This window comes from Petromyzon marinus, chromosome 23 (genome assembly GCF_048934315.1).
Source record: "Petromyzon marinus isolate PM22_M1 ecotype Great Lakes invasive population chromosome 23, UKy_Petmar_22M1.pri1.0, whole genome shotgun sequence".
NCBI classification, from domain to species: Eukaryota; Metazoa; Chordata; class Hyperoartia; order Petromyzontiformes; family Petromyzontidae; genus Petromyzon; species Petromyzon marinus.
This window is the reverse complement of record NC_133689.1, coordinates 5,641,600-5,785,778: the sequence shown is the minus strand read 5'-3', so window position 1 is coordinate 5,785,778 and position 144,179 is coordinate 5,641,600. Positions and strand designations below refer to the sequence as shown.

General features: G+C 48.4%; 3 protein-coding genes across 4 annotated transcripts; 1 reads left to right on the top strand and 2 right to left on the bottom strand.

Annotated features, from left to right (window-relative positions):
* Positions 1–56,580: 56,580 nt before the first annotated feature.
* On the top strand, positions 56,581–89,294 carry LOC116945228 (uncharacterized). Its single transcript, XM_032959536.2, has 3 exons — positions 56,581–58,368; positions 78,484–78,706; positions 79,717–89,294. Exons 1-3 carry the CDS (start codon positions 57,298–57,300, stop codon positions 80,718–80,720), a joined length of 2,298 nt encoding a protein of 765 aa, XP_032815427.2. The 5' UTR covers positions 56,581–57,297; the 3' UTR covers positions 80,721–89,294.
* Positions 89,295–90,666: 1,372 nt separating this feature from the next.
* LOC116945227 (neuronal acetylcholine receptor subunit alpha-2-like) lies at positions 90,667–113,780 on the bottom strand. Of its 2 annotated transcripts, XM_032959535.2 has the most exons (6): positions 112,545–113,780; positions 108,749–108,900; positions 100,875–100,919; positions 99,478–99,587; positions 97,103–98,567; positions 90,667–95,793 (listed from the first exon to the last, which is right to left on the bottom strand). In XM_032959535.2, exons 1-6 carry the CDS (start codon positions 112,603–112,605, stop codon positions 95,668–95,670), a joined length of 1,959 nt encoding a protein of 652 aa, XP_032815426.2. In that variant the 5' UTR covers positions 112,606–113,780; the 3' UTR covers positions 90,667–95,667. The 2 variants fall into 2 exon arrangements, with proteins under 2 accessions (XP_032815426.2, XP_075925096.1); XM_076068981.1 differs by lacking the exons at positions 108,749–108,900; positions 112,545–113,780 and adding an exon at positions 103,922–106,035.
* Positions 113,781–116,099: 2,319 nt separating this feature from the next.
* On the bottom strand, positions 116,100–129,046 carry LOC116945226 (uncharacterized). Its single transcript, XM_032959532.2, has 2 exons — positions 126,689–129,046; positions 116,100–123,423 (listed from the first exon to the last, which is right to left on the bottom strand). The coding sequence occupies exons 1-2, from the start codon at positions 127,438–127,440 to the stop codon at positions 123,246–123,248; spliced, it is 930 nt and encodes a 309-aa protein (XP_032815423.2). The 5' UTR covers positions 127,441–129,046; the 3' UTR covers positions 116,100–123,245.
* Positions 129,047–144,179: the final 15,133 nt, after the last annotated feature.

The following is a 144,179-nucleotide window of genomic DNA, read 5'->3' as shown; positions in this document are numbered from 1 at the left end:
CACACACACAGGCATACACACACTGACACACACACGCATACATAGGCGACTTCCTCTTCCTCACCCCCGCGTTATTAAATCACGAGGCGCCTGCTTCCCGGTCCGCGGCAGGGCACACAACGCTACCTATCAACCCCCATCCGCGCCCTTGGCGTGGTCGGCAACTTGAGCAGCCCAGAAGAAGCTCCCGCACGCCGCCGTTGTGCGGAGCACTTCGCCGACGAGCACGGTCGGCTGCGTGCGGTGCGAGAGAAGTCAATCGTGCAGACAGTCACACTTTACGTTATGGTTTAACGCGCAGGAGGATGTCTCAACAACTCCGGCTATCCGTGATGATGCTCGTTGTAATTACCCGCAGTGGCTTTACCCTCCGAACACACCGGTGTGGTGTGCGAGTAACGCATTGCCACGTTTCGTTCACGTGACAAACCTTGCCAATTGGCCGTGTCGGGTGGTGGCGGGTTTAACGACACAATGACATTTACGAGATCTAACGCAAAGTCACTAAGAAAGATTATGGATAGTGAATTAACGTTGCTTCATTAATTGTTTACTTAATGCTTAATTAACGTTGTTCAATTAACGTTGTTCAATTGACGTTGCCTAACAGCGACAACAACACCGCCTCCCACCCCCCTTCACCCGATGTCTCCCTAGACTGCTGGTCACTTCCTCCCCGCCCTGCTGCCCCCCATGGACATAACAAGCTCCCACTTACCCCCCCCCCTCCCCCGTCAGAACCCAACATTCCTTCCCCACGCCCAGGACGTGAACAAGCGAAGAAATGCACCCCCCCCCACCCACCAACCACCGCTCACAACCACCCCCCCCTCCTCGGTCTTTCTGTCCCCCTACCCAGAAAACCATCGACGCGTTATATCGCGTTCACAATAAAAATAATATAATAGAACCCGTAAAAAAATATTTCCACTATAGCCTTGAGCAGACTGCCGGTGGCGAGTGCTGTTAGCGAGCAGCTACGAAGGCCGGGCACGGCACGCGAAGGGGATGGGTGTTGGTCGACACCACGCCTGGCCGCCTTTGTCCGCCCCGCTCCTGATGGCTCACACGCCGCACCGGGCCCTCGTTTAAGGCCGGGCGGCCCTAAGGGAGACCCAGGACCGGTTCGAATTGTCACCGCTGCTATTGGTCGTGAGCGGAAATCGAACTCGGGTTCGCCGGGGTTCGGAGAGCGGTGTGCTAACCACTGCGCCACCACTCCTCCCTGCAACGCTGTCTCACAGCACACTGTGAACACCGTTGTCTCTGCCTTAACTGCAGAGCGGAGGGGAGAGGTCAATGGATTCGCCTTTTGCGTCGCTCCCCTCCCCTTCCCCCCAATCCCCCCACGTCATTGCCTGCCCCCCCACCCCAAAGCAGTAAAGATGCGACCAGCGGAGCAAATTCTGCGAGCTCCGTCTCTGCAACGAAAGCCAATTTCGAGCTCACGCGCCTCAATAAGTAATGGCTGCCGAGTGTCGCTGCTTCTTGACGTGCCACATCAGCATATTCAGTGACGCTTCCGTGTGCGCTGATTTCAATGGGTCAAGAGGTCATCATATACAATGCCCTTGATACCAACACACATCACCGTCAATTCCTTCAATTCCTTCCTTATGGATTATTTCACTGATGCACTGCAGTTCGCACCTGATCCCCAGTGTTTGGCCTAATATATGTACAGCACATAATATATATGTTGAACTTCTTTCGCACTGTAGGTAGCCGACCGCGCTAATTGGAAGTGCAGGGGGAAGAGACAACAAACTAATGACAACAAGCGGTTCTAAAGAAGTGAGTTTCCAATCTAGATTATTTAAAAGTGCACAGCTCCAGTGGCTTCCTAATATCGGAAGGAAGAGCGTTCCAGACGACCGCAGAAGCGCACCTGGAAGCGCGCGATTGTTAAGCCAAAAGCTGCTGTTGCGAGGATTACCGGAGCTCGCGTGATGGTTTACGGTCCTCGGCTAAGGTACCGTGGTTCATTTGTGGCAGAAACTTTGCGTGTCGGATATTGCAGTGCCCGTTATGACACGGGCCTCTTGGGTGGCACTCCAACGCCCGTCTCGGCCACCGGCCCTCCTCCCACCCTGCACGCTCACCTGATAAATTCAAACATCGGGCCTCGTTTTGAAATGTTGGACAATCAGATTCTTAGGGGGAGGTTTTTTTTTTCATTCGGATTTATAAAAAAAACCCAGAAGCGTCGCTATCGGCCGAACAAAGGGGAGCTTACGTCCGTACATCATGTGAATGATCCCAAAATAATTATCCACAATTATCGTAAAAACTAAAATATTCCAACTCTGAAAACTCATCCCCAGCTACAAAAGTGGCCTGCCAACCTGCTGCCTTTTCCTTCCCCGCTCACGTCTGCAGCGTTTTCTTGCGACGGTATATCCTGCACGTCCTGGTCGCGTGCTCTATCGTGCGATAGCAATCCGAGTGTCCTTCAGCGGAACGCGCCTGCATTCAAAGGCAAGGAAGCCTCGCTTTTTTATGACATTACTGAGCTCGCGAGAGCCGTGATCATATGCCCCAGCCTCAAACATCAAGCCCCTTTAATCTCTTTACTCCCCCAGCTTGCTCGAGTTCACCCCCCATGGGTTCTCCAGACACGGCCGCTTGTTTCCACTCGTGAAAAAACGTGTCAGGGTTACGAAAACCTATTTCTGTTCACCGCCAATTAAAACCGGGCGAAACTGTCCTATCAACGTGAGCGCCTCTTGACACTTTTACATCCAACTGGCTTGAACCTCTTTGGCCAGCGACATTTAGATATACCAGGGAGCTCAAGGTCCAAAAACTGTAATAATTCACAATTAATTTTAATCGATATCTGTATTATCGACATCTCTGTCGTCGGAGGCGGCGGCAGCGTGTATCGTCGAACGCGCTACAAATGCCACGCGCACAAATGCTTCGAGATCATTTAAATAGCGTAACAATTCGTCGGTTTAATCAGCCTCAATTATCGCTGTCATCGTCGTGATCCGGGTCAGGGAAGAAGAGATTTTTTCTATGCTCACATTGCCCGTGGCGGTGTGCACACAAGCGCGTCTCGAGATACTTTACGTAGCGTAATTGGAATTAATTACATCAGAATGAGTAGGGGAGGTGGGGTGGGGGACACCACACACCGTCAATTTAAAGCTCCTCGCCCATTTCAATAATTTTCGGCGTCAGACCATTTTCCGCCGTTTTCACGACGCAGATCGGGCGAGTCATCAGAGCGTCCTCCCCTCCGCGTATAAAAATGCACACACGCCGATAGCTAAGCAGCGTGTCGGGTTAATTACCACGCTTTGAATACCGGTGAATGCACTGATCATATATGCACACGCACGCTACCTACCACGGGCACAATTCAACAGAAAAATAAAAATGAACCTGCGAGAACAGCATTCTATTTTTGACTTTCATTCGAATGATTTGTGTATTTCTTTATTTATTTCGGGTTTCAGACTGCGTTGCGGTTGGCCCGCTAAGGTGAGCTGGGGTCACTAAGGCACCCCCATTAAAAAAAGGGAGTGGGAGAGAGTGGTGCCTGGGGACAGCGGGGCGGACGGGGGGCGGGGGTGGAGGTAGGATGAGGAGCCATCGCTAGAGCCAGGCAGGGAGCGAGCGAGGTAGCGAGAGCAAAGGGCGCGGCTTAACATCCCTCATTGCAAAACGTCGGCCGCGAACAGCGATTCCACGTTGCAGAGACGGGAGCTTTTGTCCTCCTCGCCTTCCGCTGATCGCCAGCCAGCAACGAGGTACGGCTGAACGCAGCTGACGAAACGTCGACAGCAGCCCAAGTATAACTATTGACTGCTTGTAGAAATATGTTTTTTGTTACCGGGTAAGGTCCACTGAGCTGTACAGCTCTTTGTCAGAGGCGACCTGGCCACAAATGATCGCTCGACGAAAGTTGGCTCATGTTGTTGAAATGTAGAGCAGCCAAACACTCGACACGCGCGATGTTGATTCTAAATGTGGAGTGGGAAAAAAACCGGAGGACCCGGAGAAAAATTCCACGCGACCACGGCGAGAACATGCAAATCTTCTTTGGTTATAGGAATAGGTTTTACCCTTTTAACTGGCACAACAACTGACACCTTTATTCAAGGCATCATGTTTGCAATAACCACGACACAAGCAATCAAAATGCAAACAAAAAAAAGACAACTCTGATAATAATATGCACTGTCCTTGAATTTGATTGGTCCACACCCGAGACAACTTTTCTTAGAGCCCAGCCAAAAGGCGTAAACTCAAAAACAGCGCACTATCAGAGTATTGCGGGCTCGGGGTGAGCATTTACATTATGAGACCTCCTTTGCCAGTAACAAGATATAGGAATAGGTTTTACTCTTTTAACTGGCACAAAAACTGACATTTTTATTTCTATGCTCACATTGCCCGTGAATTTTGACTGCTTGTGTTGTGGTTATTGCAAACATGATGCCTTGAATAAAGGTGTCAGCTTTTGTGCCAGTTAAAAGGGTAAAACCTATTCCTATATCTTGTTACTGGCAAAGGAGGTCTCTTCTTTGGTTCTTTCGGTAAAGTCACGTAGAATGAGAATAAAATAATACATTAATAAAATAAAATAACACAATAAAATTCTCACTACGTTTCGGCCACAACACAAGCGGCCTTCTTCAGGTGAAAGGAACAGACCCTGAAGAAGGCCGCTTGTGTTGTGGCTGAAACGCCGTGAGAATTTTATAGTGTTATTTTATTTTATTATTTATTATTTTATTCTCATTCTACGTGACTTTACCAAAAGAACCAAAGAAGATCAATCCTTGCAGTCACGAAAGCTTTAAATCGAAAAATAGAACATGCAAACTCAAAATATACAGGCGTCAGGGTCGGGATGAAACCTCACGAACTCCTGCATGCCAGGCGAGGTAGTTAACATCTTGCACAATTTCGATTTAAAGCTTTCGTGACTGCAATGATTCATCTTCTTTGGTTCTTTCGGTAAAGTCACGTAGAATGAGAATAAAATAATAAATTGATCAAATAAAATAACACAATAATATTCTCACGACGTTTCGGCCACAACACAAGCGGCCTTCATCAGGTGAAGGGAGCGAGACTGTCTGTCTTGCACAAGCCGTAAAAAAACACCCTGCCACTGTAGATTTAACATGAACAGTACTGTGATTCTTCATCGTGGGTAAGATTTGCGTAAGGTATTAAATGTGTGTTGGCACACCCTCCTCCACCCGACGCAGCCATTGAATAAATACGTGACCTGAACAAACGCGCCGATCTATTACTGTCAACACACTTAACGATCGCCTTGCAACACGCCGGTGTTGTGCCGAGGTGATAATACATTGGCGCGGTTGTTTATTAGTTGGCTGTGTCGGATGGAGGAGGGTGCACGACACACAATTGACACGCATGCAACCTGATCGAAAATCATTCGTGAACCAGCTTGCCCACTCTCTCTCATCTTAGCAACAACACAGCACTGTAATGTCATGCATTTACCCGGGGATGCTTGAGTGTTGAGAGCATTGGGATGTTTGGTCCAATTATATTAATACAAATTGACGCTGGTATTGATCGCTTTCAAGGGTCCCACGATGGAATGATGCGAGGTGGCGTCACCTCTTTACACTGGCGCGAGAGCTGAAACCCAGCCACCCCCCCCCGCCCCCCCCCCCCCCCCGCATTGCGACTGTGGCTATCAAAGCCAAACCATGGGACGCGTCGTCCATCAGTGCCCAGGGCTTCAACTCTTTCACTACCACCCTCTCGGGCATTCTCAACATCAGTCCCATAGCTTAGAAACTGGGACTTTGTGCTATGCACATAGTACACAATGCTCTGAGCTTAGCACCATGCACTGTGTGAATGAGGTACTCTGCGTAGTTGGTTACCCACTTGCTATACGAAAATAGAACTTGGGACGCTTGACCAGCTCCTTTAAATGATAATTTTTCGTGCGGATGAAAACTGGAGAACCTGGATACGCCCCATACGTGCGATGGGAATGCATCTAAAAAGTCTGCACAAGTGGACTTTTCACAAACCCACCCTGTCTATACAGATGTCTCCTGGCCACCCCGCAGAACGGCGGCTTTCGGAGTTTCACCAGTCTTCATGATCCACCGACCCGCGTCTCCAAAGCACCGCATCACGGGCGTGCGTAGTCACCGGGTCCGGCATATTAGCTCTGGCCTACGAGCAGTGATGCAAAGGTCCAGGGCTCGACAAATGTGGATCAGTGCTTCTTCGTGGAGCAAACGTGGTCAGTCGAAATTTCAGTTATTTTGAAGCGGGTTTACCGCATTTCACTTGCCAGAGAAATCAAACGGAGCCTAGGGCGATGTATCAATCGCGCAGATTTATGAAACTCCCAAATCAATCCGGGCTGCGAGGTGACCATAAGGTGGCAGTACAGCAAGAGGGGTTAGTTACCCAGCAGAGCAGATCACAGAGTGTTATCGCCTTGTACATGTGAGGCTTCTACAGGTGCCGCGATTCCATAAAAGGAAACGATGATCCGCCCCTACTGGACGTCTGTAAAAAAGAGCTTCACAGCCCATCGGATTCCTCCAAAATGAATAAAGATTCTGATGAAGCCCTGCCAATGCTAACTCACAGCACTGCTGGCGGAAGGGCACGAATTGGAGGAGGCTCGAGAGAGCCCTTCTAGAGGTTAGTTGGTATCCTCTTCCACACTGAATTAACGTATTTTAAGAGGTAGGGGTTACCCACAATTTACCACGCCATACATGACCGTGGCGAGCACCCATTGATTACGCTGGGTAGACAGAGAAAGTTTAACGCGAAGGCTTTCTCGACCAATATCATCCATAAGAGTTTTTTTGGGGGGGGGTTAGAACGTGTAAATATGAATGTGTCGATTAAACCCGCCTCCACCCGACACAGCCAACTAGTAAGGGTTTTCACGTAAACAGAACGTGGCCAATTCAGTTTTCAGTTTCTTTATTTTGGTATAGCCCTGTGAGCCATTCGGCTCTTGAATCGGGTGCAACCACAACAAAAAAAAACACAAACAAGAAAACATCTTAAAGTGACTACGTGACTGTACAAACAGAAAATCCATGAAAAAAGACAGCAAAAATATTCCTGAAAAAAAGCACCGTACACCAACGCTGTGTGAGAAAAATCCCAGTGGGATGCAAGTCAAACAACAACAACAACCACAAGAAAACTTAGATTAAGGCCATCAGTCTAACTCCGTACTACAATAAAACAAACATGTCCAAACCAAAAAACGTTTTCGAAATCACCAAAAAACAAAGCCATAATCGCAACGTAACAGTGATCATAGGGACTGTGACCGAATTTTTACAATAAACTACATAAATAACATGTGACACCAAATCCTAGAGCCATACCTGGCTGCATGAGTTACTCCACAACAACAGAAGCATCAGTCGGAGTATCAAATTTTTTAATGCACCTTTAAGATCAGCACGCTAAATCAAAATACAGATAAAACTTTGCAGCGTCATCCGGAGCGAAAACATTTTATTTTATTTTACGCCAATGAATAGCAGTGGTAGCTAGGGGAGTACAACTCCTCTAGAGCAGCTTTGAGAGAAGATCTCATTGGTAGCGATTCAAGTTGCAGTTTATTGGCAATAGCATTCCAGACCCTGGGGGCATCAATAGCAAAGGCCCTTCCTCCAGTTTTTGTAAGGCAATAGGGAATGTGAAGCTGGTAGATGAGCGAAGACCTGAGGTCAAATTTGTTCTTTGAAACAGAGAGGAGATCCAGCAGGTAGTCTGCGGATTTTTTTGTAAGTACATCGTAAATAAATAAGATCTGGTGCACAAGCCGTCGAACATTAAGAGATGTTAAGTTTGACCCAATGTAGAGATCACAGTGGTGAGTCCTATATGGGCAGTTCAATTTAAATCTTAAGGCCGAGCGATAGATGGAATCAAGCTTCTTCAGTACAGTACTTGGGGCTGATTTATACACGATGTCACAGTAGTCAAGTAGAGGCAGTATGATAGCTTTTATCAATTCGTCACAAGTACAGCACACTGCTGTGTTGGAGAGCCAAGCCACGGAATTTACAATCTGAGTCGACAGAGACAGGCCGGGGGAGGGGTATTTCAGAAACTTGCCCCATTGTTTTTCAACCGCTACGTACGGTGCGAAAGAGGGTCAACATACATACGTACGCATGCAAAAAATAACTAAATTTCAAAGGGAATTGGCCAAAACGTTCCAACGCAAGACCCTGATAAGAAATGTCAGGGCCATTTTTTTCACAGCACCTCATTCCCTGCAGAAAGTGTTCATAGGCCTTTGTGTCTCGAGATAATTATTTTTGCACCTTACGAGGCCAGCTGTAGGTTTTGCAGCGTCTAGAATGACTTAGTAGGCCAATCCTTGAGTGACAATCCTTGCCACAGCAATTGCAAGTGAATGCGGTGGCAGCTCCAGAGGTGTTTGTTGCTTTTTCTTTACGTCGCTCTCTCTTGGTCTGCCAAGCAGTGTGTCTTTTCTCCTCGCCTCTCCTGAGGCCTGCTTTCACAGCCTGCTGCCACCTGAGTCGGTCGCCGGCAGTTTTCTCCCAATCATTTGGGTTGATGTCGCAGCTCTTCGTGTCCCGTTTACAGACATCTTTGAAGCGCAGAACTGGGCGACCAGTGACCCGTGTGCCTGATGCCAGCTCGCCGTACAAGACATCCCCTTGGGTATTCTGCCATCCTGCATGCGGCGCACGTGTCCAAGCCATCTCAGGCGCCTATGACTGAGTAGAGAGTACATGCTGGGAATGTTGGCCAAGTTGAGAACTGAGGTGTTGGGAATGTGATCTTGCCATCTGATACCGAGAATGCGCCTGAGACATCGGAGGTGGAATGTGTTTAGTCGATGTTCTTGATGGGCGTATGTTGTCCAGGACTCACACCCATAGAGGAGGGTGCTAAGGACGCAGGCCCAATACACTTGTACTTTGGTGTTGAGCGTTAGGGACTTGTTCTCCCACACTCTTTTAGTCAATCTGAACATAGCTGTAGATGCCTTCCCAATGCGCTTGTCAATCTCTGTGACAAGGGACAAATTGCAGGTGATGGTGGAACCCAAATAGGTGAAGTCCTGAACGACTTCAGGGTGAGCTGCCAATGTTTATGGAAGGGGCGTCTCTGACATCCTGGCCCATGACATTGGTCTTTTTCAGACTGATTGTCAGGCCAAAGTTGTTGCAGGCATTGGCAAGGTGGTCGATGATTGTCTGCAAACCTCGTTCTATGTGAGCTGTCAGCGCAGCATCATCAGCAAATAGGAGTTCTCTGCGGATTTTGGTTTTGGATCTGAGATGGCCAAGGTTGAAGAGTTTGCCATCAGATCTTGTATGAAGAAAGACTCCCTCTTCTGCTGTCCCAAAGGCATGTGTGAGCATAAGTGAGAAAAAGATGCCAAACAGTGTTGGGGCAAGCACGCACCCCTGCTTTACACCGCTGAGTATGGGAAATTCCTCTGAGGTGGTGCCGCTGTGCTGTATTGTTCCTTGCATGTCGTCATGGAAAGAGGAGAGGACTGCCAGCAGCTTCGGTGTACAGCCGATCACTTTGAGGAGTTTGAAGAGGCCTCCCCTACTGATGAGGTCAAGGCTTTTGTAAGATCAATGAATGCCAAGTACAGGGGCATTCTCTGTTCTCGACATTTCTCCTGTAGCTGACGCAAGGAGAAGAGCATGTCAATTGTAGACCTTCCTGCTCTGAAGCCACACTGAGCCTCAGGATACGTCCTCTCATCTAGTATCTGGAACCTGCTGAGGACCACACGGGCAAAGGTTTTCCCCACAATGCTCAGCAGGGAGATGCCGTGGTAGTTATTGCAGTCCCCACAGTCACCCTTGTTTATATATAGGGTGATGATGTTGGAGTCTCTCATGCCTTGAGGCATTGCTCCTTCTTCCCAGCACTGGCAGATAAGTTCATGCAGTTTTGTAAGGACGGCGGGTTTTGCACATTTCAGTACCTCAGGTGTGATGCCGTCCTGTCCCGGTGACTTGCCGCTGGCTAGTGAGTTGATGGCGTTGTCAAGTTCCTTCAAGGTTGGAACATTGTCCAGTTCGTGTATCGTTGGTAGGGGCTTTACAGCAGCAAGGGCAGCTTCTAACACACCGTTGTCTTGTGAGTAGAGCTCTGAGTAGTGTTCTACCCACCTGGCCATTTGCTCTTGTTTATCAGTGATGATGGCCCCTGTGCTGGATTTAAGGGGGGCAGTCCTCCTGATGTTTGGACCAAAGGCTGTCTTGATGCCTTCATACATGGCAGGGATATTGCTTGTGTCAGAGGCGAGTTGGATCCTACTACTGAGGTTCACCCAGTAGTTGTTGGCGCAGCATCTGGTGGTCGTTTGAGCTGCACTGCGAGCAGCTTTCAGAGCCCTTAATGATTCTGTACTTGGGACTTGCTTGTACTTCAGGAGCGCCATGCGTTTGGCTTGGAGGATGGGTTCCGATACAGCCAGGTGTTCCTCAAACCAGTCTGTGTTCCACCTTGTCTGCTTGCCGAAGGTATTGATGGCTGCATTCAAGATGGCGTCTCTGATGTATGCCTACTTTGTCTCCACGCTTCCATCTGGTGTGTCGTGTAGGGACTGCTCAAGGCTGTGTTGGAATAATTGAGTGAGCTCTGGGAGGGATGTCTTGGCAGAGTTGATGCGTAGGTAGCGCTTTTGTTTGAGGCGGTGTATCTTTTTGGGGTGTAGTCTGACCTTGCTGGATACCAGCGAGTGATCGGTGTCACAGACTGCACTGTGGTAGCTGCGTGTGATGAGTACCGAGTTGAGAAGGGCTCGTTGGGTGATGACGAGGTCCAGTTGGTGCCAATTAATAGACCTTGGATGTCTCCATGGTACTTTATGGCATGGTTTTGTGAGAAAGAATGAGTTTGTGATACAGAGATTGTGGTATGAACAAAGCTCCAGTAGTCTTTGGCCACTGGCATTTATCTTTCCAATGCCATGATAGCCAAGGCATGAGGGCCACGCATTGTAGTCAGCCCCAACCCTTGCATTTAAGTCTCCCAACAGAAACATGTGTTCAGAGCTGGGGATTTTTTCGAATAATATTGTGAAGCTTTTCATAGAACTGGTCATTAATCTCCGGAGGTGGGTAGAGTGTTGGGGCGTAGACACTCAGGATGTTTACATGGCCAGAAGCAGTGAGCAATCTCATGAGTAGAATCCGCTCGGAGCCTGCAGTCGGTGGTTCTATCATGCCAAGGAGTGTGTTTTTGACGGCGAACCCAACTCCGTGTTGCCTTGGTTCGTTCTGCTGTTTCCCTTGCCAGTATAAAGTGTTGTCACTCTCTCGTAGTGAGCCACTGCCAGCAAGCCGGGTCTCCTGCAGTGCTGCAATATCAACATGGAGTCTCGCCAGCTCCCTGTCGATAACTGCAGTCTTGCGGATGTCATCAATCTGCAATAGATCTTCGGAGAGTCCAGAACACATCGTACGTACATTCCAGCTTGCAAAATGAAGGGCTGGAACCTTCTTTCGTTTTGTTTTGCTTTTGTCTGGTGCAGGTTTTGCAGCCCACTTGTCTGGTGATGAACCATAAGCTCCAAGCACCCATTGGAGCAGGTGAGCCGTGGCGGGAAAGCACCTTATTGGCCGGGGGCTGCCCAGCTTGAGGCGGGCGGTAGTTATCCATTGGGGTGCAATGACCCCTCCCACCGACGATGGCAACCCGTGGCGCCCATTTTTTACGCCAATCTAAAATGAGCTTATAACCCGTGACTGCTGCTATCCGTGTTTCTTGGCAACGATTAGGTGGCCGAGGAGTGTCCTCTTCTCATTTTTGCATCTCTTGTTGGCGCAAAGCCCGGGCAGGTTATTCTGGAAATCCTGGGTTGCCCATGCATCAGGATCCCCCCCTCGGCCTTGCTGGTGATGTCCAAAGGAGTGCGTAGCACGACGTTTGGTACCAGTTTGGCTGCAGGGACTGCCAAGAATGTGCCGCAGTGCGTCACAAAACCTCCCTTAGCCATTGACTCTCCCGAGACACTCACAAGGCAGTGAGAAAACCGCATAACCCTGAGAGGGGCCCTTACCAGGTACTGACAGCCGGGCCAGCTGTGCCTGAGACTCGCGTAAGGCAGGGTCGTCACGCCCTGAGGTAGCTTATCAAGAATTGATCCGTGCAAAATGTAGCGGCTTCTCGGGTCTCGCCATTTTGTTCAAGATGAGGCTCCTCCTATGCATCGGGTCTGGGATCGCCAACCCACGTGGTAAAACGTCATCCTGTCGTTCAGCGATCAAGTCCGCGTCGCTTCCCAATTAACTTCCTAGCGAAAGGAGAACTATTGGTGCCGTGTCACGCTCGTCAGCCCGCACGGTGTTTGCGGGTAGCCTTGTTGCTTTTTGACATCGGGCAACCCGGGCGGGAATTGTTTAAAACAACAAACAAAAAAGTCACACCCTGCTGATGAGACTCTGAAAGTATAAATCGGTTCGAGTTTTCTTTTTGCCGGCTTAAACGAATGCTGAATTTTAAAAAAAATGCCTCGGGTGATGGTTTGAAATGTAAGCTCCATGCTTGTTGACCACACCAAAATCACCTGCACCCAATCTCGTCAGATCTTATTGGCGAAGCCTCAGTAAGTACGGTACTCGGATGGGGAATTGCCTGGGAGGACCAGGTGTTATAGGATTGGGCGGTGAAGTGGCCCAGGGGATAGCAGCGCAGAAATGGATCGAGTCTAACCGCGTGGAGCTCTGAGTATTATCCCCCTCTGTCCAGCGTGAATGCGTAGGCCAGCTAAGCTTTCGTCTAAAGTGGAGGTTCTTCCGTCATCAGTGTGGCGAGCGAGCATTTGCAGGGTAGCCGGGTTCATAGCGCGGCGCGCTAACCGCTACACCACCGCTCCCCCCAACACACGCACGCGCGTGCGCGAGGGGCTTCTTGGTGCCAGGGGCGGGGACTGTGAAGTCAGTAAGCGTGTCGACCGGCGAGCCCACGCACCTCGTCGTTAGCCCCCGGACACAGCCAACTGCGGTGGCTGCTGCTCAAAGCCCACGTCGGCACCGCGGGCCGGCGTCGTTTGTCAGGCGCAGTCCGGCAGACAGAAGCTGTGGGCCGCGTTGAGTGTGGCTCAACTGGCTCAGCGTTTCACGCACACGCGATACGCGCATACTCGCCCTTGTCGAGTGTGCGCACATTTAGCTAATTCAGTGGTGTTACCCCGTTCGTTCGATGGTTTACTTAATGAATCGCCTGCCTATGTATTGTTATTGTTCAAATGAAACGATTCTGCCACCACATCTACATGTGAAAGTAATTGAAAGGTGCCCACAGTACACCCAAAGAGTCATACTGGTTTTCTAATCGATCTTAAAGCGACGGTGAGCTTAGCAAACCCCATGACCGAGATATGAACTCGCCAAGCTTCTGAATACGAATGAGGCGTGCGCCGTGACCACAGGGCCCACTTTGCCAGGCAGCCGCAGGGGAAGCACTGTGTGAAACACGAGTGCATTGCAGACATCCAACTTTGTATCCATGGCACACCACGAGAAGGTAAAGTCAAGTCAAGGATTTGCAGACAGGGCAAGATGACCAGGGAAGGAGAGGGATGCCGGGACAGCACTCCCTAAGATGGACAAAAAGGGCACGTATCAAGATGAAATGATATTTTTTTGTTTTATTTTATTTTTCTACCCACGTGACTTTACCGAAAGAACTAAAGAGTATGGATTCCTGCAGGCACGAAAGCTTCAAATCAAGAAAGATAAAAAAATGCGTTACCATGTAAGGCCCCACTGAGCTGTTCACTCTTTTTCAGAAGCGACCTGGCTATCACAAATGACAGCTCAACGAAGGTTGGCTCATCGTGCCGAAATGTATTGCAGCAAAATACTCGAAACGCACGTCGATTCTAAACGTGGAGGGGGAAAAACCGGAGGACCCGGAGAAAAATCTACACGACCACGGGGGGAGAACATGCAAACTACAAATATACAGGGGTCAGGGTCGGGATCGAACCCACGACCTTCTGTATACCAGGCAAAACGTCTTTATAATAAACTTCACTAGAAAAAATATGCATGCTCAAACTTGAAAAGCTATTGACGCATTAATGAAGTTGCACACGGTAGATTCGTTGCGTTCTGCTGTCAGATCTGCATGCACCAAACTACCATTCAAACGCAATACGTATAAAACACGCATATTCTCTCTCTCTCTCTGGCCTCTACTTTGAAAGCCACACACGCTGTTGCTGACGAACGTGTTGTTTTTTGTTTGTTTGTTATTCGTGCGCGTGCCAACCGATGAAGAAACAGCAGCAGCAGCGGGAGCAGCACCACCAACTAAATCCATGTTTACATCGAGCGCGCAAACGCGACGCGACAATCGGTTCCCCTTGGGCGACAAGATGTTCCGGTGGGCCGCTCGCTCAATGTCAAACATTGCGAGGGGTCAAAGGTGCCACCCGTGGTAATGGTCTCTCCCCCCCCCCCGCACCGCAGCTCTACCTGCGATGGTAGAGCTGCGTCGGCGTGCGGTGTCGTCCGGTCGGTGAGCTTGGGGATATTCAACTGTCGCGCGGGGGTTCTTCTTTCGCCAGACCACCCGCCCGCTCGCTCGCTCGCTCGACGCGGAGCGGGAAGAATGCGCACCTCCGATTAGCGCGACTGGCTACACGCGACGCGAAAGAAATTCGGCGTCGGCACGTGCAACCTTCGTCAGCCGCCGGCGACACGGCGAGAAGTAACGAGGCGTTGGGCCCGACGGGCACACGGAACTTTCGAACGGTGAGAATGGCAGATCGGTGATGAATCTTGTGAACAGCGGCTGAGGTGAGGCGATCGAGTTATTCACACCACAAGAGACGGTATATCGCTTGATCCAGATCGGGATGGAGGTGCCTCCTGCATCAAGTGATCAAGAAGGAGATGTATCTCTTTAGCCATGAGATAAATCACGAACTGGACCAGGAAAGGAGTGATCTCGTGATACAGATTGAGGGATGTGATATCTGTACAAACAAGGAGGCGTTGATTCTCTGAGCCCGTGTGCGCTGCAGTTCCGTCTGCTGCTGTTGGCCTGCCACGTGCTCACAGACGAGGCCTTGTGCGATTCGAAAGCCAGCATTCAAATCTCGCCGTCATCATTGCTCTCACTTCAAACTAAGTTCACGCCCACAAGCGATGAAGGTCGCCAACACTTGAGATGTTAACGCTTCGGTGGCTTGTGTGGAATTTTGTAACAGACTTGTACTTTCTACGTCCCCGGAGCACTTACACGCACACACACAGTTCGCACACGATACATGTGAAATATTACTTAAGGGAGCTAATCGTTCTTTCTCCTCTCCTCCGCAGCTTCTCGCGCTCCATTTTTGAATGCAAAAGGTCATTCATTACGTGTCGTCGCGCCTGGCGATTATTCAAAAGACATTCTGAAAGTCGTACAGATATTATAACGTGATGAATTGTATCAAGAGTACCCGGAGGGTGAGATCTGGCCATGGCTGCTCAATTTGCGATGTTAAGAGTGGACACTATCATGGCAACGGCATTTAAGGTTTGAACCAAAAAAAATCGAAATGGCCTCCTGCTCAATTGAGCATTGAGGCATTGATGTGCATGTCCCGTTTACAGCCCTGAGCGAGCGGTGGGAATTCCACATTCCTATGGCATAGTCACCACGTTGGCAAGATGTTAACTAGCCAGGTCGCTTCTGAAAAATAACTTTATATCTCAGTGGGCCTTACGTGGTAAAATACAAATAAAAAATAATTGTTTTTTAGTTTATACATTCTATTTTTAGCCTCTCCACAAAGTGATACCCATTGCATGGACCCCTAGTGGGATGATGGGCTGAGTCAACGACTCCCCCTCCCCTCCAATCAGGATTAGAAGTCGCATCCGTTCCATTGCAAGTCGCTCGCTCTAATAGGCGCGTGGTTATTGCCCTGTGAAATGTGTGCAATGACCAAAGGAAAAAAGTTCAACAATAACAAGGCACGTTTACTTGTTGAGCCGTTTAGCGCAGCTGTTCAAGCGATTTCTGATCATGCCATCGTACAAATGTATGTGTTATGTTGAACTTCTTTTGCACCGTACATAGCCAACCATGCTCATCTGAGGTGCGCAAGTGGGAGGTGACGTTTGTATGACCTTTGTGTCAGCTATTCATCATGAGTAAAATTGCGGATAATAGTGTGGTGGAAAATAAATTTGCGGATAATAGGAGTTATTATGGACGCTACAGCTAAAGTGGATAATAGAAGTCACGGATAATGTGGCTGCAGATAAAGAGGAGTTCGCCTGTCCTTACATGACATTGCCCAAAATCCCAAAACAGGACCCAACTTCATATATATGCAGCAATTTTTTTGATGGGTAAACGATCATTTTAATCTCATGATCAGAATATTGATTTATACTGGAGACTATCCATGAGCTTTTTCACAAATGCCCAGTAAATTAATGTATTATTATTATTGCAGTTGAATACAGCCTCTCTGGAAAATCCAAATCGCGTTTAATTGTTTCAATCAAAAACAATAGTAAAAGATTTGTTTGGGGTTAGATCGTAAGTATAAATGTGTCGTTCACCCGCCACCACCCTATACAGCAAATTAGTAAGGGTTGTCACGTAAAAAAAAAAACGTGCCAATTAGTTACTACTGAAGATTTTGGCAAAAATAGCCCGATTATGCCGGATGTAATTAACAGCGAAACATCGTACTCAAATGGTAAATCTTGTAGGTTTACTCTCCAACACAACGATGTGCTGTAGTAGTAACTAATTGTCGTGTTTTGTTTCTGAGACAAACCTTACTCTAATCGGCCATGTCGGGTGGTGGCGGTTTTTGGGTTACATTTATACTTACGTGATCTAACACCCCTCCCTCCCCCCCCCCCCAAAAAAAAAAACCCTTTATTATTAATAATATTGGTCGCGAAAGCCGACGTTTAAAATTGTTTCAATTTGTCCCCTGACCGGCAATTTTATTGCAATTAGAGTGAACTAATTTCTGGCAGATTACCAACTGCCGAAGACCTACCCCCTGCGTCGGCTCTCCACGCAGCCAATAAGGGTGAGGATTTCCAAGCGCGTAATTAAACGAAGGTCCATCTGCAGTGAAACGAGGTCAGCACTGCTTAGCGTTCTATATGCAAAGACCACCAAGCCAAATTGTACCGCAATGTGGATTGTGCACACTTGACCTCCAGCGCGCATTATTAATAATCATTGGGAGGCTGGTGGGTGGGGATGCTGATTGATGTATTGTTACAATAGATAACCGAGTAATGCGTTTTAAATTATTCCCGGGCGGCCTACTAGAGGCGTCCGCGTGTCTCACTATACGCTGCTCATTTACCTACGCCAACAATTTAAGTGCCAATCACGCCGTTCATCACAGGCGTCACGTTATGTCCCCTCCGCTGCAGGCTTCAAAGCGCCCTGGCACGGTCCAATTACGGTTAAATATAAAATCCTCCTCCACAGTGCGTGCGCCAATCTTTGGTGCTCGCAAAATCACCTCGATTGCTCTTTTTATTTTGCTAACATTGCCCCCCCCCCCGCCCCCCACCACCATCCTCCGCCAAACGCCACCTTTTTTTTTCCTTTCCAAATTTCATTTACGTTATGGATCGCTGCGACGCGTTCTCGTAATTTATGACAATTTCCGTCCCAGATTGGATAGCGATGGATTCGATGGCAAGCGTTCGTGCGCGTGGCCACAAACCTGGAGGACCCGAGCACGATTCCCGGCCACGGGTGAACTTTAAACGTCTAGCGGCGAGCGATATCTGAACCTGTACCGAACAACCCAGCCGAGCGTCGCCCACTCGTACTGACTGACGAGCGTGGTTACGTTTCGTCAAACTCCCTCCGTGACCAACTTGAAATGGGATTGCCTTCATACACATTTATACACATACGTTCACATTTTTTTAATGATTTCAATACGATCAATTTCCACACGATAAGCCACTTTGTTGAGCTGTAAATTGTGGCCATGTCGCTTCTGAAAAAAAGATAATAGCTCAGTGGGCTTTACGTAGTAAGATTTTAAAAAAAGAGTTGAGTTTTATTTGTATATTTGTTTGACGTGATTTGTTTACCTTTCCTATACTTTACACTCCATATCGTGTTTGTGTTCGTGTTTGTTGTTGTAACGTTCTGACCCCATGCCCCTACTGGACATCTGTGAAAAAGAGCGTTATATCTCATCGGATTCCTCCAGGATAAATATCCTGCTTATTATTCTGAGATGGGAAAAGGGCTGTAAATTAGGATGACCTGTATTTATTATCCGCTAGAATTTATATAGCGTCCTTTCGACGCTATATAATTTCGAAATGATACAACAGTTTCCAATGCAACAATGAGCGAGACATTTGACAGCATAGACACGTTAGCATATTCTAATAATTGATCTTGTCTCAATGCCTCAAAGACATTCCGCTGTTAGGCCCCCTTGCTCTCTATCAAGCGACTGCCACACGCTCATTAACATCCGCGGAGCAGATAGAATCTCCCAGTTTAATGTCTCATTACGAATGACTGATGGCACAACCCCCAAAGTGGTTGGGGAGGGCTTCCCGCAGTCGTTTTAACACGGCCATGTGGTGCTGGGCTCAGAGTGCGCCACTCGCAACACCAGGTCCCTTTGAAAGAGAGCCACCTGATTGAAAAATAAAGGATACGTGTGTGTGTGTGCGCTTATACTAGTAACTAATCGGTGCGGACCAATCAGTTTCAAGGACAATGCATCATATTATCATAGTATGTTTTTTGTTTGCATTTTGACTGCAGGTATTGTGGTTAATGCAGACATGAATCCTTGTAAAAAGGTTTCAGTTTTGTTGCCAGAAAAAAAGGGGGAAAACCCCTATTATTAGTAACCAATTGCCACGTTTTGTTTCATTGACAAACATTACTAATTGGCTGTGTCGGGTGGTGGCGGGTTAACCACATATTTACATTAACGCAATCTATCCCCTCCCCCCCCATAAAAAAGAAAAATATTTATTACGAATGATCGTAGTCTGTGGTGCAGAGCTCATTAACGCTGCTGCTGGGTGGACAGAGGCGGTGGGTTTGGGAGTGATTTCAGAAAGGTGCACCATTGTTTCAATTCCCGCAGATGCCGGGAGGTCGAATGGGACCGACGACCCCTGGACCTCAAGCCCAGAGCGCCGGACGTCACACCACCGTGGCAGCATCTCGAGGGCGATTTTTTTTTATTTTTATTTTTTTTACACTCGCTGAGAAGGAAGATCTTGAAGTGCACTACGAGAGGTTAATGGAGGAAAATAATAACAGCAGAGTTTATTTATTTATTTACAGTCACGAGCAGGAAATAAACTCCTGACATTTCAAGTGAGTGACTTTCGTCAGGAACCACTTCTGAGGTTCACACAGAGAGAGAGAGAGGTATAATAAGTATGCCCGAGCGAGTAGGCTGTGATGGATGGTCGGTGGCGTCAGATGATGGTGATGACACACCGAGTCGAAGCGATCTAATGAGTCGTCAGCGTTTAAAGGCGAGTCGGATTGGCAACATCCGCATCTCCTCGCAGCTCTGCAATGGTTCATCGGGGCGTGTGAAAAGCCGGTGCACACCCACTGGTGCCTTTGGAGAACCCGATTTACTATCGATGTACTTAACCTCACGGGGTAAAGTCTTACACGTGGTAGAGTCCATCAACCCCTTCCCACACCGCGAGCAGCAGCAGCAGACGACGCAGACGCGCGTGGTGATGGCGGTGGACCTCGTAGGCGCATCTCATTGTTTTTTTGGGGGGGACAAGCCGTCCGTTTCCGATGACCGTGACACCGTTGGCAAGGTTGACGGGTCAAGAATTGTGTTTACACTCGTGTAATGCAACGCGGGTGATGTATTAACGCGAGCGTTCACAGTCAACATCTTCCATCCTCCGGGGGGCACTGGGTGCTTCCTCGTTTGACGATCGGCCGCACGATGAACACCCCCCCCCCCCCCCATCTGTGATAAAATTGATTGTTTCCACTTCTTTATTTATCGTCTCTACGCCGGCTTGCCCATCTTCGGTCTCACACGCTCCCTCCTCATCCCAAAGAGCCCCCGACTCCCACCCCATCCACCCACCCGTCTCCCACCCCACCCACCCACCCGTCTCCCACCCCAAACACCCACCCCACCTCACCCACCCACCCCACTCCACCCACCCGTCTCCTACCCCACCCACCCGTCTCCCACCCCACCCACCCACCCGTCTCCCACCCCACCCACCCACCCCACCCCACCCACCCACCCGTCTCCTACCCCACCCACCCGTCTCCTACCCCACCCACCCGTCTCCCACCCCACCCACCCACCCGTCTCCCACCCCACCCACCCACCCCACCCCACCCACCCACCCGTCTCCTACCCCACCCACCCGTCTCCCACCCCACCCACCCGTCCGCGTCTGCCGTTCTGCGACGGCAGGGCCCCCGCTGTCAGAATCAACGATGGAAAAAACGAATGCGGGCTGCAGGCACACGCCAAGTGTTCCACCGTTGGTGTTGTCGAATCGTGACCGCCCCCCCCGAATCACTGTCACCAGGGCACGCGAGTTGTGGAACGCCACACCGGTCTCGCCATGTCTACTCCTTTCATTCTTTCATTTGCATCCCACCTGTTCACAGAGTTCCGTCCTGAGACATCATCGTTCTCTTCCTTCTGCTTGGTCTTCCAAAGAAATCATCTTCCCGCGAGCACCTCCATCAGCTCACTGCCTCTCACTACCACCACCTTCCCAATCAGCTCCTTCAGCTCATTCCCTCTCACTACCACCACCTGCCCAATCAGCTCCTTCAGCTCATTCCCTTTCACTACCACCACCTGCCCAATCAGCTCCTTCAGCTCATTGCCTCTAACTACCACCACCTGCCCAATCAGCTCCTTCAGCTCATTCCCTTTCACTACCACCACCTGCCCAATCAGCTCCTTCAGCTCATTCCCTCTCACTACCACCACCTGCCCAATCAGCTCCTTCAGCTCATTCCCTTTCACTACCACCACCTGCCCAATCAGCTCCTTTAGCTCATTCCCTCTCACTACCACCTGCCCAATCAGCTCCTTTATCTCATTCCCTCTCACTACCATCACCTGCCCAATCAGCTCATTCAGCTCATCCCCTGCCACTACCACCACCTGAACAAACAACTCCTTCAGCTCATTCCCTCTCACTACCACCACCTGCCCAATCAGCGTGAGTCAAGTCCGGCTGCTCACACAAACAAGTCGCTGGCACCGGGCACGAGATGAAACACAACGTGCTCCTGGCATCCACAGTGGGCGCCTTGACGTTATCCAGAAATGCGTGTGGTGCGCACGATCACTTTAGCTCTAGCCAGCCAGAGTCTGGCTGGTTCAGCTCTGCTGGGTGAGCTCAGCTGCTCACCCAGCAGAGTCTGGCTGGTTGAGCTCAGCTGCTCACCCAGCAGAGTCGCTCTGAGTGAGCTCAGCTGCTCACCCAGCAGAGTCTCTCTGAGTGAGCTCAGCTGCTCACCCAGCAGAGTCTGGCTGGGTGAGCTCAGCTGCTCACCCAGCAGAGTCTGGCTGGGTGAGCTCTGCTGCTCACCCAGCAGAGTTTGACTGGGTGAGCTCAGCTGCTCACGCAGCAGAGTCTGGCTGGTTGAGCTCAGCTGCTCACCCAGCAGAGTCTCTCTGAGTGAGCTCAGCTGCTCACCCAGCAGAGTATCTCTGAGTGAGCTCAGCTGCTCACCCAGCAGCGTCTGGATGAGTAAGCTCAGCTGCTCACCCAGTAGAGTCTGGCTGAGTGAGCTCAGCTGCTCACCCAGCAGAGTCTCGCTGTGTGAGTTCTGCTGCTCACCCGGCAGAGTTTGACTGGGTGAGTTCAGCTGCTCACCCAGCAGAGTCTCGCTGTGTGAGTTCTGCTGCTCACCCAGCAGACTCTCTCTGAGTGAGTTCTGATGCTCACCCAGCAGAGTCTCGCTGAGTAAGCTCAGCTGCTCACCCAGCAAGACTCTGCTGGGTGAGCTCAGCTGCTCACCCAGCAGAGTCTCGCTGTGTGAGTTCTGCTGCTCACCCAGCAGACTCTCTCTGAGTGAGTGCTGATGCTCACCCAGCAGAGTCTCGCTGGGTGAGCTCAGCTGCTCACCCAGCAGAGTCTCGCTGGGTGAGCTCAGCTGCTCACCCAGCAGAGTCTGACTGTGTGAGCTCTGATGCTCACCTAGCAGAGTCTCGCTGGGTGAGTTCTGATGCTCACCTAGCAGAGTTTCGCTAAGTCTCCAAAATCGTTTTTCAGATTATTTAGAAATACGACTTTTGATTATTGACGAGTTTGCAGCAACCCTCAACTGTGCCTCAGTCACAGTCAATTATGTCCGCGAATTATTGTGCTCTTTACAAATGGCACCATTATTCTTGTTGTCGGTTACGTAATAGCTAATAAATACGTAACCTTTCATGTGTATAAAAAAATAAACTAGTCACAAAATATATATTCTCATCAGATCCCATGGTATTTGGTGCAGCCTCCAACTCGTATTAACTCGATCGCTATTGCCCCTCTAATTATGGGCTATGAAGAGGAGCCATTGCTCGACACGTCACCCCGTTTTATACTTGATCTTTAACGACCGCGTTGTTGTTGTTGTTGACAATGTGCCGGGCGTTTTTTTCGCAGGCGGGTGCTGTCACGTTTGTTTGGGTTTTTTTTGTTGCGTTCATGGTGCAAAGTTACAGCGTTTGCCGCACACCGAGTAAAATGGCGGGCGACTTCTGTAGCCTTGCAATGTTCAACCGATGCCAGTTGCATCGCAAGGTTTGTTTTTCTAAACTCGCAGAGAAAACCGGCGAATCTGCAGGAAGCCCATGCGGGACGGGAGGATGAACGTGCAAACTCCGCATGGAAAAGGCGCCAAAGGCGTGGGCATTGAACCCACGTCCCCTACGGCACTTGCTGTGAAGGAACACGTGTGTTACCACTGTAACCGCCCTGCCACCCCAGCGAAAAATATCCACGGAAAAATTCGCAACTCAGACGTCCATCAGCAGGTGTCGTTTGAGCAACCCCGATGCAACCGATCACGCCACTCAGTGTCCGCGCACGCTGTCGAACTGAGGCTACGCCCTATCGAACGAATGCAACGTTTGTTATAGAAAAGGAATGCTGCTTTCCTCGGTTTGTCCTCTGTACCGGGGTCCTATTGGAATACAATAATAAAAAAATATATATAAATGCTGTGTTTTGTCATTTTTATACATTGCTTAGGTGAGGAATTATGGTATTTGGTTCTCAAGTCACGTGAAATGACGATCGATTTTTCACGAAAGCAGTGAGTGGATTTGCTTTTAATTAGCAAATTCATCGTGCAGCGAAATGAATGCGCAAATACGTGGAAGTTATTCAACGAATGAGTAAAATACCGAATTAATTATTTAACAAATGAGAAGCAAATCTAGGAATAAAATCCGTACAATCTGTGCCAGCCGCTCCGACGTTTCCCTCGGTCGAGAGTGACCTCAGATGGGAATCTGAAAGAGGCCTATAAAATAAAAAGGTCCGAGGCTGCTCGTCGGGTGGTGACAACGGATCTCTGTTTACATCTCAAACCTGGTTACAGCGATGACATGACCCAAAAGATCACGTGTCCCACTGCTGCGGTCCAGACCACCGTCACGCTGTCTGGCATATTTAAACCCTGCCTGCTTTAGAGGAGACACAACGTCGTGAAACTGCACGCGAACGAGTCCATCATTGCGTGCGTGCGTGCGTACGTGAGTACGGTGGGGGGTGGGGGGCGACTCAGCAATGTGGCCCGAAGTGGTGCAAGAAGCAATCGAATGGCAGCTCGAATTGCTCGCTCACACAAAGAGCAAACGATTAAAAAAAAAAGGGCACAGAAAACATATCTGACATCTTAAAATTCCGGCCAAGCACGTGGGATAATGTTTCACTTGTTTCACGCGCAGGCACATGGGTGTGCACGTGGAAAATGAGTATTCATCTATTAGAAATTTAAAATATAATTAAATAAAAAAGAAAAGCTAAAAACCCACGACGTTTTGATCGAAACGTCGTGGATTTTTTTGCTTTCATTTTTTATTTAATTTTATTCGATTTGATTTTGATTTTCTATCTACGTGACTTTACCAAAAGAACCAAGAATATGAATTCCTGCAGTCAGGAAAGTTTTATGTCAATATTCATGGATTATTGATGATTGCTCTTACATAGTTGAAATTACAGCACGTGTGGTCAAACAGGGTACAGCACGAATAAACAATTTGTAATAAAGATCAGTTTAAATTGGGCCATCTTAACAAGAGTTATCATGCCCCCCCCCCCCCGCCACCACTTGCAGACGATTCCCAGCCCATGGCCAACAAGATTGGCGAGTGATAACTGAACAGGTCTTTGGCCCCTTCTTCCCAAAAAAGCCACACCACAACCAATACGGTGAAGTATGGTCGAACAATCCCCTCTGACCAATAGCCGGGCGGTGGTGGTGCTAGCCTGTAATGCGGCAACGTTGTGGTGATGGTTTTGTGGATCGCGCAAATTGCACATTTTTTGCGAGACTCCCTTCTCGAGATGCCATTACCTTGGCTAGCCAGTAGAATGCAGTCCAGAGAAGTGTGGACTGATGTCATGTGTGCCTTCTGCATGGGATTGAGTGTTGCTCTCTCGCATATGTGAGTTTTTTTCCGGGATGGGGGGGGGGGGCGCTCCGGTGTCCTCCCACATGTATAAAAAAACTCAGAAATGTGCTGAAAACATCTTAACATCTTAAAATAATGAGAACTTCAGAGCAATTGTTGGTGCCGGCTCACCTATCACCGAGCAGTCTTGCAACTTGGTCTGTGATTCCTCAGTGGGAGATGCAATTTCCATGAACGACGCTTTATATATATATTAACAATTTTCATTAGATTTACGTATTTTTGTTCGATTAGAATACGGTGTGTGCGTGTGCAGGCCTTCACCCAGCAGTAGTTGGACAAAGGGCTGTGCGTTAACATTAATCGCGATTAATTGATCCCCCCCCCCCCCCACGGAGAGGCGAAAGTACATAAGACGAACGCGAGTTCATTAAAGCGCGTGCTCGTCCATGGGTCATCAAACCGCGAACGCGGGCGGCGCGGCTCAGCCCCGCAACGCGTCACAGAGACGCGGCGACGGCACCGTGGCTTGCCTTGCGCTTCAAGGGGCCATAGATTGAACAGGTGCGCAAAAAATCTGTCAAAACTTGACCCCTCTCCACCCCTCCCTGTAGCCACGCGTACGTACGCTTGACGCACCCACTCCCACCCCCCCGAATCCTATAGAACGGCCGATACTTAATCCACGCAGAAACGATCAAGGATTAATAATATTAACGTGTTTAAGCAAACAGATTGTCCACCGCCGGCTGCATTAAAGAATTAAGTTGCGTACCTTGGCCGCTTATTTTGCTGAGCTGCGTGCTAGCTCGCAGTCAAGGGGTACGGTGGCACACAAAGTGTGACACCTCTCCCAAAGTCCCACTTCTCCCGGTAGTACTTGTTGTCTGACAGCTGAAGAGACTGAACTGTGACCCATTTGAAGGCCAATGTAGACAAATTATTATCGAGGCTTCACCCCCCCCCCCCGTTTCCTATGCGTACATTGTTAGTAGACCCCCCCCTCCCATACGCAAGCTTACGCATTTGGGTTAACCCCCCCTCCCCCCTCCATGCGTACGTACTAAATGGATGCCCCTAGACAAACAAGGGTTGGAAAATAGAGCCCGCTGCTGCTGCTGCATTCAAGTCGCCTGCCAAACCGCACCTGTCAACCCGCTGTATGTGTTGGAGGCAGTGTCTACATTGAAGGTCCTTCTGGTGAGGATTTAAAAGCCAGGGCCATTGACGAAGGATTATTTTTAGATTCCCCATCTCTTGCAAATGCACACGTGGAGAAACTAAAATGATTCACAAAAAAAAATCATTATCTTTGTCTTTTGGGTCAATTGTTATCGTCTAATCAATACTGTTATGGACAACAGAGAGGCAGAGCATTTCGTGGAGGGTTAGGGAAAAAATTGAGTTAGTGAGCACCTATTAAAAGGCGACGTGAAGGTGTGGTGCAGCTCTGAGTTTTAGGCTTTCATTATTCCAGATGTCGTATTTTAGGTTCGTTTCCGGATCTCGTTTAATATTTCTGGATTGAAATTAATTACATAGTGGAGACGTGCATTGTTTATGTAATTATTTTAATTACATTTAAATCTGCATCGTGGAATTATTTTCATCGAGCTAAAGTCTCAGTTAAAAAAAATGTTGTAAACATTATTGTACTTTCAATCATTTGGGCAACAGTGATTTCGCAGAGTGACAGCAACTCTTGGCCCAGGAAATGCGCATCAGTGATGAGATGGAAGTCCGATCACTTCCTGTGATGTAACTAGGAATAACAATGATGGTCCTGCATTGGGTGTTTATTTCCAGATGTTTTCCACCAATAAAAGAGCGTTCATAAGTGCGGAAATAAACCGGAACATCCCGAGAAAAGACACGCATGCGGTGAGGGGGGGGCGGGTAACACTCTATCCCCGTACAGATGGAAACAAAAAAAGATGTATGCTCAACTTCCTTCACACCGTACACAGCCAACCGTGCTACTCGGAGGTGCGGGAAAGATGGCGATCCGTCCACTCGCCCCACCGCCTTCTCCTGGCAACTCCTCGACGCTCGCGGGGAGGGAGTTTCACAACACCCGCGCGGTGTATCCACCAACCCTAGCTGCCTCCACAGCGCCGCATTAGAGGCAGCCGCCTGCGTGGGCCACCCACGTCACATTGTCGGGGCCAACCCAAAAATCACGTGTTCGTTCCAATCTTTCAAACTCTCTTATCGGATTCAATCTTTAACAAAAAAACTTGGTAGCACAGCCCCCCAGCCCCCCCCAGCCCCCTCGCCCCCCCCCCCCCCCCCCACAATGGCGTGTTGCAAGATAATAACGGGGTTCATCGCTCTCGCATAGCCCTCTCAGATTCTTATCTTAGCGAAGAACAACGACACCATCAGTTGCAGCACTCCATGCCCACCGTCCGCCGTCGGGATAGATACAGCGGGGCAAATGTCACCGATCAATGGCTGGGGGTGAGGGTGGGAGGGTGGGTGGAGAGAGGTGCAACCAAGCCTGGGACTCCAGACGCACATCACGAGCAGGATGCAACTCATAGCTCTAAACATTAAAGATAACGCGCGTCACCTACAGCATGTGTGAGTGAATGCGCGTGTATGTACGCTTCGGGGGAGCGGTAGTGTCGCGCTTATAGCGCGCTGCGCTACGAACCCCGCGACCAGAGTTCGATTCACGCTCACTGGCCAACGCCGCTGACGATTATCTGAACCGGTCCTGGGCCTCCCCTAGGTTGACTCGGCATAAAATGAGTACCTGGTGCGTTGTGTAAGCATCGCCACTAGGGAGACGTGGTGCTGGTCACGCACCCCCTCGTGTGCTGTACCCGCGTTCACAAAGTTCACAGGTGCTACTGGCTCACAGCACTTGCCCCACGAGTCTGTTAAGGCTACGCGGGAGATCTTACCCGAGTTCGATTCCAGGCCGCGGCTAACATCGGTGGCAATTTGTCTGATCCGATCTTGGCCCTTCTTGTCGATCGACTCAGCCTTACACGTGTAGTCTTGTGCGACGGGCAAACAACGGCAGTGGTGGGAGACGTAGCCGGTGGGTGAGGCTTGTTGCTGGCCAAACCACCCCATCGTGTGCTGTGGAATCCACTGATGCTCGCTAACAACACTTGCCCCAACAGTCTATGTAGGGTAGGCTTTACGTGGCTCTTTGACATTTGATCTGTCGGTGGGGGGGGGGGGGGGGGGGGTGGGTCCATGCGTGTGCTCCGAACGTGCCCCCCTGGTTTATAACAGTGGGGAGCTGTATCAGAGCTTATCGTGACCCTCCCTTGGTTCGACTCAGCCTTAAATGCGTACCTCGTACGCAGTGCGTGGCGCTTGCTGACAGCGATTGTACGGACAGCCCCCCTGAGTTGTATAGCTCGTTTTTGGAAGCGACCTGGCCATAAATGATAGCTCAGCGAAGTGGCTTATCACGTGGACATTTGTAGCAGCCAAATACCCCGAACGTATCTTTCTCAATGCGGAGGGGAAAAACCGGGTGGAGAGACACGCGAGTTCCAAATGTACAACAGGCGTCAGGGTCGGGATCGGACCCACGACCTCCTGCATACCAGGCGAGGTAGTCAACATCTCACCACCGTGGCGCCCTTTGCCTGTGTGTCCGCGCGCGCGTGTGGGGAGCGGTAGCGTGTTTGGTTAGCGCGCTGGACTTCTAAATCGCACACCCTATTTAGATTCTCGCTCACGGCCACCACTGAGAAATACCTGAACCGATACTGGCTCATTCCTAGGTCGACTCAGCCTTAAATGGGTACCCGGTGCGTTGTGTAAACATCACTTCTCGGGAGACAAAGACGGCCGCGCGGTGTTGCTGGCCTTCGTAAAGGTGCTCGTCTTACGGCACTTTGCCCCAAAAGTCTGTTGAGGCTACACGGGGGACCTTTGTCGCGTGCTCGTGCGCGTGCGCGTGGACGTGCACTCGAGCCCATTGGGCCACGTGCCTCCCCCATGGCTTTTGTCCGTGAAATCTTGAAGGCAGCGTTAAGTCCTGCGGGGAAGACAATGGAGCGTCGTGCGGGATAAACCTTTTAATCAAGTCATGAATTATTCAAGAAACAACGTGATTGCTTCACCACGCAAGGATTGAATGCAATTGGGGTGTGGATGTGGGGGGCACTGTGGGATAAGTTGGGGGGGGGGTATGAAGATTGTGTGTGTAGATGCATTCATTTCTCGACCACGAAGGTGATTCACCACTAAGCCTCAGATGTTGAGTGGCCTTAAAGGGACCGCTTCTTAATTGCTAACGTGAATTTCCATAAACATAAGCCACGCTGCGGAGCATAAAGGACTCGGGAATGAATGTGCCTTTTGGTGGTGGTTGTAATAGACTACATAAATATACTTAACAAGGGGTTACAGCCATAAGCCATGTGTGCTGAGATACTAGGAGTGATGGATTGCCAATACAATGTCTAACTTGAAGCCCGATCATTCTGTACGCGTCGAGTAATAAGTGTGTTGATGTTCAGGGGCAACAAGATTTGAACAACGTTAGACGACAGAGTGTACTATTAGTAAGTTATTTTTGGCTTTGTAAATTATTTTTACACGTGCACACGCACATTCGTCAACAATAGTTTACGTTTCGGGCAATGATCCTTCTTCACAGCAAATAGAGAGGCCAGAGAACCAGAGTGCTACGGATGATTTTATTCGGTTATTTGTGCGCATGTACCAATGCATTATCACCAAACAATCTGTACGCACAACTACTAATTGCATATACTGTGTATATACATATATAAACATACTACACCGAACAACTTTTTTATATTGCACCGAGGCTGGGAACATTGTCAGATGATAAATCGGCAGGCCTCCACAATCTCGGGCTATAAGTTCAAGCCCCAGTCAGTGTCAACATTGGCCGCATCTTCATCATCCAATCTGCTGTCATCGCAAGCAACGACGACGGAATAACTTTGCTGGCGAAAATCAACCAGCGTGTCGGAATTATAGAGACTGACCTCTGCCATAGCAAGGTGTAATTTTCACCATGCGATCAATAATAATGTTAATGATGAGCAACCACTGGTTCCAGTCTTGGACCACTCGGTGGCGGCGCTAGGCATAGGTGAACAAAGAGCAAACGCAATCTCATCAACAGCTGTGCGCCCCAAATAGCTCAAGGAGCAACCTATCAATTATACAAAAATAGATCCGCAATATATCAGCTCGAATTGAAATCCTACTAAACAGTAAATGCCAACTATTGCTATTACGATTTTTACTTTTTAAATATGTATCAACTCTAGCTGGTCTGCTGGCTTATCTAACGACATCTCTGTCTGTCGTCTGAATTTCACACCTCCGATTAGCACGGTTGGCAACGTACGGTGCGAAAGAAGTTCAACATACATACAAACATACCACAGCTCTTTTTTCTCTCTACCGTTTGTATATTTCGTCTCTAAAAAAAGAGTAATTGTAACATGTAAATTTCGTGAGTTTACTCTCCAACACACCGTTGTGCTGAACTAGTAATTAATTGGCACGTTTTGTTAACGTGACAGACCTTACTAATTGGCTGCGTCGGGTGGTGGCGGGTTTTAACGACACATTTATATTTACGCGATTTAACCCCCACCCAAAAAAAACCCCTCTATTGTGGGAAAAAGTTTGCTTCTCTGGAATATATCACGGGGCGTGATATCGAGCGCTGCCGGCTCAATCACGGCGCTTTTCCCCTGTGACATTTCCTCCAGAGAGGAAATATTACACTGAAGCCTGTACAATGACAAGTTGCAAGTCATTCTGTCTGCCGGCTGCCGACCGATGATGGACTACTGGGCCGCAAGGTACATATGTACACATGATGAACTGCTCCTTACAGCAATTAAGCGGCATCACGGGGAACATGCAAGACAATAGCATTCGTGACGAATAATGTTGTGTTTATAATACGGACGGCTGGAGCTGTTGCGCAGTGTTTTATGTGGCTGCACTGCGAACCAAGCGGCTTGAGTTTTGAGTCCCGTCCGTGGCTAGCAGCGGTAGCAAGTGACATCTGAACTGGTATTGAACCTCTACAATCCGTACTGCCAAGCGTGGTGAAGTATGGTCAAACAATCCCAATGATTGACACCATGTGAAGAGACATTTGTCCGGCAGTAGACTGACAAAATGTAAACACAAATGTGTTTGTTATTTAAATAAGGTTTGAGTGATGGCACAGTGGTTAGCGCGCTGGGCTGCAAACTTAGCCACCTGAGTTAAATTACAGGCCATGGCTATCCTCAATAGTGAGTAATATCTGTCCAGATCGGGCCCCCACCCTCCTCCAACTCACACTGACCAGCGTGGTGAAGTATGGTGAAACAACCACAATGACCAACATCGCAGAGGGAGGCCTAAATGGAGCAAGGGATTGGTAAGGAATTGCAACTATAATAATCATAATTCGTCTTTGCATTTATAGGGAACACAAATAATCCAGCAATTCAAAACGCCTTAAATTTCATCTTAACAATTTGAAGGGAACCCCCAGTGGCAGCTGTCCCTGTGATGCACACGTCTGCAATTGGGCATTATTCTTCCAGTAGGAGGCGATTATTGTTACGTGTAACCCAAAATTGTTGATGTTGCAGGCAATTTGTCATATTTGAGCGATGACGCCGGCTCTAATTGCATGACGTCATGACATCTTTAACATCCACACACGACCGTAGTATGCACCGTGGCGGCCTGCTGGATTCGAACCGTAAACCTCTGCAACAAGGGGCAAATGCGCTACAGCTGGGTCAAAACCATCACCCGTATAACGAATGTAAAACTCTCACTGTTCATGAGCTCTATTAAACAATGCTTGTACTATTGGTGTTTTATCAGGTATGCCAAATGAGCTATATAGCTCTTTTTCAGACGCGATCTGGCTACAAATGATAGCTCAACGAAGTGGCTTATTGTGTAAACATTTATAGCAGCCAAATAACCTTACGAATATTTCTAAATGTGGAGGTGAATACCGGAATACCCGGAACAAAAATCCACGCGACCATGGGGAGAACATGCAAATTAAAAATATACAAGGGTCGACGTCGAACCCACAGCCTCATGAATACTAGGCGAGGGGAATCAAATCTTGCCACTGCGGCGCCTCTATAGATGAGGAGCAACGGAGCAGTAGGGTAACGCTGCATGTGCGGAGCCAGCGGTGACAACGGCACATCCCCATGGCAATGGACCAGGTTTAAGCATTTTGTAATGACACTTTCCATCGTTCGCATTTAAGCATTGCCGCTTTGGAGGGCGACTCTCCTTGCGCACCCGTCGCCCCGCGTCTGTCCACCCCGGTGGCCCGAAGAGCGGCTCGGATCTCCACGGTCTCAACGTCGCGACACCGTTCAGCCGGCCCGCGCGTGCGACTCGTCGCTCCGTCAGATCCATCGCGACACCGGCCTAGCCTCGCGGGAGGCGTCCTTCGACCACGCGGTGACACGTGGGCACTCCGGTTGTGTCGACGGCCATTCGACGGAGATGGTGATGATGGTTGCCACTTTGCAACTGCATGATCTGCATAAATAGACTCTGCTTGTAACCAATTTTTTTTATTTTATGTTAATGATTAAACGTTTTAAAAGATGCTGCATACGAGATAAAGAGACCGCTAAATCACACGGAAGCTCTTCACATAAAAAGACACTCAAGCGGCTCTCAGAATGTTCAGCATGAATAAAAAAGAGGCAGAATTTTTTTTGGTCGTTTGTTCAAGCCCTATACTTTTGTTTTTTTTGAATCCAGCAATTTGCACAGCCACTGATATTCCATGCAACCGGTCATTACGGAGAACCTTTCAGCATATCCTACATCGCTTTGAAAAAAAAATGGAATACAACTGTAAGTAAAAAAATATATGCCTGAGAATAAAATGTCCCCGTGCTGTATTGTCCGATTTGTATTTAATCGGGCAGTGAGTTTGACGAATTTTACATTTTAAATGTTTTTTTTACATATTTATGAAGTCTAACTGGTATTGAAAAAATATGTTCTTTCGGGATGAGTCGGCAGTGAGCACATTTCACTTGCTACCTGGAAACTTGAGTTTGATACACAAACCATGGCTATCATCGTTGGCGAATTGATCTCCGGATATTGAATTATAAAAAAAGGGTTTTCCCTGTCTTGCTTGAATACAGCTGGTAAGATGTTCAAACTCTATTTGGTGATTGAAAAGATCCCTTAACTGCTGAACCGTGGACCTCGTAAGATAGTCAAACACCAAATAGACACCCATTAGGGGCATCGTGTCTGCATTGACCACGCATACCTGTGGCTAACACACACCAGAGACAGCCTTTTTATGGCTCACCAGTGCGAGGTCGCAAACCGAGGCAGTACAATGACAATGCACACGCCAAAGCATTAATAGCTCAGGTTCAGTCAGCAGTTAAAAATTCCGGACTTTTTCAAACACTATTTGGTGTGTGAACATCTTAAACACCAGTTTATTTTTCATGCCAGGAAGTCCAAATACCTTTGTTTCAGCAATCAATATCTTGCTACTGGCGAAAGGGTCCCATAGCGGATATCTGGATATCTGAAGCCGTCATTGCTTTATCAACTGCACCCACTCCCTCACCCCTTCTCCCAATCTGCACTGAACAGTGCATGGTGATGTATGGTCAAACAACGAACATGACTGGCATGGCATGGGCAGGCCTTCTTCCAAAAGTGGATTGAAAAAGGCTTGTAACTTATACTCTTTGGGTCTTTCGGTAAAGTCACGTAGATAGAAAAATAACAAAATATGCTTTATTAATTTGTGTTTGTTAAATGTCCTTTGTGTACAAGAGCGATACAAAAGACTAAGTTTTTAATAATAAATATTGCATAATATGATAACTTTACACGTAGTTATCAATTACACTGCGCTAGGAGGAATAGATTTAAGGCGATGTTACAGGCTATGGTTCTTTATCATAGCAGAGGTATGCCAGAGATAGAGTGAATATAAGTTTGAGACTATCAGGGTCCCATTGTGTACAGTGCAGTCGCAAGCTATTATTCACTCAATCTATCTGGACTCTCTATCTCTCTCTCTCAATATATTTGTTTCCCTTTAGGGCAGTGTTATTGACGACTGTGTTACGTGTTTTTGTTATCTCCGCTCGTGCACCGCTGCCAACGCAGCATCACAAACAACAGTAACAAAAAAACAACCGATTCTTTGATGCACCTCGCACATAATGACAGTTTATTTTTATTTGTATCATCTCTCTGAGCGGCGGTGAATGCATCCTCATAACGCGACGCTCAACTGGAAAAAAAAAACACGCTCACACATTCTCGTATGGTTTTTATTTCATTTTACGTCTGGATAGCAACAGAAAGAGAGGGGGAAAAAAGAGAGAATTAAACCAGACATCAGCAATGAACATTCCTTTTTTTAAAAAGAAGACAAAAAAACAAATTTGAAGGCTCATCAAGGCTTTTATAGATCAACAAAAAATGTATCATACTTATTATCATAATTATCCTATAATTTACGCCGATGCTGTATAGCGGGTGCCTCTATTTCTGGTCCGACAGAGCGATGACTAATTTCTCAGCGCACGGTGTGGGGTGGGAGGGGAGAGGGGCAATGACAGCGATGAACAGCAAAGAAGTCCACGGCTCAGCGCCGACCTCATGGAATTTGCCATCTTCAGGTCTCTCACATTGCTACCAATAATAACCATCGACAGTGCTATCGATGGCTTTTGGCCAAAAGAGCTAAGGTGGCAAATGCTATCGATGATTTTCTTCCATAATTTGTATCGCTAGATGACGCATACTCTTTGATAGCAAGTTCACCGTGGTAGCTTGTTTAAATGAAAAAAAAAATAACGTTATTAAAAGGGTGCCATAGTATGTTTGATGGGGAATTTAAAAAAAAACGAATGTCGGATGAGAAAATCCACGGAATACGAGAATGAATAGTGCACGTGTCTCTCAAAACAGATGGTTTAAGCGCTCCGATGTTTGCTGATGGTGGATACTGGCCATGGAGAATATCGGTAGCATTTGCCTCCCCCCAGGGTTGTACCGATCAATTCACTACATTATTTTTCTTGCTGAGAATGCTGAAAGCCGCGGAATGCCTCTCTGCGTCAAAAGCTACTTTGTGATTTGACAGTATCTCTCTTTCTCTCCCGTATTAGCAGTGATGCATTTTCAAATACGTTTAATCAAGGCTATGAAGGCTGCCAGATCATCCTAAATGAGCCCGATCGGATCTTGGAAGCTAACCAGCGTTGAGCCTCGTTAGTATTTGGATGGGTGAGTACCTGGGCTCGCAAGATGTTACAGGCGTAGGGCTGTGGGGTGGCATAAGCGATGGTGGTGTCAATCCCTTCGTGTGCGTCGGTTTTCCAGCTCTCTCGTACGCGAAGCCAACCACTCACGGAATGGCATTGGTCAGGCGTCTCCAGCGCAGGACCCTCCTCGGAGAGAGTCTCGAGACTCGGTTAGATTTAGTTTGGTTCGTGGCAAGTGTGTGCCTGTGTAAGAATGTTGTTTCCGCGTTCTTTCAAAACCCCCTTTGCCCTTGCGCAAAACAAAACAAAACTAGACGCATCAACTTGCATGGGTTAAAAAAAATAAGCATTATTTTGCGTCATTTAATATCAAATAGACGCATCAACTTGCATGGGTTAAAAAATAAACATTTTTCGTAATTTAATATCAAATAGACGCATCAACTTGCATGGGTTAAAAATAAACATTATTTTTCGTCATTTAATATCAAATAGACGCATCAACTTGCATGGGTTAAAAAATAAACATTTTTCGTAATTTAATATCAAATAGACGCATCAACTTGCATGGGTTAAAAAAATAAACATTATTTTTCGTCATTTAATATCAAATAGACGCATCAACTTGCATGGGTTAAAAAATAAACATTTTTCGTAATTTAATATCAAATAGACGCATCAACTTGCATGGGTTAAAAAATAAACATTATTTTTCGTCATTTAATATCAAATAGACGCATCAACTTGCATGGGTTAAACATAAATATACGTATTTTTTTTTAATTTAATATAAACTAGATGCACTAATCTTCTTGGTTCTTTCGGTAAAGTCACGTAGAATGAGAATGAAACAATAAAACAAAATTAGACAATAAAATTCTCACCACGTTTCGGCCACAACACAAGTAGCCTTCTTCAGGTGAAGGAACAGAACTGTCGGGACGACAGCGCTTCAATGAACGCTGCTAAGATGCACTAACTTGCATGGGTTCAAAAAAGATACTTATTTTTTCTTAATTTATTATCACCAATGAACTCGAGTAAACTCCAACCCCCCTCTCCTTATCACTCTTATATGGCTATTACCACGGCTGTTGTGCCCGTCAACCTCACCCGTTCAATCTTCCACCCACGCTGATGTCTCGAGTTGCCATACCGACCGTCTCACCTGTGCCAGGTGTTCAAGCCACGCACTCTGTCAGCCTCTTCGCTTCTCTTTCCCCGCCACTTTCTCTCGCGCTGCTGCGCTTTGGAATTCCGTCCCGGAGTCTAAGATCCAGCCCCTTGACCCTACACTTCAAGAAACGTGTTGCTACACGATTATCTGTCACGCCTTTGACGGTACTGGTGGTTGTTGGTTGTCTGGCCCCTTGACGTTGTGGGCTACTGGGCCTGTGGCTCAGCAATTGTATTAAATACAAACAAATATACATACAGGGATTCCTCTACTTACGAATATTCGACTTACCAACTTTCAGAGATACGAACAAACCTGGTCTGTGCGTTCAGTAGCATGTTCAGAACGAGAGTCGTAAGTTCAACTGCCGCGCAATAGCTGGCGGCGGTGGCATCGACATCGGCAGAACGTGAAGAACCAGTGGCATCTACATCGGCAAAACATGAAGAACCAGCTGCATCTGCAGAACATGGAGAACCAGTGGCATCTACATCTACAGGAGATTGCACAACCTTTAAAGCCATTCCCCGTGTTTAGTGTACATGCCATACACCATGTTTGAAATCGACAGGAGTAAACTTGGACTTACGAACAAGTCGACTTACGAAGAGACCTCTGAAACTTAACTCGTTCTTAAGTAGAGGAGTCTCTGTATATATGTATAAACACGCAAACTTACAAACTCTGCGGCTGTCACTCGGCCCCACGGCTCCCCGCTGGCCTCTCGGTACAATGCGTATGGTTGGCCACACGCGCAGTCCAGCGCAGAGACCCCCATCACCCCCACCCTGGCTCTCACAGGGCGTTAAGAGCCCTCCGGATTAGACACTTGGCTCGAGCGCCTCGGAAGAGGAAATCAAAATCAGAAGAATAATTTATACTGGAGGGATCCGATGAGCTATAATGCTCTTTTTCACAGATGTCCAGTTGGGACAGGGGGACGGGGGGTAAAAACGTCACAACAACAAAGAGTACAAGCACGTGAACGTAGTGCAAAGTAACAGAAAGGTAAACAAATATACCCAAACACATACAACGAAAACATCCGTATCTGGCGCCGCGCGTATTCGTCACGTGCGTGTGTGTGTGTATGTATGTTGAACGTCTTTCACGCCGTGCGTAGCCACCCGCGCTAATCGGAGGTGCGGTGACGGCACGCGCACATTCACGACAGCCGCTCGGCTCATCCCGATTACGTTCTTCATCGTTCGTCGGTAGACGGATCGGGCAAAAAAACGAGAACGGAGGCGGCTGACGGAGCAACGGAGATAAACTCGTGCGCTGTGTTGTGCGGTTGTATATTCATAATCATGGGGAGGGAGAGCGATGGAGGGATGTAACAATGAGGTGGAGTGATGGAATGAGGCGGCAGCCGCGGCAGCAGCAGCGATGCACCAAAACACACAGCCGGGAAATAAACTGGGTGTCCATGAAGGTACAATTGGGCGTGAGTGTGAGCTGGGCTTAACTCCTCACTGTTTTCTCGGTCGCCGGTAGACTGGTGGAGTAGCCAGTTACAAATGACCACGGCCATAATGAGAGCCGTACAGGATGCGGTGTGCAGGCTGGGAGAACATGGCCAGACCCAGCTGAAATGAAGCCCCGTGTGTGAGTCAAGTCAATGTTGTGAGCAATTAAAAAAAAAGATTTATGATCACCAGTTTTTTATTATTATTATTGGCATATGAATAGTTATCTAACAGTATGTCATGGGTAACATACACACACCCCTTCAAACAATTCAAAACTATCGCAGATAAATAATCTCTAATTTATATTAAAAATAGAAATGATCAAAATGTCATTGGGAAGATTGCTTCTTGCAGGACAAGACACAGTCCAGTTAGCGATGCAGTTGCTCACCGCATCGCGTGCTTTCAGATGCGCTTCTGCGGCCGTCTGGAACGCTCTTCCTTCCAATATTCGGAAGCCACTGGAGCTGTGCACTTTTAAATCTACATTGAAAAAAATAAACTAATTCCTTTAGAACCGCATATTGTGCTTAGTTAGTTGTCCTTCGCCCCTGCACCCCCGATTAGCAAGCTTGGCTACGTACGGTGCGAATGAAGTTCAGCATACACACAGCATGAAAACTGTTTCTTACAAGTCCCCTTGTTATCGTGACTCGAGTGTCAGTTCTTCTCTCTCTCTTCTCGCCATGCCCGTCAGCAAGCCTGTCCCAATCAGAGTAAATATTGGCAGTACGAAATAGATAGGCTTGACACATGTTTGGCCATTGAAAGAAAATAATTCACGAACAATAAAGCCTCCCCCCCCACCCACCCCTCATGATTGTTGACTTTTACAATGCAACACTTTGGCTATAATTTCAAATTAGCCGTGCCAAATGAGCAACACGTGTTCCAATTGTGTTGTTCTCGGTTGAAATGCATAATGAGTTGTCACGTTTTAAAAGTTATAATTAATTATAATAATAATAACGTACAGATGAATTGGCTGGCTGCTCCCACTGTGGTAGGTTTTTTTTCAATTCCCACGAGATTTTGTTTGCGATGCAGCTGGCCGGTTCACAGGCCGTGAGCGGTAGGGGTGGGGGTGGTCCCTGTGTGAGCGTCAAGAAGGACGCTGCTGCTGCTGCTGCTACTGGGCAGTTGGAGGCAGCCGCCCCCCCAGCAACAACGGAGGGCAGAGGAGCGACGCTCACAACACTCGAACGGAGCGCCGGGCGGCTAAAACGCGGCACAGTAGGGGGTACAGCTGGTGGTGCGTCTACCGGTCATCTCAGTCAACCAACCCATGGCATCTGCTGGGTCTGTCCCGAGACGTCCTGTCGGCGAGCCTTCGACATCCTCACGTGGCCTCAGAATGCACCTGGCCTGGCAAAGGCGCCGTGGTTGACGGCACGGTCACTTGGCGGCGAACGGCGTGGGTTATCGGCATTGGTCACGAATAGCAGCGGCGTGCTGCAGTTCGCTCGCGAGACGGGCGCACTCTGAAGTTCCTGGAGCAGGTGACGGCGGCAACGCGGCCCGCAGAGCTCGGACAGACGGCGGTCAGCCAGTGCCACCCCTTGTCAGTGGATGAGTGAGCGCCGTTGCGAGCGAGATTCGCTATGTTCGGGGACGTTAACCGAACGCACCGTGCAAGGGTGGTCGGCGACCGACATGAGAGGAAGAGGCATCGTTTTTTTTTTTCTTTTTGTCGAATTCTGTAAAAGGACAAAAAAAATTAACGTCGCTCAATATTTCAAGAGTGCGCGCGATGCGTGCTTGTGTATGTAGTTTGCTGTCCCTCCGCTGTACGTATGGCACAAAAGAAGTTCGACATACGTGTTAATACGAGACGGTGGTCGTTAACAAATAGCGTCACGAAGCAGTCCTTGAAGAGTCGCGCGCAGCAGCTCTGGAGACGCAAGTTGCCGACCCCTGAGCTGTAGAAAACACATTCCTGCGGAGGGAGCTGGTAGGAACGTTGGGTTGCTCGGTCAATGGCCAGGGTCAACGGCGGCACCACGTGGTGTATTCCGCAAATATGCCCCACTGTGAGGGCGGGCACAAGCCGGCGTGAGTAGGTTAAACGTTCAGTTTTATAAGGGCACCACGGGGTGACCAGCCCCTCCCCACCCAGCCCCACCCCCTACACAGCCCCACCCAGCCCCTCCCCACCCTCCCCACCCAGCCCCTCCCCACCCTCTCACCCAGCCCCTCCCCACCCTCCCCTCCCCACCCAGCCCCACCCCTCCCACCCCACCCTCCCCACCCCTCCCATTTTTGGATGCACGACGGACGGACACAATCATCCCCTGTGGGCTGGTGTAACCAGGAGGTTCCTACCAGTATAACAAAACTACTCAACACAATCGTCGATGACGCCGTGGCCTTAAAAAGAAAGCATTCTATATAATACAAGCGACGTTTTGGCCCAATGCCACATTATTCACAGCACACAGGGATGGCCAGGGAGGTAGACTAGGCAATTCGAGTTAGAGACGACGTTTTGTATACTTTGGGGCCTGATGAAAATTCAATTACACAAATGTGTGCTGATTAGCAGCCTTCGCTTAATCCACGTAGTTCAATTCTCATTTCAATCTACGTATTCACCAAATAACACAATAATAATAATACTACGTTGTTAACCTTTCCCCGCTATACTTACTGGCATGTAATATGTATGATTATTTTAAATAATTTACAGCCATGTGTAAAATGATCAATCCCTGCTGGATATAATCGCCTCCCATGCCATGTCGGTCACGCGGGTTTTGTTAACATACTTCGAGGGGAGCGGTAGTGTAGCGGTGAGCGAGCTGCGCTACGCTCGATTAACGCTCACGGCCATCAACACCAGCGACGATTCTCTGAACCGGTCTTGGGCCTCCCCTACGTCTACTCAGCCTCAAATGAGTACCTGGTGCGGTGGGTAAACATCGCTGCTGTGGTTGTTCACCCACCCCCTCGTGTACCTTGCCGACCTTCATAGCTCTCTAACAGCACTTGTCCCAAGCGTCTGTTAAGGTTATACGGGGGACCTTTGTCTTTGTGAGCATACTTCTGCGAGTTGGTGAAAGGAAAGGGGCTGCCCTGGATCAGCGTTAGATATCACTCGCCGCTGATGTTAGTCTTCGGGGCCGTCCATAAATGACGTCACGCACCGGGGGGGGGGGGTCACACATTAATGACGATGTGTGACGAGGGGGGTTTGAGAAATGTGACGTCACATTAAAATGCGCAACTTTAAATAAATATAAACAACACGTTCTACTTAAATTTTTATTTCAAAGCTTTCGTGACTGCAGTAATTCATATTCTTAGCTCTTTCGGTAAAGTCACGTTGAAGGGAAACAATAAAATAATAAAATATATATTGAGCTAAGAATACGTTCTACTTAATTAAATAGACTTTTTAATAAATATTTTCTCCTACAACATCAGAGCGCAGCGCCACATTAAATACGCACTACAATGACAATAGCTTAAAGCGATTTGAAGCATGTTTAACAAAAAAAATTGGGGTGGTTGGGGGGCAGAGCCTTGTGACGTCTATTTGAGGGGGGTCTGAATTTTTGTGACGCCGTGTGACGAGGTGGTGGTGGGGGGGGTCAAAAATCGTCCAAAATCGCGTGACGTCATTTATGGACGGCCCCTTATGAAACACGAGCAAGGCCCAAAAGATAACAAAAAAAAATCTCCAGCACTGGGAAGACAAAGACGCGCGCATTCCTTTGAAAGTGCTCGTTGACAATACTCGACCAGACACGAATGAAACAAACGATGTCGTGATGATGATGCTGCTGCTGCTGCTGCGTTGACAGTGGTGCACATATACGGTTAACAGCAACAACTAGAACATAGTCGTCTGTAACACTTTGGCATGAAAAAGGGAAGGAGATCTTTTGGATAATGGCCCTTCTTTATGACTCAACAACAACAACAACAAACAATAATAACACGGGACCGTTTGTGCCCGTATCAAAGTGTGAACAAGAAGAAAGAGGTTTTACCCTTGCTGGAAATAAAACAGGAGGCGTTAAGATGTTCGAACGCCAAATATATACCCTTTGCAAGGAATCAAGTCTGCATTAAACGCACGTACTTGTGGTGAACATGCAAATTGACATGCTCTGATAATATATGGCGTAGTCTTTGAAACTGACAAAACCTATTTTTAGTTTTCATACTTTGATACTGGCAAAAAAAGTCACCCCGAGCTATGAACGCTCTGATACGTGCATTGTCTTTGTATTGTTCGCCTTTTAATGTTGTTCTCTGGTATAACAATGCTGGGACTAGGACCCAATGGAGGTTGTTTCCAGTCTAGGCCAATCAGTTTCAAAAACAACGCCACATTATCGGAGCGTGCTTGTGTAGGGGTGTTGTGGGAAGGTAACACACAGTGTGGGAAGGTGACACACTGTGTGGGAAGGAAACACACAGTGTGGGAAGGTGACACACTGTGTGGGAAGGAAACACACAGTGTGGGAAGGTGACACACTGTGTGGGAAGGAAACACACAGTGTGGGAAGGTAACACACAGTGTGGGAAGGTAACACACAGTGTGGGAAGGTAACACACAGTGTGGGAAGGTAACACACAGTGTGGGAAGGTAACACACAGTGTGGGAAGGTAACACACACACAGTGTGGGAAGGTAACACACAGTGTGGGAAGGTAACACACAGTGTGGGAAGGTAACACACAGTGTGGGAAGGTAACACACACACAGTGTGGGAAGGTGACACACAGTGTGGGAAGGTAACACACAGTGTGGGAAGGTAACACACAGTGTGGGAAGGTAACACACAGTGTGAGAAGATAACACACAGTGTGGGAAGGTAACACAGTGTGGGAAGGTAACACACAGTGTGGGAAGGTGACACACAGTGTGGGAAGGTGACACACAGTGTGGGAAGGAAACACACAGTGTGGGAAGGTAACACAGTGTGTGGGAAGGTAACACAGTGTGGGAAGGAAACACACAGTGTGGGAAGGTAACACACAGTGTGGGAAGGTAACACACAGTGTGGGAAGGTAACACAGTGTGGGAAGGTAACACACAGTGTGGGAAGGTAACACACAGTGTGGGAAGGTAACACACAGTGTGGGAAGGTAACACACAGTGTGGGAAGGTAACACACAGTGTGGGAAGGTAACACACAGTGTGGGAAGGTAACACACAGTGTGGGAAGGTAACACACAGTGTGGGAAGGTAACACACAGTGTGGGAAGGTAACACACAGTGTGGGAAGGTAACACACACACAGTGTGGGAAGGTAACACACAGTGTGGGAAGGTAACACACAGTGTGGGAAGGTAACACACACACAGTGTGGGAAGGTGACACACAGTGTGGGAAGGTAACACACAGTGTGGGAAGGTAACACACAGTGTGGGAAGGTAACACACAGTGTGAGAAGATAACACACAGTGTGGGAAGGTAACACAGTGTGGGAAGGTAACACACAGTGTGGGAAGGTGACACACAGTGTGGGAAGGTGACACACAGTGTGGGAAGGAAACACACAGTGTGGGAAGGTAACACAGTGTGGGAAGGAAACACACAGTGTGGGAAGGTAACACACAGTGTGGGAAGGTAACACACAGTGTGGGAAGGTAACACACAGTGTGGGAAGGTAACACACAGTGTGGGAAGGTAACACACAGTGTGGGAAGGTAACACACAGTGTGAGAAGGTGACACACAGTGTGGGAAGGTGACACAGAGTGTGGGAAGGTAACACACAGTGTGGGAAGGTAACACACAGTGTGGGAAGGTAACACACAGTGTGGGAAGGTGACACACAGTGTGGGAAGGTAACACACAGTGTGGGAAGGTAACACACAGTGTGGGAAGGTAACACACAGTGTGGGAAGGTAACACACAGTGTGGGAAGGTAACACACAGTGTGGGAAGGTAACACAGTGTGGGAAGGTAACACACAGTGTGAGAAGGTAACACACAGTGTGGGAAGGTAACACACAGTGTGGGAAGGTAACACACAGTGTGGGAAGGTGACACACAGTGTGGGAAGGTAACACACAGTGTGGGAAGGTGACACACAGTGTGGGAAGGTAACACAGTGTGGGAAGGTAACACACAGTGTGGGAAGGTAACACAGTGTGGGAAGGTAACACACAGTGTGAGAAGATAACACAGTGTGGGAAGGTAACACACAGTGTGGGAAGGTAACACAGTGTGGGAAGGTAACACAGTGTGGGAAGGTAACACACAGTGTGGGAAGGTAACACACAGTGTGGGAAGGTAACACAGAGTGTGGGAAGGTGACACAGTGTGGGAAGGTAACACACTGTGTGGGAAGGTGACACACAGTGTGGGAAGGTAACACAGAGTGTGGGAAGGTGACACACAGTGTGGGAAGGTAACACAGTGTGGGAAGGTAACACACAGTGTGGGAAGGTAACACAGTGTGGGAAGGTAACACACAGTGTGAGAAGATAACACAGTGTGGGAAGGTAACACACAGTGTGGGAAGGTAACACACAGTGTGGGAAGGTAACACACAGTGTGGGAAGGTAACACACAGTGTGGGAAGGTAACACAGAGTGTGGGAAGGTGACACACAGTGTGGGAAGGTAACACACAGTGTGGGAAGGTAACACACAGTGTGGGAAGGTAACACAGTGTGGGAAGGTAACACAGAGTGTGGGAAGGTAACACACAGTGTGGGAAGGTAACACAGAGTGTGGGAAGGTAACACACAGTGTGGGAAGGTGACACACAGTGTGGGAAGGTAACACACAGTGTGGGAAGGTAACACACACACAGTTTGGGAAGGTAACACACAGTGTGGGAAGGTGACACACAGCCACACCTTGGTGGCTACAACCACGTCCGCTATAGCCCCGCCCTCAGTGGTGTATGGGTATAAAAGGCGGGGAGCCAGAGAGCTCGGGGCAGTGTGTTGGGGCCAAGAATGAAGAACCAGTGAAGAAGGAAGGCCGGCTAGATAGACCCTGGGACTTCCCTGACCGCTGTCCTTTTAAGGGCCGGCAGGGCAAGCTGGTGGTGCGGCCCCAGAGCCTCAGAGCCGGAGCCCTTTAAAGGGTCGGTCTGGTTGGTGGGGTGACCTGTGCCATGACCAGGGCCAGGTCAGATAGCCTCCTCTAGCGCTTGTTGCTGGAGGAACTGGGAGCACAGGAGTTAGGCTAGATAGCCTAGGGGGTGTCCCAGCGTGTATACGGGTGAAGGGGCCGTTACCCCTTCCAGTGAAACCCTTGTTAAGTTAAATAAACAGTGCTGCCTCTACTCCACCATCTCCGTGTCCCGTGAACACACTACACTTGTGTAGTGACAGAGAATCGGTCACTTAGCAGCATAGCGCTGGCTGCTGGCAGGGAAGAGGATCTGCAGCTTACAGCAGCCCTGACTGACAGCCGGTCACGTGATAGACCAGAGAGGGATGGAGCGGAAAGGTTACGTAAGGCAGGAGTCCCCAACCCCCTGGCCGAGGACAGGTACCGGTCAGTGGCCTGTTAGGAACCGGGCCGCACAGCAGCAGGAGTTGAGAGCGGTGAGTCCACGCGTGGCCCACCCCCCATTATTTTATTATTCACCACTTCCGTCCGCGCCTCTTGCTCAGACTGCGCACTTGTCTCAGTCACAGTGTTGGTAAGCCCACAAGCTCTAACCCCTAGTAGCCACAATGAGTAAAAACACAAACGTCGCTGGAGAGCTTCTTTGAGGTGGGGGGAAAGACCCAATGATGAACCCAGCCCCCTCTCCCCCCCCCCCGGTCCGTGAAAAAAAATGTCTTCCACGAAACCGGCCCCTGGTGCCAAAAAGGTTGTGGACCGCTGACGTGAGGGACACGTCGAGACCCCGCTAGTAGGTTCCAGAAGGGGGCTGAGCCAGGCCACGGTGACATTGTAAGAGCGGCCCCGGGAGGGGACCTCGTGGCTGTCGTTTGGAGTGGGATCCCCGTCGTCGTCGTCGTTGCTGCTGCTGTTGAAGATCGTCGCCATCGTCACTGTGGCCTTCACCTGATATTGCCCTGCGAGACGTAGTTGGCTATCTCGATTTTAGCGCCGCCAGTGTCAGACGGCTAGCGTTGTGATTAGGCGAGCAAATTATGTAGAGTTCACATTCTTGGTTCTTTCGGTTAAGTCACGTAGAAGGGAAATAATAAAATAAAACAACAAAATTATCATTTTTTATTATTTCCCTTCTACGTGACTTTACCGAAAGAACCACGAATATGAATCCCTGCAGTCACGAAAGCTTTACATCGAAATGTACGTAAAGCTGTGTGTATAAACGAGACAGACAGGATTGTGTACCAGCGCACGGTGTGTATTGTGCAAAGGGTGCATGTTCACCACAAACACTGCCGACGTTGTGATTAAAAAAAAATCTTTAAAAATGAATGCTGCTGATAAGTACAAGTTTGTGATTGGACATTCATTCGAAAATATCTCTCAAACGATGACCACAAAATTGCCCAAGATATACACTCATGTGGAGATGTTATACACATACACAGCATTTTTTTTAACGCAACCAAATCCTAAATGTCCATATCAACACGAGCCGTTTTTTTTTTAAATCGGAGACCACGTGCGCTTCGATTGTTGTCCTGCTGCTGCTGCTGCTGTTGTTGTTGTCCGGTGTCGACGGCTGTGTGGACTCGGCGCCTCGCTGTTCAAACACCGGGGCCCGCCCTCTCACGCAAGCGGCGCTCCGTGCGGCCTTATGCGCTCTGCCGGCCCTGGGGCCAAACCCAACACGCGCACGAACCACACCGTACACCCCTGCTTATTCTTCCCCACACACACACACACTCCTTGTCGCCCGCTGTGTCCCTGTCCTGTGTACACCCCACACTGTGTACACCCCACACTGTGTACACCCCACACCCCGTGTCGCCCGCTGTGTCCCTGCCCTGTGTACACCCCACCCTGTGTACACCCCACAGCCCGCATTCACGCTGCGTGTATTATGGGCCCTTTTCAACAAGCGGTATTCACTCCGTTACAGTTAAAGTAGCCGGTAAAGGCGCAGCCCTGCAATGCCTTTCTCACACGACTGCTGGCAGGATGGCCTCCGCGAGAGGAAGCTCTAGCAAACTGGTATTTAAGCGTTCGTGAGAGACGGTATTAATTTGAGTGTGTCTACATTGTTAAGTTGGAGCGGTGTCCTGCGTGCGTATGTGTGCGTGTTTATTGTTAAATACACCCCCCCCATCCCCGTTTTCTATTTCTTTCATAAAATCAATATTCGCATGTGCCTTTGTCCCAGCGCACGTGTCTGCGTGGCGTGTATTGTTATTAACTGACTTGGGCTGATGGCACTGTTATAAGCACTTACATTAGCATTGATTGCATATATCAATGCACCACTACAAATGGTCCTCTGTGTGCCATAGTATACACTTTTTTTATGCAGATCGCTCACGCAGCCAAATACTGAGCACAACATGAGAGACACAAGTCACGTGCACGTCACAAAACGGAGGGCGCACTTGTGGCAGGTGTTGTTCCAGGTCATCTTACGTTAGTTATTCAGGATAAGCTGTTTAATATATCTTGAGTTGAAGCTTCCGTGACTGCAGGAATCCATACTCTTTGGTTCTTTCGGTAAAGTCACGTAGGTGGAAAAGTAATAGATCACGTGACGTTTCGATCGCAACACAAGCGACCGTCATCAGGTGGGACAACCACAGCAAGAAAACACTGATGTAGTTGTCCCACCTGATGACGATTGATTGTGTTGCGATCGAAACGTCGTGATCTGTTATTTTTCTCTCTACGTGTAAAATCTGTAAGATGTCAACGATTGTCCGTGCTACTGGGTGAACTTGATAAACTAGGCTTGCTGTGATATGATGATACGATGCTACGTTGTACGATATAGGATCCACAGTAATTGTTTTTTTTTTTAAATCGTCATATTGCGATTAATGTTGCTTGTTTAATATTTTATATTTCATTTCAGAACGAAATATTTATTAAATAACAATAATATTCTTGGTTCTTTCGGTAAAGTCACGTAGAAGGGAAACAATAAAATAATAAAAATATAAAACAATAAAATTCTCACGACGTTTCGACTGCAACACAAGCAATCATCATCAGGTGTGAAAACCACAACAAGAAAATTTGAAATCATCAAAGTTCACAATCTAATTAAGGGTTCAAATGTGTTTCCCTTACCCATTCAAAACATGCTTTACAAAAGGTTTTCCGGAGAAATTCACTGCACGATGGGTTATTTGGTGTTTTCAATTATTAAAATGAAAGCATGCGCATGATAAGCGCTATATATTGTAAAGTATCAACGATTAGGCGTAATCCACGTAGGCCTCGTCCTCACACAAACAAAGTTTCCTACGATTAAATATGCGAACAATATTTTTTTAAATGCACTCTAACATAAATGAGTTAATTTCGCAATACTTGTATTATTGTAGCTGTTGTTTTTCGTTACACAATAGGTACTGTTAGGTAACTCTTAATTTTCCATAAGAAAAATGTAGTCGACCCTTATGCTGTCAAGTGCTGTTTCCAACCCTTATTATCCACTCGAATTCTGTAGCTTTTTACGTGCCGTGAAGAAGGGTAATTACCTATTCAATATTGTTATATATTTTTTCAGGTCACAATGTTGTTGACGATCGTGTTTTTTTTTGTGTCCTTCTGCACCGCTGCCAACGCAGCAGCAGCAGCAGCGGCGGCAGCAGCAGCAAATAATTCATACTAGCAGTACAGCAAAGCACCACAAAAACAATGAAATAATGGCGTGAAATACAAAGTCAAGGGAAACTGATACAGCGAGAAGCATTAAACCATGCAATGTAATATTGTATCATAATGAAGATATGTTTTTGGGGGATTAGATCGCGTATATATAAATTCGTCGTTAAACCCACCGCCACCACCACAAATCTGGCCGTCTGCCGCCTGATGCTGCTCGTTGCAATTGCTGGGGAAACATCGCACTCGAATTGTAAATGTTGTGGATTTGCTCTAAAACACACCCGTGTGCTGGACTCGCAACGAATTGTTCACGTTCTGTTTTACGTGCCAAACCTTACTAAACGGCTGTGTCGGGTGGTGGCGGGTTTAGCGACACATTTATAGTTACGAGATATATCCCCCCCAAAAAAACCTCTATTATGGATACTATTGGTCGCGAAAGCCTACGTTGTATCTTATTGTATCGGGGAAAATTATAACGCCGCAAAAAAAATTACCTAGGAGGTTTTTTTTTTTTAAAGAGAGCTAGCAGTGGAGACAGCGGATAATTTATACAAAGAAACCTGAAACTCAAATCTCACCATATTATGTTTATATGTACCGCATACACAAGTCATTACTTATTCTTAGCTCTTTCGGTAAAGTCACGTTGAAGGGAAACAACAAAATAATAAAATATATAAAACGATAAAAATTCTCACGACGTTTCGACCATAACACAAACGGTCGTCATCAGGTGATAACGACCGTTTGTGTTATGGTCGAAACGTCATCAGGTGATAACGACCGTTTGTGTTATGGTCGAAACGTCGTGAGAATTTTTATTGTTTTATATATATTTTACTATTTTGTTGTTTCCCTTCAACGTGACTTTACCGAAAGAGCTAAGAATATAAATTACTGCAGTCACGAAAGCTTTAAATCAAAATTTAAGTCATTACTTATTACACATTACCGATTATGCCGTGTAAATCACGAGTTAATGGGATAACAATTGTCATTCCTTGTACCATATGTTTTGTTCCCATTTTTTTTCCCGCATTCCTCGATCCGAGGGCTGGCTGTGAGGTGGAACCGTCCACCCGATGCCACGTGGCTCTTGGCTTCGGCAGGTTTTTTTTTTCTTCTTCTTCGCGAGCTGTACCATACTGAGCCCTCTCCCAGCAAGGTTTTGAAAATTCCGCTCACCAAGAACATTACCAAGACGAGCAAAATTCCACAAGCAGTCACGTGGCACCACGGTCACTGCATCGCGCTGCCTCTGCGGCCGTCTGGAACGGTCTTCCTTCCGTTGTTAGGAAGCCACTGGGAGCTATGCACTTTTAAATCTTCTAGATTGACAAACTAATTTATTTAGAACTTATGCATTCAGTTCAGTTTCTTGTCCTTCCCTCACACCTCCGATTAGCATGGTTGGCTACGTACGGTGCGAAAGACGTTCAACATACATACAGCGTATAAAACCCACGGGGCCTCAATGGGATTGTGAACTTTACCGAGACTCCCGGCGGCTTAAACTGCGCATCATTTTCTTCTCTCTCAAAGTTTCTGCACGCCTGCCCAAACTTAAGCGAAGATCTTTTGATCTCTGAGCCCACGCAGCCCTCCCAAAGCCATTAGCCACTTGCCAATACCACGGAGAGCCCAGAACTGTGCAGCTTTTTCCACTGGTGAACTTTAAGATGTGTTCTAATCAGATCTTCGCAAGTGGCAATCCCATGTTCAAAGATTAGGCCAGGCCTCCAGCATGTATTCGGTCGCTCCTGAATGTTTAGTACAAGCAGTGAACAAATCAAGCAATCAATAAACCGAGCGTCAGTCCATGCTCGTCTCTCCTCACTTTTCACTCCATCGTTAGAGAAAACGAGGCTCAAAATAAATAAAGCAAGCTCATATCAAGCGTGACCAAATAAAGATGATTAAAAAAATCAAAGTTATAATCGTGTTAACACACAGCTACAACTTTTTGGGAAAGGTAACAAATATCCAAGGTTTTTTTAAAACACCGCGACGAGTAGACGGCAGCTGATGAAGTGTGATGGTGTCAGAATAGCAATCCTGACAGCTGAAACCGTGAAGGAATTGCAAGCAAAGTGGTGATTGAAAAACACAATCCATGACCAGGAAACGTGACAAAAGTACGGATAAAAAAAATAATCAGATGTAACAGAGGTAAAAGCTATTGTGAACGTGCCGTCAAGTTCCAGCTACCGAGCTGCAGATAGAGTGGGACCTATGACGAGCGAGAAGATTTGAGAGCATCCGACTGAGCCTGAGGCTGATGTCTAACGACCGAGCAGCTTGTGACTATGCCAAATGCATGTGTAGTGGATTCAACTGAGTCGCAGACGTACTTATTGCAGGCAACACATTTATTTGTACCAACGCATTAACACAAAGGGGTAACTGCCCCTTTACCAGATAACAGCCTATGGTGGTGGACCACCAGGCTACACTAGACTAAACACACTGGGAGATAGCTACAATGGACCGGACCCCGGCTTGGGTCCAGGTCCACGTGTTTGGTGACTCTTCTTGGACGTAGAACGTAGATCTTCAGATGACGGTAACAACGCTGAACCCTGGTCCATGCGGGGACCCGGTTTATATGCTCCCGGCTCGTGGCCGGCCCCGCCCTTGGCCACGACCACCTTCGAGAAACCTCTTGTCGTTTCTCGACCCTTCCCGTAGGATCTTTCCCCCGACACGTGACCACACCCGAGCCCCCACTTGGGGGCCCCATGTAGACTTTACTGGTCACGTGTCCTTCGGGGCCAACCAGAGTGCCATGGCCCACAGTAACCTCGTTCTCGTGGCCTGGAGTCTCACACCCTACCCTGTAGGGGTCAGCAGTACACGCGGAGCGTGGTGCCACTCAGCGCTCACCGAGCCCCCTCCAGGGCTGGTACGGCACCCACATAATCGGGGTGTCTGCGATGGCAATACATCGCACGCCGTGCCTCGCTAGAGCCGACATTACCCAGTGACATCCACGATGTCGCTACACACGTGATGTCCGCGATGTGAGTACATCGCACGCAATGCCTCTCTAGGGCCGGCACCACTCAGTGACATCCGATATGTCACTTCACATTTACTGCACAGAGACCCTCCCAGAGCAAGCAAGAACACTGCAAGCCTCAAATGCCATGCATTCTCTCCACTCACACAGTGAAAACTTCTCGATTCGTGTCCATTTCTGTAAAAGGGCGTTTAGCGGGTTGAATACACCCTATAGTGACTCGACGACTAAAAGCTAAAACGTGACGGTCCTGCAATCACTTGCTCACATCACTGCTGGTGGAAGGGCCGCCAAACACCCAAATTCTGTACCCCCTAGAGAGCCTGCCTAGAGGGTATTTTTGTCTCGTTCTTGCACGCTGTCCATGTGTCTTGGAAGAGGTGGGAGTATCCACACTTTGCCGATCGACTAATTAGTCCAGTCGAGTGGCCACCGCTGGTTGTGCGCGTGTGTAGCGGTTAGCGCGGTGCGCTATGAACCCGGCGACCCGAGTTTGATTGCCGCTCACGGCCAACACTAGTGACGATTATCTCAACCGTTCCTGGGCATCCCCTGGGTCGATTCAGCCTCAAATAAGTACCTGGTGTGGTGTGTAGCAAGCATCGCCACTGGGGAGACAAAGGCGGCCGGGCGTGGTGCTGAGCATTTCACCCCCTCGTGTGCCGTACCGGCATTCATAGGTACTCGCTAACAGCACGTGTCCCAACAGTGTGTTATGTCTATACGGGGGATCTTTGTTTTTTTGTGTCATCTGCCAGTAATCAAAGTTAATCCATAACACCTGGGTTTGTCCCGTGACCTCTTGTCTGCAGCGAGTGTTCGACAGTTCAGGTGTACTTAGCCTAGCGCAAGCGCTGTGCTGATGTCACCATCACTAAGTGGCAAATTGCGGTTGTTGTTGCCGCAGATAGTGGAGCTGTAGTGTAGTGGTTAGCGCACTGCGCTACGAAGCCGGTCCACCCGAGTTCAAATCCTGGCCACGGTAACCTCGGCGGTGATTATCTGAATAGGTCCTGGGCCTCTCCTAGGTGGAATGAGCATTAAATGATGACCTGGTGCTGTGTGTAAACCGCCAGCAGTGCTGGATTATCCCAGTAGCAAAAGTAGCTACATATGCTACGGGCTTCGCACTTTCAAGGGCCCCGCGCTAAATGATTTCAAGCTATCAATTCCGGTTCAGTGATTCTCCACTTGCTCTATTACCATAGTACTATACAGCCTTCAAATTTTATGAACGAAGGTTAGCGATTTGTCGTATTATCTGGCTGTATAGGAAATGAAAAAAATACAATTACTTGACAATACAAGTAAAAAAAAATGTGTTTTAATATTTGCGTGTTTTATTTATTTATTTAGGGCCGCTTCATAACATATGCTACAGTGCCCCGCACTCGCTTCATCCGGCATTGACCACCAGCACTGGGAGTACAGAAGCGACCGTGCATGGTGCTGTCCCACACCGTCTTCGTTTCTGCCGTCTCGGCCTTGATAAGTCGATGCTCGCAAACGGCACTTGCCCTAACATTCTGTTGTGGCTATATGGGGAATCTTTGCATTTGCGTATGTGTGTGCCAAAGAGCCCCCACGCACACATTACCATGCGGCTGGCATCTGCTTACAAGAAATATATCTGGTACCATGAGCGATAAACAATGCATGCCCATTGCCCATAACGTCGACTATTATGTATTTGTTTTCATTTCAAGGGCCACGGTGTTATTGATGGACGTGTTGAGTTATATACCTCAACAGATCTCTTCTAGAATTCAGAAACCTAATCTCAGTGACCAGTTAGAAAACAAATATAACGAAATGGTGTTGACAGTTGTATTTTTAAAAGTAAATATGGGGCCGTCTTTGGTTATTTTGTTACTATATTTAAACGAAACAACGAATCTCGGGTCGTGCGTTTATGATCATTTGCATAGAGCGGTGTTTTGCAGAAGTATTGTTAATCTAAATTGTATCTTTTTTATGAGGCGTTAATGCCTACTTTCATTTCCAAAGGCGGGTGGTGGGGGGGTTAACGACACATTTATAAAAAATTTTTTTACGGAGTTTCAGTTCAAACGACGAGTCGTTTGGTTGAACTTGGGAGATCCGGCGTCGTATAATGAAATAATACGAACAATATATCATGTTGCAATTCTTCAGTGTGGAGCCGCGAATTATCTACGCCCTCAAGCACGAGTGGAAATGTTTACTTACGTTGTGTGCCAGGTATTAATGGGCTTTGCATGCTGAGCCCTCCCGTGACGCGTGTAAACATATAGGTTTTCAACCCTCCCCAAGACGACGTCCGTAAAATCAATAGCAAGCGTATCGCGCATGTAGGACGGGCAGATGAGCTAATGTTTTACAATAATAGCATAACAACAATAATATTGAGTTCGTTTGTATCGTAGCATCATTTTTATGCAACTATATATTTTTGTAGGGGTTTTCTTACCGTACTTTTAACTCCTATTGCGTTTTTTTGTATTGTTTGTTGTAACTTTATGACCCGCCCCAACTTGACATCTGTGAAAAAGAGCTTTATAGCTCATCGGATTGCTCCGGAATGAATGAATATTCTGATTTTGAACTGCATCACATAACGCTGTGTAACCCACAAACAACGGAGGCGTGTAAAAATTAACAGTGCCTCAAAAAATGAAAATAAATAACGATGATTCAACCAATGGTTCATTTTCATAGTACACGTGTATTGCAAACTTTTTAGCCCATTAATGAGCGTTTTATAATGCACGTGGTGAGGAAATCGGAGCATCCGAAGAAAAACCCACGCGTGCGAAGGGGCAACACTCTATCCCAGTACAGATAGGACAGATTACATGATTCTTCATTTGCTGTACCGCCTACTCCTGGTGAGCCAGGGTACTGCACCGTTGATTGTGCCGAATTCCTGAACCGTGTCAGCCCAGTTTTTTTTCATGTGGCACAAAAATAACAGGTCCCTGCAGGGTGGGCTGGTAGGAACATTGGAATGTTGCGCAATTTTATTTTTACACCCCAACAGCACGAGATTTCACTTCGTTAAAGTATTGAAAGGGGACGGACGGACGGACACATTAATCTATTGCAGGCTGGTACACTCAGTTTACAACTTCGTTCCTACCAGTATAAGTGGCCAAATATTGTAACGTGCACAGATTTCAAAGAGATTTAGAGGCAGGGTAAAGGACAGACAAACGGGAAGGGACTCGGGGAACCCAGAGGAAACCCACGCAGAACAGCAGGCGATCGTATATACAACTCCACATAGAAAGGTCGAGGAATGGAACCAAGGCTCTTTGTGCTGCGGGGCACAAGGCGTTACCAATGCACGACCCTGTCGCCGCCAAAGAACATCCACAAAAATATATACGAAGCTCCTTAATCACAAGCCAAACATCATTACGCAACCCTGAAGCCGCTGGGGGGGGGGGGGGGGAAACAAGCGAGTACGTTTTTGACAGGATTCGTAATCACCGTCTCAATCGAATGTCTGGAAAAGCCAAAGAACAATTCGTGAGGACAGCTTCGAAACAAAATCGAGGGGAGAGAAATCAAAGTGGGGAGGAGGAGGAGGAGGGGGTAAATGATCCCGCTTCAAGCAATGACATACCCGTGTATAATAATCTGCATCACCGTGCTTGAAAATTACATGTTAGAACAGAGATACAACTCCAGTTCTAACTGCTTAAGCCGTATTTATGGTAGAAATGGTAAAACTATTAAAATTATTATTCATAATCTTGATACTGGAAAAAAATATGTACGATCGATAAACATAACGTAGTATTTTATTATCATAATAAGAACCGAATTAAAGAGTTACATGAATGACAGGAATCCTATGTGAAACTGACTACATTTGCCTTGAGAAAGTACACCGGAATGAGACAAATTCATAACTAAATTGTCACTTTAATAGCGGATAGGATGGGTTTTTTTATGATGCAGTCATCGGTTGACAGGGCTAGGACTATTAACTCACTGCACCTTATGTAATCATGGGTGGCTGACTCTGGATTCATACCGAGGTACTCCGTGTCTGAATCTTGAGCCACCTAGCATTCACTGAGCACTCGCATTAGTAACTTTCCACTACATTAAGACCTACGACTTACAATGTTATGTTTGGACGATGTTTGGACGAATACATCAAATAATTTATATTTTGAGATTTGGGAGAAAAAAAAACGAATACACATTCGAAGGCCCGCAGAAACGGGTTGTCAACCAACCCCCTTATTCTGTGGCCCATTCTTCTGGGAGTAGTGCAGAACCAACGGGGTTGACAGCTTAACAATTGTGATTTAACGTGAACCACCAACCCTCGCGCCTCCTCCGAAGCGCAGGATCACACAGGCGGCGCTTATCACCGTAATCCGTGTATGGTAAAAGGGCCATCTTTGGTCAGAGACGCGTGCTCACACAAACACGAACATCTCTCCCCCCCACCCCCCGTATTGCCTCAAAAGAGTACTGGGGCAAGTGCTGTTAGCGAGCACACCTATGTATGTATGTTGATCTTCTTTCGCACCGTACGTAGCCACGCGTACTAATCGGAGGTGCGGCTCTGAAAACGGGCACGGCGCACGAGTGGGTGGGTGGGTAGCCAGTACCACGTCCGACCGGCTTTTGTCTCCCCAGTCGCGATGTTTACACACTGCACCAGGAACTCATCTGAGGCTGAGTCTACTTCAGGGGAGGCCCAGGATCGGATCAGATAATCGTCACTTGTGTTGGCCCTGAGCGGGAATGGAACTCCGTAGCGCAGGACGCTCAACACTACCACCACCGCTGCCCATAGACGCGCGAACGCACACAGACAGGCGCTGTGAGCAACAAAGACAATTCAGCACTTGGGCAACGTCTCTCGCTTAGGGCAGATTGACAGACAGAGAGGAGCGTGAGTGATCCCCTATCTCGTGCGCACTGCTAACCAGCACAAATCACACCCCATGTCAAACGCGTCTCTGCCATTTCTGCTGATGGGGAGCGGTAGCGCAGCAGTTCCTGCGTCGCGCGATGAATCCCCCGGTCAGAGTTCGATTCCCGCTCACGGCCACCAACATCAGTGGCGATTATCTGAACCGATCCTGAACATCCCCTAGGTCGACTCAGCATCAAATGAGTACCTGGGGCGGTGTGTAAACATCGCCACTAGGGAGACAAAGGCGGCCGGGCGTGGTGCTGGCCACCCACACCCTCGCGTACCGTTCCGGCCTTCATAGGTGCTCGCAAACAGCACTTGCCCCAACAGTCTGTTCAGGCTATACGGGGGATCTTTGTCTTTGCTGCTGCTGTAGGATGATGCGTGTAGTGGGTGGGCGGGCGGGCGAGCCGGCTCTGCGTTGCTGGATTTGCTATTGCTGCTGCTGCTATTGAGCAAGAGCAGAAATTGTATTCTTTTAATTTATTTATTTGCCTGCGCGCACAAAGCGAGAGAGAGAGAGCGAGAGCCCAGAGCGAGAGAGGGAAGGGACAGCGCAGAGGAGTTGATGTCTCTCTCCTGTTCAGCTCCGAATGGAAAGGCGTACGCGACCCTCAGCACCGTTACAAGGCAACAGCGCAGTTGTGCAGCGTGCAGACTAAGATGCATCACTCTTAACCATATTAATAATACAAAATACGATTACTAAATACAGTATACAAACACACCAAACCTCCTATCCGCCTGCACCCGAACGCGAGACCCGTTCTATAAATAGCGACCGAGTGGTAAGAATAGGGCGCGGGAGAAAAGAGTTAATACGCGCTGCAAAGCTTTCTATCTTTGGCGAATTTAACGGCGTGTGCACTTTCCTTAATGATCGATGTTTAGATAATAATACTAGTAATCGATATATATAAATAAAACGTAGCACCGGTTACACACCAAAAAGCAGCGCTCGCTCAAAGTCGTGCGTTCGACGCGTGCACAACACGGGGAGGAGACAGCGAGAGGCGCCGCTAACTCGCTCAACTCAACTCCCCACGCTCGCACGGAACGTCGCTCCGCACGTGCTCGCATGGTCAACATATTCGCTCGCTCCGGCGCCGGGGGCGACCTCTCCTTCGCCGTATGCACGGCCCGAGGAGCGAGCATGCCCCGAGTTCGTCTTCATTGATGGCCCTGCGCAGTGGGACCAACTACTGCCTGGGCCGTCTCTTGCGCATCACGGGCAGCCGCCGAGCCAGGCTGAGGCGCTCCAGCAGCCTGTTGTGCCTGTCCGCGTCCGCCGAGTACTCTCACCGGGGCTCCCCGGCAGGACACGGCACGGACCATGTTGCCCCGAGCGGGCCAGACAGACACCACAATCACCATCACCACCACCATCATCATCACCAGCAGCAGCAGCAGCAGCACCACAACCAACACCGGCATCAACAACGCCTCCAGCAGCAGCAGCAGCAACATCAGCAGCAGCAGCAGCACCGCCATCAGAAGCAAGATCATCACCACCACCAGTACCTGCAGCAGCGGCCACAGCACCAGCAGCAGGAATCTGAACATCAACGTCAACAGGAACACGACCACTACGACCATCACCACAATCAACTTCCGTATCACCACCTCCAGCAGCAGCAGCAACAACAACAACAACGGCAACACATCGAACAGCACTACCACCATCATCAGCAGCTGCAGCAGCAGCATCACGAATACGACATCCCTCGCCAGAGTTACTACCACACCGTCAATCACCATCATCCTAACCATCATCTCCATCAGCAGCATCATCCACAGCAGCAGCAACAACAGTACCAGCAACAGCAGCAGCAACAGCAAAGCCAATTCCTTAATTCCGAGTTATACAATCACCCCTACTTTCAGCAACACAATCAACATCATCACCATCCTCCTCATCCTCTTCATCCACAGCACTATCAATCACAGCAACAGCAGCAGCACCACCAGCACCTGCAGGAACTGCAACTGCGAGCCCTACAGCACCAACAGCAGCAGCAGCAGCATCAGCATCATCAGGCGTGTGCGGGCGGTACGAGGAGGAGACGGTGGGGGGTTTGGACAGCCCTGCTACGCTGGGGAACCAAGTGCCTGGAGAATTGGAGAGTTCGCTTGGCTGGGGCAATGAAACGACAGAACGCGCGCACTCTCACGCTCATCGCTGTCACCTTCGTCTATCTGCTGGTGGGTGGAAGTGTGCTGTGGGTGGGATGCTGCTGCTGGGTGCCGGGGATCTTGTGTCTGTCCGATAGGTCACACACAGAGAGAGAGACATCGGCAGTGAACAGGAGGCCACGTGGCAGTCTGTCGGTGATGGGGTTTCTTCAGTTATGTTTATTCATTTATTCACTCGATTATTGTTTAAAAACACCACCTCCCTCACCGCCCCCCCGGCCCCCCCAGTGATAGCCCGTTGGGATTTTGGAAGCAATACCCTCTAGAAGTGTAAAGGCGCAGCCCTGCAATGTCTTGCCCACGCCACTGCTGGCGGAAGGGCATCCACTATTTCTTTAGCGCTGTGTTTTTTTATATTTAAGTTTGTTGTCCTTCTCCCGCACGTCCGAATAGCGCGGTCGACCACGTACGGTGTGAAAGAAGTTCAACAAACACACATCCACTAGAGGGAGCTCTAGAGAGAACCCCCCCCACCCATGGAGGGTATTTGCTCCGACTCGTCCACGATGGCCACGCGTCGTGGAAGGAGGTGGGAAGTGCTCCAGCTTTACCCCGCCTCAAGCGACCTGTCGATCGATTAAAGTATTAAACGGTGGCGTGTCCATTTACACCGCTGGGCGGTGGATAAAGGCGGCGGTTGAAGGGTGTGGATGAGAGCCAGGCGTGTGTGGGTTGCGGGGATTAGAGCCTTGGCAAATTATTTCAACCGGCTCTGCCGGAAGATTGAGCTGGCGACCTCAAGATTTCAACATTGCAAGTCCGATGCGCTTTCAATCAATCTGCACGCTGAATTGACGATCGTTGATTTTCAGCACCTTTGTTCAATCTCATTGCTGCATGAATACCTCCCCCACGCCTTGGTGGCCGTGGGGCTGTTTGACCATACTTCACCATGCTGGTCGGTGCGAGATCGTGAAATGGAGGGGGGGGAGGGTGCTACAGATATCACTGACCAATGATGTCAGTCCTGGTAGGGAATTGAACTCAGGTAGCGAAGTGCGCGAACCCCTGCACCACTGATTTCCACTGGCCTCTGTATAGCAGCGATTGACGCGCCTGATCCCTCGAGTCGATAACGCGAGTTCCACCGTGAGAAGTTATTGCGATATGGACATACTTGCCCCCTCCCACACCTCCTGCCATCTTAACGTGGAATTTCCACCGGTGGCTGATGGCTGCTGACGGAGATGGGTGCCTGCCCCATCGCTAGCCTGAGCAAAGAGACGCGTCGAGGAAACACACAATCCAATCGCTTGTGGATCATGTTCAAAAGTGCCTTCTATCACATGTGATTACAACACACGAAGATAATCAACTCTCGCTCGTTATGTCACGGGGTCTTATGTCGCTGTAAGCCCCTTTATTTCCCGGGCACCTCCGATGAGCACAGTTGGCTAAGTACGGTGCGAAAGAAGTTCAACATACATAAATAAAGGTGTCTAGCGTAACGTCCACTTCTCAGCTGGGGGTGCGCACTTGTTTTTGTCGGTTCCGAGCTTGCAGTGAATCGCCGAGTGCGGGAATCGAACCGTGTTCTCCATCGGAAGCGGCTTAGTGGCGATCCCCGCTGAGCCACTTGGCTATGAACTCGTCCCAATGCACCGTCTGTGCGCCAGCCATTGCCTCGAGGCAAGATCGCGAAAGAGGCAGCCGCGACGGTGGTGATGGTGGTTTCTCACGCCTGTTCTCCAACTTTTTTTTTTTGGGGGGGGGGGGGGGGTGGGCAAGGGATGGCGGATCGCAGGCAGATCGGGTTGTGAAACCTCCAAATTCTGCTGTTGTTGCGATGAGATCGCTGTCCAGCAGGTGGGTTTGTGAACCTGTGTGTGCCGACCTTAGTGTCTTTTTTGTAACACTTTGCGTGCTCAGCCTTTCCTGTTAGTCCAGGTTATTCCTGCACACACTGCTTAGTAAAAAAATAAAGGATTTGGCCAAAATCGTAATGTAGGACCCTCCTCAAAGCAGCAACATTTGTTTTACAAAATCATTGCAATATTTGGTCCATTCAAAGTAATAATCCACCCGCGTGTGGGCTCGGCTGTAGAGCAAGCAGCTCGCAATCGGAAGGTTGCGATCTCAAATCCTGATTGATCGTTGGCTCAGCTCAAGATTCAAATTAGGGTCGATAAAATTGTACCACATTGTCGGGGAAATCAATTGTGGTTGTCCTAAAGAGTATATCAAAATCGCCGACGTCATTTACAGCTCACTCAAATCGGGTTACCTTCACTGGGAGGCATGGTCAAAGTTCGCCTTCAGCGACATATTGGCGAACATGTTATTATAGCGTGATGCTTATTGACAGTAAGAAAGGGGTGTTGGGGGCTGAATCTATGATTCTGGCCTTTATCCACCCGTAAAATACTCACTGAGATATGAGATATTAACTACCTCGCCTGGTGTACAGGAGGTCGTGGGTTCGATCCTGTCCCCGACGTCTGTATATTTGAAGTTTGCGTGTCTCTCTCTTGGTAGCATGGATTTTTCTCCCAGTCCTCTGGTTTTTCCCTCCGCATTTATAAACATGCATTTAGAGCATTTGGCTTGCATACATTTGCACGTGATAAGCCACCTGGTTGAGTTATTATTTGCGGCTTCTGTAAAAGAGCTGTTATAGCTCAGTGGGCCTTACCTGGTAAATTAAAGAAATGTTTATTTTCTAAATCACGCCTTCTCATTGCATCCATTTGCCTGTAAAACTGATAGCACTGCGAGTTTAAAGACGGTCCCTCAATATTAACCGGTTGCTCGACAGAGTTGAATCATTGCGTTAAAGCCAATACACACAGAGCACGAGCTGATGCTGAGCTACCTGTCAACATCAACAGAGTCGAATGAGATTCTCAGCTGTTGACTTTTACACCAAAACTAACAACGTGAGAAGGAGGGTGCCATTCCAGAAAAAAGAATGTAACATCACGTTTCCATATACATATTCGGTGGCTCCCTAATGTACACACAAACATCCCCTGTAGAGCCTGTTACAGACTGTAGGCGCAAGTGCTGCTAGCGAGCACCTATTAAAGCCGACACGGCACACGAGGGGGGTGAGTGGCCAGCAACACACCCGGCCGCCTTTGTCTCCCCAGTGACGAATTTTAAAACCGCCCACGGTGCTCTTTTGGAAGCTGAGCCGACTTAGAGGAGGCCCGGGACCGGCTGAGATCATCGTCACTGGTGTTGGCCGTGAGCGGGAATCGAACCCGGGTCCGCCGGTTTCGCAGCGCGACGCACTAACTGCAGCGCTGCCGTTTCCCACAGCACGGACACACACACACACACGCACATTTACCTATCATCATACTTAGCCATGGTATATCTACTGCCTGGGTGAGGGCCTGCCTGCAACGTCGCCATGCAAAAAAAATGCCACGTGTCGTGCCACTGCTGCGAATGCACTTATCTAATCGCTCGGTCTCAGACGTACGTACACAATGCGTTTCATACACACACACAAACATGATTCTCATTACTACATCTCTGTGGTGTTCGTGCTCTTGCGTGCGATTCTTTCCTCTGGCTTGCTGCTATTCCATCACCAGTCTTGTCCGCTGGCCATCGTTATCATCATCATCATCATCTCCGATCACGATGGGTCCTGCCCGAGCCCGTTTATTGGTCTGGTCCATTTTGCCTCTTCTCTTTAAATCTCGGTAATTCTGAGAACGTATCTCTCCACGGACACTGTTGTGCCTACATCGGCGTTCCCTTAATTTTGTAAAGCTCATATTATGTATTCACTGAAAGCTAAATTACGTTAACTCTTACACTTTCCGTTTCCGGGAATTTCGTTAACTCTTACCAGTTGTAAGCCCTTACCACTCCTCTCACAAAGCCACGATAATCACCCTGTAATGTTTTAACCCTGTCGGATCTCAGAGGCGAAGCAGGGGTGAGCCTGGTTACCATCCAAGTAGTTGCCTATTTGGATGGTTTCCGCGAGATGGCAGGGACAGCGGTGGGTTGTCGAATCTATCTGTGCTGAGCTTTGAATGTGGTGGGATTTATTTGAAGCACGCCAGTTACACACACTCGTTTTATATTTATGGAATTGGACAGACTTCCTTATACAAGACCCTCCTGTGTATTGACAGTCGGCGAGGCTTTCTTGGAGAATGTGACATTTGTTTGTTATTTATTGGTGTATGAATGCAGAGGCCCATATAGAAACTTCCCAGGGGCAGTGAGGGGGGAGAAGATTGTCCCAAAAGTCCAAGTTTTTAAATCGGGCCCTACATTAATAATTAAAACATCCATTGTATTTTCTCTTGAAAGTATCAATAAAAAGCACATTTTCATGGTCTCAAGGTAGGGGTGCTGTCATCCTCCATTAGCGCCCCTCCCCTATTTGATTCACCGCTGTATAGATGTGTTATTTTAAATCTTCAGGTCTTCATTTCTCACTCGATCCCTTCTGGAATGTTGCTAGGCTGGCTTGAAAGTAATGATACATCGCCATTCAGGCATTTCTTCTTCTTCTTTCGTACGCATTAATAGCAGCAGATCAAAGATGTAATTTTAGATGTTGTTATCCACTCAATTGTCTGTTCAGAAGCAGAGTGGATCTCGTCCCATTGCTCCTTTAAATTAATAAAGACTGAAGCAGCGGCCAAGCGTTTACGATGCGCGGGTCGACGGTGGTTTGGGATTCGTGGCCACACCACTTGCTGGCCGCCGAACCTTCGATAGCGCAATTTGTGGCATCGCCACGTGGCCCGGCTCCCTGATTCGGCTGATGATCGACAATTGGCGACGTGGAAATTTTAAACCGCGAGGTTCGATGGCAGGGTGCTGCATGAGATGTTTATTTTTGTTTTTACATCCGCCGCGCTACCAGCAGAGAGTGTAGGGTACGCCTACACATAAGAATCCGATATTATTGTACTTATATTCTTATATTGCCAGGAAAATATGTATATTTAAAAAAAAGAATTCATAGATGCATGGACTCACCGATGTTGTCAGTGGGATGAGGGGCCAAAGTAAGTCTCGGAACAGCGTTCCTAACTGTTCCGGCTGAAATGAAACGCCAAATATAATATCCCTATTGAAACAATAAGCTGTGATGACACATTGACACAAAAAAAGAAGCCGTAGCAAAGGACCAAAAATAACAAATCACCAAGCCGTGCGTGGAGGTTTAGGAACGCACAACCAGCAAATGGTTCATAGTGCCCACTGCACAATCATCCTGGGAAGCGCCTCGTCCTTTTAACGCTGATGATCTGACTTCTCAATGACGCAAGCTCGCGCTCCCGCAGATTTCTAGCGGCTTTTGGGAATTGCCTCTTAAATCACCGTTATAAATACCTGCGACGAAAATGGGAAACCAGTCACCACAAGCAAAACCTCACCCCCCCCCCCCCCCCCACCGTAATCCGATCGGTCACCGCCAGCTATAATTGGGGTGGCGTTGTCTGGCGGTTGCTGGTTACAAATGACGGAGTTCGTTTCGCTGGGTGCAATGCCGCGATATTTACGTGCGGTCACTGACTGCAACTTGAACGAATGCGTACCGGTGAATCAAGCGATTAGCACCGGGGTTCTGGAGCTCGCGGTCACATCGGAATCGGTCATCGGAACCTTTATTTGTCCTGAAAGAAATCCGATGAGCTATGAAGCTACGCTTTTCATCGATGGTCCGGTAGGGGGCGGGTGTAGAGAGTTACAACCAGAAACAATACGAAAACAATGTACGGGTGTGATAAACTGGGACGATTCTACTGCTCACCCTGTGCCTCACAGAGGGCGTTAAAGATACCGCGACCCCATTTGCAAGTGTAGGGCATTTTGTACCGGCGTCAGGGTCCAAAATTGGCAAAATTTTACCTGGTAAGATAAAAAAAAAATGTTCAGATTTATTTGTATATATATTTTAAGTAATTTGTTTACCTTTCCTATGCTTTGCACTCATATTGTGTTTTGAGATTGGTATTTCTTGTTCTGACGTTCTGACCCCCGTGCCCCTGCTGGACATCTGTGAAAAAAGCGCTTTATAGCTCATCGGATTCCTTCAGTACAAATACATATTATGATTCTGATTCTGAAATTCGAAATATTACACCGTAATTACTCACCCCCCCCCCCCCTTGGCAAAGTCATGCCATACTCGACCTGGTCTCTTGCGTTCTCACCTGGTTCAATAAAATAAACTCCAAATAAACTCGAATCGCGAGGGTGGCGATTCGTTAAAGTCCCTTAACTCGAGTGTATACGCATGCAACGATTCACCGACCGATATCGATGAAGGTTCAAGGATTTGTAAAAAATGAATGTGTGTTTTAAATCAACGAAATTAACACATTTTAGCCTAATAGAGTGAACAAAAGTACAACGGAAACAGATGCAAAAAATGGAAACGATACTAAATGCAATGGCGGTAACGAGATACTCCTATGAAGGATAGCGCACGTCACGCTGTGCTGTCGGCTGATGTACGACTTTAAGCATACATTGATTTAACGGTGTCAATTTCAAAATACTCGATAGTCCACAAAACAGCTTTGTCTGGCTCTGTTTGCGAGTATGTGCTGTTAATTGCACGAACTGAGTGAATTGTTAAGTTGATTTGTGTGGCCATCATCCGTGGGGATATATTACGATATTATAAACATATAATCGTGGACTGCCGAAGGTTTCAGTGAAGACAGAAGGTTGGTTGTTTTTTTTGTTTGTTCCAGAACACCACTTTACTCATACGCACTAAACAACAACAACAACGAGCGGCATCTCTCTCCCAGATCGACAAATCGGCAGCGTTAACAAGCGACGCGAAGGGTTTCCATGGACGGCTGTACTTTGCACGGAGATTACTCGAGTGGCACACGGTGTGCAGAATATTCACTAGAATGCACGCGGCTCAACTGTGTGTTTAACTGTGCATCATTAAACTCCTATTTGACTTTGCAAGCTTCCACATGTTTACCACTCAATCCTTTCGGAGTGTCTTCCCTATTGCTCAGTGCTCACAGACTTACTCGCAGACTACACAAGACAAGCTTGCTTTCTAAAGAGGACATCAATGCAACCAGATTTCAAATGCCGCCTCGAGCTTCTGTGACTTATTCCGACGTACTCACTCTGATTTTCGTAACGAAAGTTGTTGGGTTAGATCACGTGAATATAAATGCGTCGTTAAACCCGCCACCACCCGACACAGCCAATTAGCAAGGTTTGTCACGTGAAAAAAAAACACGCCAATTCGTTACTAGCGCAGCACACCGGTGTGTTGGAGAGTAAACCCACAACATTTACAATTCGAGTACGACGTTTCGCCAGGAATTACAACGAGCATTATCAGGCGACAGCCAGAGTTGTGGAGAAATCCTCCTGCTTTTCGGTCTTAAATAGAGGGGATAGATGTGATGTCGATTCTTCTTCGAGATAAAGATTCCATCGTGGCCAACACCGTCGATGCCACCACAGAGACACCAAGAGACGTCCCAACGAAGGTGGTGGTGGGGGGGGGGGGGGTTGTCCTGAGAAATGTCAAACGTTTTTAACAGAGCCCTACAAAGACTTTAAGGGAAGGACCATTGCCTCAAAGCCTTCTCCCCGCTCCGGACCCACCACTGCCCAGTCGGCACAAGACCTTCACCGATCGGCCCGGGAGAGTATTCCACCTTCTAGCCTTAGGTCTCTACATCACCCTTGGTCACCGGACAGAATTAGAATCTGAATATTTATTCATGCTGCAGGAATCCGATGAGCCATGAAGCTCTTTTTGACAGGTGTCCAGTAGGGGCACGGGTTCAGGACGTTACAACAACAAACGCAACAAAGCACGATAGCAGTGCAAAGTATAGGAAAGGTTAACAACGTAAATAAAATATACAAATGAAACGAAACTTGTTTTTTTCCATCTCACCAGTTAAAGCCCGTTGAGCTATTAGCTTATTTTCCAGAAGCGATCTGGCCACAAGTGATAGCCCAACGCAGTGGCTTATCATTGGGAATCTATCGCAGCAGAACACTCCAGTGCCTCCATCCAGAACCCTTCCTCCTCCTCCCTTTCCTGCACACGTGTCCCACCCAGCGCAACTCGTTATGCCTCATCGGGAGCGTGTGTGTCTGTGTGTGTCTGTGTGTGTCTGTCTGTGTGTGTCTGTGTGTGTCTGTGTGTGTGAGTGTGTGTCTGTGTTTGTCTGTGTGTGTGTCTGTGTGTGTGTGTGAGTGTGTGTCTGTGTTTGTCTTCACGTGGCCTCAGGGTGCACATAGCCTGGCACAAGCGTCGTGGCGACGTCACCGCCACTTAGTGGCGAATGGCGGTTGTTGTTGTTGTTGTGTTTGTCTGTGTGAGTTGTCCTGTGGTGGGGAGTGTAAGTGCCGCGGTTAGCGCGCTGACCTACGCGCCTGGGCACGCGAGTTGGAGACCCGCTCACGACCAATAACAGTGATGAGTACAGGGTGAACCCATGCGTCTGGAATCACATGACAAACACAGCCCGTGTTTTTTGCTCGCGGTCTGGATGCAGTCTGTTAGATTCAACAGCGACCTCCCTCTGACTGATTTCCTGCGAGTGGTATTATCTGGCCTCGTTCTTCTTTACTCAGAGACATCTTGGGCCTGCAGAAACAAAACAAATATAAATTCTGATTTAAAGCTTTCGTGACTGCAGGGGTTCATATTCTTGGTTCTTTCGGTAAAGTCACGTATAAGGGAAACAATAAAATAATAAAAATATAAAACAATACAATTCTCGCGACGTTTCGACTGCAACACAAGCAATCATCATCAAGTGTGAAAACCACAGCAAGAAAATGTAAAATATAAATTCGTTATTGTTCCATATGATTCCAGACTTATGGGCTACCCTGTAGTCCTGGACCTTCACTAGGTCGACTCAACCTTCAATGAGTACCTGGCACGATGTGCAAACGATGTGTAAACCATGCGTGCCGTGCCGTGCCGGCCTTCATAGGAGCTACGGTAACAGCACTTGCCCCAACGGTCGCTCAAGGCCACACGGGGGATATTTGTGTTTGTTATCATATTTGTTGTTAGCGGCGAACGATGCCAGGTGCGTTTTTTTTAACGCGGTTAAGAGACGACTTGCATGTGTGTGTGTGGAGGGGGGGGGGAGACCCCCCCCCCCTCCACATCCTTCTGATTTTCCACAGCCGGAACAGCGCAAACAAAGCGGTCTCGCAGCAGACCAAACGACGGAGGATTCACCAAACCTCCCCGCCGCCAGTTGCTCCGTGTTTACCAGCCCGCAGATGCATGCGGCGCTCGCTGTTAAATGCCCTTAGTCCATTAACTAGCGAATGGGGGGTGGAGGGATGGTGGTGGTGGTGGAGGGGAACCGGCCAACGACTGACAGATGGGTCTCTGGTGGGGTCACTGCGCTCTTAAATTACCCACGCGTCCATAGCACGGAGATAAGTCAGTTAACTAGAACAGCCGTGTCACCGCGCAGTCGGCTGTCAATAAGCGCACACGCTGCTCGATCCTCGCGCGGAAAGTGTTGGCGAGGGGGCACGGGCGAGACGGACTCGCACTGGGGGGGGGGGGCACCACCTTGCGAACAGCTCGCCTAACTCAGCCGTGGGGGGCAGGCAGCTGGTGCCTTGCCACCCACCCCCCCCCCCCCCCCGGTGGCCAAAGCTACGAGTTGGGGCACCCCCCCCCCACCTCCCCTTGACAACCGCCACGAGATTTGTTCTCAACGGCAAGGTGTACAAGAACAACAACAAATATATATATATAAAAAACGCGGTTCGCATTATTCTTTAATCAAGACGATGATTTCATTTCCGTTGGCACATTTTATTTTGATCAAATTTTAGAGCGGTAACTTATGGCGACCGTGCGAGACGAATCCAATGCTGGGGTCCCACGCTGTCCGGTTTTGCCGCGCCCCTTTGAGCTGATGACGTGACCACGACGCCACTGCCGGCGACGTTGGCGTCCCCCGTGGCGAGGCGAGACGATCTCACCCCTGGGGACGATCTCACCCCTGGGGACGAACTCACCCCTGGGGACGAACTCACCCCTGGGGACGATCTCAGCCCTGGGGACGATCTCACCCCTGGGGACGATCTCATCCCTGGGGACCATCTCACCCCTGGGGACGAACTCACCCCTGGGGACGATCTCACCCCTGGGGACGATCTCACCCCTGGGGACGATCTCACCCCTGAGGACGAACTCACCCCTGGGGACGATCTCACCCCTGGGGACGATCTCATCCCTGGGGACGATCTCACCCCTGGGGACGATCTCGCCTGGCAATGGCAGATCGCTGTGCCACGTCGCCACGTGTGTAAACAAAATGGGCATCTGTGAGACGACATCGCACAACTGATTTCTGATGTTCTCCTCAATTGCATCGCTCAATTGTGTTAGTGCGCCGTGCCACAGGCCCTGCTAAAGCGGTGTTCTCGCTCCGCGATCACGGTTGGAATATTCAGAAGTGAAAAAAACATGAAGATTTGTATATATAACAACGGGTAGCGTCACCGCGGCCTTTGTACTGGGATAGGTGCATCGTGAGGCCAAGGGAATTGTCAAAGGCTTGCTGGCAGGAGGTCACGGCACTGACAGAGGCACCTTGTGTTGAATGCACGAGATTACTGACAGATCTACAGAAACTGAATTTAGAGTATTTGGTTGCTATACATTAAGCCACTTCGTTGAGCTATCATTTGTGGCGAGGTCGTTTCTGAATAAGCGCGATACAGTTCAGTGGGTCTTACCTGGCAAAACAAAGTGATACATATGTAATGAACCGTTCAAAGACACTTTAGGAGGCAACATCGTTTATTCTACATTTACATAACACCATTACTCACGGGACTAAATACACCTATCTCTCACTCTTGTTACACACGGGACTAAATACACCTATCTCTCACTCTTGTTACACACGGGACTAAATACACCTATCTCTCACTCTTGTTACACACGGGACACAATACACCTATCTCTCACTCTTGTTACACACGGGACTAAATACACCTATCTCTCACTCTTGTTACACACAGGACCACAATACACCTATCTCTCACTCTTGTTACACACAGGACCACAATACACCTATCTCTCACTCTTGTTACACACAGGACCACAATACACCTATCTCTCACTCTTGTTACACACGGGACCACAATACACCTATCTCTCACTCTTGTTACACACGGGACTAAATACACCTATCTCTCACTCTTGTTACACACGGGACTACAATACACCTATCTCTCACTCTTGTTACACGCGGGACCACAATACACCTATCTCTCACTCTTGTTACACACGGGACCACAATACACCTATCTCTCACTCTTGTTACACACGGGACTACAATACACCTATCTCTCACTCTTGTTACACACGGGACCACAATACACCTATCTCTCACTCTTGTTACACACGGGACTAAATACACCTATCTCTCACTCTTGTTACACACGGCACCACAATACACCTATCTCTCACTTGTTACACACGGGACTAAATACACCTATCTCTCACTCTTGTTACACACGGGACTAAATACACCTATCTCTCACTCTTGTTACACACGGACCACAATACACCTATCTCTCTCTCTTGTTACACATGGGACTAAATACACCTATCTCTCATTCTTGTTACACACGGACCACAATACACCTATCTCTCACTCTTGTTACACACGGACCACAATACACCTATCTCTCTCTCTTGTTACACACGGGACTAAATACACCTATCTCTCTCTCTTGTTACACACGGGACTACAATACACCTATCTCTCACTCTTGTTACACACGGGACTACAATACACCTATCTCTCACTCTTGTTACACACGGGACTAAATACACCTATCTCTCATTCTTGTTACACGCGGGACCACAATACACCTATCTCTCACTCTTGTTACACACGGACCACAATACACCTATCCCTCACTCTTGTTACACACGGGACCACAATGCACCTATCTCTCACTCTTGCTACACACGGGACTACAATACACCTATCTCTCTCTCTTGTTACACACGGGACTAAATACACCTATCTCTCACTCTTGTTACACACGGGACTACAATACACCTATCTCTCATTCTTGTTACACACGGGACTAAATACACCTATCTCTCACTCTTGTTACTCGCGGGACCACAATACACCTATCTCTCACTCTTGTTACACACGGGACCACAATGCACCTATCTCTCACTCGTGTTACACACTGGGGCTACAATACACCTATCTCTCACTCTTGTTACACACGGGACCACAATACACCTATCTCTCACTCTTGTTACACACGGGACCACAATACACCTATCTCTCACTCTTGTTACACACGGGACCACAATACACATATCTCTCACTCTTGTTACACACGGGACCACAATGCACCTATCTCTCACTCTTGTTACACACGGGACCACAATGCACCTATCTCTCACTCTTGTTACACACGGGACCACAATACACCTATCTCTCACTCTTGTTACACACGGGACCACAATGCACCTATCTCTCACTCTTGTTACACACGGGACCACAATACACATATCTCTCACTCTTGTTACACACGGGACCACAATGCACCTATCTCTCACTCTTGTTACACACGGGACCACAATGCACCTATCTCTCACTCTTGTTACACACGGGACCACAATACACCTATCTCTCACTCTTGTTACACACGAGGACCACAATACACCTATCTCTCACTCTTGTTACACACGGGACCACAATGCACCTATCTCTCACTCTTGTTACACACGAGGACCACAATGCACCTATCTCCCACTCTTGTTACTCACGGGACTAAATACACCTATCTCTCACTCTTGTTACACACGGGACCACAATACACCTATCTCTCACTCTTGTTACACACGAGGACCACAATGCACCTATCTCTCACTCTTGTTACACACGGGACCACAATGCACCTATCTCACTCTTGTTACACACGGGACCACAATGCACCTATCTCTCACTCTTGTTACACACGGGACCACAATGCACCTATCTCACTCTTGTTACACACGGGACCACAATGCACCTATCTCTCACTCTTGTTACACACGGGACTACAATACACCTATCTCTCACTCTTGTTACACACGGGACCACAATGCACCTATCTCTCACTCTTGTTACACACGGGACCACAATGCACCTATTCCTCTCTCTTGTTACACACGGGACCACAATACACCTATCTCTCACTCTTGTTACACACGGGACCACAATGCACCTATCTCTCACTCTTGTTACACACGGGACCACAATGCACCTATTCCTCTCTCTTGTTACACACGGGACCACAATACACCTATCTCTCACTCTTGTTACACACGGGACCACAATGCACCTATCTCTCACTCTTGTTACACACGGGACCACAATGCACCTATCTCTCACTCTTGTCACACACGGGGGCTACAATACACCTATCTCTCACTCTTGTTACACACTGGGACCACAATACACCTATCTCTCACTCTTGTTACACACGGGACCACAATACACATATCTCTCACTCTTGTTACACACGGGACCACAATGCACCTATCTCTCACTCTTGTTACACACGGGACCACAATGCACCTATCTCTCTCTTGTTACACACGGGACCACAATGCACCTATCTCTCACTCTTGTTACACACGGGACCACAATGCACCTATCTCTCACTCTTGTTACACACTGGGACCACAATGCACCTATTCCTCTCTTGTTACACACGGGACTACAATGCACCTATCTCTCACTCTTGTTACACACGGGACCACAATGCACCTATCTCTCACTCTTGTTACACACGGGACCACAATGCACCTATCTCTCACTCTTGTTACACACGGGACCACAATGCACCTATCTCTCACTCTTGTTACACACGGGACCACAATGCACCTATCTCTCACTCTTGTTACACACGGGACCACAATGCACCTATCTCTCACTCTTGTTACACACGGGACCACAATGCACCTATCTCTCACTCTTGTTACACACGGGACCACAATGCACCTATTCCTCTCCATACGGGATAACTATAACGGGTCAGAGCAGCCGACGTGCTGCCTGACCCACCATGTCGAAGATGGAGACGAAGACGGAGCACTTGGATTCCACTTCACCTGCAGACAGCCCCGATACGTGATCGGAGCTCCCCTTTTATCCTTCACCGGCGCGGCCTGGCTCCACCCTCGTCCGCGCCTACCTCTGGAATATTCCCGACGGTTCCGGGCTACACCGCAGCTGTTCCCTCTCTGGCTCCGCCCTTAACCACGCCCCCTTCGGGAACTCTCCAGACGTTTCTCAGCCACTCTTCCCGTGTCCCCGCGTTCACCCTTGGCCCACACGAAATGTATTTCTCTAAGACAATGGTACTTTGCAAGCCTACTGGTTATCAACAAAGATTCGTTCATGAAGCCATCCATATATACAGACACAATTTCAACCGCGAGGAAGGTCATAGACTCAGCAATCATTAGAAAGATGCCATCAACCACTTTGGGCCATGACTTGACTTGTGTTTTCTTGTCAATCAACCTCCACCGTCAGCAGTGTGTGTGTGGAGCGGGGTACAGTGATTTCCTGGCGGCCCTTTGATTGGTGTAGACCTACTGCCGGTGTCGTTGTTTTCTCCTGCATTGGCATTGCTGCTCCATTGGCATTGTTGCTGCATTGGCATTGCTGCTCCATTGGCATTGCTGCTACATTGGCATTGCTGCTCCATTGGCATTGTTGCTGCATTGGCATTGCTGCTCCATTGGCATTGTTGCTGCATTGGCATTGCTGCTCCATTGGCATTGCTGCTACATTGGCATTGCTGCTGCATTGGCATTGCTGCTGCATTGGCATTGCTGCTACATTAACATTGCTGCTACATTAGCATTGCTGCTGCATTGACATTGCTGCTGCATTGGCATTGCTGCTGCATTGGCATTGTTGCTGCATTGGCATTGCTGCTCCATTGGCATTGCTGCTCCATTGGCATTGCTGCTGCATTGGCATTGCTGCTGCATTGGCATTGCTGCTGCATTGGCATTGTTGCTGCATTGGTATTGTTGCTGCATTGGCATTGCTGCTACATTGGCATTGTTGCTGCATTGGCATTGCTGCTACATTGGCATTGTTGCTGCATTGGCATTGCTGCTCCATTGGCATTGCTGCTGCATTGGCATTGCTGCTACATTGGCATTGCTGCTGCATTGGCATTGCTGCTACATTGGCATTGCTGCTACATTGGCATTGTTGTTGCATTGGCATTGTTGCTGCATTGGCATTGTTGCTGCTTTGGCATTGCTGCTCCATTGGCATTGCTGCTGCATTGGCATTGCTGCTGCATTGGCATTGCTGCTCCATTGGTATTGCTGCCCCGCCGATTCTGCTGGTGCTGCTGAGACACTTGGGCATCTCCAAAAATGTATAAACAGTTTGCCTTTAGAGGCGAACCCCCCTTTTCCTGATGACGACCGCTTGTGTTGCGATCGAAACGTCGTGATAGTTTTATGCACTTTATTTTTCATTATTATTTGTCAATCTACGTGACTTTACCGAAAGAGCCAAAAATATGAATTCCTGCAGTCACGAAAGTTTTCAGTCAAAATTGTCACCTCTATTTTAAAATATTCAATTTGTATCCAACTAATCCAGTGGCGGTGAACACGCTGCGTCAAAAACGCAGCGGATTGATTCCCCATTGCGGCTCACGGCAAGTGATATCTGAAGTACTCCAGCCCCTCCTTCCCACACGTCCTGACCAACCAGCATTGACCAGCGTGGTGATGATGTATGGTCAAACATTTCCTCGTGACTTCAAAAAGCACGATTTTTTTTTAAATTGTATATCCCATGAGAACCTCACGGAAGTCTCATTACTATTTTTTTTTCCCAGGAGAGATCCAGGATGGCAAGCCTAATACCATGTATTCATGAGCAAATACACATTTTCATTGTATATTATACCTATGCATACACTTGTACACTTACATTTTGATTTAAAGCTTTCGTGACTGCAGTAATTCATATTCTTGGTTCTTTCGGTAAAGTCACGTTTAAAGGAAACAATAAAATAATAAAATATATATTGTGGCTGGTTATAGAACATTTCATTGAATTTTTGCTGTATCCATCGTTGAATTTGCTGCGATTTGAATAGTTGACAGCCTGGAAGATATTTGACACTTTATTTTTAAGAGACGCCCGTTGACAACTGCACGTTACCTGGCAATAACAACACCAATCAAGGAATCAATACGAGGGGGCCAATGGAACTGTCCATGATCTCATAGCGATTGCGTTGCAGCGCCCACGGTGGAATACGCGGCCACGAAATTTGCATCACCACTCGAAGCTTCGTCGGGACGCCGCCTGCAGTCGTACTCATGGGATCTTAGGGGCCGTCCATAAATGACGTCACGCACCTAGGGGGGAGGGGAGGGTCAGACATTTGTGACGATGTGTGACAAGGGGGGGCGGGGGGGGGGTGAGAAATGTGACGTCACGTCAAAATGCGCAACTTTAAATAAATATAGACAACACGTTCTACTTAATAAATTGACTTTTTAATAAATGCTTTTTTCCTACAACATCAGAGTGCAGCGCCACATTAAATACGCACTACAATGACAATAGTTTAAAGATTTGAAGTATGTTTTATTTGGGGAGGGGGCAGAGCTTTGTGACGTCACATTTGATGGAGGGGGTCTGACTTTTTGTGACGCCGTGTGACGGGGGGGGGGGGTCAAAAATTGTTCAAAATCGCGTGACGTCATTTATGGACGGCCCCTTAACCAAATTTAGCCGGCCCGGTGACCTTTGCGGCAGAGTAAGCGTCGCGAGTTGGCATCCTGGTCGGAGGAGGGGGAGGGGGGGGGGGGTTGACGCAGCCCATCATCTCTCCGTGGTCGATACAGGCGAGTACCGCTTTGTGGGGAGACGTAAACAGTGGATGCCCTGCGGATAGACTCGCCCATGCCATGGAAATGTGTTACATCCCCACCACTGGCTCAGGGCTGTGAGCAGGAGGTGACCAAGCACTGCCTCATCGATGCCCTTTTGCACACGGAACGGCGCTGGCTTTGAATGAAACGAGAAGCGCCTGGGGAGGCTACACCGCTCGGTGAGAAGTTGTGAGCGGCGGTTGTCCTGTGGTTACACTGACCCCTGCCCATAGAAACTTGGAGTTTTCACTACCAGCTCAGGGTTATTAGTGTCGCTGTGTTTAAAGGTGTGCGGGGTTGGGGTGGGGGGGAGAGGTAAGAAAAACGTCGGTGGGATGGGCGATAGTCAGAATCTGAATGTTTAGTTATACTGGAGGAATCCGATGAGCTATAAAGCTCTTTTTCACAGATGTTCAGTAGGGGCAGGTCAGAATGTCACAACAACAAAAAATATAAAGTATAGGAAAGTAAACGCGTCATTTAAAAATTTATACAACTAAAACTAATCTCTTTTTTTATCTTACCAGGTAAAACCCACTGAGCTGTTAGCTTTTTTTTCAGAAGCGACGTGGCCGCAATGAAAGCTCAACAAAGTGGCTCATGATAATAGGGTTTTCCAAATTTTTTTGGCAACAAAGCAGGTGTTAAGATATTAAAACACCAAACTGAAACCTTCTGTAAGAAATCATGTCTGCATTCAAAGTACTGGCAAAGGAGGTCCCATGATGTAAAGTGGCTTATCATGTGGAAATGTACAGAAGCAAAATGATCTAAAATAATCCAAATGCATGTTTCAACGTTACACAGACTGCACACGATTGTTTTAACACGAAGTGTATTGAATGACGACGCGGTCTGATTCTGACTCCCATGCATTCTGCTCTGGCTCCCACCTCCTGTGTTATATAACGGGCGCGTTTCACGCTATAACGGGAGCGTTCCACGTTATAACGAGCGCGTTCCACGTTATAACGAGCACGTTTCACGTTATAACGAGCGCGTTGCATGTTATAACGAGCGTGTTCCACGTTATAACGAGTGCGTTCCACCTGATAACGAGCGCGTTCCACGTTATAACGGGCGCGTTGCACGTTATAACGGGCGCGTTCTACGTTATAACGAGCGCGTTTCACGTTATAACGAGCGCGTTCCACGTTATAACGAGCGCGTTCCACGTTATAACGAGCGTGTTCCACGTTATAACGGGCGCGTTCCACGTTATAACGGGCGTGTTCCACCTGATAACGAGCGCGTTCCACGTTATAACGAGCGCGTTCCACGTTATAACGAGCGCGTTCCACGTTATAACGAGCGCATTCCACGTTATAACGAGCGCGTTTCACGTTATAACGAGCGCGTTCCACGTTATAACGAGCGCGTTCCACGTTATAACGAGCGTGTTCCACGTTATAACGAGCGCATTCCACGTTATAACCGGCGCGTTCCACGTTATAACGAGCGCGCTCCACGTTATAACGGACGTTTTCCACGTGATAACGGGCGTGTTCCACCTGATAACGGGCGCGTTCCGCGTTATAACAAGCGTGTTCCACGTTATAACGAGCGCGTTCCACGTTATAACGAGCGCGTTCCATGTTATAACGGGCGCGTTCCGCGTTATAACGGGCGTGTTCCACGTTATAACGGGCGCGTTCCACGTTATAACGAGCGCGTTCCACGTTATAACGGGCGTGTTCCACCTTGTAATGGGCGCGTTCCGCGTTATAACGAGCGCGTTCCACGTTATAACGAGCGCGTTCCACGTTATAACGAGCGCGTTCCACGTTATAACGAGCGTGTTCCACGTTATAACGGGCCCGTTCCGCGTTATAACGAGCGCGTTCCACGTTATAACGAGCGTGTCCCACGTTATAACGAGCGTGTTCCACGTTATAACGAGCGCGTTCCGTGTTATAACGGGCGTGTTCCACGTTATAACGAGCGCGTTCCGCGTTATAACGGGCGTGTTCCGCGTTATAACGACCACGTTCCGCGTTATAACGAGCGTGTTCCACGTTATAACGAGCGCATTAAGCGTTGTGCGACAAATGTTCCCGTATGGAAGAACCGCGTTTTAGTGAAAACAAACACAAATCTCGTCTTTACTCATTTATTACAATCATGCTTTCGGCATCATGTCACGAGATGAAGTCTCCGATCCGATCTCTCGCAGTGCAATGCATTACATTGTGTGTCACAGAACAAGCCTGCAGAAGGAGACATCACAGAACTACTTTCGAGGTGCCGCCTTCGAGTGATATTTTTGTGTCGACACACGAAGTGGAGCACCCTTTCACAGACCGCGCTGCAGAGTAACATTGTCCAAGCGGCAAAATGCCAGAGCTACAATTCAGCCAAATCAAGTGACAACCTAAATGTTAGGTGTTACTCTAGAGAGCCGTTTGACGCGTGTACAAACAAAATATTGGGTGTTATTCACAACGCTGAAATTGATTGATGTTAAGCTCAAGCTAATTCAATATTGTGTGTGTGTGGGGGGGGGGGGGGGGGGCAATATCCATAACGAGACTGATACAGTGATCTCACGGGTAGACAAGATGAATATTTATTTATATTTGTGGTTCTTTCGGTAAAGTCACGTAGAAGGGAAACAATACAATAATAAAAATATGACACAATATTTTTTATTGTTTCCCTTCTACGTGACTTTACCGAAAGAACCACAAATATGAATCCCTGCAGTCACGAAAGCTTTAAATCAGAACATTTATTTATTACAGCTGTCACTGATTGACCGGGTCTACGACCACCAACTCACGATCCTCGTGAACGTGGATTAATCACGCGCGGCAGATTGGAACATTCAGGTTCGTAACCCAGAACTCCATTGGCACCTGCCGATACTTTAAACCCACGGGCTGCCAGCCACGAGGTGCTCTCTGAGCAGAGAACGGCTTTGGCATTGAAATTAAAACTAAACTAAACAATTTATCATTAATATTTACCAGGAATGGCCCACTGAGCCAGAAAGATTTTTTCATTCATTTCGGAAGTGACCCGGCAATCACAAATGCCATCTCAACAAAGTGGCTTATCACGTGAAAATGTATAGCAGCCAAATACTCGAAACGCACGTTGATAAAAAAATATGGAATGAAAAACCGAAGGATCCAGTTAAAAATCCATTGCTTGAACCAACCCTGGCTATGCCCCCCTCCCCCTCCCCGCCCGCGCGCACCATGTCCACCCACTCGCAGGTGGGCGCCACAATTTTCGACGCTCTCGAGTCGAAGAACGAGGAGGTGGAGAGGGAGAGGCTGCAGAAGCGAGAGAATCTCCTGCGGGGGAAATACAACGTGAGCAGCGACGACTGGAGGGAACTCGAGCGAGTGGTCATGCTGTCGGAGCCGCACCGAGCCGGCGTGCAGTGGAAGTTTGCCGGCTCCTTCTACTTCTCCATCACCGTCATCACCACCATCGGTAAGGGGTGCTGCTTGTTGTTGTTGTTCACGCGCACTATGATGGGGTGTGCAGCTCGCTGCCACCATCCCCCGCCCCCCGGCCACCCACGGCCTAGGTGAACACCGGCACGCGTGCACAAATTGAATTCCCGTGGTACGCGATCGAAGCGGGTGTCGATAGGAATTGACTTCCCAAGCACGATAGAACGCGCCTCCGATTCGAGTTTCCCGCCGTATCGCTCCGCGCGCATGTCCCCCTGCACTACAGCTCCTGTCTCCCTGCACTACAGCTCCTGTTTCACTGCACTACAACTCCGTTCTCCCTGCACTATAGCTCCTGTCCCCATGCACCACAGCGCCTGTCCCCCTGCACCACAGCTCCTGTTTCACTGCACTACAACTCCTGTTTCCCTGCACCACAGCTCCTGTCCCCCTGCACCACAGCTCCTGTCTCACTGCACTACAGCTCCTGTCTCCCTGCACTACAGCTCCTGTCTCCCTGCACTACAGCTCCTGTCCCCCTGCACCACAGCTCCTGTCTCACTGCACCACAACTCCTGTCTCACTGCACTACAGTTCCTGTCTCCCTGCACTACAGCTCCTGTCCCCCTGCACCACAGCTCCTGTCTCACTGCACCACAACTCCTGTCTCACTGCACCACAGCTCCTGTCTCCCTGCACTACAGCTCCTGTCTCCCTGCACTACAGCTCCTGTCTCCCTGCACTACAGCTCCTGTCCCCCTGCACCACAGCTCCTGTCTCCCTGCACTACAGCTCCTGTCCCCCTGCACCACAGCTCCTGTCTCCCTGCACTACAACTCCTGTCCCCCTGCACTACAGCTCCTGTCTCCCTGCACTACAGCTCGGGATACCTCCTTATTCTTCACATTCATATCGCAACAACAAAAATAAAAACGCTCTTCGAGTCGATCAGAAAACGTCTTCAACATTGCACGGCTACCTCATGACCACGTGCACTCTTGTTACCCCCCCCCCCCCCCGTTCGTCGTGACCCGTCTCGCTGCACAGGCTACGGACACTCTGCCCCCGGCACCACGGGGGGCAAGGTTTTCTGCATGTTCTACGCGCTGCTGGGCATCCCGCTCACGCTCGTCATGTTCCAGACCCTCGGCGAGCGGATGAACACCTTCGTGAAGCACCTCCTGGAGCGCCTCAAGTGCTGCCTGGGTCTCCGCGAGACCGAGGTGTCCACGCAGAACATGGTGACCGTGGGGTTGCTGTCGTGCGCGGGCACGCTGTGCATCGGCGCGGCCGCCTTCTCGCACTTCGAGGGCTGGACTTTCTTCCAGGCGTACTACTACTGCTTCATCACACTCACCACCATCGGCCTGGGCGATTTCGTGGCACTGCAGAAGAACGACTCGCTGCAGCGGGAGCCTCCCTACGTGGCCTTCAGCTTCATGTACATCCTCGTGGGGCTCACGGTCATCGGCGCGTTCCTCAACCTCGTGGTGCTGCGCTACCTCACCCTCAACACCGAGGACGAGAAACGCGACTCCAATGAGCGGGAGTCCCTGCGCCTGGCGGCGGACATCAACCACCAGCAGCAGCAGCAGCATCAGCAGCATCAGCAGTACGTCATCGACGGAGACGAGACTCGCCTCAACGGGAAGGCGGTGATCATGCCCGCGGCCACCACCACCACCACCACCAGCAGCGGCACGAGCAGCGGCGTGGGTCGGTACCACGGCACCGCGGCGCGAAACGAGGCCGGGCTGCGCTCCGCGTGCCCCCAGCGGGGACACGCGGAGCGGCTCTCCCCGCCGTCTCGGCCGTCGGCGACGCAGCGCCTCAACAGCAGCGCAGCGGCGCTGGTGCACACGGGGGCGTCCGCGTCGCACCTCGACGCCGGCTTCGGACGGAGCTCGCGGGGGACCCCGCCAGGCGAGGAGCCCGCAACGCCGCCGATGGCCTCGTCGGTGCTCAGCTCGTGCTCGGGTCTCTGCGGCTCGTGGAGGGAGTGCAGCGGCAGCAAGTGGAGGCTGTTGGGCATAAGGCGACGCTCGCTTTGAAGGCGGTGGCGCGCGCTGTGTGCGTGCGTGTGTGTGTGTGGCACACGTGTTTTCGTGTGTGTGTGGGAGGCACACGCGTGTTTCAACGGAGAGTTTCCCGCGGCGACCGTGAATGCTGAACGCAATAGCGTTCCTGCATGGCAGTGTTGCCTGAACTTACGAATCTGTGACTTCAGACGACTTGCGTGATGAAATTGCAGCGGTTGAATTTTCCCCGCCGCGCCACCCGCACCACCCCCCCCCCCCCCACGCCATCCCTCATCTCCGCCTCCACTTTGAGCTCTCAAACGCAACGGCATTACAAGTTTGAAACTGTAAAAAGAAACCAGTGACTGTGTAGAATATCTTTAGAAGCACACGCGGGTAAGATAATATTAAGAATGAAGGTGGCGACAGGCTCTTTAAATCTACAAATGTATTTATTATTTTGTTTAAACCACTTGAGAAAACAAGAGACAATGAGAGTCGCGTTTGCAAGGGTGACCTTGGGGATTCCTCTACAAAATAAGGGGCGACGATTGTTGCGCTAAATTCCAATTGAGTAATTTGCGGGGTAATTTTTGTTTTTTCATTTTTCCAAATTTTGACTCAGACGCCAGCACGTATGAATGTCCTTCTCTCGCGACTTAAGTCAGGAAAATGTTTAAGGTCCAACTGCGTAGTATTATGATAGTTATTACACCCGCAGTATCAACTAGGGTGGCCACTGGATTCGAACCGCGAACCTCTGCAACAAGTATGCCACGTCAGTGCGCCAATAATGCATTGAAGTAAACGTAAATGTAAAGCGGTTTTTTTCGCCGATTGACAAATATTGCAGCCCGCAGCATGGATGCACCCTTATGAGGACTCATCAGTGGGCCAGCCATAGCCAAGTAAAGAATCAACGATCGCCCAAAGTGTGTGTTTTAATATACACGTGAGATAACCACATGAGCCATAGGGCACCCATTACCATTGCCGCAAAGTTGGAAAACCATCCGTCACGCTGCCTGAGCGATGCATAATATCGAAACTAGAAAGGCTGGACAATAATTTAACCATCTTGTCTTTTATATGGACTTCTTCTGACGGCGTTAAAACGCAGTGGCGGACCTTAAGCTCAGAATGAATGCGCATGCACAGATCTTGCACTGCGCATTGCTGCCGTCCCGTGGTTCGCGTATGGATTGCACGCTGCATGTTGTTTGAACCAAGAGCAAGAGCATGGCTTAGTCCGCTCACTTGGAGCTCAGACTGTATGGGTCGTGCCTGGGTGGCGTTTTGCGATTGAAGCCCTTGAGCCATGGGCCTGGAAATGGCTTCTAGGTACCACCCAGGGATGGCAAATGCTAACGTGTAAATTTTTTTGTTGTTGTAAACATATGATCACACAAGTCCAACGTTGTAGCTTTTTTTTAAGAAGAAAAATGTAATTATTTGGGCACCGTAGTGTGTTTGATAGAGAATATAATTTTATAAGAGAGAGAGAAAAAAAAACGGTCGTCATATGAAACATCGATGGAATATGACAATGAATAGCAATTGTGTATATTTATCAGACGGTCAAAAAAAAACCCGCTTCGCTTTCTGCCCATTGATGGACACTTGACAGCATTTGCTACCCCAGCTGGTACCGAACGTCCCTTGGCGAACGGGCTCATAGAGTGGGCAACCACGCACGAAGGTGGCAACCACAACGACCTCGGTCAAGGGCCCGATGATGCAATTAACCCACGTGGCCCACCAGAGCTCGATTGTGACATTTAAGTTGTGCTGCACCTAGGGCGACGTTTCGCGCGCGTTATTTGAAAGGCGCGTTTCACGTTGAGCGAGGGCAATTGATGGTTCTACGATTGTTTGTATTGTTTTAGTTGCTGTCCTGCGTCCTGAAAGTGCATCGCCATGTATCCCACGCACGTGTGGCTTTTATTTTACATTTTAGTTACTGGACCATGTTCTCTGAATTGTGAGATACACCCCCCCCCCCCTCCCCTAATTTAAAGCAAACGTGATGGGGCGAGTGTTATCATTCGGTTATTGTCGTTGTGCAATGTGTGTTTGCGTGTGAGACCACATTTATTTAACTGCATTGAAACCGGGCATACTGTATGTCTGCATTGCGTATTACTTTTCCAGAGTTCTTATAATTCTGAGAATGCGGTAATCATCACGTATACAGCTTCGGCTCAGGGTCTTGTTATTCACGTTGAATGACTCATCTCCAACTTGGCTTCATTTTATCAGAGAGATTATGATACGGGCGGTAAAAGGCGAATGTTTAACAAACAACAGCCCAAACAACAACAACAACAGCGCTCGTTATAATAAACCCCTGACAGCATAAACGTTTCGGAGAGCAGGTGGAAGGATGGCGGGGTTGGTGGGAGCGGGGATGAGATGGGGGAGGAAAAGCTGAGCAAGGGAAGGAGACAGAGAGAGAGAGAGTAATCGGGAATGGGCCTCTGAAGGCGCAGGGGTTAAGCGAGGGAGGTTGTTAGGAGATAATTGGACGTAGAGGAAGGGCGCAGGCGGAGGGAGTTCCAGAGGTTGGGGACACAATAGCTATATAGTACGTTGGTATTTTTTGAAAAAATCATATATGTATTATGTATGTTGAACTTCGTTCGCACCGTACGTAGCCAACCGTGCTAATCGGAGGTGCGGGGGGAAGGACAACAAACTAAAAACTAAAACTAAACACAAAAAGCAGTTATCAAGAAGTGTATAGCTCCAGTGGCTTGCTAATATCGGATGTAGTGAGTTGTTATGTATAGACTGGGGACAGATGCAGTGAGTTAAGAGATGCAGACAGAGCTTCAGGACACAGCGTAATTGACATCTACGTGAAATTAATTGCTATGTTTATTAGCACCTGAATTTGAGCTGATATTTGATGCTTCCAATATTTGTACATTGCGCAAACCTTGGGCTGCTTGGGGGCCCTAAGCTTTTGCTTGGTTCGCTAATGCCTGGCGCCACCTCTCATGACCGGTGTGTGTGTGTTTGTACCGCGTGTGTTGTGTTTAGTTTGTTTTTTCCATTACGCTATATCCACCGTAAAATGCGTGGTTACGTTTGATTTTATTTTTGAACAAGCAGCTTTGGTCGCGAAACATAATTCATGTGCAAACCGCTGCGTGTTTTGTATCCAATAGAGCTTAACAAACACACACACACTTTGCTTGTATAGCAAATACAAAGCTCCCACATGTTTAGCCTTTAACAAACTGTCGGGGCAAGCACGTGCCGTCAGCCAGTAGCCATCTATTGAGACCGATACGGCACAAGAAGGGGTGGGTGAGTGGTTGGCTCGTCCACCCTCGAGTAGCCCTTGTCTCACCACTGCTGATGCTATCCACACCAGGTACTCATCTAAGGCTGAGTTGACCCAGGAGAGGCCCATGATCGGTTCGGATATTCGTCATAGATTTTTTTTTTGCCTGTGAGCGGGAATCGAACTCCGGTGTCGCAGGGTTCATTGCGCGGTGTGCTAATCACTGCACTACCTCCTACAGTTGCATCGAGACAAACATTACGCAGCGGCCTAATGCGAGGGCGTGAGACATCACAACGGAAAACTTCCCTCGCTGTGCGACTCTGTTCAGTCTGTAAATGGAAGTGCGAATTTGCATTGTGCGGACACTTTGATCCAAGTAAGCAGTTGCGTTGATTCCAAGTTCTACATTCATCAACGTTTATCAAACATTAAACACTCGAGGCTCTCGTCCGTTTTTGACAGCACGTGCTTAAGCGGTCACTTGAAATTTCATGGACAGACATTTCATGGAATGGACAAATACTCAGCACATTCATCAATAGCACTGTAGGCCTTAAAAGGGAAATGAGGCAATATATAAGCGACTTTTCGAGCATTGGCCCTTCTTCATAGTACAAATATCAATGAAGGCCCATTTCCCGAAACGTCGCCTATTATTTTTGTTTCCTTTTAAGGCCACATTGTTTTGACAAACGTGTTGAGCTGTATTTACTTTCACCGCTGCCAACACGCAGTAGCAGCACCACCAAACCACTTGGCATTTGAACTAGAATTGGCGGACCGTTGTGGAGTTCAGTTTGTAACCCCTCGAATACATGTACCGTGTTCTCCTAATTAATAGGACGCAATGGTTTTTCGTTTAAATGATGGTCCTGTATAGGAAAGCAAAGCGTTAGAGAGTGCGTCTTATAATCCGCGTCTGCCTCGTTATGCGTGGTGCCTTACGATTGGCAAAGCAACAACAAAACGAACGCGTATGACGAATGCGTTCGCCCTTCGAACGAACCCTCGTCGAGTCGTCATTTGCTGCAGACAATCTTGGGAGTGCGTGACTCCCAGCGGGTGTTTGCATGCCAAACGCGCGGTTTTGCAGGTTAATTGGACAATCTCTCCGCTCTCTGCTTGTTCAAGCTCCTCTCTCTGCGTCTCTGTCCGCCGTGCCCAGCGAATTCACGGCGTATTTCATTAACCATTGCTGCTCACGGAAATGTTTAGTTAGAGGCACAGTTTTGGCCGATCCGCTGCTGGGTAAATGGCTCCCCATGCGGCATCAGTCTCTGGGTTATTGGCCACATCACCGCTCGAGTGCCGTGCCGGCCTTCATAGGTCGCCAACAACACTTGCCCTCAACAGTTTCTTGAAAGAATACGGGGGATTTTTTTCGTATTTTAATTTCACGGATATTGGGCCACGTCACTCCATCACGATGTGCTGGCCTTCATATGCGCACTCTCCTCTGTCTGTTAAAGGCTACATGGCTACATGGTTGCATTGCGTCTATGTCCAACGTGAATGACTGTGGTGTGTTCCTATTTATACGTCACGTGATACTTACACATACAGACACACACCACAGAAGGTGTCATCTCCCTGTGTTCCACTCATCAGAGTCCGCTCTCCCAAGTCACATGGGACCATTCATCAGGCTTGTGCGGCGTCTTGTGCGGCGTGTATAGACTACATTATGCATGTGAACGCAGATGACTGATAGATGTGTCAATGCTTTTAGGGGTGGCTGTGGGGACACGAGGGTCGCAGTTTGTGAGCCTCTATTATCAGGCGTGGCTCTGCACGTGTCCCTATACATGTCAACTACGCAAGCAGCACGTGACTAAAAGTGCCATGCACTCATTAATTTGGGAAATTGCCTCGACTACTGTGAGGACTATCGCATGCCAGTATAGTTAAGACGCGTGTTCTTTTGTGCAACACTAACCTAGACCATCAGCACGTTTAAACAGAATTAAATATCGGACATTTGGATGATTGGACCATTTCAGGTATGATTATTTATCCGACTGCGCATTGAGCTCACGGCTCAAACACGTCTCATACGTGACACTCAGGGTGGCGAATTCTAACAATGATTTTCTCGAAGCATTGTATCTTTGGATCGCAGCATCTGCATGACAGCAAGATTACCGCGGGTGGCGTTTGGCGAGCAGGACAATATAATTGCAATGGGTGACGTAGTATGCTTGACAGAGAGATATACTCACGTTGAAAGAAAGCAAAACGCGCGCAAGTTTATAAGAAACAACTTACGGAATACGAAAATGAAAGAAGAAGCCTGTCTATAAACAGACGGCGTGTGTACGCTAAGTTTTACGCCCACTCTGGACACTGTCCAAGTTGGACACTGGTAGCATTTGCCACCCCCCACCCCCAGCTCACTCTCGGTTCGTGGTCTATTACCAGGCCTGTGTGCGTGAGTCACGCCAGCTCGCTGTTTTACCATGGGACTGGGTGACAACATCGGTAGCTCGCCCAGCGCTCAATCGAACGCGCGCATTTGCGTTGCCCGATTTCTCACCAACTCACCAGGGGAAGAATGCTTGTTCTTCTTCTGCGTTGAGAAACTCCCCGTGTTTAACGTTAAAAAAGAGAATACGTTAAAAGTTTAACCGCCGTAAATGCTCTTCACCGAGGATGCTGCGGTGCTGCTGCGGCTGATGTGTGCGCCCCTAACCCTGAGCCACTTTACAACGGGTGTGGAAGCTCGACTCCGGCTTGCCGCTGGTAATCTACTAAAGCGCCTCGAGGCGCACGCTACCACGTGTCGAATCGCGTGTGTGTGAATCCACGATGGGGGGGGGGGTTTCTCCATTTTATTCCGCGCATTGCATTTAAAGGGTGCACACCGACCTTGCAGCCACGTGTGGCCACCACATTCACCGTGAGCGTTCTTGTTTTAAAGAATCAAATCTGTCGAGGCATATCGCGGCCCCCTGAAACGTCGCAACGTCTCGCGTCGTCGCGGACGGGAGCGTCACTCGTTACAGGCAGTGCTGCTTGTGCCATGCATCGAGTTGGTCACCCATGGGGTCCAGCGTCGCTTGGTTGTGGGTTAATATTAAGGAGGGTCAACACGAAGTCGTTGGTTAGGATCCGTGGGAGGGTTAATACGAGTGACTGGATGGCTAGTTGGTTAGGATCAGTGCGTGGATGAGTACTAATGGCTGTTTGTTTGGAGTTATGGTGAACAGGAGGGCCATTCCTTGTCGCTAGAATTTGGTTGGATGATCTGCACTGCTCCCAAACCGCTTCCTTCTCACCATTTACACTTAGCACCTTTTCAGTTTCCGATCCGATGTCGTTTCCGAGTTCTTAAAATAGCGCCACGTGCACGTGGTGCGTGTTGTGTGTGGGGTGCGTGTGGGGTGCGTGTGGCGCGTGAGGTCATGTGGGGTGAGGGATTGTGTGGTGCATGGGGTCGTGTGGGGTTGTGTGGGGTCGTGTGGGGTGTGGTGTTGTGTGGTGTGTGGGGTGAGTGTGCTGGGTGTGCCCAGGACGCTGAAACTTGATTGTACATCGGCGTCGTTAAAAGAGACGCCGTGTGTGTGTGTGTGACAAACGCATAAGAATGACACGGCCTGTCGCAGTGGGTGGCTAAGAGCTCTGGATGGCCGATTCAATTTTTCTACGTAACTAAACGTAACATTTTGGCGTGGTTCGGCATACTCTGTTTATTTTTACGTTGTCAATTTCCACGGGGAGCTGCGTGGTTCTCAGAGTTGTTTGTGAGCTAGGTTTTGAAAACGCAGTCGCATTTTACACATTGCGTAATGTTGACCACTCAATTGCTCCTGAGACCAAAACAATGCCATCGGCATTTGGAGTGAGCATCCAGTGAATCCTTACACCCCATCGATACAACCGATCCGACGCGACCGCTGACATCGAGTGCGTGATTGGCGCTCGCCTGCAATAACTTACAGCGTGGGGTTGTTTAATCGCAATGAGATTGGGCCCCGTCATGCGCTCGAGATACCTGGAGTTCAAGCTGCTCTCCGTTTGGGGGCATCACGCACGCAGATTGGCTAAAACGTTCGTGCGAGAGGCCCTCCTGGGAAAAAAAAAGAAAACTCGCCTTGCGTGACTTCCTGAGCATTGTCGCGGGTGAACAATTAAATTGATTGCACAAATGACTCCGTTAATATTCCGAAATAACTCATTTGTTATTTTCTGAAACAATTATCGGCATACGATTCCAATGCGTGGTGGGTGTTGATGCCAGCCCTTATTGAAGAGAGGCGAGTTACCATCGCTAAAGCATCCTAAAAAAAACAATTCAGATTTAAGAGAATGGTCAAATGAACGTATACGTAAATGAGACCTGTAATAAAAAGGTTTTTTTTTTTTGGCCTAACCTTCCCCCTTTGGCCAGACGTCTCGGAACAGGTGACCGGTAAGCAGTCATTAATTCGATGCACATTGTGATGAATCACAAAGGCTTGTGCCAGCCGAGTAATATCTTACTTCATATCAACCTCATCATCATTGAATTGCCTGCCAGCACCAGGAAGTGAATGTACGCATTGCAACTAGTCGATTATATCCAGGTAATGTAAAAAATGTATGTAAAAAAAAAGCTAAGAAAAGTGGTTGTTATTTAAATAGGGAGAATAAAATAGTAGTTTTTTTTTCTTTCTATATGCTGCAACAATGCACTATTGTACGATGATGTCCTAACTTGCGGTGTGTGTGGGTGACGATGGTGCCACAGAGCGTCAGGGGGCGTGGGTGGGTGGGTGTTTCACTGTATTATATAACCTGTACATGATGCTTGTTTTCTATCAGGCTTTGCAATAAAGAGAGACGTTATTCAACGCAGCGAAACAAAAAGCTGGCTGCGATACACACACCAAAAAAAAAAACACAAATATATCGCTTTGCTTTCATTCAGCGCTCGGCCTCGGAGTTGGCGGAGGGGATCGAATCCTGGTTCATAGTTAAGGTGGGGCGGGGGGGGGTGGTTGGGTTAGATCACGTAAATATAAATGTGGCGTTAAACCCACAACCACCCGACACAGCCAATTTAGTATTGGCTTGTCACGTAAAACAAAAGGTGCCAATTCTTTAGTACATCAGCACACCAATGTGTTGGAGAGTAAACCCACAACGTTTACAATTCGAGTACGTTTCGCTGGTGATTACAGCCAGCTTCATCAGGCGATTGGCCCGGAATTGCGAACACGTCTTCCTGTTTCGGTCTTAAATCGTGGAGTAAAGATCATGTCAAACCCTGGTTGTGGAGGTTGACTCAGAAAATCAGCCTTTCCGGGCTCCATATAAAATAAAAAACCGTAACTCTTTGTCGGGAATCCACCACCTTTGTCATCTATGGATAGAATTGCCCCCCCCCCCCCCCCGCTCTGCCACCCGCCATGCGAATGTGGAATTTCCACCACTGGTTCAGGGCTGTAATCAGAAGATGAACGCCAATACCCCAATGTTCATTTCAGAAGAACATCACCGACTCCCGTGCTATTCAAACTACAATCGTAGCAGAGCATGTGACTTCGAGACGATTATTCCTTAGAAACGTTATTATGGTGACCATATTCTGTGCTAAGCCTCTGCATTTATTGAAATCGGGCATATAATAATGTTGTAAGATATGCAACAATGCATCGAGTTTAAATCAATTTTCGCGCTCAACGAATCATTCAGTCAATATTTTTCCACTCAAATATGTTGCATACAATAGGTTAAACTTAGCTCACGCAGACACTGCACGTACTACTCTATCGATTGCAATCGAAACGTCGTATTCTATTATTTAATTTATTTTCTTTCCACTTGACTTTACCGAAAGAACCAAAGAGTAATTACTGCAGTCACGAAAGCTTCAAATAAAGACCGCACGTACTCTTTAAATAGGCAAAGGCGCAGCCGTGCAATTGCGTGCTCGGGGCCTACTGCTGGAAAAAAAAAAAATCTCCCACTCGAGGGAGTGTTCGAGGGTTACCTGGCTTCCTCGTCCCCGTTGGTCAGATGTCTTAGAAGAGGTGGGAGTTACCCACACTTTACCCCACCACACGCCGCCCGCCGATGGACTACTGCGGTGAAATCCATCAACGCCGCTGCTTGGGAGGGCAGTGGCGGTGAGAGAGGATTTAAGAAACTTGCGCCGTTGATTCAACTGCTGCGCTGGAAGACTGAGAATCAAATCGACGACCTCTGGATTGCAATTCCAGTGTGCGAACCATGGCAGCTCCAGTCCCACTGTTTAACACAGTGTAAACAAAATGATATAGTTTTTGGTTCTTTCGGTAAAGTCATGTAGATAAAAATAAATAATATTTTTTTATAAACATTATTAAAACTAACTTTACCGAAATAACCAAGAATATGAATTCCTCCTGTCACGAAAGTTTTAAGTCAATTTTTTTTGTAATATCTACTAATATTTATAAAAAAATATATATATTTTAAAACATTCTATTTTGACCCTAGCGAAAACTGTCAAAGTTAGAGCGCTCATATGAGCATCGTGCTGTGCTCATCTTTTCCTTTGCTGACCTCACCCGAAGGCAGACATTGCACATTCCTCTGACAGTGGCAATAGTGACCAGGGCTGAATGGACGGATGCTTGAATCCACCAAGACCCTAACACATTTCATAATTGTGAGGCCACAATTTACGACATTTGCAAGCCAAGGTGGAAACAAAAAAAATATGTCACGAGGTCTGAAAATTGTAACCGGGACAAAATTTAAGTTTGTTTCTTAATTTATTTGGGACACGTGGACAACATTTCTCAAAGCAGGACTGTCCTGGGCCCCACGGGGTCGATATGTTAACTACCTTGCCTGGTATACAGAAGGTCGTGGGTTCTATCCCGACCCTGACACCGGTTTATGTGGAGTTTGTACGTTCTTCCCGTGGTCGCGTGGATTTTTCTCCGGGTGCTCTGGGTTTTCTCTCTACATTTAGAAACGTGCGTTTAGAATATTTGGCCGCTATGAATGTCCACGTGATAAGCCACTTCGTTGAATTATCATTCTGTGGAGAGGTCGCTTCTGAAAAAGAGCTACAGCGTATATGGCTCAGTAGGCCTTACCTGGTCCGTAAAAAATAGTTTTCTAAAGTTTTAAAAAGAAAGACCTAACAATTAGACGCCTGAGGATGGATTGAGTCCCCGATTAAAATAGATTATGCTCACACACGAATGCATGCTAATTAAACAAATGATATGCAAATGTCACGTTAATGTTCCTTTTGTGCTCATGGCGCTAACCAGAAATAGACACACACACGAGATGGTAAAAACGAGACAAGTACAAGAGTTAACTTTATTTTTTGGTACTCCCCCCCCCCTCCCCCATGGTATTCCAGTCGTGCTACCGGAATCATTCACGAGACGAAGGACCCCTGAGGATATCTTGCACGGCAGTTCGCCCCACTGGGTCAGAGAACGGCCGTGGAAGAGATGCGTCAACAGAGACTCCGGTGGAAAAAAAACGGCATTTGTGTCATTTGGACAAGAGCGAGCGAATTTTACCACACACTCAATCATGCCGCTATTTTTTTTATATTGGCGCTGGAATGTCACCAAAATATTGATTTTATATACCACGTATATAATGGCTGAGATATATACGAGCTCGTTATTGAATTTGGCGATGCGTCTCTCATGCACAGAAGCGTGTTGTGAGTGGCGCGAGTGGCACGTGCGGATCATCCCCACGTGCCTTCGTACACGTCCCAATTAGTGACACGTTTCCAGGATTAATGCGTGAGTTACACAGCGCCCAATTTCAGCCAGAATTATTTTGGCATTCAGTCACATCCATCTCGCCATATTTTGTCCTCGTGATGCTGCGGTGACTGTGGAATAGAATACAATAACAGAGGGTCCCTAGTGGTAGTGCCTTACGCCCTTAATCCCTGCTCCGAGCCAGCCTTAGCAGCGTTCTAGTAAATATCCAGTGAGAAAATCATCCCTGGTTGTTACAACACCGATGCGATAACTTAAAAAGCGGGTCCGTTTAATGTCGTTTACCATCAGTTTAACCACGAACCAGCCTCCTCCTGGAAGTCTTATGAATTGCCGTGCACCGAACGCCAACATGCATTGCAACTTGACCTTGGCGATTGCGCCGTTTGAAAGTGCATTGCCCAAAGAATCAACTCTGCATCTAATGAAGACGGGCCCATCCCTGAACCGAGTAATTTCCCCCGAACCAAAATCTCTCTCGAAATCGCACAACTCAAATCGTCGCCTGCAACTGCTTTGTCCACACAGGAGCGAGTAGTTGCATAACAAGGAGATGTATTATTATGATTATTCCAATCCCGGGATCTCCGCGATGGTGGCTCAGCTATCTGACCTCCAGCGGTCAAAGTGGAAAATTGGAAGTCCCGGTGTGAAATCCATTTGTCCTGCGGCCCACGTTAACTGCCGCTTCTCCTCTGCGGAAACATCGCGGTGTTAGCAGCAGTAGGAACCGTTCTGGGAAGTGGTGGCACACATGTGCTTGGTGTTCTGAGAAGTTCCGATATTATTATTCAGAATTACAGGTTTATTTTGGGGGTTAAATTGCGTAAATATATAAATGTGTCTTTTCGATTTAAAGCTTTCGTGACTGCAAGGATTCATCTTCTTTGGTTCTTTCGGTAAAGTCACGTAGAATGAGAATAAAATAATAAATCAATAAAATAAAATAACACAATCAAATTCTCACGACGTTTCGGCCACAATACAAGTGGCCTTCTTCAGGTGAAAGGAACAAACCTGTCGGGACGACAGAGCTTCAAGCTCTCCTGACTCTTTTTTTCAGCTTCAAGCTCTGTCGTCCCGACAGGTCAGTTTCTTTCACCTGAAGAAGGCCACTTGTGTTGTGGCCGAAACGTCGTGAGAATTGTATTGTGTTATTTTATTTTATTAATTTATTATTTTATTCTCATTCTACGTGACTTTACCGAAAGAACCAAAGAAGATATAAATGTGTCGTTAAACTCACCACCACTAACGTCGTACTCAGATTCTAAATGTTGTTGCTTTGCTCTCCAACACACCGGTGTGCTGTACGAGTTCTGTTTTACATGACAAACCTCACTAATTGGCTCTGTCGGGTGGTGGCGGGTCTAATAACAAAACATTTATATATTTACGCGATCTAACCCAAAAAAAAACTGCATCATGGATGATATTGGTCTCGAAAGCCTACGTGTTAAAATTGATTATTATTACTATTCGACTTATTTTACCCAGCAAAAACCTCACCGAGTCTCCTGACTCTGTTTTTCAGGAGGGTCCTGCCAAGTTTTCGCAGTGTGGGGTGGGATTTGCGAACAACTAATCGCAGGTTGGCAAAACGCGTCAAACGCGGCGTCGAAATACGTCGCCGCGAATCGACGAGCAGATCGACGCACGAAAGTTTGAGTCTGCGGTCGACTGTGAGCAATGCAATTGCGCCGTGACCCGCAATCGGTTGCAGACATCCGCACCACCAAGCGGTACAGTTGCAGGCCACCGAGTCACCTGCAACTGAAGTTTAGTTGTAGGGGATTGCCTTGCGTGGACCCTGCTTCGGTGAGACTGCCAACAAGCCAAGAATTGGTTGAACGTTATTGCTAATGCGGGACAAAAGTTGTTATTTAGCAAGAAGCGTGCTATTAAACTGTGTTTAACAGGGCGGAAATTCTAAGTAGGGAGTTTTTCATCGTGAATGAAATTAGGGCCACTTCCTAAATGGCTAATGCCGTTATTAAATCTTCACATCGATTAGATTATCGCTATTTCGCATGAGCTTAATGGGGTATTCACATTAGCGCAACATTAATTTGATGATGTTATATTACAAAACGTGGTAGTTGGCCCGCTGGGTGATCGTTTTCGCCACCATGCCAAGGACATGGATTGTCGTAGCCACGTTTGCCAATGATAGAGTGACAACGTCAGAGGGGCAGGTGGTAGACCCAAGAAAACGTGGAAAAAAGTATATCGCCGTTGAAAATCCCAAACATTTGTAAACACAAAATCAAAAAGTAGCCGTATTAGCAGAACACCATACAACGTGAGAGAGAGTTTTGCTCTGCTGGTGTGGCATGTCTTATGTACGGTTACAACCGGTGCTTAATAACAGTCCAGAACACGCTGTTCGCTAAACAATATTTGGCACGCGACATCCGTCTTGTCAAACAACAGCGGGTCCCACAACCAAATAATCAGTATATATGGTGCAATAGCGTAGCATTGTTGGGGATTACTATGGACGGCGCTGTTTGTACGGTTGAACTTATTTCGCACCGTACGTAGCCAACCGCACTAATCGGAGGTTCGGAGGGAAGGACAACTAACAAAAACACAAAAAAGCAGTTCAAAAGGAATGACTTCACGCAGTAGCTTGTGCTCTGGTGGTTAGCGTCTTGCCCCGATCAGCTCCACTTCAGGCCAGCCGAGCAGCGTTCCAGAATATTTGTGTGCGTATATATATCGAGTGAGAAAATTAAGCGCTGGTTGCAAGCACACGTTAACTACAGAGCAGGCCTCAACATTCGCTGTCGTTAGTGCATCGCCGTGTTTAAAACACGCCACAGTGCAACAGACGGCGCCGCGACGTCTCATGCTGAGCTATCGGCGAACACAGTCGTAAGTACGTACTCACTCACGTAAGTCTGTTGAGCTTCTTTCGCGCCGTGCGTCGCCAAGCGCGCCGATCGGCGGTGGGAAATCCACCACGACCCTAACTCGAATGCAAAAGTGCCCTAATTGTGAGGCCACAATTTAAGAAATGCGCCAGCCAAGGTGGAATCAAAAGCTTCTATGCCATGAGGCCAGGAAATTGTAACATCGAGACTGCCTTCCCCTGCACAGCTAAACAGTCTGATTGAATTGCTCCTGTTCTCCGCGGTGGACGTGACACACACTCGGATGCGTTCCATTCCGTGGCTGCTGTTCAATTTACATTCTTGAAAGCGTGAGTGAGTACAAAAGATCCCCCACTTTACCATTTGCCGCGATATAAAAGCGTGGTAATGATGCGAATAGTCACAACGACGTATAATTGATTGCCCTTTGTCACTCCACTGTTGGATGAAGGCCTCCCCAAACCGCTTCAGTCATAGGGGTTGTTGAAGCAGACCTCTGATCGCTGCACAGTGCGGGTTGGTGAAAGGGATGAGAGTGGAGTCCATGGCTGGTGCATAGCGGTCCTCACCAAGTGCCGTAAATATGTCGAGAATATTTCCCGTAGCTAATTGCATCCTGCTGTATATAAATAAAAATCAATTACAGGTAAATAGCTCACTAAAATAATCCGTGGACTAACCTTGCGCAAAAATCCCAGAACAGAATTTAAACGATTACACGGGAATCTTAAAACCGCAGAGTTACACGAAAACATTCCGTCGTACGTAAACTCCCCCGCTACTTCAATTGTCCAGATTCTGCATTTCAAAACGAATCTCTGCGTCTGCCATCTGCTTGAAGTTGACCGTGGACGATCGGTCAATTGATTCATGTCGGTGGCAACGGTGTTAAGCTATGATCTTCGGAGTTCCCAGTTACTTTTTGGGAGGAGTGTTCACCCACACACACACACACATTGAGGCCTCTTCTTCCACACGCCAGAGACTCCGGCGCGCGGTTCTCCATTGCTCAGCCTCTCATCGTCCAAACGCGACGAGGTAGAGGCGGAAGAGGAGGAGGACGACAAGGAGAGAGGTGAGACGGGAGGTTATATCATGCCGGCGAGCCACGGTGGAAGAAAGAGCCCCACCGTGCCCAGCAGACACACGACGATGAAGACCCAGAGGAAGATGCGGTCGATCACCATGGCCACGTACTTCCAGTCTTCCTTCACCTGGACGAGGAGACACGCACGCACGCGCGAGTCGGCACGTGGCAGCATCGCGTCGCATCCTTCAAACCCCCCCCCCCACCCACCCCAGCGCACCCACGATTGCGTACAGTGCAGTAGAAGTTCAATATACCGTACGTGCATATCAGAACTATTCCTGGGTCTCCCTCTTCACGCAAGACCGAGGGGGAGGCCCATCGCGGTTTCGGAGACGAAATTGGCAGGAATTTAACTCGGGTGAATTTCACTTGCAGCGCGTGAACACCACCATCACCGCTTACACACACCCCCCCCACCGCCCTTCACCAACCCGTACTGTCCAGCGTGGTGAAGTATGGTTAAAAATAAAACACGTGACTCACAAAACTCGGGGAGTCATCATTCATCCATAGGTTGATTGACAATGGGCAGACGCATTCATGGGATGAGACTGGAGTCCAGGGCCGGTTCAGAATCACTCGGCACTGATTGTAGCCAAGGCCGGGGATCGAACTTAGGTGACCACGGGGTTCGTAGCGCTTCTCACCGAGTGCTGTGAACATTCCGAGAAAATTTCCCGCAGCTAATTGCATCGCGCTGTAGGAAAAACCAACGTAGGAGCAAGGAAAAGGTTCGCGCACAGAAGGAGACCTGATGCAGGCAGTGATGAGAAGGAAACTGGCACCATTTGGACACCATTTGTAGGAGGATAATGAACAACGGGCAAATTTGAAAGTGTTGTTGTTCGGAAAAATGGAAGGAACCGGAAAGAGATGGAAGACCTCACAGAGAATGGATATATTATGTGGATCTTTCGGTAAAGTCACGTAGATAGAAAAAAGAATCAAAGTGAATTTAAAAACAAACTACGACGTTTTGATCACAACACAAACGATCGTCATCCTGTCCTGCCCCCTTTTTCCCCTCCGGATGACGATCGCTTGCGTTGTGATCGAAACGTCGTAATTTTTTATTGAATTTACTTTCATTTTTTCTATCTACGTGACTTCACCGAAAGATCCAAAGAAAATGAACTACCGCAGTCGCGCGAAAGTCACAAACGGAGAATGGATCTAGCGACGTAAGAGACCGGTGCCGGGAAGATGGGGCTACGGCTTGAGCAGAATTGGCACTCCAAGACAAGGACAGTGGACGCGAATGCCGACATGTGCAGCGGACACCTGCGGGCTATCTGCCCCATAGATCGCGACCGATGATTGCTGATGAACACAAAAGCCATTCACATTCTGGGGACCACTCAAGGAAAACGCTTCGCTCGCTCGCCCGGCCATGCGCGCGACCGCCGCCCGGCTGACCCCCCACCACAACTAACCGAGAGGTGCGCGTCCTCGGCGCGCAGGTGGTTGGCGATGTACTGCACCCCCTGCACCGCCAGTACCAGGCTCGGGCGGGGGGGCCGCGGCGGTCGCGGTGCCCGCGCTATAAGCGGCGGCTGTGAAGAATCCGCGGCTTCCTCCTCCTCCTCCTGCTCCTCCTCCACCTCCTCCTCCTCCACCTCGTCCTTCTCATCCTGCTGCTTCTGCTGCTGTTGCTCCCCGCACGCGCAGCGGCAGGCGCAGCCGCCCGGCAACGGCGGCTCCGGCTTGCCGGCATCGCGCGTGCCCAGCTCGCACGGCGTCGCCCAGGGCAGCGCGCCCGCCGGCACGTCCCAGCAGCCACCACCGCCGTGCTCCAGCCGCTCCTCGAGCTCCCGCGCCACGTCGCGCTGCCGCTCGCGCTCGTGCGGCCGCTCGCCATCGCCGCGGGTCGTGCCCCACGTGCACACGGCGGTGGCCTCGACGCCCGGCCACGCGCAGCAGCGGGGGGGCGGCAGCGGGGGGCCGCCGCCTGCATCGTTCCCACGGGGCGGCGGACGCTCGTCGCGGAAGCCGCTCGGCTGCTCCGGCAGGAGGTGATGGTTGAGGAAGTGGCGGTAGTGGTGGTGCGGCTGTTGCTGGAGGTGGTGCTGCTGCTGCTGCTGCTGCTGTTGGTGGTGGTGCTGGTGGCGCGGCTTGTGGTGGTTGCGCTGCCCGCCGAGGGCGCACGGCGGGCGCGCGGCTCGTGCCAGGAGGAGCTCGGAGCGCCGCTGCTGCGGGGGCGGGCGGCGCATGACGAGCCAACGCGGCACGCGGTCGAGGAAGACGCGGCGCACCCAGCGCGGCATGGCGTGCGTGGCCGGCGAGCGGTGGTGCACGTTGAGTACGAACACCGTGATGACGATGGAGAGCGTCACGAAGATCATGGTGAAGAGAAGGTACTCGCCGATGAGCGGGATGACGAGCGACGTGGACGGGATGATCTCGGTGATGAGCAGCAGGAAGACGGTGAGCGACAGGAGCACGGAGATGCACAGGGTGATCTTCTCGCCGCAGTCCGAGGGCAGGTAGAAGACCAGCACGGTGAGGCACGAGATGAGCAGGCACGGGATGATGAGGTTGATGGTGTAGAAGAGCGGCAGGCGGCGGATGATGAACGAGTAGGTGATGTCGGGGTAGACCTGCGGACAGCAGTCGTACTTCTTGGTGTTGTACGTGCCCACGGCGTGGACGATGGCCCACTCGCCGCTCTCCCAGTAGTCCTTGAGGTCCACGTCCCTGGCCATGCTCACGAGGTCGATCTTGGCCTTGTCGTACGTCCACGAGCCGAACTTCATGGTGCAGTTCTGCTGGTCGAACGGGAAGAATGTGACGTCGATGCTGCAGGAGCTCTTGTAGATGGCGGGCGGCTTCCAGCGCACACGCCCCGTGTGAAAGAGGTGCGCCTTGGTCATGTGGGTCACGGCGAAGTCTCCGTCCGCGCTGGCCGGCGCGCGTGCACACAAAGACAAAGGTTCGCCCGTGTAGCCTCGACGGACTGCTGGGGCAAGTGCTGTTTGCGAGCGGCGCCTATGAAGGGCGAACACCGCGCGCGGAGGGGCTGGCGAGGGATCACGCCACGCCGTCGCGTGACATGACTTGGGGGCCCTCGTCATGGTGCTATAAGGAAGGGTCGTTGCCCGAAACGTTACTGATTATAAATATTGTTCCCTTTTACGGCCTACAGTGTTATTGATGAATGTGTATAATTTTATTTTTGTTAAATATACATCGAGCTTTAGGCATGGGTGTTGGTAAAACATTCAAGGGGATGAATTTAACATTCAAAGAGGATGCTCCCAAACCCATAACAGTCCCAGGCCCACATCAAGCTGAATCCGGTCCTGTCACCTCGACACACAAAGACAAAGATCCCCCCTAGAGCCTTAACATACTTTTGGGGCCAGTGCTGTTAGCGAGTAGCACCTTCAACAACCCTCTCTGGCACCGTCTTTGTCTCCCGAGTGGCGATGTTCACACACCGCACCAAGTACTCATTTGAGGCACACAAAGACAAACGTCCCGCGTATAGCCTTAACAGACTGTTGGGGCAAGTGCTGTTTTACTAGTACCTATGAAGGTCGGCATGGCACACGAAGGGGCGGGGGGTGGGTGGCTAGCACAACGCCCAGGCCACCTTTGTCTCCCGAGTGCCGATGTTCACACACCGCACCGGGTGCTCATTTGACGCTGAGTCGACAAAGGGGAGGCCCGGGACCGGTCCAGATATTCCTCACTGGTATTGAACCGTGAGCGGGAATCGAACTCGTAGCGCGAGCGCGCTAACCGCGGCGCATCCGCTCACCACCCCAACCCACCACGTGCACGCACGTGGGCACGTCTCGGCACGTACTTGTTGTAGAGGACGATGTCGGGGACCCATATGAGCTCGGAGGGCACGCGGATGGACGTGACGTTTTCGTACTCGGCGGGGTCCCACTGGAGCTTGTAGTCATCCCACTCCTGCAGGGACAGCGCCGCGGCTCATGAGGTTTGTGCCGACGGGACCGTTTCGTCAAGAGGCCTGGCCAGCCACCTACCAGCGCCGCCGCCGTCGTCACCATCACCGTCGTGATTCATATTCTTTGATGATGACTGCTTGTGTTGCAGTCGAAACGTCGTGAGGATTTTATTGTTTTATATATATTTTATTCTTTTATTGTTTCCCTTCAACGTGACTTTAGCGAAAGAACCAAGAATATAACCATCACCGTCGTCAACGAACGCCGACGCTCACAAATATCACGTGATATATTTAACCCGATCGTGTTCTCGGCTGTGCAATGGTTGGCTGGGCTTGCAATCCAGAGGTGGATTTCTATTCGTGCAAGTTTCTTAAATACCCTCCCCACCTTTACATCCCCCCACTCCCCCCCCCCCAATAGTGGACATGGGTTCTCCCCCCCCGCCCCCCCAATAGTGGACATGGGTTCTCCCCCCCCCAGCCCACCCAATAGTGGACATGGGTTCACCACAGTTAGTTGACCGGCAAGTCGCACATGGTGGGGTAAAGTCCAAGACGTCTGGCCAGTGTCAAAGAGTAGCCCAAATATCACTCGAGATGGAGTTTCCTCGAGTGGAGGCCCTACCGCCAGCAGTGGCTTGAGCGAGCAATTGCAGGGCTGCTCCTTTGCTTATCTCAATTTTGCCAGCGTAGTTTTATTCGTGATAATATGCCAATTGTAAAATTACAAATCTCTGTAGCTCAAACGAGAAATGGGATGGTGCTCATCACTGACGGTAGCCTTGAGCCAGTGGTGGAAATTCCACATTCCTCCTGACGGGAGCCGGTCTCTCTACATACATCAACCGCTGTTGTTGCAGAGTGCACAGTTAGTAGTCAACTCGAGACATTCTTTCACGAAAACAAAGCCAGCCGGTGTGAATGTAACGTTAAAATGCAAGTGTCAGAACAATAGTCAGTATTCATCGCTATCAATGCTACGATTTTGGCGTGACATTTTTTCTTGCAAGAATCACGGTTTGTTATTATTTTTTTTAATGAACGGAAAGGTCACGGAATCAGGCGCCACAGTTCCCATTACTCGCGATGCGTGACATTCTCGATGGAAAAGAATGGACAGAGCCTAACTTTAGTGTGCGTCTACAGAGAGGCATTACCAAGACTTCATGGAATTTATTCAAATTCACGATTTATGGGACCACGATGACCTCTGTACAAATAATCGTCACAACAGACATATCCCATTATGTGTTTTCCACCACCTGTGTGCGAGATGAATGCCATACCTGTTTTAACCACACATTTGTGGTCATCATCTGATTCTTTTCATCCTGAAAAACAACAACAACAGGACAAACTGCCTTTGAATGCGGAGTATTTGGTCATGCAGCTGCTACTGCTCTGGCAGCGGTGTACAAGCACAATTAATAATGAAACACAACACGCTCATCAACACGACTGCATAAAAATAAAATATATATTATATAATCAGCGACATGTCAGCAGAATGATCTTCGCTCGCCAGAGTGAAGAATGGCCATGGCGCTTTGGAGAAGGGCCATTGCCTGAAACGTCGCCGATTACATCTCTTTTTTTTATCTGAAGGCATCGTTGTTGACGTGTGGGTTGAGTTGTGTTAAATACAGTCACACAGATGTGTACGGAACTCTGCGTAACGCACGGGCCAGCCAAAACGTTGAATGCACCACGTTATTCTAATGTAACAAAAAATAACAAGAGACATTTTTTTGTTCGAATTTGGCGTATTTAAAAAAAAAAACTAAATATTTCACGATCCCATGAGAATAACGTGACAAAGGAGCCCTTTAAGAGTCGAATGGTTGCCCAACCCCTGTTCTAAGATAAGGGGGGGGGGGATAATCCAAATCGGATGTGCTCTGCGTGAACATTGGCCTCGGATCGCTTTCAAAGCCTTCCCCGACTTTGTTCGAACGCCGAGTCGACAGGGTCCGCCCGCACCAGCCGGGCTCTGTGAGGAGCGAGCGTGGTGGCTCGCCTGTGATCTGGCGTGCAGGAAGGGCGATGCCACGGCCGTAATCACGGAGACAACGGACGCGTTTCATAGCGTCTGACTGCGATAAATGCCCACGTGATAAGGCGCTTCGCAGGGCGTCCATAAATGACGTCACGCGATTTTGGTGGACGATTTTTAACCCCCCCTCCCCCCCCTTCGTCACACGGCGTCACAAAAAGTCAGACCCCCCCCCCCTCAAATATGACGTCACAAAGCTCTGCCCCCCCCCCAAATAAATAATGCTTCAAATCGCTTTAAACTATTGTTATTGTAGTGCGTATTTAATGTGGCGCTGCACTCTGATGTAGGAGAAAACACTAATTAAAACGTCTATTTAATTAAGTAGAACGTGTTGTCTATATTTATTTAAAGTTGCGCATTTTGATGTGACGTCACATTTCTCAAACCCCCCTCGTCACAAATGTCTGACCCCTCCCCCTAGGTGCGTGACGTCATTTATGGACGGCCCCGATGTTGGTTGCTCAGTGGGCCCTAACTGGTAAAATACAAAGTTCTACTTATATCATCATCGACCTCAATCAATAAGTCGATCTTTATGTTACGTGCCAATATCGCCCTGAAAAAAGTGGGCATCAGTGCGCATTACAACGGAGCGGAGCAAACAGGAATGAGAAGGGAAACGCATCACGCCTTCGGCGGCTAACACCAATTGACCAAAGTAGATTGCAACCGTGCGCAACGAATCGCAAAAGAAAGGTAATGATTTAACATGTTTTTATTTTATTTCATGGGATGGCGAGCCTGAATTACGTGTCTTGCACAGACCGCGGTGTTGAAACCTGCTCACACTCTGGCCGTGTTGCAAGAGCGCAACAACAGCAGCAGCAGCGCGTGCAATGCGCGTTGTGCCGAACTTGTCAGCGGAGGCACGGGGTGACGTGCATAGCGACAGTGTGACGAGCCACCCGCTCATCTCAACACAATAAAAAAAGGGCACCCCCAGAGCCAGCTGTCGCTGCGCAGCACTAAATGACTCAGCGCCTGGCCTGTCAGCGGGCATTTGTCTGTCAGTAGAGGGGCAATAAGTGATGCTGCTGCTGTGAAATCCCAATTGGGTGATCCGTTTCTAATGACTTCAGGGGATCTTTAACGCCCACTGTGAAGCGGACGGCTCTAAATTATTGCTTTTAAAACAGCCGCATTGATAACCAGGGCGGCCTGACGGAATCTAACTGCAAACCTCTGCGTTAAGGCCCCAGCCACTCATAGCTGCACTATCAGAGACGTAAAGAGATAATAAAAAAAAAACATAATCATATTCTTGGTTATTTTGGTAAAGTCACGTAGAAGAAAAAACAATAAAATAATAAAACTATAAAACAATAATCATCATCATCAGCCATGTGTTAATCCACTGCTGGATGAAGGCCTCCCCAAAGCTGCTGCTGCTGCTGCCACCTCGCCCGATTGCTCCGATGCGCACGCATCGATTCCATCGCACCATCTCCCCTCGGGGGACGTGTTCTCCATCTCTCGGGCCATTCGTCCATTGGCTGTCACTGTTGTGTGAAGAACGTTTCGCTTTTGACCGGACTTTGTGTAATCTGACCAGCAACTCTGGCAAAACAAAATTCGGACTTTTGCCCCAAGACTTGCCTCCAAGACTCGAGTCGGCACTAGGTGGCGACTTTCGCGTGATCGTATTCTATTCTTGGTTCTTTCGGTAAAAGTCACGTAGATAGGAAATAAAAATAATAATAAACTGAAAATTAATAAATTGAAAATAATAAGAGCAAAAAAACCCACGACGTTTCGATCGCAGCACAAGCGGTCTTCATCAGGCGGAGAGAAAAGAGGTAGTGTTGATTGTATTGCTCGCTGGAACGGCTTTCGACTGAGGGTTTCCCCGACAAACTGGGATGCTTTTTAAGACAAAGCAGGAGAATTAACGCAGATGAGTAATAAAGAAATGTTGCTGGGCTCATCACGGGGTTTCCAATTCGATCTCACGGTGTGGCTGCTGAAACAATGGTGCACGTTGCTTGAATCCCTGAAATCTATGTCCACTCAGTAAAGTCAATAGGTTTGCGATGTTCAGTTTAACACCTAAGTTTTCGCGACCAATATTATTCACAATAAAGGTGTTTTAGTTATATCACGTGAATATAAATGCGTCGTTAAACCGGCCACCACCCGACACAGCCAATTAGTAATGTTTGTCACGTAAGCCCACCGATGTATTGGAGAGTAAATCCATATTTACAATTCGAGTACGACGTTTCACTGGTAATTGTGACCAGCTTCGTCTGGCCAGCATGGAAGAGTAGGCCAAATTACCTCTTCGATGGGCTCTCCAGAGTTCCCGCTGGTGGAGATCCATCTGGTAGCGGCAGCTTTGAACAAGCAATTGCAGGGATGCGCCTTTATGTTTATTTATTTGTAATTGAGCGACTTCCGCGACACGTCGTGTAGAGGGTACTCTCCTTTATTTCACAATCTGGCACAGCACAGGCTAACGTTATATTCTCCCTCTTCCGAGTACACACTTTGGATATTAGCGTTGTTACAGACTACACACACGGCAGGGCTCCGCCCGTCCACTCCCGGCCTCGCCGTTGGCTGACAGCGTGCCGGTAAAGGGCGGTGGAACTCCGCAGGAGATCCGCCACGTGGCCGAACGACGGAGAGAGATGACAGCGAGCTCTGACGCAGTGCGGACCTAAGACTCCCCACACCGACGCCGAGTCCTCCTACGCTTATATTGCCGCAGGCGTGGCTAGGCTCCGCCTCCGGCCACGCCCTCTCGTGGAACCTTCTAGCCGGTTCTCGGAGTTTCTCGGCCAGCCCCGCCCTTCACATGTGGCCCAGATACCTCTCCCTTGGGGATTGGATAATGTTTATAGTGGTGCCTGTACCCGTGCTTCCCTTTTCCAACCGGTAGATGTCACTATCTCATTACATATTTAAAAACAACTTTAACTAAAAACGTTGACCCGAGTAATGTTTGCTGAAACTGAATTGTTTCCTTTGAACGGCAACTACTGCCGCTGTGTGCTTGATGTTACCAGACAGCAGTCCTGATTACAACTGATTGGTTGGAATATGTCAGCTGCGGCCATTTACCTCGACTTAGGACTCACTTTGCAATTCGACTGAGGACGTATACATCGTCACGGATAGATGTATTCAACTAGATATAAATGATGTATATATGCTTTGTTATTATTTTCTGTCCGAGGGAATTCTCTCACGTTTTTATCCAGATTAATGACACTTACTTAAACAAGTGATTGGTGAACTGTGGTCGAACCGTATGACTGATGTAACAAAAATAAACTGAACACTCACCACAATCCCAGTAAAAATGCGAACGTCGTTACCAACGCTGGTGCGTGGTTCGAACCGTTTACTGGGTTCGTTATGTATCAGGAATATTTGCCCTCGGAATAAAAATAATATCCCCTTATAACAGAGATTGCCCAAAAACATTGCCTTTAATATCTATATCCTCCCCTGTAGGATAGTGCTGTTGATGAATGTGTAGCGAGCTTTTGCTATGTGTACTAGTGCCCCTCCTCGGTATCACACAAAAAAAACGATTCTTTGTTGTAATTTCTACGACTCGATGCAGCACAGGGAGGCCTCACCCAGCAGTGGATTGACAAGGAGGCTGAACACTTTCACAAAATACATTCATTGGAAACCCGGCAAAAAAATAAAAAAACGGCAAACGGTTCATTACGTGTCTCTTTTGCAATAGGGGGAACATGGGATCGAATCAAATCTCATCTTATCAATGATCTCGTCCTCATCAATCAATCTACGGGCCCTGTCCAAATTGACGCAATCGCTAGGTGGGATATGGATGCCCCTGTTGGTTGTGTACGCTGCGGTAACGGGAGCTGGGAGGCGTGAGCTGTGAATGAAAATAAGTCGATGCCAATGTTAAGTCAGAACACTGCACATAGTTTGGCGGGTTTGAGCATTATCATCCTGTTTCGCAATGGATTGATGTCTTGCGAGGTCGCTACAACGGGAGACGCGATAAATCCTGCAAGTTCAAGGCTTACTGACCTCATTTATACTTCACTGTTGAGCCTCGGCATCTATGAGAGCGTGTTATCGACAAGACGTTCCCCTGCGCTCTGATTCTGAAGGATTTCACACTTGATTACTGATAGCGCGCAAGCATACATCTAAAATGCGCCTGCGATAAATCACCAATTCAGCCGTCACACGCACACACACACACACCCGTGGGCCCAAGGAAACACGTGTCTTGCCGAACGCGTCGCGTTCAAATGAACGTGATAGATATTGAACGGTGTATTTCTCAATCCACTGCTGGATGATAGGTGTCCCCATGCCGTGGGGCTGTCCGATCACACGATCACCTATGCACGCTTGTCAGTGCGGGTTGGTGATAGGGAGTGGGGTGGGAAGGTCTTGCCACTGATGTTAGCCGTGGTCAAGAATCAATCTCAAGTCACCGCCGCTCCCTGCTCGCGACATTTGCAATTGCAAAGCTTTTGATGAAGGTTACCTGGCATAAGCACAACTATTCTGTTAAATAAACTCAACAAATGCATCAGTAACACAGACGCAAACGAAGACAAACATACAAAGACCCACACACACAAGCACACACATACCCAAACACACACATACCCAAACACACAAAATACACGCATGTTTAATCGTACATACTCTCCCCAAACAGACAATTGGTGTCATCGATAGACACAAACCCCCCCCCCCCCCCCCCCCCCCCACATTGCCTTTTAATAGACTGTTAGCGAGAACCTATTAAGGCTGGCATGGCTCGCGATAGACACACACAAACAACATACAATACGCTCATGTATTGTATGTTGAATGTTTTCGCACCGTACATACTTACAAACGTCGTCAGCATCATGCACTATCACGCATTCGCGCAAATTAATTCTCGCAAAAAATATCACACTCACGTTACTCTATATATATTGTATTGTTTTAAGGCAATGGACAGCTACAAGCATGAAGGCTGCAGAACTTCTACACATGGGCCAAAGTGATGGGGGGGGGGGTCCGGCTGACACGCGCATTGACATCCCTAGCACGATAATAAAGAATCATTGCAGTCACGAAAGCTTTAAATCGAAATTTAACCGCCTCTACGGGGAGGGATTCCACACATCCTTAAGATCATTCACTCCAGCGCTGTCCTACCAGACAGTCTCGTCCCTTCACCTGATGAAGGCCGCTTGTGTTGTGGCCGAAACGTCGTGAGAATATTATTATTTTATTCTCATTCTACGTGACTTTACCGAAAGAACCAAAGAAGATGAATCATTGCAGTCACGAAAGCTTTAAATCGAAAGATAATAAAGAAATTCGTGGTCCGCCAGGAAGTGTCTAACTGTGTTGTTGGCCTGACTGGATGTGCTTCACATGTTTTTTCAGGTTTGTTGAATTCTCGTCTCTCATCTTTTTGTTGTATTTACCTCCGTGATTTGTTCTTGACACCTGATGAAGATCGCTTGCGTTGTGATCGAAACGTCGTGATTGGTTTTTTTTGTTTTAATATAATTTTATTGTATTTTTACATACGTGACATTACCGAAAAAAACAATGAGTAGTTATCCCTAGCACGCTTGGCGACATCGATGACACGACGATAAGCCGTCGTTGCTTCCACTCGATGCCACCGCTCACACAGCTTCGGCCACGGAGCGACACAGACGCACGGCGCTCAACTCTCGTGGCTCCGCACCGCTGTCGCCACGGCTGCCGCTTTCGGCGCGCTCCACCAAGGTGGACATCCCGCATCACAAAACGAGCGTGGTGCCACCTCCGCAAGCAATTTTGCTCTTCCCCTCGGTATGAGAAGACGAGCCTCCGTGGCACTTGGCACCGAGCTAAAAGTCACCCTTGCGGGTGATTGGCTGCAATTATCCTTACAGGTGATTGGCTGCATGCAATCAGCCCCACTCCACCCCTTCCCCGCCCCCCCCCTCCCCCTTGCAGGTGATTGGCTGAACACTTGCAGTTGATTGGCTGGTGAAGCAGAAATGATGACTCAATCCCTAGCAACCACTGTCACGCTCCCAGCATTGCTATCTGTGAGGATCCGCGTGGATACTTGATCTTTTGACATAAGCCATTTCAGATCCTACAACAATAGTTGCATGTTGAATTTTGCATGCTTTATCTGTACACGGGACCCTGGCTTTGTGCACACACACGCGTCTGTGTCAGATTATAAGATGCACTCCTACCGTTTTCTTTAAAATACAGGGGAGGGACTGCGGAAAATAACCACGGTACACATAGCCCAAGGTCAAGGTTACTGCAGTAAAATCTAGATGGGCTTCCCCTAGGTCGACTCAGCCCTAAATGGGTACCTGGTGTGGTGTGTAAACATCAACACTGGGGAAACTAAGGCGGCCGGCTTGTTGTGGCCACACCATCCCCCTCGTGCAACTGTGTCACAATATGAATAGGTGCTCGCAAACATGATCGCTTGTCCCACCAATCTAGAAAAATATGCGTGCGTGCATGTGCGAGTGTGATGCTCGCAACAATAAGCGGAGCGCTGGGCGACTAAAATGCAGCACGTTGGCACGGTAGGGGGCACAGGTGTGGTGCATCTACCAGTCATCTCAGTCAGTCAACCCAACGCACCGGGATCTGTCCCGTGACCTCCTGCCGGCGAGCCTTCAATAGCATCGGAGTACACCTGGCGTTGGCACAGAGCCGCCGTGGCGACGTCACCGCCACTTAGTGGCGAATGGCGGCCGCTGCCGTTGTTCCCGTTGTCGTTGTCAATGTGCAATGACGGTTTGACACACGTCTACTTGAGATGGCACTTTAATGAAGACGCGTTCACTTGACATCAGGCGGAGACCCCCACTGCAACAGCCCCGAGTCTCCCGCGCATCTCCTCCTTATATACCAACACGAGGCCACGCCCCCCCCCATCCCTTCTCGATCATTCTCGCTGACTCTGGACGCTCCCTCTACCGGCAGACCCTACCGTCACCTGACCACGCTGCCTTCTCGAACATTCCCCTAGCAACCAGTCCCTTCACACTCACAACTGATACCCCTGTCATTGCCTCCCGTGGCCGCTAGTCCCCTTGCACCACATGCAGGCTCTATCGCCATGACAAATGTACTCACCACATCGATGAGCTGAGCGATGGACAGGCCGAAGGTGATGCTCACGATGTCGGTGATGTTGGGCACGGGTCGCGACCAGCGGCTGTAGCCCGCGAAGAGCACCCGAAACAGACGGTCCTCGGCCAAGGAACGCTGACGACTCAGTCCGCACGCTGCACAAAGATAAAGATGCACCGCCATGTGGCATTCACGGACCGTTGGGGCAAGTGCCGCTGAGCAAGCGCCGATGAATACCGGCACAGCGCACGAGGGGACGGTGTGGGCAACAATCACGCCCTGACTGCCTTTGTCTCCTCAGCCTCAAAAACAAACAGGTATTTATTTGAGGCTGAGTCGACCCTGGGGAAGACGGCAGGACTGTTACAGGGATTCGTTGCCGATGTTGACTGTGAGCGCGAATCGAACTTGGTTTTGCCGGGTCCTTAGCAGAGTATGCTAACCACTAGACCACCGCTTTGTAGTATTAACAGTTCCTAACTTCGTGCACGGCTCACTGAGATCCCTGGATGGATTGCGCCTTATGAATGTAAATTATTATTCCGACACGTAACGCCACACGTGCGAAGGTCCCCTTCCCATATTTGTTACACATCGCATTAGCCACAACTGCCTTCTGGGAGTGCGTAATTTCAGCAGCATTGGTGCACCCATCACAATAAAACTTTGGGAATGGTTTCGACATTCAGAGTCTCATCTCGCGTTGAAACAATGCTGCGGAAATTACGCACTCACATCAGGCTGTGTTAGGCTGATGGGATGTGTAAAAAAAAGCTTTTTTTTTACGTGGAGAGATTTTCAAAAGAAGACATTCTCCTCAATGACGCTCAATGAAGTCTTGTGTTTTGCCTTTGCTTTGATGATGTGGCACGCGGCGCCCAGGTCTGCCAAGTCTTGTAAAAAATAACGAGGCATAGCTTGGAAATAAGAAAGAAAGAGCATATCCCACAATACCATACGTCTAGAAGTGGGAAGACCTACATGTAAATGCATTATCTTGAGTGGTGTATTATTACACAACTGACACAAAAAGCACTTTAAAAGTCCCGTGGAAGACTTGCATATTTCCCAGGACATCTACCTCAACAAGAGAACGATCCTGGGAAACTCAGGACAGGTGGCGACCCTACTAAAGGCACCACCAGGTAGTGGAATGTGTGTGTGTATGTGTGTTGAACTTCTTAAAGCACCACCGTACGTAACAAACTGTGCTAATCGGAGGTGCAGGGAGGAGGACAACAAACTAACACGCAAAAAAAGCAGTTGCTTGCATCTCGTGGTGGCGCGAGATGCAAGCAAACCAAGCAAAAGCTTAGGTCCCCAAATTACTCAAAGTCTCTGTAGATTCATAAAAAAATATATATATACATGAGGGGCCACCAACAATGGGCTAAAATTCAAAGCTTGAATAAGCGTAACATGGTTTTTTTCTTCTTCTCGCAACACTAATAACAGGATTGGATTGCACCGAGTCTATTAACGTCAATTATCTCACACGGCTGCATGATGCAATTAAGTTAGGCAACTGGTCCAGTGGTCACGCAAGGGACGGGACCGATGGGGCTTTAATCCGCATCGCGGCAGTGGCGGCAGACATCTGGTGGCGTGACTGAGGTCAGCACCCGTCTCTCTCTCTCTCTCTCGTGTCCCTCACCTCTCTCTCTCTCTCTCTAGTCTCACTTTATCCCTCCTCTCTTCTCATTGAACATATCTTAATCGTGCATCTCTGCTTATTGCGTATCTCCTGCCTCTCGTCTAAGTCTCATATGTAAACACATTTCTCCCGCCTTCGTCTTGAAATACTTCTCTCATGTCTTATAGGGTGCCACGGTGGTGAGATGTTGACTACCTCGCCTGGTATGCAGGAGGTCGTGGGTTCGACCTTGACGCCTGCTGTATATTGGTAGGTTTGCATGTCTCTCTCCCCGCGGTCGCGTGGATTATTCTCCGGATCCTCTGGTTTTTGTTCTCTACATTTAGAATCAACATGCGTTTAGAGTGTTGGTTGCTATGAATTCCCACGTGATAAGCCACCTTCGTTGAGCTATAATTTGTGGCCAGGTCGCTTCTGAAAAATAGCTTTTTGCTCAGTGGACCTTATCTGGTAAAATAAAAATTGTTTATAGTGTAAAGTACGCATCCTGAACACACATTCTCACTTGAATCTCCGACAATCTCATCTTAATACATGCCTCTGCTGTCTATTCTACAGATTACTCGTCCTATCTTAATGCATGACTCCTGTCTTTTATCGTTCTTCTTTATGTCTGTTTACGCGTGGCATTACGTGTCTGCTATGTGTCAATCATCACCCTTGGACACCCTGGCAAAATTTGAGATGTGTAATCTCAAAGGATTTTTTTGTTCCAGGTTAAATATTTTAATAACATTGTTTTTCATCGCTGTTTTTCCTTTCTCATCTGAGTGCATCTCTCTCCGACCACCTATTTCAATCGCGACTGAACGGATCTTTTATCGTCTCACACGAATGCATATCTACCTGTTCTTCCATCTCTTTCCCACCTTTCCCATCTCAACGCGTCTTATTTTCTACCCAGATCTATCACTCGTTTCTCCTAGCCCATCTCAATGGGTATCCCACCGTCGTATTGTCACCCTGTCTGAATATCTATAAACTCATCAAAAAAAGCTTCTTATTATACCAGATAAGGCCTACGGAGCTACGCAGCTCTTTTTCACGAGCGATCTGGTCACAAATGATTGCTCAACATAGTGGCCCGCCACGTGGTAAATGTATAGCGGCCAAATACTCTGCACGCGTGTTTCTAAATGCGTAGGGAAAATCCCGGAGGACCCGGAGAAAAATCCACGCGATTACGGTAAGAACGTGAAAACTTCAAATATACGGCAGGTGTCAGGATCGGGATCGAACCCATGAGCGCCTGTAGACCAGGCGAAGTAGTTAACATCTCACCACTGCTGCGACCGAACCATCGCAACCACTGTGGCAGCTGCCTTCGTTTCTACATTGTCCAAATAAAGGAAAAACAAACGATGTCCATTATTGTGCTAGACATTTCTATGTGTGCGGCAAATCGGTAACCGGTTAAAACCGGAGTTTCGCCCCCCCCCCCCCCCCCCGATTTAAACAACGCCAATACAAACGAATGCGTGTTGCACTGTATAGAAATGCGTATGCTCTCCTAGGTTGACTCAGCCTTAAAGAAACATTGTGCGCCTGGTGTGGGAGACAAAGGCGGTCCGACCGTCGTGTTGGCCATCCCACCCCCCCCCCTCGTGTGCAGTTGCGGCCTTGATAGGTGCTCGCTGATTAGCAAGTGCCCCAACAGTCTGCAATACTACACAGTGGATATTCGTCTGCATGTGTGTATGCGGGTGCGAGTGTACTACGTATTTGAATGAATGGACACTCATTTATACATGTGCATGCATGGTATGTAAGTGTATGATCCATGTACACAGGGCTCTGTGTAGCTATCTATCTAAAGTACACATGCCTCGTATATGAGTGATTATGATATAACGCGTGTGTTGTATGCGCTCCAGCCTTAACAGGCACTCCCTTATCTGTATACTGTTGGGGCACTTTCCCCAAAAGTCCGTAAGATTACACGGTGGATATTCGTCTTTATATGTGTACGCGGGTGTGAATGGATGAATGGACGCTCATTTGAATGAACAGACGGATTCGTGTAAGTGTGTGATTCTATGCACAGAAGTGCATTTAACGTATTTGGCACGCATTTTGCTCTGTACATGAATGTGAGGTTGAGCAACACACACACACACGTGTCGTCTGTTCGCGTTTGCAACTTACACGTCGCAAGCAAGGCGGTCCCACACAGCAGCATGGCCAGCATGCCTTCCTCGCTCCTCATTCCGACAGCCCCCCCCCCCGCCACACTTTTAGAATGTCATGAGTTACATTCCCCGGAACCGGGCGAAACCCACACGCCGACGCTGGTTGCAAAGCGGGCTGGTCAAGAGGCCGCGTCGAGCAGAAGGTCCGGAGTTCTCCCGGTCACCACGACGTGGAGATGACACGCGTCCTGGGGGAGGCGGCCGAGAGGAGGAGAGGGGTGGTCCCAGCGAAGATGGGTAGGCAAGGCTTCCGTGACTTTATGGCTACCCTCGCAGAATCCGCTCTGCCCTTGTCGATCGCAGCCTTGCCCCTTGTTGCCCTCCGCGCCCGTGATCTCCCGGCAAAGAGTAGCGCGGGCTGACTTGACCCCGTCTTGAGAATCTCTTGCAATCGCGTTGACTCGAATGGCATTGAACAAATTCGAGCTCGTTAAGAGTGCCGCTCGTGCGAATACCAAACCGATTATTGTGATCACGGTGCCGTTTGCGGTGGTGGTGGTGGTGGTGATGACGATGATGGCTGATTAACCACCGTCCTAATGATAAAGTCGCTGATGATAATTACGGTAATGAAGATGCTGCTGGTTGGTGGTGGTGATGATGATTAGATTTAGCAGCAGCAGCAACAACATCAGCATTTGGATTACACGACCACAGCCACACTCGCTGTGCGTAAATTGCGCAATATCGGCAGCATCGTCTCTGCGAGAATGAGGAGTGTGAGTGTGTGTGGATGGGTGCACGTGTCTGCTTAAGGGAGGGAGGTCGAGGTGGGGGCGAGTGGGGTGTGTGGAGGAGGAGGAGGAGGGGCTGAGTGGAGCTGCGTGCATGGTTCGCCGCTCTGAAGTTCGCACACGCACAGCGCACGTGTACACACCGAGACAGACGCAAGCACGCACGCACGCATGTACATATACGCATACATGTACAGTAACACAGATATTTACGCGCATAATGTGGAACACATGCGCATGGTTCAATACATGTACGCATAAGTGCATAAATGCATGAATACAAAACAAACAAAGACAAATATCCCCCGTATAGCCTGGAACAGACTGTTCGGGCAAGTGCTGTTAGCGAGCACCTATGAAGGCCGACACGGCACACGAGGGGGTGGGTAGCCAACGCCACGCCCGATCGCCTTTGTCTCCTTCGTGGCGATATTTACACATCGCACCAGGTACTCATTTGAGGCTGGGTCAATCTAGGGAAGGCCCAGGACCGTTTCAGATAATCGTAACTGGTGTTGGTCGTGAGCGGGAATTGAACTCGGGTCGCCAGGTTCGTAGCGCAGCGCGCGAACAGCTCTGCTACCGCTCCCTCCAACATGCATACATACATACAAACACGCACGTACACACGTGTACGTACACGGATATGCTGTTTGCATGCATACATACATTCACGCAATCGTGACAGCGTACACAAATAGACCACGTGTGTACCACGTATGGATGTAATGTATTACTGGCTGCGATTACAGCCCCGTGGAGTTCATATCCGCAGCACCGGGGCAATATGAAACGACAACAGCAATCCCGTGGCATGACATTTCATGCTGCATTTGAAATTTGTTTGAACGTGAGATGATGCTTGATAACAACAATGCGCGGTTTTTAGCAACAATATCATCACGCCGCACTCTCCTGCCTTCCATGGTTTGCGTTTTCTTCAAAGAGGGACGCCTGAATGGAATCAGGTGGCCCGGTGGCTCAGAGGGCAGTAGAGCACTGAGCCAGCGTTGTTGATGTGGCCAAAAACCACGCCCGGCTGCCTTTGTCTCTCCAGTGCCACCGTTTGAGGCTGAGTCGAGTCTATCTCGGATCAGATATGTGCCACTGATATGTTGGCCGCGTGATTCGAATTCGGGTCGTCGGATTCGTAGCGGAGTGCGCGAACCACTCCGCCAACCGCTCCGGTCGCTCTCAGACAAGGACAGGGATCACCCATGTAACCTTGTAACAGACTGCTCGGCACATAAAAGGGGTGGGTGGCCAGCACTACGCACTGCCGCCTTTGTCTCCCTAGTGGCGACATTTACCTCTGTGGCCTCTCTATATACTATGAAGGACCATTGCCTGAAACGTCACCTGTAATATACTTTTTCCTTGTCGAGGCAGCGTTAATTTCTAGTGTTGAGTTTTTTTTTATTGAAGCTGATTAATCCGATGAGCTATGAAGCCTTTCTTATTCACATGTGTCGAACCCAAGCTGGTGGAACATTCCAGAGGAAAACCACGGTATATATATTGCCACTGCAATGCTACATAGTCATGCGGTGTTGGCTACACACGCCTGGAATCCAGCACTGTGGAGGCAGTAGCGAGGGTTGATGGATCGCTCAATTACCGTGCAAACTCGCTTCCCGTGGGTGTCGAGAAAGGTGCAATAATCTGGCTTGCCAGGAGACGGCGGTAGAGCGAAATGTAAACGAAACTCCATCTGTGTCCATTTGTACGGGGACAGAATGTAGCCCCCTCGTGCACGTGGGCTGACTGCGAGTGCTCCGGGTTCCTCCCACTTGCAAACACTCATTCGTTGGTGCGATAACATCTGAATATATAAAGGACCGCAGAGCTTTGGCAATTGTTGCTCTAAGTTCACCCGAGCACCTTCCTGCTTGTCTCTGGCTCATTGCATCTCTCTGTCGGTATCTGCGTTCAATGGTGAGTGAATACTGTGCGTGTTACAAGTTTAAATTATTGTATACTGGTCTTAATCCAGCAGTATAACTTTAGACGGCTATGCCCAGTGACACCCAAACAACCACCGGCCCATACATTTACGGGGGCCGAATTATGAAAAGATTGGGCTTTTATATTTTTTTTCTTCTTGGATGAATATATTTCATATTTTATTGGAGTAACAGATCGGGCTAAAAATGTGCCAAATATCTTTCTCGCCCGTTTAGAACATCATTCAAATTGTATCTAGGTCACTAAATCGTGATCATCTACAGGGTGGCCACGGAGCTTCTTTAGGATGAACAGATCTGGGTGCTGCTCCCCAGTCGCAGCCCACGGCTCGATCCCTGCCCACGTTCTCCTTGACAGATTCTTCCGAGCAGATGGTGGCTGCATACTGTGGAAGAGCAGTTCTGCACGGCTGTTTTGAGTTGCTCACTATTTGTCAATCTTAAGCGTCAGATATTCTCCTTGATAATTCCCCAAAAGGCAATTCACCAAAGGGAATTATTACGACATGTTGCGGTTAAATTTTGATTTAAAGCTTTCGTGACTGCAGTAATTCATATTCTTAGCTCTTTCGGTAAAGTCACGTTGAAGGGAAACAATAAAATAAAAAGTATATATTTAATGTATTTAATATATTTTATTATTTTATTGTTTCCCTTCAACGTGACTTTACCGAAAGAGCTAAGTATATGTTGCGGTTGTCAGGTCTGAGTTTCGGGGCAGCCACATCAGATCAGATCATCTCCAAATCCATCGTCCACCGAATTCCTGATTCAAATAATTCCCGAATCGCGAAGGCAAAGGGACTTCGTGGCCACCGTTTAACATTTATTGGGATGCGATAGGACGCGGACACTGAGAGCGGACACGAAAGCAACACTCTTGCTTGCTATGTGTGCGAGTTTATGTACAGGTGACAATTTACAGGTGTGGAGGCGGGTGGGGTAGAACAGTTATTTTTCATGAGATGCGAGTTCACGTTCGCACGACACCACACGTTACAATAGCACCTTCCAGACGCACCGCCGACGCGTGCATTCATGCCGGCAATGAGAAATACAACAGCGATAATTAGAACAATAATAAAAGCAATGACATTGAGTATACTTGATGCATAGTCTGCTCCCTGATGTTCAACATTGCAACGCAAAGTAACAATGCTCAAAACGTTGACCAGCGAGATTCTTCGTGAGTGCCTCACGAACGACCCCCTCCCGTCGCAGGAATGTGGAATTGACACCGTTGGCGCAGGGTTTGCCACTCCCCACACTTTCGGCCGGCAACCACAACCACATCACTTCTGTGATGTGTGCCACCGCTGGTGGCCAAAGCATCACCAAAGCCATCTAACAAACCTCGACCATTGCCAGTAATTGAAGGGGGGGTGGGGGGGGGAGCTTTAACTTTTGTCGAGTTCATGGACGCCATCATTTATCTGCTTACTTAAAATCTCATTATTGTTTCAAGTGCCTACTAAGTACGACTGACCTGTGGCCTCTTAAGAGTGTTACACAGCAAGCCTGGGCCCATTCTCTCTCCCTGTGGAGATTGTACTTTCGAACAAACATTGGCCTTGCTTCAAAGTCGCACACATTGAGAGGAACCCTTGAAAATATCTGGATCATTACATAGAATTCGCTGTCTACATTTATAGCCGCGATGTCCATTTTCATTGAACATCTTTTACAACCAAGGGTAAAAACAGGGTTTCTGATGCACATCTAAACATCGCATTAACCGATGATAAAATCTAAATAAAATTTAAAAAAAACACGCGCGCGCCTCTGGGCTTCAGACTCTATACAATCCTCGAACAAACGAAACTCGATCATTAAACATGGATGCATGTGAGCTTAATTCACACCCCAAGCGAAAATCAGATTTCATCTCGTGGACTCAAAAGCTGATTTGACATAAACAGATGGACGCTGCCCCGTGTAACCACGGTAGAATCATCAAGACCACAGTGCTAATTTACTCAGCATTTCATGGTTCATATTACGGAAAGACTGGCCCTCACCATGGCAATGGGTAATTTCCACCATTTGGTCCGATGAAGAGCCACTGAGTGCCACACGATGACCCTTGTGAGCAAGGAGACTCTCAGACTCCGAGATTTCTCATCCTCCTCCCCCCCCCCCCAATCCGACACAGCGTACCGTCCAACAACATTCTCTCCGTCCCGCGTGATCGTTAATCGCAGGCGCATAAAAAAGCGGCATAATTAATAGCGCGCTCGGAGAAACGCCACTAAGTAATTATGATTGCAGCTGCAAGAGCGCACGGGACCCGTGTTAATCACTGGGACGTGGCGTCGGCTCCGCGCAGCGAAATCTCTCAACACCCCCCACACCACACACACCGCGGCTGTGTGCGCATGGAGCCACGGCGCGAGCACTCGTCAAATCGCCATCCTTGTCGCGTTCGATTAGATTTCACCCACGGCTCGTGTCTCCATCGATATCCGTTGCAATCCCTCTCGTCCTCGACCGTCGACCGTCGAGGACGAGAGGGGTTATGCTACCGGGTGAGGCCCATTGGGCCGTAGAGATCTTTTTGGAGAAGTGGCCTGGCCACAAATGGTAGCTCAACGAAGTGGCTTATCACCGTGTGGACATTTATATGAGCCAAATACTCTAAACGCACGTTGATTCTAAATGTGAAGAGAAAAATCCACGCGACCACGGGGAGAGAGACACGCAAACTCCAAATATGCAGCATGCAAGAGGCCGTGGGTTCGTGATCGAACCCACGGCCTCTTGGATATCAGACGATGAGTTATCATCTCGCCACCGTCACGCCCCAAACACCTCTCTGCGCTTGCAGTCTCTACTCCAGGGTCAATGGAACGTTTTTAGCAATCATAAGATGCCTTGAGCTTATATGGCCACATCGTCTTAGGAACAAGCTTGCCTGAGGATCTGAGGGCATCAGATTTATTGAATGGTTTTAAACAAGGTATTAAAACATACCCTTTCAGATTGGCGTTTAATTAGGATGCTTTTTAGGTGTTTATTATGCATTTTATTATACTGTTAGTTCATTATAATGCGATGCAAAAAAATGTGTGCGTCATTCGTATCGTTGTGTACATTGTGTCAGTCGCTTTTAGTTTGTCCTGTAAAGCACTTTGTATTGCTTTATTTGCACGAATTGTGCTATGTAAGTAAAGTTTGATTGATTATAGTTCCCAATCACTTACATTTCAAAAACGGAGGAGATTGGTAAACCTTAGCCGTGCACCACGGTTGGGTCTTGTTGAGGGTCAGAGTTAATTGATGTTTTACCCAAAGGCGGCTCAGCGGCTAGCTTAGTTGTATGAGCCACAGCCGTAGCCGGGACATGTCATGCCATCGTAATTAATAATCAAGGCTTAATCAAATCAGCTGTACCGGTGGCTCAGTGGTAGAGCGAGCAGCTTGCAATTGGAAGGATACGAGTTCGAATTCTGATTGGGGTGGTCAATAAAACGAGTCTCGCTTTATATTCGTTGTTCTTTCGGTAAAGTCACATTGAAGGGAAAAAATAAAATAATAATATATAAAACAATAAAAATTCTCACGACGTTTCGACTGTAACACAAACAGTCGAAACCTCGTGAGAATTTGTATTGTTTTATATATATATATTGTATTATTTTATTGTTTCCCTTCAACGTGAACTTTACCGAAAGAACCAAGAATATGAATCACTGCAGTCACGAAAACTTTAAATCAATATTTGAGTCTCGCTTTGTGGGGAAGTCAACAGTGGTTGTCCTATGGATAGACTCGACCATGCCCTATGAACGTCCACTGTCTCAGGTGCTGTAAACAGGAGATGAGCACCAATGCCTCAATGCTCAATTGAGATCGGCAATCGCTTTGACGTTGACCAGAAGGGCCGGTGCGTGTGCTCGCAAAGGGCCTGCGACCGGTAACCAAGCCGTTTGTTTACCCTATCATTATTATATAAAGGAAGTATTTAATTCCTTGCCAGCCAACCTGCCTACGGAACACCTCGGTGTCCTATCGTCATGATTACGTAAGACGATTGTTGCACTGTCAGGACTGAACGCTGCCAGGATTACATAACACAACGCTTGGTAATCTGGGCAAATGCTGCGAATTATTAATTTGTACGAATCGCGATAGTAACTGCGCTTTCTCGCCCCCCCCCTCCACACCACTTGCACCCAGGGTGTGTTTCATAATCAATCGGGTTGCGTGCGCACGTGTGCAACCAGGCCGGGAAAAGTCTCACTGACTCTCAATGCCTACTTCAGGAGCATCCTGCACTGGGAAGTTGGGTTTATTTCTTTTGAGCGTTGCCACTCTGCCAATGTCATACAAAGCAATTTCATGATGTGGATTCAAAGTTCTAGCCTCAACTAAACTCAGCCATTCATACCATCAGGGGTCAACCAAAATGAGTACAATTTTAGCGGGAAGCCAACAGTGGTTGTGCAATAGATAGCCCTGCCCCTGATATATGAACGCAAGAATTTCCACCATGGACTCAAGGCTATAAGCAGAGGTGAGGTGGGCCGATGGCTCAGGGTACAAAGATGCTGAGACCCTGAGTTCCAATCCAGGTTCCAGACGTCCTGTTTAATCACCCGGTGGCTGAAACCAGGTTCCAGCCGCCCGTGATTAAGCATGGTTCACGAGTGCAGTGATTTGATGGTCGTGGCTCTGTCACCAATGACTCAACAAAAATCAATAGGCGTTACATTTGGCTTTCAAATTAATTTGATTACTCACCAGCTCTGAGTAGAACAACAACATAATATTGATTCGACTGCCAAGCGGCAAAACATTTCCCCGCAGCTGGTCAAGCGAGAAAAACACAATAACTGGTGTGGAGATTTTTTTTTTAAATGCAGAAGTCATTCCGTGATGTCTCCTCGCAACAGGACACTCTCTTACACGTGGCGGTCGTGCTGCTCTGCGAGAGCTCCGAATGGACACTTCATTATGCGAGGCGACACCGATGTAGGGTTGCCACCTTTTTCACACAGTCGGTGAGGGTTGGAGGATCAACCTTCCCGTGGGCGTTGAGGTGCCATACCCCGGCTGTCCGGGAGAAGTCGGCACAGCAAAATGTGGATACTGCCTTTTCCATCGGCACGGGATGGAGTGTTGCTCCCTCCCACGCTTGGATTTTCTCCGGGTGCTCCGTATTTCCTTCACATGTAAACACGTATTAATTGGCTAATATAACACCTTCATATATGTAGAGGATCCCAGAGCTTGGGGTGGGCACCAGCTTCCTGTGTGGCTGCCTTCACCGTTTTCCTGTGGTTCCTATATGTTTACCGTGGGGCGCCGCATTACAAGTTGAATGATTATTTCCATATAAAAGTAAACAAAACACGAAACAGTGACCCGCAGACGCCCTCCTCCTGCAGAGCGAGCTACAGACCAAGCATGGTACTCCAGTGTTTTAAAATAGACCAGACAAATGGCTTTGATCTTTCTTGACTGGTAAACCTTCATCATGTGCATCGGTGTTTCACACAAAATACTGGTTTTCAACACTTTATTGCCTTGCTCCCCCCCCCCCTATAACGGTTCGGAGGCTGTGCCTGGGAGATTTTTCTTTTGCTCTTGCTTTTGGCTTTACGAGGCTCTGCGTACATCAGTGCACACAAGAGCCCTCTCTGTACGCTGGGTTTTCCAAACTCCGACGGGATCTGTCTGCAGCGGAGCGCGGCCCGCTGCGGGAATGTGACCGTGTGGGAGGGGGGGGGTTTGGGTAGCAACGAAAAATAAACATCGCCGAGATTATTTATGAACTAGCCTCAGTGCCACCCGTTCATCCCCGGGAATTTATGCAAACGTATTTTTTTGGCGACAGCAATTTGTTTTATTTTGCTGACGCCCAGAGCTCGATTTTCTCATGTAAGATTTTCCCGGCATTCCCCCACCCCACCACCTCGGCACCATCCCGCCATCCGCACCACCCACTCAAAAACACACCCGGGCGACAACAGGCAGAGGGAAATATTTTCTAGAGCTCAGCAACGGACAGCTCCAGGCGCGAAACAAAGCCCCCTTGCCGATGCCGCAATCGAAGAGTCGCCTTGCAGCGAGTCAGGAGTTAATCCTCCTCCTTCTTCTTCTCGGCCACAGGCAGGGTCGAGCATCCGGATCTGTTCAGCGGCACGCCGCGCCTTTGCGTCGGTGGGTGGGGGTCGGGGGCGGACGTTTCCAACACACGTTCACACGTAAAAAAAAAAATATCCACAACGTTATTATTCTTAACGCCGAGGCAAACCGGGCCCGCACAATCTGCCACAGCAGCGGAGGCAATGCAACGATGGCGTTGACTCCAGATCGACAGGCAGGAGCCGCTTGCGATCACTCCCGAGCGCGTGTGTGCATTCGTAGCATTCGTATTCGCGAGTATTCCCTTTTAGCCCGGGATAAGATGTGGCCCAGGGCTATTAGGGAGCACGGCGTGGGGCTAACGACGTGTCTGGGCTCCCTTTGTCTCCCCACTTGCGACGCCGACACGATCGTACCGGGTACTCATTTGAGGCTGAGTCGGCATAGGGGAGGCCCAGGACAGTCACACGTGGTGTGAATGACTGCGAGTCACACCTAGGTGCGAACAGGATTGTGGTGCAGTGCCAAGCCACTGCGCCACTCACCCCCCCCCCCCCCCACACACACACAGACGCACAACAACAACGTCCTTTTCCCACTGAGTGACGGTGACTTTGTGCCAGGCTAGGTGCACTTTGAGGCCACCACGTCAAGTGATGGTGGCCTGCTTGCAGTCGTTCACGGGACACACACGGGCGTTATTGCCTAACTGACTGAGATGACCGTCAGATGCACCACCTGTCTCTCACCACTGTGCCAACACATCAAGACAAAGGTGGCCCATGTGGCTGACGTCGGCAAGTGCTGTTGGCGAGTAGCACCCATAAAGGCCGGCACGGTACACCAGGGGGTGGGTGGGTGGGTGGCCTGCACCAACTCCTAACCGACTTTGTCTCCCAAGTTGCAATGCTTACAAAAGTGGCGATGCTTACAAAAGTACTTAATTGAGGCTGTGTCGACCTAGGGGAGGCCCAGGATCGGTTCAGATAAACGTCACTGGGTGTTGGTGACCGTGAGCGGGAATCGAACCCGGGGGGTCAGGTTTGTAGCACAGCGTAGCGCTAACCGCTGCGTCACCGCTCCCCACAATCAAACGACAACCGTCGTTCACCACTCAGTGGCGGTGACGTCACCACGGCTCTAGTGCCAGGCTAAGTGCACTATCAGGTCAAGCACCGCTATCCAATAACAGTGGCGAATATTTGTAACAGACCCAGGTGCCGTGGGTTGACTGCCTGAGATGACCGGCAGATGCACCGAATGTGCTCCCCTCTGTGCCGACTTGCTGCATTGTAGCCGCTCGTCGTGGTGAGAGTTGCTTCTGTATTGCATTTTTTTGATTCTGCTACTTATACTGCAGCTGTTATGGATTGACTCATGCAGCCAACTATGGCTGAAAAGTTTGGTCGTACATGTTATGTATATCTTTATTGTTAAATTTGATTCACAGTTCCTGTGATCACTGTTACATTGTTTTTATAGCTTTATTTTGGTGATTTTGAAAACGTTTTGGTTTAGCCATGTTTGTTTGTTGTAGTACAGAGTTAGCCTGATAACTTTAGTCTACATTGTCTTATGGTTGTTATTGCTTGACTTGCATCCCGCTGGGATTTTTGCACACAGCGTTGAAATACGGTGTTTTTTTCTGGAAGACTTTGCTGTTTTTTCCAGGATTTTTCTGTTGCGTGTAGTCACTTTAAAATGTTCCTTGTTCATGTTTTTTTGTTTTGTTGCGGTTGCACCCGAGTCAAGAGCCGCATAACTCACAGGGTTATACCTAATAAATGAAACTGAAACTGAAAACGCGCAGACCCACGCTCGCATGGACGGACAGACGCGCTCGCACGGACGGACGGACGGACTGCTTGCCATCTACGACGCCCCACGGTCCGCCCAGACTCCATGCATGCGGGCGCCCTGCAGACGGGCCAGGCGCTCCCCGTGGTCCCGCGCGGAGTCGTGCAGCCCCCTCAGGGCCCCCTCCAGGGAGGCATGGAGCCGTGTCGCCTTCAGCAGGGAGTCGGACATCTCGGCGAGGCTCACGCGCATCCTGCTCGCCACGACAAATCGGGAGACCAGGGGCGGCACGGCAGAGAATCATCGGGATCAGAATGTTTATTTAGACCGGAGGGGGAATTCCGATGAGCTAATGAAGCTCTTTTTTTTACAGATGTCCAAAGTAGAAGTGAGGGGGGGGGGGTCAGCAAGTTACAACAGCAAACAATACAAACAAAACGATAGGAGTGCAAAATAGTGAAAATGGTAATCAAGTCAAAGACAGGTTCGGCCCACTGAACTACGTAGCACTTTTTTCAGAAGCAACTTGGCCATACATGAGAGGCGTCACTTCACCCCCTAAACCATCTTCTCTCGACTCGTGTCAATTCGCCCATTGCAGTGGAGCGGGCAGGTTGCTTGAAACACTCGAATTAACTTTAGTACCCTCGTGCGGGATGACCAATTGACGCCGGTTTGCCTTTCTTAAAGTCTGCTGGCGCAAGATGATCACACGTCAGGACAGGAATCCTAATTGAGCTGTGAATTGATTCAATTACCTGCACGCGCCGCCCTTTGAGTTTGCGGTGCTTAGGTGAGGCCGGCGGTAATTGGAGTGGGGCACCTGTGCGTGCCAACGTGCTTCGGCTGATCCGCAAAAATTCAGAGGTGAAGCACTTCATCTGTCCGGAATTGGAGCATGAAAAGTGGGGCCGCGTTGCTTCACGCGCGTGAAGCAACTACGCGCTCCAGGAGGTCACGGAGTTGAATTCCTGACGGGGTTTCTCTTGCAGTTCTTTCTTCCCCCCAGCGCATAGATCAGATAGTCGCTCTGGCGTGTAATCGGTTGTGTTAAACTTAGGACGAAGAGTACCATGTAAACATCTGATTGACGATACAAAAAAAAGTAAAGTTATTCAAATCGGTAGAAATTATCTTGCTTTAAAAAAAAGTCGCACTGGACTAATACCGGGCATTGTCACCGACACTCGGGTTTGTGTTTATAATCGTAAAAATATAACTTTGCAGCCTCCCTGCACGAGTGAAAGACTCCTCCCACACGTTTCACCATAATATCACCGCAACTAGTCACCGCTGATGACAAATCTCACTCGGGTCGTTGGGTTTATAACGGAGCGCGCTAACCATTGCGCCTCTGCTCTTCTCCCTCTTTTACGTTCGCGCAGAAAGCATTGTTTATGATATTCTAGGGCGATAACAGGAACTGTATATTTGTTTTACTCCCCTTGCAAAATACAATACAAGTTGGTATTTCGGGCGTTTTCGTGCACGGTCTCCGCATCTCACTGCGCTGTACAAACAATTGGGTGGGAGGCCACAAGTTAGGCAGGGAGAGAAAATCGTATGTGTGAGTGTTGCTCAAGACAAGTCGAGGTATAGCAGCAGTCACAGGCAGAGAGAGAGTTGGAGAGGCGTTCTGAGTCCAAACTTCAACAGGCTCATCACTCGCTCTATCCCACATGTTGAAATTAACTGATTAAAATGAACCAACGGTGTGAAATCAAACGTGCATATTTAATTCAGAGCGCCCAACCTGTAAACAGTACGTGGGGTTATCTGTGTAGCAGTAATACGAGAGTTCAAAACGTTCTGATGAAGATAATGGATCCTTGCAGTCACGAAAGCTTTAAATCTAGAATAAAAAATGTTGAAGATTAAAAAAGACGTGAACATACACGAGCGTAAATGTTTGTCTTAAAATGTACAACTTTAATTAAGAAGCCGAAAGGTTTTGCTCAGTGTTGCTACCTGGGTATGGCCCAGGAGTCGGACCACTTGAGCTGGTGGCACTGCTGCGATGCTGGATTCGCATCCAGGGTTTAATAATCTTCATCGTAGCTGTATATATATAGCGGCGTCGTCCGTTCATGCGAATTGCATCTGACAGTTGCCGAGGAACCACAAGCGAGCTGCTGGAAGTTAACAGCCATGCGGTGAGCCGGCGCTACCGATACTTGTCCAAGTTCTACGATCCTCAATATATAAAAATGTTTCGTGGCGATGGCTGAGTGCGATCCGCATCACCCGGAGGAAACCCCTGGCGTGCGAGGGGGTACCACTCTGGAAGTTAAAACCTCACGGCTAAGCCTCCCGGGGTCTCAAGATGACTTATCATGACGGTTCCAGCATTGGGCTGTTTGTGACCAATCCAGTTATTGTACGTAATGAGTACTTAGCTAAACTAAACATTTTTTTTTCATATTTTACCAGGTAAGTCCCACTGAGCTATATACAGCAACTGTTTTTCAGAAGTTACCTGGCCACAAATGATAGCTCAACGAAGTGGATGATCACGCTGACATTTATCGCTGCAAATACTCTATAACGCCATGTTTCTAAATGTAGAGAAAAAAACATAGAGATCCCCCCGGAGAAAAATCCACGCGACCACGGGGAAAAAAAGAAGCGCAAATTCCAAATATGCGGCAGGCGTCAGGGTCGTGATCGATCGAACGCACGACCTCCTATGTAACCAGGCGAGGTAGTTAACATTCCACCACCGTGTCACCCCACGAGCTGACACTACCAACTCCTGGCCCACACCACACAGCCACAAGCCTTACCGACCTGCTGGTGGTGGGGTTGGTGGACCCATCCACCACGTGCTGAGTTCAAGCCTTGCTTAAAGCGTGCGAGCGAGATCGGGTGAGATTCACACAGCAGCGCAATCAGTGGCGAGTTTCTCGCAGCTCGGTTCGCCTCTGCGTGCAGCTCACAGAGAGGGAGGCAGTGTTTTTTTTGGGGGCGCCACGGTGGCTAGGAGATGTTAATTACCTCACTCGGTATACAGGAGGTCGTCGGTTCGGTCCGGACCCCGACGCCTGCTGTGTATTTGGAGTCTGCGTGTCTCTCTCCCCGTGTTTTCGGCGTGGACTTTTCTCCGGGTCCTCCGGTGTTACCCCTCACATTTAGAATAAACCTGCCGTTTGGAGTGTTCAACTGCTATACATTTCCGCATGATGATAATCCAACGTCGTTGAACTATAATTTGTAGCCGGGTCGCTTCTGCGAAAACAACTATACCGTATAGCTCAGGGGGTATTACCTGGTAAAATAAAACAAATAATGAGTTAAATTTCGATTTAAAGCTTTCGTGACTGCAAGGATTCATCTTCTTTGGTTCTTTCGGTAAAGTCACGTAGAATGAGAATAAAATAATAAAATAAAATAAGACAATAAAATTCTCATTTTTTTGTATTCTCATTCTACGTGACTTTACCGAAAGAACCAATAAAACAAATAATGAGTTAGTAAAAGTTAGTTTCCTGCGACGCGCGATACTGATGAGCACGAATCACCTGGCCGCCGCCTTGCCAACGGCGTCTCGCTCTTTCAGGGTGTCGCCCGCGCCCCCCTCGAAGGCGGCCTCCACTCGGACGACTCCCCGCTGCAGCTCGCCGTGCTCTCCCCGCAGCGCGCTGAGCGACGCGCGCAGGGCACCGGCGAACGAGCCGTGCTCGCCTGCCTCGGCCAGCACCGTGTCGCGCACGCTGGACAGCACGCGCCCGTACTCGGACACCACCCGGCGGACCCTGTCCACCTCCTGCCTCGTGGCCGGGCGGCACTCGCCCGCTACGGGGCGCGCGGGGCCCACCGCCTCGATGGCGAAGGAGATGCCGCAGCGATCGCTCCCGCTGCCGCTGCCGCTGCCGAAGACCTCCGCCGAGTCCGTGATGAGGGTGGGTTCTGAGCGATGGTCCTCTCGACCCGGTGGCACGACGCTCGCGGACTTATCCGTCCGCTGATGGCGAGAAGCGTGGCCGGTGGTCGTTATTGTTGATGATGTTGTTGTTGTTGATGTTGTTGCTTTTGGAGTGGTGGCAGGCGTGGTGGTGGGTCCATCGTGGTTCAGCGAGCGTCGAGGTGTAATTAACGGGCGAGGAGGAGGAGGAGCTACTGCCTGCGATTGTAACCACACGGAGGGCAACACTTCGAGTCCCGAGCCAGAGCCTGCGTCGTTGTCGCCGTCACCGCTGATGTGGCTCACGGCCCACGGAACGCAGAGAAGGAGCAGAGCCACGGCCCGGCAGCTCCGCGAGAACAGCATCATGATGACCTCCTTCCTCGGATGAGCCGGCAGACGACGGCAACAGCTTGGGCTGGGTGAAATGCGCCTCGATAACGATACTCTGAGAGGAGTGTCCGTGTTTTTTTTTTCTGGCGCAATACGGAAAGTTGTACCTCGTGGCGAAGGGCTAAAGTTGGTACGGTACTTAAAATGTCCTGCACTAAATGTTTACCCCCTGTTGATTTTGCAGGTTCCAGAGCTGTTATCAGAAGTCTGGAAGACCGAAACGCCGATAGACGTTTTTTCCCCCTTAACAGTAGAGACGCGTAAGGAAGGGAGATCGATTTACTTGGTTAGTAACAGCTCGATAAAACAATACGAACCGCCCTTACGGTCAGATGAAAGTTAGACTGGACTTCTTTAAAAAAAAGAAAAGAAAAATACTGAGCAGTCTAATATAATAACGAAGCTTCAATATTAAAAGAGGTTAGCGTGAACATAAACATATATGTGTGCACATAAAAAGGCAGATTGCTCGCTCTTAAGAGCGACTACATGTGTTTGTCATAAACGAATCGAGTACAGCGCAAGGAACGAGAGGGCACACAGAAGGAATGCAAGCACTTCACCGAGTGGAAAGGTTTTCTCACGGCACTGGCCAACATCGGAATTCAGAGGCTGCGAAAGCCGCCGACGATGGCCACTGCAAGTTGCACAGACGGTGCCGTGAGCGAATCGGCGGCCCTGATGTCCCTCTCGATCACGCAAATCCACCAACCACGCGTTCACGCTGCCATCCAAATCGAGAACTTTCCCCGCACGCTGCGTCTCCCGTTCACCGGCGTCGGCCTTTGACATCCACACGCCAGCATCACGGCCGTGAGGTTCCACTATTAGTATTGTTGTTGCCTGCCACGTAAGTAAATAACAAAAACAGCATAAAACCTCAAACCCACACCCTTGGTGAGTTGCAGTGGCGGAGCTGAAGTAGGCGAAAAAGTTCTGGGTAACAGCGCAGGCAAATACCGGCGCGTCTGTCTAGATAACAAAGACAAAGAATACCCCCAGGATAGCCTTAGCAGGCTGCTGGGGCAAGTGTGCTCTTGGCGAGTAGCAGCACCTATGAAGGCCGGCACGGCACACGAGGGGGGGGTGGGGTGGCGTTGGTGGCCAGCACCGCGCCCGAGACAACTCCGCACACGCTGCAACGCATCGACTCCGTTACAAGCCGCGTGCCCCTATTGAGCCATGTGGTAGAGGGAGAGGAGGGAGATGAGAAGGGAGGGGGGGGAGTGGGAGGAGCGGTGGATTGTGAGGGGCGTTAAGTTGTGGAGGAGAGCGGTGGGTTTTTTTTCCTCTTCGTGTTAGGGCTCTGGGTGTGTTTGTGTGGACGAAAGGGGGGTGGATGGTGGTGGCCGCGCTCAGCCAGAAGCAAACCAAGCGAAAGCCTAGCGCCCCAAAGGCTCAATGTGCCCTGGATTCATGGACAATATAGGGTGGTGGGTGTACCAAATATCAGCTGAAATTCAAATAACTGCATCGTAATGTAAACACAATAAGCTATATTCTTTGGTTCTTTCGGTAAGTCACGTAGGTGGAAAAAAAATCACCACGTTTCTATCGCAACACAAGCGGTCGTCGTCGGGCATAACAAATAATCCACCAGTGGAACTGCTAAAACAATTACGGTGACAAGCCGGTTAATATCTCTATCCATTGTATCTGCATCTCTTGTTAACCATCTCACGATATCGCTGTTTTTGTCTGCATTTATATTATCTCACTACAAACTGTATATCTCGCCTATCCGTCTCTCTCCTGTAGTCTCATTGAGAGTTATATTATTGGTTATTTCGGTAAAGTCAAGTAGAAGGGAAACAATAAAATAATACAAAATATATTAAACAATAAAATTCTCACGACGTTTCGACTGCAACACAAGCAATCATCATTTTATTGTTTTAAATTTGTATTATTTTATTGCTTCCCTTCTACGTGACTTTACCGAAAGAACCAAGCAAGAATATGAATCCCTACAGTCACGAAAGCTTTAAATCAAAATTCATTGAGAGTTGTTTGTGAATCAAGAGGTTGAGGCCCCTAAAATCATGACAGTACTGTTGAGGGCCCCATTGGGGTAACACCCCAACTGAGCAGCGGATTCGTGCACCACCACTACAAAACCGCCACCTGAGTTGGATTCGCTCCCATGGGTGGCAACTGACATTTGAATCGCTTGTGGGCCCTCCCTAGGTGGACTCAGCCATAAACACGAGTGCAAGCGCTGAGGCAGACACGTGGCTTTGGCGTGGTCCTGTCCACAATGCCCTTTATTCGTGTGACGTTCTGGCCTTAAGAGGTGCTCGCTAACACTAAATATATAATGAACATGTACGGCTAAACAGAAGATGATCTGTGTGTGTGTGGGCTGGGATGGCACTGAGTTTGGACGTGAAAAAAGCGGACCAGTAGAGGCCCGCTATGAAGGTAAAGTATTTTGTGAAAAGCTATGAAGAAGGGCCATTGTCCGAAACGTCAGCTATTATATACATTTTCCCCGTTTAGGGCAGTGTTATATTGACGAATGTGTTGAGCTTTTCGTTCATGAAGGCAAAAGGATCGCTTTACAAATGAGGGCCTGTTGCCTTTTCTCTGTTGGCGAGTGGGCATAACAGCTGCTGTCTGTGCGTGCACGTGTGTGTGTGTGGAAGCCTTGTTTGTGTAAGTGTGGAGCACTGGCATATCGTGTTTCCTGCACTGCCCTTACAGGTCCCATTACTGGTCCCACGCACTCCACCAGAGGGGCATTGCAATATACGGTACGCACGACGTGCAGGATTGGAACGCCTTCAGGTTGACTCAGCCTCAAATCGGTGCCTTCTATCAATGTAGGTAATACCAAGGGGGGGGTGGGGGGCGGTTGTAGGAAGGCGGCGCAATGGTTCGCGAACTTCGCTTTGTACCCAGCAACATGAGTTCGATTCCCGGGCGGCACTAACATCAGCGGCGAGCGGTACCTTAACTAGGCCAGGTCACCCACACCTCCCCCCCCCCCCCCGACTCACACCCTTTCACCAGCACGCACTCACCAGTACGGTGAAGTATGGTTAGGTGAGACTCCCATGACCGAAGTGGAATGTGCGAAGGCTTCGTCCAACCGCGACAAAGGACACTCGTGTTTAATTATTCAAAATATCTGCTACGGTATCGTCAATGAAATGTGTGTTGTGGTTTTTTAATACCTGACGTTCCTATTGATATCAGGTTCGTAGCGTTAGACCAGGGGGTCGGCGATCTTCCGCGTGCCGCTCTTTTAATGACTGCTTCGTGGCGTTATCTATTGAGGACCAACGTCTCTCGTATTGACCGCACGGTGCATTGCGGCTCGTGTTACTTCCCTTGCCGACCCCTGTGTGAGACGTTCGGACCGTTTGTTGAGGTGTGTTCTCCATTGCTTTGTTTCTCTTGAAAAGGAGACTTTTGGTCTGGATGGGCTCTAGCCTGGTTTTAAAAAATATATATGCGGTACTGTTTAACACGCAGGCTTCGGCGACCAATACTAGTCACGGTAAAGTGTTTGTTTTGTTGTTAGATCGCTTGAATGTAATCGCGTCGTAAGTGCACCTCCACCCGACGCAGCCAGCCAGTCTGTAAGGTTTGTCACGTGACATTGTAAACAATGTTGCGTCACCTCTTGGACACTCCAGGTGTTTCTGAAGTAGCTACAAACTCTCACGATTTGTTCACGTGACAAACCTTACTCGTTGGCTGGGCCCGGTGGTGGCGGGTTTAACGACACATTTATATTTACGCGATCTAACTCAAACAAGACCTCTATTGTGGATGATATTGGTCTCGACGGGCTACGTGTTAAACGGAATATCACAAAACCTCTTGATTTTACTGAGTGAACACAGGTTATAGATTTGAAGCTTACGTGACTGCAAGGATTCATACACACACAGCTTAAAGGTCGCGGTCTGAGCGTGGCTGTGTTTCACTCCAGCGCTGTCCTCGAGACAATCTGGTCCCTTCACCTGATGAAGGCCGCTTGTGTTGTGGCCGAAACGTCGTGATTTTTGTTGTTTTATTTTTTACCTACGCGACTTTATCGAATAGAACCAAAGAGTAAGGATTCATACTCTTTGTTTTTTCGGTAAAGTCACGTAGGTTCTTTCTTATCTCGTTGTCTTTTAAAAGCTCTAACAGATACGTGAAAACCCTCCCCGTAGAGGTCATTAATTCTAGATTTGAAGCTTTCGTGACCAAGTATTCATACTCTTTGTTTTTTTGGGGGGTGAAGTCACGTAGAACTTTACCGAAAAAACCAAAGAGTATGAACACGGATTGCAGGGATTCAAGAAACTTGCACCACGCTTCGGGTGGAGATGGGTGTACGACACACATTTACGTGATCATACCTCAAAAACTTAATCATGGATACACAGTACCGCATTGTATATGTATGTGCTGGGTGGCGCAGTGGTGAGTACAATATGCTATCAACATGGTCACCTGAATTCAACTAAACAAAAAACGAAACAATGTTTTTTTGTATATTACCAGGTAAGGCACACTGAGCTATATGGCTTTCTTTTTTTTACAAACGACCTGGCCACATATGGTAGCTTATCGAAGTGGCGTATCACCATGTGGACGTGTATAGCAGCCAAACACTTGAAACGCAACTTTCTAAATGGGGAGGGAAAAACCGTAGGACCTGGAGAAAAATCAACTCGACCACGGGGAGAGAGAGACACGCAAACTCCAAATATACAGCAGGGGTCAGGGATCGAACCCACGCACCCTGTGTAGCCACATTGGGTAGTGATTGTCTCTCCACGACATGTTAACTACCAGGCACGGCTAACATCATTGGCTCGTGGTAATGGACCCAGTCCTTGCCTCGCCATTAGGATCGCGTACTCATCCCCAGAAACAACACAAGTGCATTGACAGTGGCTGTAAAATCGTATATGCACTGCGTGGCCAACATTGGCCATTAGAGAGACAAAGCAGCCTGGACGGACATGATATTAGCCGCATTCCATCCCAGTTAAGTCACGGCACCCTTAATACGTGCTTACAAACAGTAGGCAACTTGACCAGACATCCTATAATTGTACACTGTAGGTCTTTGTTAACTCAGAAAACAGACTGGGCTTTGGGGAGTTGTTCTGGTTGATCGAACTTGGAATTGTTATGGTCGAACGTGTGGCTATGAAGTCAGCTTTAAACCCGCAATGGATTTTTTTTCGTGCTTTAAGTGTTGGTAATACAAATATATTTTTTAATTTTCATTTCAAAGTTCCCGTGTGAATTACACACACAGCTTCTCTGGAGTGTGGCTCAAATTTTTTTTATAACGTGGAATTTCTGAATTAATCCCACATATATACAGCTGCATAACATGTACGTGTAAAAAAAAACACGGTTATTACGCACGTGACTGCCTAGCGAGTTGTACGCACGAGTGGATAGGGCAGTGCAACAGTGAGTGCGGATTTAGCTTTAATTAGTGAACTGTGGGGGGGGAGTTGCGGGGGGGGGCACGGATTTTGGCCCGACAATATATAAACAAACCTGGGACCTTCTAAAGGTGTTACGCTTATCGGGAGCTCGCATGCAGTGCGGCACAGTACATTGCGGAATGTGATTTTGCTGCTCACGAAAAACGCCACTAATGGAAGCCACATGTGGCGCTTAGAATGAGTTAAATGCGTCAGGCACTTTGTGATTAAACTGACCCGGGCGTAGCGGTGTATGCTTGTGATCCTGCGCTTAGGGGGCCGAGGGTTCATCATCATCATCATCACAGCGGTCAGGATCAATCCACCGCTCGATGAAGGTGTACGCAAGCCAACGCTACCTCTCGTGAAACCGCGATGTGATAATCCTCCCGGCACCTGCCGCTCCGGATGTGCGGGGGAAGGACAACATTGGTGTGGACCTTTGTTATTGTCCCATGTGTGTGTGTCTTTGTCTCCAGATACTCTAGTTTTCCCCCACACGATACAAAACACTCCTTAAAATACCTATCGTCCCAACATCCGTTGACAGGGTCCTCTTGACAAAAAACGATTTTTGAGGATGACTGAAGCGATTCCCGGATATATACTAAATGTATCTACATTTTATTAATTTGATGATGCTGCTGTGTCGGCAGTGATGCGCAGGCACAAATAATAATTACAATCATGAAAATTCAATAGTTCAGCCAACCCTATAAAATCTCTTCTTTGGTTCTTTCGGTAAAGTCACGTAGAATGATAATAAAATAATAAATTGATAAAATAAAATAACACAATAATATTCTCACGACGGTTCGGCCACAACACAAGCGGCCTTCATCAGGTGAAGGGACGAGACTGTCTGGTAGGACAGCGCTGTCCTACCAGACAGTCTCGACAGCGCTGTCCTACCAGACAGTCTCGTCCCTTCACCTGATGAAGGCCGCTTGTGTTGTGGCCGAAACGTCGTGAGAATATTATTGTGTTATTTTATTTTATCAATTTATTATTTTCTTCTCATTCTACGTGACTTTACCGAAAGAACCAAAGAAGATGAATCCTTGCAGTCACGAAAGCTTTAAATCGAAACCTATAAAATCTGTGAATGATGACTCGCACGACCTGCAACGACTGACCGTGTGTTTATTGTTGGAATGCACCCTTCATCGAATATGCGAATGAATACAAAAACACCCCAACACATTAATCAAGAACACTGCCCTGGAAGGAAAACAATCTACACAAGGTGAAGTTTCAGGCTCATGGGCCTTCTTCATAGCTACACGTGCGTTGAGTTTTGTGTTTACCACGCGCTGTGTTCACGCTCCTTGTTGTAACAATAAGCCAACGATGAAATGTAGATGCTTCTATGAAGCTAAACATGCCCTCGGTGCGATGTTTAACCGCATCTGGTCACGCACATTCCATGAAGGCAAGAGGAACCCGACTCAACCATCACCCTTCCCTTGCTGTGTCTCACGATCCCTAAGCGCGCTGTTGCCGTCAGAAGGGGATGGAGGGAACTCGAGACAGTCACCTTGAGTAGAACATCGGCTAAAATATTTCTGTAGAACTGCTTTGTGTGTTGTGTTTGTTTTCCTACCACCCGCCCCGTACCACCAATCAGCACGGTTGGCTACGTACGGTGCAAAAGAAGTTAAATATGCATCAGTCCGAATAGCGGTGTGCAGACATCAATGGACTATTACAATAACTAGTGATCTGCTGGGGGTTCCGAGGCAGTGGTCAAAATTCGACAATCCCATCGTAGCGAGATGGCCGGTCTCCAAATGGCAGTGACTGATGGGTCGTCACTCTCTAGCGGGCACTTCTTCTTCCGTTTGACTCCGCGGCGATGACGGCCGTGGTGATGGCTGCGGTGACAAGGCAAGCTGCACCTACGTCCAGAAGCCATAACGGAACCTAGGCATGAGCCACTTGGAACGTTGCCTCACTGTTTGGCGATGTAGCGGTGAACCCCTCTCCGCCGGCGAGTCAACGATGATTCGCAAAACTTAGGACTTCGATTCGAGCGAAGAATTTGTTCTCATTTTTGCCGTCCTGATTTTTTTAGCTCTATTTGACGTTGAATTTAGTTTGCTTGATTAACCTATTTGTAACACCATTTTTCTATTTCTATACATGTAAATCTGTTTAGAATAAAGCGAAAAGCATCAACACGTTTTGATGCGCGTGCTGCGAGCCTTCATTCACGAGTCGATGCATCGTTACGCCTCAAGTCATTGCATATTTTTGCAAATCGACTCAAGCCTCCCGAACATTACGTGTCCTGTGTGTGGGCGACCCCCACTCTGGATGGCTCCGCTCTCACCGCCGCCCGCTGTGAATACAGAAGCCGCTCCTCCGTACAGATCACTTTTGCTCGCTCCTTCCGCCTCTCTCCCTCTCCTTCCTCCCTCCATTCCCTCTCAATCCCTTCCCTTCCTGCCTGGCGCTCCTCCTTCTTTACGCTTGCTGCTCACCTTGAGCCATGGACCTACCTGTCCGTCTTGGGGAGATCCGGCCCCAGCTTCCCTTCCCATTCCCCGTTTCCTTTCTCTTTGTACGTTTATTATACACTTGACTCCACTCACCCTTCTCACGATGTGCCACGCCTTAATGGTTATATTTGTATTCTTATCACCAAGCAAAAGTCATAGCCCTAACCTCTATCTCCTGACTATGGAAATGTGGCCAGATTTCTCGATAGTGAGTCGCAAATAGCGACACAACTGTATGATAAAGTTTCGTTCATATCGCAGCATCCTTAAAAGAGTTATCATGACCCCATTATTTAGACAGGCAGATGAATGGACAGACGCAATGGCCGACAGACCGATGGACAGACGGATGGAGCTACTGCATCCACACCATTCAACCTCAGTTGGGAAGTGTTGAGCATAAATATCGCTCTTTGCGCTGGCATGCAGCTACCGTTTCCCATCACGAATGTGCAGTGACTGTGCACTGCGATTTGAGCCATCCCGCCCTGGCCGTCGACACGTACTGACATTCTCAGTTGAGTGGCCAAGAATAAAACCAAAAAGTGGGGTTTTGGTTGCGCTCTTTGCCAGGTCCCCAAAGGTTGCGCAACTTTTTTCCTTGGATCCGTTTCCTTCACAGCTGCGGGCTCGGGTTTCAAAATCTGAAGGGGACGGTTGGGTTGGTTTGGCTGACCCAGGGTCAGGTTATTAACTTTTGCAGAGAAGTGTAGACGCGGAGCAAGTGCAAGCTTCCCATTCATGCCACCCTCTCAACATCATTTTTAGACATTGTCAACTATACACATTATTCACTTCTGTACATACAATCTGCATTATAATAGCAATGAAAAGTTGATGATGATGATGCTGCTGATGTTGATTATAATGTTTAATTTTGATGATGCTCAGCTTTCAGATGCGCTTCTGCGGCCGCCTGGAACGCTCTTCCTTCCGATATGAGGAAGACAATTAAGCTGTGCACTTTTAAATCTTGACTGAAAACTCCTTTGTTTAGAATATATTTTTTGTGTTTACTTTCTTGTCCTTCCCCTGCACATCCAAATAGCACGGTTGGCTAAATGGCTTCAACATACACACACATATTCTTGGTTCTTTCGGTAAAGTCACGTTGAAGGGAAACAATAAAATAATAAAATATATATTTAACAATAAAATTATCACGACGTTTCGACTGCAACACAAGAATATGAATCACTGCAGTCACGAAAGCTTTAAATCAAAATACACACACATGTACGTAGCTGCCACTAATCCAGCACTTTGGAGGAGGTGAGGGTTGATAGATCACCGCTCCACCAATGTTGTGAAACAACCCCCCCTCCCCCATGGGCGTAGAGGTGCCATACCCTAGAATTTGCCAGGGGAATACAGTACAGCAAGTGGACTAATCACCATCTGTTTCCATCTGTACGGTGGATAGATTGTGTTGCCCTTCTCGTGAACGTCGTTTTTTTTCCGGGCGTTCCAGTTCACACCCACGTGTATGAAGTTCATAAATTATCTGAAAACATCTTGAAATATAAATCTTATAATTAAAACCCAAGGGTAGCAGGATCCTCCTGAAAAAGAATCGTTGGACTCGGTGTAGCTTTCCTGGATGAATCCATAACTATTATTTTTAGTTTGAAAATATATCAAAAATGTTTGAGTGTATTTTTTTGGAACCTGATGAGGATTATTTTTTTGGTTGTTTCAGCTACGTTCAAATTAAAAACAACATAGCAATGTGCCTCCTATGAATGATAACATTTGCAATCAGTGTATATTACCTGCCTCGGCACATGGATCAGAAATGCGGACCTCGTCACCAGAAAATGTTGCAAAACCTGAGAATCTACATCATTGGACCTCCTTTGCCAGTACAAAAATATAATACGAGGGTTTTTTCCCATTTTTTCTGGCAACAAAACTGAAACCTTTTTTTTACAAGGATTCATGACTGCATTAACCACAATACTTGCAGTAAAAATGCAAATAGAACGCCTTTTGGCGTCATTTTGTCTAGCACCAATTCAGACCAGGCTCTAAAGAAAGCTGTCTCTGGTGTGGACCAATCAGTTTCAAGGACAATGCATCATATATTATCAGCATGTGTTTTATTGTTTGCATTTTGACTGCAAGTATTGTTGTTAATGCAAACATGAATCCTTGTAAAAAAAAGGTTTCAGTTTTGTTGCCAGAAAAAAGGGGGAAAACCCATTTATTATTAAAACCTGAGAAGAAAATAAGACGTGTGCGCTTGTAATTACACTCGTAATTCCACAAGAGAGCAGGGAGAGAAACACGTGCATCAGAAAACATGTGCAACTTCGAGACGTCAGGTGGACGATTAAGAAGAGCGAGTGGGCTTGGGCAGGGCCGGTCGCTGCAGAGGGCGTGATGGCAGTTAATAATCAAGACCGTGGCAACAGAAAGTGGCAGCCAAAAGAGATGAAATGCACGCTTAGAAAGATGCAGGGAAGATATCAATTTGTTCTGCAGGTGCTAAGTGGTTTGTTCCAGGGCCATGAGAGATGGGACACGGCTTGGGGAGTTTAACGCATAGCAGTAGGCCTTCGTGACCAATTTCACCCATAATAGAGGGGTTTTTTTTTCGAGGGGGGGTGGTTAGATCGCGTAAATATAAATGTGTCGTTAAACCCGCCACCACCCGACACAGCCAATTAATAAGGTTTGTCACGCTAACAAAATGTTCCAATTGGTTACTAGTTCAGCACACTTCTCTGTTGGATGGTAAACCTGCAACATTTACAATTTGAGTTCGACGTTTCGTCAGTAATGACAAGCAGCCTCATCAAGCGACAGCCAGAATTGTGGAGAACTCCTCCTGTTTCGTCTTGGGGAGACTTTCCACCAGCAGCAGATTGACCCATGGACGCTGATGATTTCGACGATGACGATAGCCACGGACTAAAATATATAGGCCGTGAAATTCGAGTCGGTCAAGCATTGGCTGTGTGGTTGTAAGTACAGATTGGGGTCAATCCAGCCCAGGGTCACGAGCCCCTTTGTCGGTGGAACGACGGTGGCGAGTGGTGTGCGACGCGGCGCTGGGGCGTCCACTACCTCTTCACCAACGCGCACGTGCGAGTGTGGTGAAGTATGGTCAAACTCCCACCCACCACCTCCTCACTATCGACGGCCGTGGGAATGCCTTCATCCAGAAGTGGATTGAGAAAAGGGCTCAATTTTGTTATTTCATTATATCCAGGTGTTACTCTAGATAAACGGGATAGGGGAAAAAAAACACCGTGGTTCATGCCCCTTGGTCAAAGCAAACAGAACACCCCCGAGAAGAGCATAAAAAAAAACATAACTCATAAATAACCTTCTCCCGGCACGCTTAAGTATGCACGGCTCATTTAAATACGACAAAGCAAACCGTTGCATGCTTACAGAGCGCAAAGCAACACACTGAAAGTGATTTTTTTTGTTAATACGATTAAAACAAAAAAAATGTTCATGGGGATGGGGGGGGTCGATAGAAATGAAAATGACCCTCCTACTTGGCCGGCAAATCTGTTGTGCCACCTCGAAACCCGAATGTGGCGCGGTGAGATTTCGCACGCCGAGTTTGGCTACAAAGTCGTTGTTGGGGCTACATTCATTGAGGGCCCGGTCGAAGCTTCACGGTGTCAAGGGTTATGTTCACAAAATTACAGGAAAGGGGCCATTTCAGCACAGCCCACAGCAGCCGTTGTAGAAAAAAAAATGTTTCAGGAGCAACACAAAGAGCTGACTTTGGTTCAAAAGAACTGGGTAGCTCAGACAAAGACCCAAAGAGGAAAAAAAGAGACCTTGGAACTGTAGGCCGCAGGGTAGGGTTTCCGCTATTTAAATCTTTCACGTTATGATATTACATTTCACAACTTAACGATCATTGCGATATGTTACATTTCACAATTTTTGGCGTCCTCTGGTCTAACACCGTTTTGAGACTGGGCTCAAAAGAAAGCTGTCTCTGGTGTGGACCAATCAGTTTCAAGGACAATGCGTATATTATCAGAGTATGTTTTTTGTTTGCATTCTGGCCACAAGTATTGTGGTTAGTGCAGACATGATTCCGTGTAAAAGGTTTCAGTTTGGTGTCTTAACGTCTCAACACGACTGTTTTGTTGCCACAAAAAAAGAGGAAAACCTATTCTCATATTTTGGTACTGGCAAAGGAGATCCCATGATGATATGACATTTCACAACTTGACGATTTTCGCGATATAATATTACAATTCACAACTTGACGATTATCGCGATATGATATTACATTTCACAACTTGACGATCATCGCGATGCCAATTTCTACCCGCATCCCCCAAAGTTCGCCATTGGACTTCACATTGTTTGTCGGACTGCTATTGCGCTTTGCTATATTTTAATTATTAACAAATGTTTCTTAAGCATTACTCATCTGCAATTAACTGAATATTAGCCTGAGACGTTGTCCCACAAATCATAATTTTATTTATCTTTAATGCAAGCGTTATTATCGTGCTTACAATGTCTGTGCGGTCAGATGACAGATGACAGATGATGATGATGGCGATGGGTGATTGATGGTGAATTCTGGAAGATTTATTATTCGCGATTTAACCAATTGTTCGGTGATGCTGCTGCTGCGCTATTCCCAATTAAGAAGCAACTCAACACATTCGTCAATAACACTGTCGCCTTGAATATAGAAATATATAATAGTTGGAATTCTGGGCAATGGCGCTTCTTCATAGCACGAAATAGCATGTAAGTGTTTTTTATTATTATTATTCATGATGAATAATTATGATGGGTGTCGAGTGATTGATGTTGATTTACAATAATGACGCAAAGGGGGAACTTGATAGCATCCTAGCGAGCTGGCTAACGGAGACACTCAAAGCAGTGGCACGTGATGATCATTCTCCACGTTCATGAAAGAATGATTGATAGGCTGAGGCCTAAAGAGCCCTTGGGTGGCCGATCCATGGCTGTGTGAAGCTTGACAGACACACACGTACGCTTACAGACAAAGATTCCCTATGGAGAGACTTACCACACCGCCTACCCATTTAAGCCTGAATCGACTAATGGAAGGCCCAGGACCGGTTCAGACCAGTTCGTCAACAATGGCCATGAGCAGAAATTGAACTCAGGTCAGCAAGCTCAGAGCACAGTATCCTAACCACTCTACTACCTTACATGCACACACACATGCATACATAAACGCACACGTGCACGCACACACAGACACATGCGTGCACGACGCGCACACAACAGACAATGACAAAGATCCCCCGTATAGCCTGTAACAGACTGTTGGGACAAGTGCTCTTAGAGAGCACCTATAAACGCCGTCACGACACACGAGGGGGTGAGTGACAAGCACCACGCATGGCCGCTTTTGTCTCCCCAGTGGCGATGTTTACAAATTTGAAGCTGAGTTGACCTAGGGGAGGCCCAGGACCGGTTCGGATAATCGTCACCATTGTTGGCCGTGAGCGGGAATGGGAACTCGGGTCACCGCTAACACCACCGTTCTCCACTATGCACGCACGCGTTCTCATACACGACGCAAGACACCTACGTTCAAAACCGCACGCATCATGCTCACGGACAAATGCGCGCACGCGAGCATGACTAGGGACAATGTTATTTACGTAGTTTATTGTAAAAATTCGGTCACAGTCCCTATGATCACTTTTCCGTTGCAATTATGGATTTATTTTTTGGTGATTTCGAAAACTTTTTTTGGTTTGGACATGTTTGTTTTGTTGTAGTACGGAGTTAGACTGATGGCCTTAATCTAAGTTTTAGTGGTTGTTGTTGTTGTTTGACTTGCATCCCACTGGGATTTTTTGCACACAGCGTTGGTGTACGGTGCTTTTTGCTGTTTTTTTTTCATGGATTTTCTGTTTGCACAGTCACATAGTCACTTTAAGATGTTTTCTTGTTCGTGTTTTTGTTTGTTGTGGTTGCACCCGATTCAAGAGCCAAATGGCTCACAGGGCTATACCAAAATAAATCAACTGAAACTGACCCCACGGTTGACCCTCCTACGACGGGCAAGCGAGGCTCAGCGATGAGCGCAGCCTACGAGGACGGACCCGCTTATGCATTCATCCATTCGTCAACTTATTCACACACTAGGCTCCCACGACCCGTGGCAGGTTGCAGCGCTTCGGCGGTTTGGAACCTGGGCGATAATCTCACGCGGCATAACTGGAAAGCGGCGTAACTCGGAGTCACCGGTGGCATCATTGTCGGCAGCTGTTGTTTATACACTGCTGGATGAAGTCCACCCTCCACAGGCTACCGTTCCTCACGGGCTTGCAACAAACCATCTCGCTCCTTGAGCACGAGCTGATGCCGTCACTCCATCTCCGCGGTTGGCCGGTCCTATCCGAGCGAATGGCGAGGTAAGAAAATCCGTCACGGCAGGAAAACGAGTGGAGGCCAGGGAACATGAGATGATTTTGTGTGCGCAGTGAATGCCTTTTTGTTTAATCTGCGTCTCAGGTGTGCTATGTCCTTTGGCTTCCAGTCTATCACCGGTCCCGTCCATTGGCCGTCATCCCTTCAGAGTGATGTGAAGCTAAAATATTAAACTATATATATTTTAATTTTTTTTATCAGTGAAGGCCCACTAAGCCATATTTGTATAGCCCTGTTTTGGAAGCGACCTGGTCACAAACGGCTTATCGTGTGGACATTTGTAGCAGCCAAATAATCTAAACGCGTGTTTCTAAATGGGGAGGGAAAACCGGACCACGGGGAGAGAGAGACAGAGCAAACTCCAAACATACAGCAGCAGCAGCAGGCGTCAGGGTCGGGATTTAACCCACGGCCTCATGCGTACCAGGCGAGGGAGTTAACATCTCCTAGCCACCGCGGCGCCCTATGTGTCCTGCCCAATGCCGCTTACTTAACGGTCAAGGTGATGTCCCCGATTTGCGTTTGTTCCGTGATCCATGCATTCCTCATTCTGTGGCTCGGTAATTCCAGGCATGCATCTCTCCGTGCTCCTTTGTGCGCTCGTTCAGCTTTTGTTCATCCATATTTTTTTTTGTCAACGTCCATGCTTCTGATCCACGTGTCAGAGCAGGGCAATATTCAATGATTGACAACTTAACATTTTTTTTTGGCATATTGGTGTACGTTGCTTTTCGCGACCAAATTTCATTATTCCAAAAGCACTCTTGCGCAGATCCTTGTCCGACTCTTTGTTAATCGTCTCGTGAATTAAATGTTACGGAGTGATTTCCTACTTGGTGCTCTCCTGGAAACTGGTGGCACCACCATGGGGAACGGGAGCAGAGCAAAGGATTCCATGCGTGGAGAAAAGCAAAGCAGCATAAAAAGAGAGAATGGGAAATTGGAGGACAATTATGGAAAAGGAATATAGAAATGGGAGACAAGGGTCAGGAGAGATGAGGATCAGGAGGAGGCTATATGAGGGCCTCAATGCTGATGCATGGAGCGGCGTCTGTTTTCACAGTGGGCGCGGAGAGGGGAGGGATTCACAGTGGGGTTGGCCAAACACAAGTCACATTATTTACAGGATAGATTGAGCTCATTTAAATACGTAGATTCCTGCACATGGATATCAATATACTATTTGTAAGTCTGGTTTTGCGTATTAACTTTGCTTTAGAGCTAAGGTGAGAACTCAGGTCAGTGTTAGGACAAGGGTTACGTTTGTGGCCCAGGTTTCAGACTGGTACATTCATTCATATATATGAATATATGTTGAACTTCTTTTGCACTGTACATAGCCGAGCGTGCTCATCGAAAGTGCGGGGGAAACAAACTAAACACAAAAGGCAGTTCTAAAAAAAAAGAGATTTCGATCTAAATCTAAAAGTGCAGAGCTCCAGTGGCTTCCGAAGGCTTCCTAATATCGCAAGGCAGAATGTTCCAGACGGCCGCGCTTCAACGTGCACTTGAATGCAGGACACGACATACACAGTGATCCTCATCTGAACCATGATGATGTGGGGGGCTATTACCAGTGAGACTTATCGTACACTCCGATCCATGTTATATAACTCCACTCATCCACATGACCACAGAACGGTGGGTGGTATACATCTGGTGATGTTGAGAAATCGGACGAGTTTATCATTGCATAATGATTTAGGGGCTTTAGATAAGAGGACGAGTGGATAATAGGGTCACAGATGAGAATAATTTAAACGTAGAATATATTATTGTTATTTGTCATTGGAATGCATACTGTGCATATATACATATCTGTATCTGTCTACACAAGAAAGCCACACTGAAGACTCTCTCACGTGCTATGAAATCGGGTCATTGCAGGAACCGCCACCGGTTGTACGTATTTCCTCTGAAGCAACCGTGTTGGTGACAATATGTTCATAATAAAGGGGTTTTTTGGGGGGTTAAATCGCGTAAGTATCAATGTGTCGAAACCCTCCACCACCCGACACGGCCAATCAGTAAGGGATTTGTCACGTAAACAAGACGCCAAATATTTTTCGATTTTAAGCTTTCGTGACTGCAAGGATTCATCTTCTTTGGTTCTTTCGGTAAAGTCACGTAGAATGAGAATAAAATAATAAAATAAAATAAGACGTTAAAATTCTCACGACGTTTCGGCCACAACACAAGTAGCCTTCATCAGGTGAAAGAACAGAACTGTCGGGACGACAGTGCTCCAATGAGCGTTGTTAAGATTCGTAGCGGTCTTTTTAAGCTCGGTGAGAGGCGTGAAACCTCTTGACAAAGGAGTTTAAGTATCAAAGCAGGAGAATTTAGCATTGAAATAGCTGAGGGA

What these genes read in the sequence shown, in the direction of transcription:
- LOC116945226 (XM_032959532.2), bottom strand. Translation starts at nt 127,440, where the DNA reads ATGATGCTGTTCTCGCGGAGCTGCCGGGCCGTGGCTCTGCTCCTTCTC. An exon ending in GTTGGCAAGGCGGCGGCCAG is followed by an intron (nt 123,424 to 126,688) that starts GTGATTCGTGCT and finishes CGTGGCGAGCAG; the next exon opens with GATGCGCGTGAGCCTCGCCG.
- LOC116945227 (XM_032959535.2), bottom strand. Translation starts at nt 112,605, where the DNA reads ATGAGGAGCGAGGAAGGCATGCTGGCCATGCTGCTGTGTGGGACCGCC. An exon ending in GACCGCCTTGCTTGCGACGT is followed by an intron (nt 108,901 to 112,544) that starts GTAAGTTGCAAA and finishes ATCTTTGTGCAG; the next exon opens with CGTGCGGACTGAGTCGTCAG. An exon ending in TCGCTCAGCTCATCGATGTG is followed by an intron (nt 100,920 to 108,748) that starts GTGAGTACATTT and finishes GTTGTTTTTCAG; the next exon opens with GATGAAAAGAATCAGATGAT.
- LOC116945228 (XM_032959536.2), top strand. Translation starts at nt 57,298, where the DNA reads ATGCACGGCCCGAGGAGCGAGCATGCCCCGAGTTCGTCTTCATTGATG. An exon ending in TCACCTTCGTCTATCTGCTG is followed by an intron (nt 58,369 to 78,483) that starts GTGGGTGGAAGT and finishes ACCCACTCGCAG; the next exon opens with GTGGGCGCCACAATTTTCGA. An exon ending in CACCGTCATCACCACCATCG is followed by an intron (nt 78,707 to 79,716) that starts GTAAGGGGTGCT and finishes CTCGCTGCACAG; the next exon opens with GCTACGGACACTCTGCCCCC.